This window comes from Ambystoma mexicanum, chromosome 13, assembly GCF_040938575.1.
Source record: "Ambystoma mexicanum isolate Mex_15411 chromosome 13, UKY_AmexF1_1, whole genome shotgun sequence".
NCBI classification, from domain to species: Eukaryota; Metazoa; Chordata; class Amphibia; order Caudata; family Ambystomatidae; genus Ambystoma; species Ambystoma mexicanum.
This window is the reverse complement of record NC_090938.1, coordinates 197,679,014-197,823,192: the sequence shown is the minus strand read 5'-3', so window position 1 is coordinate 197,823,192 and position 144,179 is coordinate 197,679,014.

The window sequence follows — 144,179 nt, the reverse complement described above, 5'->3', positions numbered from 1 at the left end:
AGGATGGATGAATTAGCAGATGTTGTTTCAGTAAATCAATAAATTGTAAGCATTCATTTCACCAAAAAATAATAAGCACAGATATTCATCAATAGGTCACAGAGAAATAAGGGTTGGCGATGGGGTGGATTAATGGGTGAAGACAAATAAACATACATACATAAATGCATCACATCAAGAGAAAATGGGGAGAGAGAAAAGCACATCTAGTTAATACAAATGTTCCCATATAGGTCATTTCGCATTTTTCAAACTAAATACAATCAATATATGAAAACGGGATCTAAAACGAGTACACCTAACACATCCTCAGCCAGCTCAGAAGCAGACTCAGAGGGTGAAGGAACCATAATGATAAGAGGACTGTAGAAACATCAGGCACAAACAAAAACCAGCTGGGCTATATGAATCAGATAAAATGCTATAAGAAAGGTAATAAAAATCAAACTCCCAAGCAGGTCAGTTTTCAATTAGCAACACCTGTGGCATCAACGCCTCTTTTACAAGGAGGAGAGGAAGGAGGGGGGGACGAGATCAAAAAAATCAAGAACCACAAGGAAATACAAACAGAAGATTTACCAGAGCGAGTGTGAGAGAGGACAACAGGAATAAATAGAACAGGATCTTGTTATCAATTTGTCTAAGAGAATACTGACTCAAACTGAAATCCAATTACTCAATAAGGGTCTCTCATTTGCACCTACTACTTGGTTCAATGACATTGACATCCACATCGACCTATTTAAATTTGTGCGCAAACTTAAATTAAACATTTTTTTGCAACCAAGGCTCCAGGCAATTACCAAAAACGGACTCAGATCGAACAAAGTGATCTTACGATTCAAGAAATAGCGGCAATACACCTCCTGAGATCAATTGTAGAATCAGAGGAATATGAAGTACCACAAGTCCTTAAAGACCTGAAAATACAACCTGATATGTTGCCAAACAAGGATATGAACCCTAAATCGAAATATGTGCCTCAACTACCACTGGATAACATCATAGACATCTTCTACAAAGCTGTAACGGATGACTTTTACAAACTTCAAAACAGGAAACAACACAAAGCTAGAAAGTACAATGTATCCCCCCAAGAAAGGAAGGCACTACATGATCTAGCATCAGATGGATCTATAGTAATAAAGGAAGCTGATAAGGGGGGAATATCGTTATTATGGATAGACAAGACTATTTGGAGATTTCTAGGTGCCATCTAGAAACTCCTGGCTGCTACAAAGTACTTCCAACTAATCCTAAACAACATATTGTACAGCAAGTGGAGCTAAAAATACTGGACTGGCATAAAGGGGTCTCTTAACAGAAGAAGAAAGAAGTTTTTTGTTTATCAAGGAACCAGTAACTCCTACCATGTACTTCTTACCTAAAGTACATAAGGACTACAACAAAATTCCTGAGGGCCGGCCCATCCTAAGTGGCATAGGGTGAGCAACGGAAAACATTTCACAATACCTCGACAACATCTTGAGGCCAAGAGCGAGTAAACTAAGAGCGTATCTTAAGAATAGTACATATGTAATCTTCAAACTCAAAACTATTGAGTCGACAGAACACTATCAATTGGCAAGTCTGGACGTTAATGCTCTGTACACGTCTATTTAGCATCAGTGGGCTCTCAAAGCCATTGACCATACTTTCAACAGGGATTCGTCTTCACTGTACCTGCAAATTGAAATGGTTAAGGAAATGCTTGAATTAACTTTTGAGTGCAACATTTTCAACTTCAACAATGTCTATTATAGACAAACAAAAGGTGTGGCAATGGGCACCAAATATGCCCCGGACCTTGCATATCTTTTTCAGATTTGTAGGTGTACAAACAATTACAATGGGCAGGAGAGGGGGCAGTAAGGAGAAGAAACTACGCCAAGCCGAGGCCAGGATTATTTGTAAATTCAACTCGACTGTGAGAGGCCTCAACAAAGACAATGAAATGGTGTCTTTCTTGTGAATTTCTGTTTCCTTAAACACCCAGTGCACTGTGATCAATCCCTATCAGCATGAAGGGGACTCATTGACATTGAAACTGTTCCAAACCATCACTATTCAGTCAAGTAGTTTACACATTAGCACCTGACTCATATGCATTAAATAATTATGTAATTAGGGCACGTTTATGAATGTGTTTTTGAATTAACAATTTATCATTTGTTAATTCCCTGAAGGATGGTATCCGTGAATACACGTTACACCAGTATGATTGATGACCAAAACATTTTTTGAGGCTACACATGAACCTGTGAGAATATCCGCAAGGGAGCCTCTATCTTATTGGAAAGTCTGTGAATTAGCAATATATATAACTCCAATACAACATACGTAACAAAATGGATTAATAAAATAATGTTTTGCAAAAAAAAATGTTTTGTTCCGAGGCTCGAGTGCTCGGAATCAATTTAGAGTTTTGTTACTTTATTATCAGTACTAGGCAGTTAAAAGCATTATTGGTGTATTAATAAGGCAACAATCCACATGGAATATACATAACATGGTAATTCCAATCCTTAAAGATGGCGCGCACAGTCGCGTCGCCCGAAAGAAAGATAGAAAGGACTTCCGACATTGTTACCATGACGATGGCAGACAACAACAAATACCTTGCACCGACGCCATTCGGCGTCTCACTGAGTAGATCTACACGCGAAAGCGCTACCACAGATTGCAGCGGGTAACAGACCGTCCATAAATTATGAATCACAATGAAATGGGTGAGGGTATTTTGCACCTTTACAATATAAGTAACATTATTCAGTCCTTTAACGTTGCAAGATGATCACAGATTTAGTGAATACAAGTCTGTAATATGCTTTAAAACTCATTAAGCGTGCTATGATGAATTAACCTCTAATTTCTGAGGTGAGATACCTAGGTTACATCAGAGATGAGATGCCGACTTGCTTTTGCTATACAACTTAATTATTAAACAAATACGACATTTATAGAGCATCTATACAGAATTATTTTTCTAATTAAAATGAGGAGTCTTATGCATATACTTATTTTTTAAGGGATCAAACCCATTTATTCGTGAAAATAGAACTGATACAAGCAATGAGACCATACATTTCCAGGTAAAGACTATGTTGCTATTTCATCAACCAGCACTTTGAAAATTGCGAAATTAACTATAAGGGAACATTTGTATTAACTAGATGTGCTTTTCTCTCTCCCCATTTTCTCTTGATGTGATGTATTTACGTATGTTTATTTGTCTTCACCCATTAATCCACCGCATCGCCAACCCTTATTTCTCTGTGACCTATTGATGAATATATGTGCTTATTATTTTTGGGTGAAATGAATGCTTACAATTCATTGATTTACTGAAACAACATCTGCTAATTCATCCATCTGTTCCCCTTTTCCCTCCCATTTCCCACCCAGATGTTTTGATTTGCTTTGTTTTTTTTTCTTCTTTTATGTTTATCTTTTGGTGGCATCACCAATGTGATTATTTGTGAATGTAACATGGCTGCTACCTTGTGTTTATGTGATCAATTATTCTGAACATTATTTATCTGATAAACTGATATCGCAGGAGAAATCCTTTTGTCGATATTGTAATGATGAACTTGAATTGGAAACATTGAAACAATTGTTGATTCACTGTAATGCACTTATAGGACTTTGCACTTTATTTTTTAAGAAATTAGTTCACAGCGAAGCGTTCATCAACTGTGATTCCCTTTAGTCAAGATCCCTGATCTGGCTATCCAATATCTGTGGGTATTGCTGCGGTAGGATATTTGAGCATCTTAAAACGTATCACTCAGGGTGAATGATATACAGAGGGAATGTTTTATAATTATATTTTAAATTTGACTTTTATTGAATGTTTTAGGAAGGTTTCTTTCTTTATTATAAAAATACTTTACATAGTAATGATGATAATATTGTATACGACTCACTACAAATCTTGTAAATAAGAAAATAAAAATAGGAAAAAGTCTACACTTGATTGGACTAACAAACCTGCTTTAAGGGGTCCAGTTCCTGCTCTTATGATAAGTGGACTTTGCCTTCTTGCATTCTTGCAAAAGTGTGTTGTGCTAACTTAAATGAACGAAATGAGAGGTACAGAGAGAAACAAGATTGTGGAACCCTTCCTCAACTATAGTAAGCTCCCCCTGGCTACACTAACTCTGCCACCTCCATAGACCCATAGCTTCAAAGGCCCTTTGGTGTGCTGTGCCCAGGGTGAGGCTAGTGCTTTTCAGTAGGGTGAGCCCTTTGATTCCAGTTTCCCAGGACAGCTCCTGCTGAGGGTCAGTCTTGCTGGTGAGAGGTGTTAGCCAACCTCATCAAGGATCAAAGGAAAGGATGGCCCACTGGCTATAGTCATGCTGGGTGCAGAAGAGACAACCAGTCTAGGGAGAATGACTACACACTGTGCATGGCCTGACGGGCTCTCAGTGTTGACACGTATGAAAGGCGTCAGGTGTGGCTTTAATAATTATATGAAATACCAGCCACCATAACCCAAGCTCCGGTATGGCTTATTTTTAAAGAATAAACTGACTCCTGGGTGGTCATTACTCATACATTCCTATAATTATGTAGGTTTAGAACAGATGTGCATATTTTAAATGAGATGTGCATATTGTAAATGCAGCTTCTGTGCTGAAGTGACTTTGCTGTCACCCCTGTTATCAAATGGGTGACTGTGACCCCTGAACCTGCTCTGTGCCACTGGAGAGCAGCAGGGCACAGGTGAAAACTATGCTTTTGGAATGGAGTTTGATGAAAGGGGTTCTTCTTGATAGCAGACCATCATTTCTGAGATAGAATAAACTGCATTGTTGTATAATAGATACAATAAAAAAAAACAGGGCTTCTACAACCTTGCCAGATGACAATTTTTGACACCAGGAAATACAGATAAAGCACACATTAGGGTCAGAGAAAGGGAACAGGAACATTGTCGGGACGAGAGGGTGAATTACTTGTTGTGGATTTATTTGTTCAAGTAAACTGTACAAAGTACTTCCTGGTTTCCGCTTACCTGTCTGCCCCCAAGTTATTCTTTGGTTTGCAGACCTGCCACTGCATATTCTACAAGGCAAGCTGCTATTTTATTTAATAAATATCACATTAAATCTGTCAGACTTTTAACAAGTCTGTGCCTTTTGGTTCCTTTTTGTTTTTAGCTGCCTCAAGTTCTGGGTCCAGGACAAATGTCCCTAATATTCTCAAAGTAATCAATTTGTAAAACATTGCAAAGACTGGGCCATGGGTTTGGGGTGAGAGGTTATATAAACGAGGAGTGTAAAAGGCGGTCTAAAGAGTGTTATACCCTATGCCCATGCTCATACCACAAATTGGCGAAGAAATGCTTCAGTCAAAGTTAAAATAGTTAAAAGTATATAGTATACCCCACATACCTCTATTTTGCTACTAAAGGCTGTGGCCAGACTATACTCTCCAAAGATGCAACTCATGGTAGGAAGCTTTGGAACATTAGTGTGGCAAGCACCAAACATAAGAGTAATGGCCTGTAAGGTATTTTGTGGAGATTTGGGGCCTGACAGTATTTTCTTACCGCCGAAAAATAACTTAGCAACAATCACTCCTTGTATTCAGATTGGGCCATGTACAACAATAATACAGTGGACATGCATTATTTCAGCACACAGACATGCGTATTTGATATGCGTGGTTGGTATGCGTGGTTGGTGGTATTTTGGTGAGCATAATTCCCTTGTTTTATTTGTGGCCCCAATATCCAGAACCCCTTATTTTTGTTTAGATCTTTCGTGTAATCACTAGAGAGACCCCAGGCTTGCATTTCAGGAACACCACATTTTCATGTTTAGTGTGCCACCATGGGCAATTTCTCTCTGTCTTATCTACTGCAGCGAGCTATCAAGTGGCATTTTCACTATCTTATATACGGTAGTGAACTATGTCCCGGGCCTCCCTTTTTGCCGATTCATAGACCTCCGACAAACTACAACACACACAGTTAGTTATAATTGCTCATACTGAATTACATTGTGCACACGGCTGCAGCCAAATTTGATGTTTAGCTACCTTGAAAATGACAATTGCACTGTCTAAACATATCCCTACATCATCAGCACTGTATTAGTAAATATAAAACACACCACCCGTCTGCTTTCAAATATTTTTGTGTATTATGAAAGTTGCATTTAAACACGATCTCACTCTTTACAGAAATAAATAAAATAGCACAGTAACAGCATTATCTGTGATACACTGAAAAGAGAGTGGCGGAGACAAGAACTCAATTTGCAACATTAAACACGTGAGTAAAGCACAGGAATCTCCTTTCCTACACTGACTGAATATTCTCGTACACACTCAGCCCCCACACTTCTGTAATTACCTTATCTGTTCAGCATGAGTTTTCTCCGGCTGTTCTCTTTCTGAATTTGGCTCCCTTGAAGATTAACCCCAGTGAAAACAAGCGTCTTTCGTTCTCAAACCGGGGTTATTGCCTGGAATTCTCAGCTTTTGCCGCAGGAATGCTTCAGCCAGGAAACAGGTCCTTCTCCCAGCTCTGCCAAATCTCGATTGTCCTCCCCCTCTCCTCAAGCTTCCCCAGCAAAACTCTAATCACTGCCTCTGGCATGATACTTGCTATGACGCTGCTCCAATCAGAATCAATCATGCCATCTCCTCCCTCACTACACAATGGCTCATTTCTACAGTAACCATTTGTAACCAACTGATTTCCTGTTCCTTCAAGCCCTTTGCTTCCTGTAGTTATGTGGACAGAGCAGCAGAGAAAAAGAAAAAAAATGAATGTGCGTTTAAAAGTTCACTTTCAGAGTAGGCCTAATTCTGCAGTGGAGACACATTTTTATTAGTGGGTTATGTTAAATGCAGTTTTATTAGTCAGGTTAGTTATTAATATGGTTAGTTATTAATTTTCAAATGTGTCTCTTGCACCATAGGCATTTCAGGTGAAAAATAGTGTGCATTTTTGAATGTGCACGTGTGCTTTTAACTGTAAAAATAGATTTGCATCTTATATGTAAAAATCGTTTTTGACTGAATAGCCTGTCTTTATTATATGTCCATGTTACTCTGGCAACACATATAGCAATGCACCACACCCATGTGGTGGTTCTGCATCAAAAAAATTGCTACCTGTGCAGTAGTGCTGTACTCTGTGCTGTAACACGCCAAATATCCTTACATACCCTCCTTTTGTTTTTAGAACTTGGCTACGAACCAAGCCAATTCCTAAAAACAACTTGCTCTTTTAAAATGCATGTGTATTGGGATATCTTTCTCTTCCTGACGTAGCTACTAAAATCAGTAACATTTTCATTTTTACTGATAGCACAATCAACCATCCACCCATGATTAGCACCAGGACAGCCAAACCCACTATTGAGCGTTCCCCCCAGGTTCCCCAATTAAATCTTTCCACTTCTATTATCCCCAGATTACTAATTGTAATATTGTTTTTATCTCAAATTCATTTTTATAACTTGTCTTTCTTTGTGATTCAATAAATATTCCACATCCGGATCTATTGGAAAAGTATCCCTTTGAAAAAAATCGATATTTTCCACTTGGCTTTCCCCAACATCATTTGTTACATGAAACAATGTTAACCCCCCAATTGACACAATTGTATCCTTTGGAACCTGTAAATAAAAAACATTATATTTCACCTGTTTAACCAAGTATGTTCCATGGTTTAAATGTACTACCGTCATGTTCTTTAAACAGGTGCTGACCAACCATTTACCTCTGACCATCTTAGCCTGTGCCATTTCTTCACTCCCCATATTGCTAATAATCACTTCACATCCTTCTGATATACTTGGGTCAGATTTCAAACCACAAATAGCATCTGTGGCATCAGGAACAAACGTTTTACCTGGACACATATAATTTTGTTCTTTAAATTTTACACATGTTTTCAGATTTGGTATTAAATAAACTTCAGGTTCCCATGACTGAAATGCCACCACTTCTGGAGTCTTAATCTTAATAAATTTGTCCTCTTGCCAAAATCCCACGTTGTGTACCCACTTCGTTTGATAAATAAGTTCAGGGGCTACATATGGGATGCACAGCAAAAATCCGATCTCTAGTCTTTCCAAGTCCACATATAACGGCATTGCATTACCCATTTCGAATGCAATTTTTACCTGTATTATATCAATTTCCCTCCTGGTCAATCTTTCTATCATTTGACGAATAATATCCTGCGAAACAAAATACAAGGAAATATGTCCTTGAATCAATTGTGAAACTGCAGTTTGAACTTCTCTCATATAATTCGTTAATAGTCTATCAACAGGACTCATTATGTTCAATATTTCATTTAAAGTTCTGTCATGCTTAAGTATTATTTTAGCCGCCCGTTGCATTGCATCCGCTTGTTCATTTAGAATGATTGCAGTTTCATTTATGAATCTTACTTGTTCATCCAGTCCCCCTCTAATTCCATCTAATGTTTTTTGTATTATTTCTAGGTCAATACTCAGTTGTTGCGCTTTAGTACTCAGTGTTCCTACCGAAATAGAATTGGCTGTTGATATTGTGGTACCTATTATGGCACCAACTATAGACATTACCAATGATATCGCGAGCATCACCGCACCTCTCTTTCCTCTCCTCTTCTTAATGTCTGCTGAATTCACAAATGTTTTTTCCAATTGCATTAATATATCTCTTATTGACTGCTTAGTGTCCTCTTTTCTTATTTCCAGCCACTATTTAGTCTGTTCAATCTTAATTCCAGTATTGTTCAAGTATTTTTCAATCAAAATCTCAGGATTCAATGGTATGTATATATTTTGGAAAATCATCCTTCTATCACTCATGATGAATCCTGGTGCCTCTTCCACCGCGATACCAGATGCTGGTCCAGGTTCAATGACAACCTGTGCTTCTGAATTCTTGAAGATCCCTCCAAATATCATCATCATTAACCATATCATCGGTATCATCTTCAATGCTGATCGCACCCCTCTTTGGGGCTTTCCCGGAATCCGTCCACGTGGGCTCCAGGACTCCATCGTCTCCCGTGGGCTCTGATCCCGGAACCTCCGACCAAATAATGTTAATTTTCTAAATCAAATAGAAAATAAACAAATTAAGTACATAGCACAATACTAACTTCACCCTTTTGCCAAAAATAAAACATGCTTGGTAAAAATATTTCGTTTTCTTTTTTTTTTTCTGAAATTAAACACAAGTTAAAAAGAAAACAAGCACATATAAAACAGCATTCAATATTTAATACATTTTCTCTCTGCACACAAACCATGAGCTTCCATTATATATATTTATTTATTTATTTATTTTATATTATATATTTGTACATATATTACAGTGTTTATGTGCCATTATAACAATCAACCTTTTAACTTCTTTGTCACTGCCTCCTGATTGTACCCATTTATTTTCTCTTTTTGTGTTCAAGGGACTTTATCTGTTTCTACATGCTCAAGCTGCCTGATCTCATGTCTGGGATGGCATGGTTTGATTTGATTTACATGGACAAACTGCTCTATTGCCGTTTCACCTTCATTTTTCAAAATGTTATAAACTACAGGAGAGACCTTATCTATAATTCGAAATGGCCCCTGCCAGGCTGCTAGAAATTTAGAATTTTTCTGTTTACTTTTTCCAAAATGAAACTTGTACACCTGATCCCCTACACTGTATTCCTTTACTGATGTCTTTTTGTCATAATAAGACTTTGCACTGTCAACAGCTCTTTCCAGATTTCTCTGCACAAAAGCAAATGCATGTTGCAAATGCCTCCTCAGTTCATCAATATATTCATGAACTGTGGATGCACAAACAAGTGTCTGCTCATGTGTTCTGTATAGTAGGTGTTGTGGTAACACCATTTTCCTACCTGTCAAGACCTCATGGGGGCTAACACCTTTTGCTTTGGCAGGAGTTGATCTGATTGCCATCAAAACCAACGGTAAACGTAAATCCCAGCTGGAACCTGCTTCTGCCACAAATTTCTTTGAAATATCCACAACAGACCTATTGCTTCCTTCAACTGTACCTGAAGACGCTGCCCGATATGCGATATGTAGTTTCCTTTTCACACCTAGTATTTGCCATACCTTACTCATTAGAGTACTTGTGAAATGACTTCCTCTGTCTGACTCAATTTTTTGTGGCAACCCAAACCCTGAGAACACATGGTTCACCAGCAATGTGGCTGCTGTTTGCGCACTACAATCTGGTGCAGGAATGCATACAATCCACTTCGACATCAAACATACCACACTCAAAATATAACGGTTTCCCCTGCTCGACCTTTTTAAAGGACCTACATAGTCTATTTGCAAATCTGACCATGGGAGAGTTAGGCCTCTTTTCATCAATGGTGCTCTATGCATTGGTGAAGCAGGTTTAAATTGGGCGCATACTAGACATCCTCTAGTATATAATTCCACATCTTGGGACATATGTGGCCAGTAAGCATAATCTTTTAGTATTTCTAATGTTTTTTGTGAACCTCTATGGCCTGCAGTTATGGCATCATGTGCATGGTGTAGCATTAGCCCTCTGAATGAAAGGGGTACTACCCACTGTATTTGTCCTGTTATGGACTCTCTAATCATGAGTCCATCCTGTAATCTAATTCGTATTTTGTTCTTTAATAGCACCCTCAACTCTTCTTTTCCCATACAATCATTTTCTGTTAAAGAATTTTGTTCAGGATCTATCAAATGATTATAATAGATTCCCAAAATTCGATCATTCTTTTGTGCCTCAATCAAATCTTGGTCTGGCGTGTCATGACTCCACTGCACCACCGGTTGATCTACCTCCTTTGGTGCTTTAGAACGTGTCACTGCATCAATTTGTATTTCACCCATTAAATAATCAATAGGTAGCAATTATCCCATCACAGCCCCAATCTTAGCCAGGTGGTCTGCCTTATCATTTCCCTCCTTATCTTCTCCTGGTGTTTTTAAATGCCCACGAATTTTTCTCCAGTATATTGTTAAATTATTCTCTGACACCAATTTGTCTATGGCTTGTATCGTTTTTCCATGTTTAAGTAGCTTTTTGTTGTATGTAACCATGCCTCTTGCTTTCCAACCAGGCAAATACTCCACAAAGCTATTCCGTGCATAGTCAGAATCAGTCACCAGGACAATTTCACTGAACTTTTTATCAACTGCAGTAGCAATTGCTTTATAAATGGCTGCCAATTCCGCCACCTGACTGCTCCTATCTCCAATCCTCATCCCTATACTGGGGACGCCTTCACATTTCAACCAGACATTTCCTATTCCTGCCACTAACTGTTTATTACTGTCATTTTCAATGTGAAAAGCACAACCATCCACATATACAGTTGGCAAATCCTTGCATGTTTTTTCATCAAAAGCTTTGTGTGGTGATTGTTCAAATTCCTGCAAACTAGTTTCCACTTCCATTTCATTTGGTATTTGTTCAGCTGCACAGTCATGTAAGTCAGCCACCCCTTGAGCAATTGGGTTCTTTTTATTTTGTCCATATCTCACTTCTACGGGAAAACCTTGTAATGCCAGCGTCCATGAAGTGATTCTGGATTGCGGTAGATTACCTGATCTAATTCTTTTACTCTCCAAAAATTGCAAAGGTTGATGATTTGTTTCAATAATCACCTTTTCACCCTGAACAATGGGGCGCAAATGTTGTAGCGCCCACACAGTGGTTAATAGGGCCTTTTCACATTCATTAAATTTCATTTCAACTTGGGAAAATGCCTTACTTGCATAGGCAATGGTTTTGTGATTCAAATCGTGTTTTTGTGATAACACTGCTGACATACAATGTTCAGAAAAACCTATTTCTATAAAGAAATCCCTGTCCTTTATGGGGTATGCTAAACATGGTGTCTTTACAAGACATTCCTTTAATTTAGCCACTGCATCAGACTGCTCTTTTTCCCATTTCCAGGGAGTATTCAGTTTAAGCAGTTTAGTCAATGGTTGAGTGATTTCTGCATAATTTTCAATGAACTTTCTGTTATAGCCTGTCATCCCTAAAAAATGTTTTACTCCTTTCACATTTTTAGGATCTTTTAATCTTTGTATGGCCTCTATTTTCTTCTTTTGTGGATTTAGCCCATGTTCAGTCACTTCATGCCCTAGAAAGTTCACTTTTTTCTTGCATCATTGTGCGTTTTGCAAAGATACTTTGGCGCCTGCTTTCTGCAATTGGCCAAGTACATGTCTTATTTCATCAAAATGGCTTTTCAGGCTTTCATTTTTTATCAGGACATCATCCACATAAACTATTGTTCCTCTTTCCGCTGCATCCGGCATGGCCTTTCTCAAAAATATGCCAAATTCACTCCCACTATTGATGTACCCGAACGGAGCTCTAAGACAGGCATATTGAGTCCTGTCAAATGTAAAGGAAAATAAATGTTGTATCTCCTCTGCCAATGGCACGCACCAATATCCAGAGGTGAGATCTAATGTGGTAAATACATTTGAACCATGTACCTGAGCTAGGCCCAGATCAATGAATGGCAGTGGCCATCTAGATACTGGTACTCTTTTATTTAACTCTCTCAAGTCTGCACGTAGCCGCCATTGACCATTTGGCTTTAACACACCTAAAATAGGTGTATTGGATGTGCTATGAATGGGCCTGATGATTCCCCGCGATTCCAAATTTTTAATAATCTCTGCCAATGATTCTAAACATGCCAGCGGTAGTCTATACTGGCGTACAAACACTGGATTTCTGCTACACCCTTCTGGTAGTGTAGCCACATGTAAATCAGTTAAACCACAATCATAAGCATCTTTTGCAAATACATCCTTAAACTCCATAAATATCTCCCTCAGACTGTCCCTATCCTCATTGCTTTCACACGCATCCGCTAAGGAGATCTGCTCTTCTACCATTTTGGAAAATTCTGGAAAATCTTCTGGTAAGGGAATCCCGGCGCTTTCCTCTAACTGTGTGGCTGTGTCTTTTTGTAAAGCTGCCACTTTTAAATATTTTGGCATATCAGCTTCCACTTCAATGGGCTGATTTTCTGTTTCACTTTCATTTAAATTAAATATTATGCAATCCTCTTGATGGCAGCACACTGTCTCATTTGAATCATAAGGATACACAGAATGAATTTTAAATATTCCTTTGGGCTGAGAGTCCAGGTGTTCTGGCAACTCACCCTTGGCATCTACATACTTTTCAGGAATATTTCCAATCACCATGTTATTTAAATCTGCCGTATAATGTGATTTTTGTATGGCCATTCCTAATGTGGAGTTTTCCTCCAAATGAATATCCTGACAACCTTTATTATTTACCATAATTTTTACAGATCCTTCACCAATATCTACCAATGGAATGTATTCATAATACAGGCCTTGCTGTTTTATGGATTCATTCAGGCATACAAATGCATCAGGGCCTTTCATCTGCTGTCCATTTTTGCATTTCAGTTTTAATTGCAAACTGTTTTGTAAATGCAGGAATAATAGTATCTTTCCTCATTTGTAATTCGATTGCATAAGGAACCAGTTGTGCACAATGATAAGCCCTTCTTTTGTCTTCAAATTCAGGTGCCGGACCACCTAGGCGTGACCATATTTTCTGATTAAGGAAATCTAACACCATACACATTCTGTGCATGATGTCATTGCCCATATAAAATTCATTTTGTGCTCCACTCACTATCCATACATTATGGTAAATTGTTTTCTGCCCAATGCTAATTTTAAGCATGCATCTGCCTGCAATTCGGTTTTCAAAGTCTGGACTGTCCAACCCAGAAACATATTGGTTTTTAATCCTAAATCTCGGGATTTCTTCCCGCTCCATTATTTTTTGCAACAATTTCTCATTAATGAAACTCCTTTCATGTCCAAGCGCTTTTATTGTTTTAAAATAGTCATTTATACCAACATGAACCCATGGTTGCTCATCTTCCATGTGTATTTCTGCCAGAGTGGTAATGTGTTTTTCTGAATCTGTTTTAGGAGCAATATTCTGTTTGCATGTTTTCTCTTTTAAATAAAAACGTAATGTGTGCTCATCTATGGCAGTCTGCCAATTTTTCCTTGGGTCCAAGTATATTTGTACAGGTAGTTTTTCATTGTCGCTCTGCATTTTGTCTTGACACATTAATATAACAGTGACACTAGGTATGCAGCTATTCTGGAGATATACCTCCACAGCATCATTTGTTTTGGCAACGGTGTGACATTCATTTATATTGCTGTTTTGTGATTTTAGTTTCTTAGGCCTCAATGGTTTTTTGGTTAAGGACCACAGCACTCCATTCACCCCGTCTATGAGAGGAGACAATCTTTTCAGGCAATCTGTCCCCATCAGAAATGGAATTTCACAAATAGATGTGATCAATACCTCTTGTTTCATTCTGTGCTTTCCTACTTTTATGTTAACCTCAGTTACACCTATGATGGGCACCTCCTCCCCATTAAAGTTATGCATTGGGCCTTGATTTTCCTTCACTGTGATCTGACTGTGTGGGGGTCTCCCTTCATTGATACTCTTTACCAGCTCCTTGGACATAATTGTGGCCTGTGCGCCAGTGTCAATCATAGCAAAGGTGTGGCATTTTTCTTCTACAGTGATGGGTGCATAATATCTGTCCTCAACTTCCTCTAATACACATAAGAAATGTGAATTCTTACTGATTTCAGGGCTCACCTTTCTCAGGTCTTTTTCACTTTTGGCTAAACACATTGGTAAATGGAAAGACATTTTTCCCTCCTTTTTACCCATTTCTGCGCGAGAGACTTTATTCATTTCTCCATGATCAGAGGTTTTTTGGAGTGTGGCCACTGATCGCCCAACCATCTGGGTAACATCAGAGACCACATTACAACCTTCCAACTGAACATGTGTAACAACATCATTCAGCAATTTGTCATTTTTTAATTCTGTGCATTTGTGATCATTTAGTGTGATACCAGCCCTTTCAGCCTCTTCAAAAATATGTGGCTCAAAGAATTCTTCAGGTGATTGACTTGTACCCTCCTTTTGAGTATTTCCTTTTTCTGTCTGTGTTTGGTCATTGTTTTGCTTGCCCAGGGAAGGAGCTATAGCATCCCCACTTATTCCATGTTCACTGGTATTCCCCATGCATGAGTCATTTTTCTTAAATCTGTCCCTTTGTTCTTTTGGAATGCCTAATGTTTCTTTTTCATTTGTACAAATCTTTAATGTTTTATTTAGCTCTAGGTTAAACCGTACCTCTTTTTTAGAAGTATTTGCACTTTCTGTCACAAGTTCATTTACTGTCACTTTCACTTTTAATCCATTAGGCATCTCAGAGTCATTATGCAAAATTATATCAGAGCAATCTGTCATTTTGGCACTGCAGTTATCATGAGTACTTAGTCACTTTTCGGAAGCCCCCCCGGTCATTGCTATGGCCATCAGCCCCCTCTTTGGAAGGTTGTTTTTGCGCTGTACAGAGCTTTCCTATTTGCTCAGCTAACTTTTTCACTTGGGCCTCAAGGCACTGGAACCTTTCCATCTCTCTAGGATCCTCTTTCTGTGGCCTAGGTCGATATTGGTTGTTTTCCCCCTGATTGGATCTATTCTGATACCTCTCAGGTGATTGATGTCGGTTGGGATGGTTTCTGAACTCTTGATTCATTTGTGGAGGGGAGCGGGTTGCACCCATCCTTTGATTATAGTCCCCTGGTGGGGAATCATTGTACTGACGTGGATTGTAGTTCACGTTTTGCCTCATGTCCTGTCTCTCAGATTGTGGGTACTGGCCCCTAGGTTGATTTCCATTATCAGTAAATCGATCCACATATCGGGGCTTATCCTGATTACCATATATCATGGTGTTGGGATCAAACATGCTCTGTGTCCCCAATGACTGGTAGGGACCATCATTTCTTTGATCTTGATTTTGTCTCTAGTTATTATTCATATCTGCCATATCAGGCCGATATCCTACCCGGGGTCTGTCCCCTAAATACCTAGAGCTGATGTAGCTCTCTCTATTACTATGATCATGTGATTGGAACATTGGTACAGGAAATGGCGATCTTTGTTGATTACCCCTTTGTTCAGGTGTCACATTATTTTTACCTTGGCTTTGAGCAGACTCAAGGGACATTTTGGCTGACCTGATTTCCATTACTGTGGCTGAGGGTTCTTTAGATTTAGGTCTAGTATCTTTCATTTTATCACTTTCTCTACCCTGACAATAGAGTACCTCATATAGTTTTGTGCTTTGATGTACAATCCATTCAAGGGACTTGTCACGGTCAAATTCACGGACCAATTGGGATATGATGTCTTTCTGTAGCCCATAGAAGTATGCAGTTTTAAACTCATTGGAATTTGAGTCAAAAGATACATCAAAGCGAGAAAATGCTCTTTTTAAGTCTTGTAAAAATTGGCGAGGGGATGTATTAGGTCCAGCAGTAATTGTGTAAGCGACTTTCTTTGCCTCCTGCAATGACTGAAAAGGAGAAAAATGACGCCTAATTTCTTTTTCAAACTCCAACCAGGTCATATTCTGCTGTTCATTTAATCCCCTTATGATGCTGGCCGTCGGGGCATCTAAAGTTAAATGAAAATATTGTCTGTACTGTTCCTTAGGTATCTGGAGTGCTTTAAAAATGTCATGCACCGCTTCTAAGTGATCCTCAATGCAGCATTCACCTCCCTTTTTAAATGGTTTGATCAGGGCTTTAATGGATTTCATTATTTTTATGGGGCTACTTGTTGCAATGCATGGAATTGCACTATTTTGTGATTCAATCCTGTTTTCAGGTGTATGAGATTGGTGGCTGCCCCCAATGGGAGTATCAAATCCCCCAAGGGCGCTGCAACCAAGTTCAGTCACCGGCCCAGTCACTGGAGCACTAGCTCTTTGGGCAGAGCTCGAATTCACCTCCACTCCATTGAATGTGGTATCCTGCCGCCTCTCCTGGGACCTGGGAATGCACATTTGCTGTTCTAAGTCCTTACACTTTTTAAGGAGTCTGTTTGCTTCATTTCGCAAATAGTTGTTTTCATCACTCATCTTATTAATCACCTCCTGCATGTCGCACATTTGCATTTGGCATTCATTGAACTCTTTATTTCTCTTGTCTCTTTCTTGAATCATTTTAATCATTTCTTGTTCTGCACTCTGGAGATCACATTCTTTTTCACAATGTTCTTTTTGTAAAATCTGCATTTCTGAAACAACCTCATCTTTATCCTGTCTAATGTGGTCCACTAAGGCTTTTAAGTGTACCAATTCTTGCTCACTATCCTCAAATTGTTTCTTGCTTTTGGATAACTGATCATCAAAGTCTCTGCATTTTAATTGCATGTCTCTTTTGGCATACATCCAATTCTGCTCTTAACATTTCCTGATTTTTACTTGCCCCATCTAATTCAGTCTTTAACCTGTTAATTAGCTGAGTATCATTCTCCTGCATTCGCAGGGACTTATTCAAAATAAACCATATTTTGCCACATAGCCGTATTAAACAGTCTTTCTCTGCACTTTTATCGGCTGCATTCAATAATCTTGTAAGGCAGACCTGAATTATGCTGCCTTCTGCAAAAATATTGTCTAGTTTTTCTTTCTGCACCTCACCCTGAATACGGTCACGCCATTCTAACATGCTGTTCGACGACCACGTCCCATGTGCAAACAACTTTGCCTCTAAATATTGCACTAGGTCTGAAAATGTGGTTTCCCTTTGTGACATTCTGAAATTCGTTTTTAGTGGCACACTGCTATTATAAAATGGGTACCCTTTAATGTGCAAATGGCAGTGTGAGACACGCTTGCCACGCCCAGTAGGTACTCTATGATCACTTTCCCGGCCTGCAACACACCATAAATATGTAGGGTATTTTGTGGAGATTTGGGGCCTGACGGTATTTTCTTACCGCCGAAAAATAACTTAGCAACAATCACTCCTTGTATTCAGATTGGGCCATGTACAACAATAATACAGTGGACATGCATTATTTCAGCACACAGACATGCGTATTTGGTATGCGTGGTTGGTATGCGTGGTTGGTGGTATTTTGGTGAGCATAATTCCCTTGTTTTATTTGTGGCCCCAATATCCAGAACCCCTTATTTTTGTTTAGATTTTTCGTGTAATCACTAGAGAGACCTCAGGCTTGCATTTCAGGAACACCACATTTTCATTTTTAGTGTGCCACCATGGGCAATTTCTCTCTGTCTTATCTACGACAGCGAGCTATCATGTGGTATTTTCACTATCTTATATACGGTAGTGAACTATGTCCCGGGCCTCCCTTTTTGCCGACTCATAGACCTCCGACAAACTACAACACACACAGTTAGTTATAATTGCTCATACTGAATTACATTGTGCACACGGCTGCAGCCAAATTTGATGTTTAGCTACCTTGAAAATGACAATTGCACTGTCTAAACATCTCCCCACATCATCAGCACTGTATTGGTAAATATAAAACACACCACCCGTCTGCTTTCAAATATTTTTGTGTATTATAAAAGGTGCATTTAAACACGATCTCACTCTTTACAGAAATAAATAAAATAGCACAGTAACAGCATTATCTGTGATACACTGAAAAGAGAGTGGCGGAGACAAGAACTCAATTTGCAACATTAAACACGTGAGTAAAGCACATGAATCTCCTTTCCTACAATGACTGAATATTCTCGTACACACTCAGCCCCCACATTTCTGTAATTACCTTATCTGTTCAGCATGAGTTTTCTCCGGCTGTTCTCTTTCTGAATTTAGTTTGATTTTAGTTTCTTAGGCCTCAATGGTTTTTTGGTTAAGGACCACAGCACTCCATTCACCCCGTCTATGAGAGGAGACAATCTTTTCAGGCAATCTGTCCCCATCAGAAATGGAATTTCACAAATAGATGTGATCAATACCTCTTGTTTCATTCTGTGCTTTCCTATTTTTATGTAAACCTCAGTTACACCTATGATGGGCACCTCCTCCCCATTAAAGTTATGCACTGGGCCTTGATTTTCCTTCATTGTGATCTGACTCTGTGGGGGTCTCCCTTCATTGATACTCTTTACCAGCTCCTTGGACAAATTGTGGCCTGTGCGCCAGTGTCAATCATAGCAAAGGTGTGGCATTTTTCTTCTACAGTGATGGGTGCTTAATATCTGTCCTCAACTTCCTCTAATACACATAAGAAATGTGAATTCTTACTGATTTCAGGGCTCACCTTTCTCAGGTCTTTTTTACTTTTGGCTAAACACATTGGTAAATGGAAAGACATTTTTCCCTCCTTTTTACCCATTTCTGCGCGAGAGACTTTATTCATTTCTCCATGATCAGAGGTTTTTTGGAGTGTGGCCACTGTTCGCCCATCCATCTGGGTAACATCAGAGACCACATTACAACCTTCCAACTGAACATGTGTAACAACATCATTCAGCAATTTGTCAATTTTTAATTCTGTGCATTTGTGATCATTTAGTGTGATACCAGCCCTTTCAGCCTCTTCAAAAATATGTGGCTCAAAGAATTCTTCAGGTGATTGACTTGTACCCTCCTTTTGAGTATTTCCTTTTTCTGTCTGTGTTTGGTCATTGTTTTGCTTGCCCAGGGAAGGAGCTATAGCATCCCCACTTATTCCATGTTCACTGGTATTCCCCATGCATGAGTCATTTTTCTTAAATCTGTCCCTTTGTTCTTTTGGAATGCCTAATGTTTCTTTTTCATTTGTACAAATCTTTAATGTTTTATTTAGCTCTAGGTTAAACCGTACCTCTTTTTTAGAAGTATTTGCACTTTCTGTCACAAGTTCATTTACTGTCACTTTCACTTTTAATCTATTAGGCATCTCAGAGTCATTATGCAAAATTATATCAGAGCAATCTGTCATTTTGGCACTGCAGTTATCATGAGTACTTAGTCACTTTTTGGAAGCCCCCCGGTCATTGCTATGGCCATCAGCCCCCTCTTTGGAAGGTTGTTTTTGCGCTGTACAGAGCTTTCCTATTTGCTCAGCTAACTTTTTCACTTGGGCCTCAAGGCACTGGAACCTTTCCATCTCTCTAGGATCCTCTTTCTGTGGCCTAGGTCGATATTGGTTGTTTTCCCCCTGATTGGATCTATTCTGATACCTCTCAGGTGATTGATGTCGGTTGGGATGGTTTCTGAACTCTTGATTCATTTGTGGAGGGGAGCGGGTTGCACCCATCCTTTGATTATAGTCCCCTGGTGGGGAATCATTGTACTGACGTGGATTGTAGTTCACGTTTTGCCTCATGTCCTGTCTCTCCGATTGTGGGTACTGGCCCCTAGGTTGATTTCCATTATCAGTAAATCGATCCACATATCGGGGCTTATCCTGATTACCATATATCATGGTGTTGGGATCAAATCTGCTCTGTGTCCCCAATGACTGGTAGGGACCATCATTTCTTTGATCTTGATTTTGTCTCTAGTTATTATTCATATCTGCCATATCAGGCCGATATCCTACCCGGGGTCTGTCCCCTAAATACCTAGGGCTGATGTAGCTCTCTCTATTACTATGATCATGTGATTGGAACATTGGTACAGGAAATGGCGATCTTTGTTGATTACCCCTTTGTTCAGGTGTCACATTATTTTTACCTTGGCTTTGAGCAGACTCAAGGGACATTTTGGCTGACCTGATTTCCATTACTGTGGCTGAGGGTTCTTTAGATTTAGGTCTAGTATCTTTCATTTTATCACTTTCTCTACCCTGACAATAGAGTACCTCATATAGTTTTGTGCTTTGATGTACAATCCATTCAAGGGACTTGTCACGGTCAAATTCACGGACCAATTGGGATATGATGTATTTCTGTAGCCCATAGAAGTATGCAGTTTTAAACTCATTGGAATTTGAGTCAAAAGATACATCAAAGCGAGAAAATGCTCTTTTTAAGTCTTGTAAAAATTGGCGAGGGGATGTATTAGGTCCAGCAGTAATTGTGTAAGCGACTTTTTTTGCCTCCTGCAATGACTGAAAAGGAGAAAAAGGACGCCTAATTTCTTTTTCAAACTCCAACCAGGTCATATTCTGCTGTTCATTTAATCCCCTTATGATGCTGGCCGTCGGGGCATCTAAAGTTAAATGAAAATATTGTCTGTACTGTTCCTTAGGTATCTGGAGTGCTTTAAAAATGTCATGCACAGCTTCTAAGTGATCCTCAATGCAGCATTCACCTCCCTTTTTAAATGGTTTGATCAGGGCTTTAATGGATTTCATTATTTTTATGGGGCTACTTGTTGCAATGCATGGAATTGCACTATTTTGTGATTCAATCCTGTTTTCAGGTGTATGAGATTGGTGGCTGCCCCCAATGGGAGTATCAAATCCCCCAAGGGCGCTGCAACCAAGTTCAGTCACCGGCCCAGTCACTGGAGCACTAGCTCTTTGGGCAGAGCTCGAATTCACCTCCACTCCATTGAATGTGGTATCCTGCCGCCTCTCCTGGTACCTGGGAATGCACATTTGCTGTTCTAAGTCCTTACACTTTTTAAGGATTCTGTTTGCTTCATTTTGCAAATAGTTGTTTTCATCACTCATCTTATTAATCACCTCCTGCATGTCGCACATTTGCATTTGGCATTCATTGAACTCTTTATTTCTCTTGTCTCTTTCTTGAATCATTTTAATCATTTCTTGTTCTGCACTCTGGAGATCACATTCTTTTTCACAATGTTCTTTTTGTAAAATCTGCATTTCTGAAACAACCTCATCTTTATCCTGTCTAATGTGGTCCACTAAGGCTTTTAAGTGTACCATTTCTTGCTCACTATCCTCAAATTGTTTCTTGCTTTTGGATAACTGATCATCAAAGTCTCTGCATTTTAATTGCATGTCTCTTTTGGCATACATCCAATTCTGCTCTTAACATTTCCTGATTTTTACTTGCCCCATCTCATTCAGTCTTTAACCTGTTAATTAGCTGAGTATCATTCTCCTGCATTCGCAGGGACTTATTCAAAATAAACCATATTTTGCCACATAGCCGTATTAAACAGTCTTTCTCTGCACTTTTATCGGCTGCATTCAATAATCTTGTAAGGCAGACCTGAATTATGCTGCCTTCTGCAAAAATATTGTCTAGTTTTTCTTTCTGCACCTCACCCTGAATGCGGTCACGCCATTCTAACATGCTGTTCGACGACCACGTCCCATGTGCAAACAACATTGCCTCTAAATATTGCACTAGGTCTGAAAATGTGGTTTCCCTTTGTGACATTCTGAAATTCGTTTTTAGTGGCACACTGCAGTTATAAAATGGGTACCCTTTAATGTGCAAATGGCAGTGTGAGACACGCTTGCCACGCCCAGTAGGTACTCTATGATCACTTTCCCGGCCTGCAACACACCATAAATATGTAGGATATTTTGTGGAGATTTGGGGCCTGACGGTATTTTCTTACTGCCGAAAAATAACTTAGCAACAATCACTCCTTGTATTCAGATTGGGCCATGTACAACAATAATACAGTGGACATGCATTATTTCAGCACACAGACATGCGTATTTGGTATGCGTGGTTGGTATGCGTGGTTGGTGGTATTTTGGTGAGCATAATTCCCTTGTTTTATTTGTGGCCCCAATATCCAGAACCCCTTATTTTTGCTAAGATTTTTCGTGTAATCACTAAAGAGACCTCAGGCTTGCATTTCAGGAACACCACATTTTCATTTTTAGTGTGCCACCATGGGCAATTTCTCTCTGTCTTATCTACGACAGCGAGCTATCATGTGGTATTTTCACTATCTTATATACGGTAGTGAACTATGTCCCGGGCCTCCCTTTTTGCCGACTCATAGACCTCCGACAAACTACAACACACACAGTTAGTTATAATTGCTCATACTGAATTACATTGTGCACACGGCTGCAGCCAAATTTGATGTTTAGCTACCTTGAAAATGACAATTGCACTGTCTAAACATCTCCCCACATCATCAGCACTGTATTGGTAAATATAAAACACACCACCCGTCTGCTTTCAAATATTTTTGTGTATTATAAAAGTTGCATTTAAACACGATCTCACTCTTTACAGAAATAAATAAAATAGCACAGTAACAGCATTATCTGTGATACACTGAAAAGAGAGTGGCGGAGACAAGAACTCAATTTGCAACATTAAACACGTGAGTAAAGCACATGAATCTCCTTTCCTACACTGACTGAATATTCTCGTACACACTCAGCCCCCACACTTCTGTAATTACCTTATCTGTTCAGCATGAGTTTTCTCCGGCTGTTCTCTTTCTGAATTTGGCTCCCTTGAAGATTAACCCCAGTGAAAACAAGCGTCTTTCGTTCTCAAACCGGGGTTATTGCCTGGAATTCTCAGCTTTTGCAGCAGGAATGCTTCAGCCAGGAAACAGGTCCTTCTCCCAGCTCTGCCAAATCACGATAGTCCTCCCCCTCTCCTCAAGCTTCCCCAGCAAAACTCTTATCACTGCCTCTAGCATGATACTTGCTATGACGCTGCTCCAATCAGAATCAATCATGCCATCTCCTCCCTCACTACACAATGGCTCATTTCTACAGTAAGCATTTGTAACCAACTGATTTCCTGTTCCTTCGAGGCCTTTGCTTCCTGTAGTTATGTGGACAGAGCAGCAGAGAAAAAGAAAAAAAATGAATGTGCGTTTAAAAGTTCACTTTCAGAGTAGGCCTAATTCTGCAGTGGAGACACATTTTTATTAGTGGGTTATGTTAAATGCAGTTTTATTAGTCAGGTTAGTTATTAATAAGGTTAGTTATTAATTTTCAAATGTGTCTCTTGCACCATAGGCATTTCAGGTGAAAAATAGTGTGCATTTTTGAATGTGCACATGTGCTTTTTTTTTTTTTAAATTTGTTTTTATTGAGTTTTTCAAAATAGACATTGTACATGAACAGAGAAGTAGAAACTGAAAATATCATTTGAAATGACAACGAATACCTGTTCAGATCAGGTTCTTCTTGGTGATAGGAAAATGCAATTATAGAGCATACAGTAACAGAAGAACACAGGGGAACCAAGAGTATACACAAATACGTCATCTCTTTTCCGCCAACAAATGTAGTGTCGATACCCCCTCCCCCCCGGAATGGAAGACTGGTCATTTGGTGATTTTTGCATCGTTGGTCAAGGTGTATGTTGTGGGTCAGGGCTAGGTCATTTGAGTTCTGCTGTGGGGGTGTCCATGAGGGGGGTGTGGTTACAGGCCTGGAATGGTTGTGTGTAGTGGCATGGGGGAGGATCTGTGGCAAAGTGGCGGTGGGGTCGTCCCTAGAGGAGGAGGCCGGTCTGGTCCGGCCTCCTCAGGGCAGAAAGCCATCTTCGCTGTGGGTTGGTTCTGGAGTGGACGTGTGTGCGCTCAGAAATTCGGACCATAACAGTTCGCATTGTGACGCTCTACCATGGAGTGATGCCGTTATCTTTTCCATCGTGCAAAGGTTTAAAGCGACATTAATCCATTCTTTTTTACTCGGGGTCAACAATGATTTCCATTTGGTCGCTATCAATGCCCTCGCCGCAAGTAGTAAGTGGGGGACTACTCCTTGGACCTTCGTCCATTCGCCATCCTCCGCCTCCAGACTAAATAGCACCAGTTGCGGGGTCAGGTCTCCCTGGATCCCGTCCGTGTGTCTTATCCAGCCCAGCACCTCATCCCAAAAAATCTGGACCCTAGGGCAGTCCCACCACATATGCCAGTAATCAGCTATTTGACCACATTCGCGCCAACAATGGGGGGATGATGTTTGATACATCTTTGATAATCTGTGTGGGTCGTATTGCCAGCGGTGGAGGAGCTTGATGGAGTGTAATTTGTATTGGCTTGAAATAGAGGTGCGTGTGGCCATGGAGCACATTTTGTCCCATATTTCGTCTACAATTTCAATCCCCATGTCATTCTCCCATCGTGTTCGGAGAGTGTGTGTCGAGCCAGTACCACTCTCCAATAACAGCTTATACATTATCGAGATTAGTCCCTTCCTGTCAGTCTTGGAGTCTAACATTTTTTCAAATGGGGTGAATTCTCTGCTTAGTTTATCCTTCCACACCTCCCTCGTCAGGACTCCTTTAATTTGGAGGTAGTGAAAAGCGGATAGAGTTCCTATGTTTAAGGTCTCTGTTAGGGCTGGCAAGGTGATGAAGGAGTCGGTACGAACAAGTTGACCCACCCGCTCAAGTCCCGCCTCATACCAGGTCTGGAATCTTTCTACGTTGGGAATATGATTGTTAATACCTGGTGACCATAAATGGCTTAGTGGGGACGGCCAAGTTGTAATGCATGTCATATCCGTTCCCTCCCTCCAGATGTCCCACAGGGCTACAAATAGTGGGTGGTTTCTCGTTCTTCTCAACACCCATTTCCGCGGTGCCCACATCCACTCTCCAAGTGTTGCAGGTGCAAGGTAGTGGTTGTCCATTGCCACCCATTGTGGTTCCCTGTAGTTGCGCAGGTGGGGGACAAGTAGACGGAGTTGGGCTGCTGCATGATATTTTCTCAGGTCAGGTAGTCCTACCCCTCCTTTATCTTTGGGCAGTGTGAGGGTGGCATATGCTATACGGGGCTTCTTTCCTTGCCAGAGAAATTTTAGGATTTCCCTCCTGATGTCTATGAAGTACCGTTGAGGGATCCCGATTGGGAGCATCTGGAATGGGTAAAGGAACCGCTGGAGGCAAGTCATTTTTATCACATTGAGCCTGCCCAACCACGATATCGTGAGTTTACCCCATCTGGCGAGGTCCGACCGGAGTTTAACTAAGAGTTGGGGAAAGTTTGCTTCATAGAGAGAGGCAATGTTTTTGGTGATTCGAATCCCTAGGTATTGTAATGTATGGTGTTCGATCGTTAGCCCCAGGGAGGAATATCTTTCCGCGTTCGTGGGTGGGTCACCTTGTAAGGGGAAAAGGACTGACTTAGCGCGGTTGATCTTGAACCCCGACAGGCGGCCGTATTCCTCAAGTAGGAGGATGGCTCGGGGAATGGAGGTCTCTGGGTTGACTACGTGTAGTAGTATGTCGTCCGCATATAGCGCTAATTTATACTCTACGCCTCCCAGACGTATGCCCTCTATACCAAGGTCTTTTCTGATTTTGCATGCCACTGGTTCTAGCGATAGGGCGAACAAAATCGCTGAGAGGGGGCATCCCTGCCTGGTACCACGCGTTAATCGGAACCACCTAGAATATTCTCCGTTCACATGGACCGATGCCGAGGGAGCTGAGTAAATTGCTTGTATTCCCTTTCTCAAGTTGGGGCCAAGTCCTATCTTCTGAAGGACCTTCATTAAGAAGTCCCACTCTACCCTATCGAACGCTTTTTCCGCATCAATAGAGAGCAGCGCAGGGTTGGTATGGAGGGTATGGGAGGTATGTATCAAGTGAAGGGTTTTGCGCATGGTGTCAGCGCCTTGACGGCCTAATATGAATCCTACTTGGTCTGCGTGGATGAGACGGGGGAAGAACAATTCAAGTCTACCGGCTAGGATCCTGGCGTAAATTTTCGCGTCTAAGTTTAATAGGGAGATTGGGCGATAGGAGCCACATCTCGCGGGATCTCTCCCCTCCTTTGGGATAACAACAATAATCGCCCTCGTGAAAGAATCGGGGGGTTTCCCTGTCTTCAGGATCTGATTGAAGAGATCGGTGAGGAAGGGAGTGAGTTGTGTTGCAAATGTTTTATAAAATCCTGCCGAGAAGCCATCTTCCCCCGGGGATTTGCCTGATGTGAGTCTCTTTATTGCTTCATGGATCTCCGCACTCGTTATGGGGCTGTCAAGGGATTCGGCCTCTGTGACTGTAATCTTGGGCATGTCGATGTCGTTTAAGTATGTGTGGGTGTTTAGTGTGTCGGGTTCTCCGTCGGGGGTATACAAAGCTTCAAAAAAGTTGGCAAATTTTTCAGGGATGGTGGTTTGGGGCCCTTCCGGGGTGTTGTCAGCATCAGATAGTTAATGTACCCTCCTGTCGGCTTGCTGGGCCCGCAATCTAGCTGCCAATAGCGCGTCAGCTCTGTCCCCTTTCTCATAAAACTTCTGCTTCAAGAGGACAAGTTTGCGGGCTATTAGTTCATGTTCTAGGAGACGGAGTTCCTCCCTTTTCTTCCTAGCTTCTAAGACCCGTTCAGAGTCCGCAACCCCGTTATTGGGGGTCCCCGTCTCTAGCTGGGTAATTTCCTTGCGGAGCTTGTTTTCGATCAAAGCCCTCTCCCTTTTTTTACTGGCCCCTTCCCTTATTAATACCCCTCTCCATGTGGCTTTAGCTGCTTCCCAGACTACCTGCTTGGAGACCTCACCATTGTCGTTCAGTTGAAAGTAATCCTCAATTGCGGTTTGCATTGCTTGTTTAAAAACTGCATCCCTCCAAAGCGATTCATCACAACGCCATCTACCCCTCCCCATTGGGAGGGAGCCCCATGACAATTCGGCTCGTACCATATCGTGGTCTGACCATGAAATTGTAACGATATCTGAGCTAGAGGCTGTATCACATATGTCTCTTGAAAAGAAAAGGTAATCTATGCGGGTGTGTGTGTTATGTGGGGCTGAAAAGAAGGTGTACCGCTTGTCAGTGGGGTGCTTACAACGCCACACGTCCATCAAGCCATACAGTTCCATCATCTTATTAAATTGGGTGTAGTCCCCAGTGGGTTTGGCCTTAGTTTGGGGATTGCCAGGATGCCAATCCATGTCGGGGTCCGCCCACATGTTGAAGTCCCCGCCTAATATTACATGGCCGGTCGCTTCCAGCATGATCTTGGGTATTGTTTTGGAGAGGTATCGGATCTGACCTACATTTGGGGCGTAAATTGTGGCCACCGTAATAGCTAGTTTACCTATGGTACCCGTGATAAGTAGCGCTCGGCCCTCTACATCCGCCCAGACCTTCGTGACCACCAGATCTATTCCTTTTCTGACCAAGATCGCCACCCCACCTTTGCGCAATGGGCCTGATCCCCAGAACTCCAGCCCCGTTCGCTTCCCCAAGATTGATCTTTCTTCACCTCTCACGTATTTCGTCTCCTGTAGGAGAAGGATATCAAATCCCGACCTCCGGAACTCTCTGTAGACGAGGGACCTTTTTGTGGGCGAGTTCAGGCCTTTCACATTCAATGTACCCACCCTCATGTTGCCCCTAGGGCATGCCTCAGCCATCATCACGACGGTGGTATCTCAGGTCACCTGGACGCGCTGACCCTTCCGCTGTTTCCCCGTGGTAACCGGGGGACCACAAGCCCGTCTCCCTGTGTGCGCCATATACCCAACATGTTGACACGAAATCAGCTTCCATTCCCCTTCCCCATCCCTCCCTCCCCCTCCCCCCATGTGTTCGGTGGCGTTCGATTGAGCCGAGTTGGCAGCACTGGCCCATAACCGAACCACCAGTGGAGGCCGTTACTTCACGGTCCCCTTGCAATATATACGACAATATCAACTTTAGAGCCCCCTGGAACCCCCCCTCCAAGTGTACTTGTTAGCTGAGCACGGGTAGGGTCGAAACACCCTATAGTAGCAATGTCCTTTCGCTCTCGATTTGGCGTGCAAATTAGCTGAGTGGAAATATGATAGAATATAGTCAACCCAATCCCTCTGGTGAGCCATTTCCTCTGCGGTATTTTCTCGAGCCTTTAACTTTCCTCCTCTTTGGGCCTTGTATTCGCCATTCCCTGTCTTCGCGGGGTGCGTGATCGGTCTCTTCTTCTTGAGATGGATCGCCTAGTAGGTCGAGGATGCAGGCCTTAATTTCTTTCTCCGAGGACAATTTGATTCTCGATCCCTCGTGTTCGAAGGAGAGGGAGAAGGGGTATCCCCATCTATATCTTATGTCTCGAGATTTAAGCCATGTGGTAAGCGGTTTGCACATTTTCCTCATTGCGAGGGTTAAGGAGGAGAGATCCTGGTAGATCGTTATGTGTGCCCCGTTCAGGGTGATGCTGCCTTCATTCTTTGCCTTTTCTAACACCCTCGATCTGTCTCGGTAATGATGGAATCGGGCCAGAACGGACCGGGGTCCCCCGGGTGGTCCCCCGGCCCTGTGGATGCGTTCCGTTTTGGGTTCATCTATATTGTCGTCGGTGACGAGGAGCTTTATGATATCGTGTATGGTCGTTTTCAGGTCCTCTTCAGTTTCCCCCTCTTTTTCTGGGATGCCGAAGAATCGGAGGTTATTTCTTCTTTCTCGGTTCTCCAAATCGTCCATCTTCAGTTTACACTCTTGTTCCTTCCTCTCTAGATCGCTTATCCTTAGTGACAACTGAGTCTCAAGGGTATCAATTGATACCTGGTTATTTTCAATCCCTTCGACCCTGCCCTCAATGTTGTCTATCCGCTGTGTGAGTTTATCAATTTTCCCACCAATGCTGGCACCCATGTTCCTGATCTCTGCGAGCAGGCCTGCAATATCTCCTTTCGTTGCCGCCGTGTTCCCGTCCGGGACCGGGTTTGTCGGGGACGCCATCTCGAGGTTGCCGGTAGGTTCGGGGTTTGCGTTGTAGGCGTAGATGGTGAGTTTCTGTCGGGGGTTCATGCGCTTGTGAGAACCCGTTCTGGACTTTTAGGTGAGTTCGCTCGGTAAGACTGTGGATACCGCTGAGGAGGCACACGCCCCTGTGTCTTTCTTGGAGTCACTGGTATGCCCAAGAGGACAATGATGAGGCAGGGGGCCTTTCCCCCAGCGGTGTGTGACAGGGCAGTTCTCCAGTGTGTTCAAGGAGAGTTAGGTCCAGAGAGTGTCCCCCATGGAGTGCCCTGCAGTCGTGGCGTTCAGTAGATCTGTAGAGCATTCATGTTTTGGGATCACCCTCTTCTTGCGGGTCTTGCCGTGTTAGGGATGTCCCAACGGGCCGTGGGTCCCCTTTCGCTAGTGGGGTCCGAACAGGAGCGCTAAGTCGGGTCCACTCTGTGAGGCCTTGTGCTACGATGTCGTCCGGGTGGACCGGGGACCACCTACTGTCCGCCACGTGTGGCGCAGGGAGGCCGCGGGTGCCGTGGGCCTGAAAAAGCGGGGCCCTGCTTGTGTAGGCCTGTGTGGTTGAGGCTCCGGTGTAGTCGGGCGCAGCAGGGTTTCCGGAGTCTATGCCGCTATGTGTGAGGGCCTCGACCCACCGCCCTGGACTAGTTCGCTCCTCGGCGGGGAGGGCGGATTGTAAGCGTGGGGTCGTGCGAGAGCAGGCGGGGAGTGCCAGTGTGCGCACTTACTTTGTGTCTCGGCGGGGTTCGCTGGAGCCACGTCGCGGGGAGGTTCTTCTCCCACTTTATGCTGGCGATCACGGATTCCTCCAGCGGGTCGTTCCCGCGAGGGTGGGGTGCGCGGGTGTCTGGGCGCTGCCCCCACACCGTGGGTTGAAGCGCGCAAAGTTTGCCGGGGACTCTGGGCAATGCGGCGTGGTGCTCGTTCTGGGCACTGTTAGTTTCGTTTCCGGCGCGAGACGCCCAGGGCTTTCTTCTCCGGGAGTTCTTGGGTGATTTCAGTCGGGATTTCGCTGTTTTGCGGGGGTGTCCTTCCGACACCCCTGTGCTCAATTCCAGTCCGGGGGGGTCCCTAAAAACGGGGGCTCAAACCGATTTGGGGGACCGTGCGACGGGAGCTCACGCGGACAAGGTCTGCATCCGCGCGCCCCCTGGTGGCCAACCGCACATGTGCTTTTAACTGTAAAAATAGATTTGCATCTTATATGTTAAAATCGTTTTTGACTGAATAGCCTGTCTTTACTTATATGTCCATGTTACTCTGGCAACACATATAGCAATGCACCACACCCATGTGGTGGTGCTGCATCAAAAAAATTGCTACCTGTGCAGTAGTGCTGTACTCTGTGCTGTAACACGCCAAATATCCTTACACCAAACATAAGAGTAATGGCCATACTGAGTTAAGCACCAAAAATAAAATTAATGCCCGAGTAAGATTCTATAAAAATACAATATTTACTCAAACTAACACAATGATTCATACCAAAGCCCTCCTGCAAAGGCAACACGCACAGCACATGTAGATTTATTTACTACAGTTAGAGGACGGTTAATGGGAATTAGTTCAGGAGGGGGAGATATGCAACATAATCTCAACTATAAGAAAAGCTCAAATATAGTTTTTAAAAGGTTTTGGTTATGGAAGGAAAACTGGACACAGCCTACCTTTTAGAGCTCGTTAATTTTCCAGGTCAATGCAAACATCAGCAGCTCCATTAGGTTATTCCAAGCAATACAGTAGGCGAGCTAAGCGTTCACTTTGTGACCAGTGACATCAAGCATATTTTTGATCTCTTCCATCACAATGTATACTGGTGTCTGGTAGTTTGTAAGGTCCAAACTTGACATATTGTTTTGGGTGTGCATGAATATGGTGAAAAAGCGCTTGGGACCTTCTGCCTCATTTTTAAATGAATGGACAAACATGGTCAACCAGAGGCAAAGTCCATGGATGACCAGGGTTTATAGATAATTTTGATGATCATTAACCACTGAAAACCACATATGGTAAATGGTTAATGGACACTCATGGATAACCATGGTCAAATGGAGTTGATGGTAACATGAACATACATGGTTGCCTCTGGTGCTGAAATGTTGTAATAACCAAGAATCACCATGGGGAGACATGAAAATATAGATGGTCTAGCATTTTTGTTTATCTGTTGTGCATTGTAGCTGTTGATTGTCAATTTGTGGTTTTAAAATTAAAACCATACATGAAGAGCCATCCCAGAAGTGTACAGTTGCAGGAAATACCACATGGTAGAAACAACAACTTCTAATTCAACATGTTCCTCCCAGCAATACCACAGCACGCCTTTCAGATAAACAGCCATTGAGAAAGCAGACATAATTGAAATAAATAAATAAACAATATCCGGTTGTCTCTTGAAAAATAATGTGGCTGCTGTGATCAAGTTCCCTTACTGACGTTGGTATCTTAACAGGGTGTGAGCAATGGAGCTGTTTGCCTCTTCAAGCTAAAGGTTGATGAGCATGGGGCTATATGGAGGGAATGCCCTGGTAATTTTCCTTTGGTGCCCCTTGGAGTGTAGGGGACAGTCATTTGCACTAGCTAAACCCCTTTTGAAGTTTGGGAGCTAAATGCTGTCCATGGTCAGACCCAAAGTCCCAGGGAGGAAAAACAACTCCCGACTTTGTATGCTATACAATTTTTTAAATTTTTTTATTTGAATGTTTTGATTTAAATAATCCTTACACTGTTCCAAACACTAAAACGTCAAAAAGAATATCATATACACAGAAGTATCATAAAATATGTCAATATAGATTGTCAAGTCTATTTTAACATACACACAGTAATTTCCTTTAAAACACTAACCCCAGCAATTGTGAGAGAACACTCATGAAGCGCTGATGAACGAAGCCAAACATCATCAGAAGTACACAAATCCGTGCTATATACGAATTTTGCAAAAAACGGACATCGTATGGAACTTAAAAATGGAGATTTTGCAAATAAATTATATAAAGACTCAATGGTTGCAGGTTGTTTACAGTAAGAGCAATCAGATGATGTTGTTTTGTGATTTGGTACACTCATAAGAAGTAAATTAAGGCAAAAATGAAGAAACTGGGTTCACCAAATTGAGTTTGTCAATCGCACTAGATATGATGGAAGATGACCTATTTGTTTCTCCGTCAAGTTGTACACATGAGATAACTTATATTGGCGAACCTTTGTGATGGTATCACACCAATCTTGGTCAAACTATTTTCTTTTTACATCTGCATAACTAATGATCAGAAAAGATACAGTCATTCATATTAACCTTAGTAGTTCATCACTTCTCAGTGAAGAATTAACAATTGAACCAATTTCTGCTCACTTCTAGGCATCATGAAGTTCAACAAATAAATAATTTTTGGGGGGGATCTAGTGTATGCTTATACAATTGTAAATGCTTCCAATTATACCATCCTGGTAAAGAAGCCAAGACCAACTCATTTCTGATCGGTGGCGAACGGAGTACGAGACGGGAGAAATAAAACTTATTTCCAAATGCAGCCTTCTCTCTTTGAGAAATCCAAATTTCTCATGTTATGGGAAATGCCCTGGCCATGAAGAACAGAATATGTTACTTTTAGTTTGTAATAATTAATTGAAGGTATAGTAGAAAAGGGACCAAATGACCTATGAATCCTCTTTATTTGTGAGCACAATAAAAGCACCTTTGTCTTCAAATTGCTGAAAATTGCACTCGTGTTTTGTATTGCCCTTACCACATGACGATTTTCCAATGAAAGGCTAAAGGTGTTTTAGCTGTTTGGGGAAATCTAACGATACTAGTTATTGAGGATTTATAACAGAGGTTGCATGTTTTATAGTGATGTATATTGATGGAATTCCATCATTAGTCTTTGGAGGCCCATCGGAGTGTGATCGAAAAGTATGACATCAACTTTGGTCAACCAAAATACCTTTAAGAATCCCAACCGTGGATGAACAAAGGAAGCTTCAGACAGGGCTTTACCTACGTCTCCTATGTAGAAATTAAAAAGGCAACGTACCAGGACACAGCTCTGCCTGAGGCCTTTAAAGTTGCAGAATTCCCATGTTAGCATACCTTGCTGGTTTAGCCTATTTTGAATTTGAGTATGTAAGTAAATAAGTATGTTAAGCAGTCGCTCCGGAATCTGCAGTCCCTAAGTTTGGCCCAAAGGCGTGCTCTATTGACTGTATCAAATGCCAGCGATAGATCCATGTTTTCAATGTACATCAACGGCGCATCTTTTTTCCGTGCCTTTTCTAGGAAGGCATTGATTGATAAGGAAGCCATTTAGGGTAGTTCCAACACCTCTTCTAAAACCGGTCTGAAACTTTGTAAGCCAACCAGAGTGTACTGCCCATGATTTTGACTCTCTCAAAATGGGAGACGCAAATAATTTACTGTCAGCATCAAGGAGGGCGATAGGTCTATAATTAGAGGTTTGTTCTTACCATGTCTTTCATAGATTGTACAATAATTGAGTGCTTCCAGGAGTTTGGTGCCATTCTCATCTGTAAGATTTTTTGAAAGCGCATAAATAAAATAGAGGCTCATAATGTTGGATTTCTTTAAAACGTCAAGCTACTCAGACCATTGGGCCGGGTGCTCTGGATTTTGAAGTTGTTCTGATTAGGTCTTCAATATCCTTACTGCAAACCTGCAACTTCCACTGCACTGTTGGGAGAGTGATAGTTGGGCTGTAAATTGGAATCTCTTCTATTTACAATGGACCAGAAATTGTAGCCTTTTTAGATAGGATAACCTGAAGCATGGCTTCACTGTCCTTTTGTAACAAATGATATGTATTCATTTTTAGCCAATTTTGATGAGACTGGCGTAGAAGTCTTACTGTCTCTGTCATTAATGAACTTGAATCTTTTGTAATGAATCTTAGTCCAATCAGAAGATTTTGTTTTTTTCCTTTGTATGACAACGTCCCATTTATGGAGACGATATATAACTACTGCGTTAGTGGCAGTTTTATACAGAGGGACTTTTCAAGTTATTTGAAATAAATGTTGAAAAGCAATGCATATTTATAACACTTAACTTTTCTCCTAAAATAGTAAAGCTGGAAAAATTCTCTATAGTCCCATTGAACATTCCAAATTGGTGGCAGTCCACCTAGTTAGACACGTATGTTCAGTGTTTACAAAATGCAAGTTCACATTCACTTTTAACATGTTGTGGTCACTTAACTTCAACTCACATACCCTGAAAAAGAGCACTCACCAAAAATTGAGGGGGATGTAAATATGAAATCAATACAGGTTGCTGAGGTTCCCTGATGCCAGGTATTTCTTACTGGGTATACCTCCCTGTAGATTGCCATTTAGCATTTGAAGCCCCCAGTCATCGAACAAATTCAACCAACAATCACCCTGAAAGTTTCTTATTGCCACGGGGGAATGTTTACATACTGAATTCTGATCACCAAGCAATTTCATTTCCCATTCACTAAGAGAGCACATAGAGAATTCCAGGGCAAAGTGGACTTTTTCTATAGCAAGTTCTAATTTCGAGAGTGATGTGTTCCAATAAAGATTAACAAGTATCACATTTCTAATACTCTTCCCAGTACAAAGTTCAGTATGAACAACCATAATGCCATATTCATCATTTCTTAGAAACTTGACTTTGGTAGCTACGTTACTTTTTACTGCAATAATAAAGCTGCCAGACTGTCTCACCCCAGTTGATCCGGTTGCCAGTTGTTGCAATGTGGTAAATCCCTCAAAAATATGGGGAGTCAGTAGCTAAAGTTCTTGTAAAAAGGATAGATTCATTTTTTAGTAGCTCACATAAGTTCTGAATTGAGGTAAGATTGGAAAGAAAGGGTTCCAAGATAAAAGAGGTATAGGTCTGACATAGGAATTAATTGCTTGCTCCTAAAGACCAGTCTCATATCTGCTTAGCCATGAGAGGTAGTTGACAGAGACAGAGGCAACCAGGACCATTCCTTTTCTGCTGACTTTATAAAGATGGTAACACTACACATTTTGCGCCGGTCAGCATTGTATCTTATAGTTAGTGGTTCCATCCAAGATGGATTCTGTTCCGGACCAATGGGTAACGGCCATAGAAGGTTTATATTAATATCTGTATATGGGGTTAAATCAGAACCCATTTGCCTCATGGTTTCCACTATGCCCAAAAGCATCCTACACACAACTTTCGATGGAATCCTTAGTACGACAAGATCAATGTGGTCATTATCAACAAAATAGGTTCCTTGTGATAATGTTCCCACAAACATTTTTGCCATGCAATAATTTGCCAAAAAATGCATGTTTTTCACAGTGATAGTATTACATGGAACATGCGTGGGACACCCCTGAAAGCCCTAAAACCTTCTTTTTTTCAAAGGGAGCGTGGGACGACTCTGCCACCTCCGCTCCTCTTGTCCCTATATATATATGGTCACCTATATAATGTTACCGCAAACCTTTCTCGGTGACATTATGTATGGTGACCATATATATAGGGACATTATTACCTGATACAACAAAATATACTAAATCAATGTCTATCGTTGTTATATTCAATTATTCAATTCAATTATTAACCAAAATAATGTTGTTACACTGACTAGAGATCTAGGAAAAGAGTTGGCATGTTTACAGTAAGGCAAGATATCAATACCCAACTTCATTTATAAGTGCCCCAAGTTCCGCCAGATTTCCTCAATGTAGAGATTTGGCTTATATGGCGGTTTAGGGCCTAGGAATCGAGTCAGAGGATATTTGCTGTACTCTGTCGAGGCCATTGCCAGAACGAAGCAGAAAACTTTTTCTCTTAACTGACGTGTTGCAAGGTACATGGCAGTGGCTGGCACAATTAGAAGAGGTGATGCAGAGGCAATGATGTATAGCTTGTACCCCTTAGCAGAAAATACTAGGAAGACCCCACCTTGGCTGGGGGAGGTGGTCCTACCAATCAATGAAAGCTCCTCTGATTATGCTCCTTCAAATTCCAAATGATATTAGCTCATTGATTTACTGGACAATAACAGGGACTAATCTACAAGAGAGCAACCTTTCACCATGCCACTTTCTACTAGATAGAGAAGTGCTTCGGCGTGATCATAAAATGGCATGTGGCAATATGGAAACTATCAAGAAAAACAACCCTACAAATATAGGCAAACTTAGTTAGAGGATCATAATTAAAATAGAGCTTATTTGACTTTGAAAGCAAAACATATTAGGTCATTGGTCCTGAAAATGTAACGTATGGCCCTTGTGATCGCCCAATGCACTGTCTAGTTGTCTTATCAACACATTAGAAATAAGCACTTGTCAATTTGGGCGAGCAAATGCCACATTGCTATTTTCACAGATGCATTAGCAGGTGCCTTAACATGCATAGTGACAGGTATTTGTAGTCTCTACATGCCTTGTAACAGATACTACCATTCCCCTGTATCAAGTTTGGGGTAGTGGAATTGGCAGGCTCAGTATGTGTGCAATGATGCTATAATGGTCTTCATGTGTAGCTTCCATAAGTAATATGTTGTAGTGTATCTCTGAGTGGTTGACATCAGTGACCTGGAATGCTCAAGTAACTTACCTGCTGGTCCGGGTGTTGATTTCTGGTACCAGGATATTTCACTGGCGACGAGGATGGGATCAGTGCAGAGCCAGGAACATCGCCCTCTGTCCAGTTCATGTCCCACACTGAAGGTGCAAGCAAGTGTTAGCCCCAGTTGCCTGATCTGGGTGCTGATTGTGTCTTCAGCAGGCTGGGTGGTGCTGAAAGGACTAAATACCATTTTGGTGCTCTGTTGGAGTTGTAGTCGCATGGCTGTGAGTCCGGAGTGGCAGACGCTCTGAGGCAACGTCTTGGGTTTGCGCTGAGCCTGGTGCCGGATTGTCTGAGGACCGGTTCTGTTGGAGCAGGCAGCGCAGAAGGTGACAAGGAGTTTTGTGGGGTGAGTCGGAGGTGACCCTTTGGCCGAGTGGTGCCAGCGGAGCAAGAAGCAAACATGTTGTGTTTGTTCGGACGTCCGTGGCGCACTGTATGGCGCTGAGCAGAGCTGTAAGTTTGCCCTCAGGCATGGCTGTAGGTCGGGCGGTCCAGTCAGCCGGAAACTTTTGGATCGGCGGTCCCATATAGCTATCTGGACATCTGTTGGTGTTGCAGAGTGAGGTTTGGAGCCTTGGAGGGGTCTATGTTCGTTTCCTGTCAGTGGCTCCACGGAGGAGGACAGTTTAGTCCTTGCAGAATATTAGTGAGCTGTTTGTTGTAAGGCCTTTGTATGTGGTGTTGTGTCTCGTGTTATGGCCTTTCAGGAATTTAAATGTTGTTTGTGTTTTGGGGTGTGTATGAGTGCCTAGTATGTTGTGGTCTGAGGTGAAACTGAAATTAATAAATGTTTGTGTGCTGTAACATGATTTTCTTTCAGGAGGTGCAAATATCATGCCTGGAAGTTGCTAACCGGATCTGCGGGTGGTCGGATACGTGGGTTGCTGGTATATATTGATGTTTGCGTGTATTACCCATTGAAATGTTTTCTGATATTGCTAACATGATTTTTATTTGCAGAAGGGGGGGCCTGATGGTCGATTGACCAGGACTCCTGGGTGGGTCAACTAGTGGGTTGTAGTGCATTTATTGCACGGCTATTAGGTTCTGACATTTTCACAAGAGACTTGGAACTTTCGTCATTCAGTGAAGCCTCATGTTACTACGAAGTTGATAAAATGATTTGATATCTTGTCTACATTTTCAGTGGCAAGCCCTAGCATGTGAGTGAAGAAATATCCTTTGGTTTGTGAGTCAATAAATTTCCCTTGGGTTGTGGGTCAAGAAATCTCCCTTGGGGTGTGAGTGAGGAAATGTTATTCTGAGCAATGGTTCTGGGGACAACGTGGTCCCATGTGTGGTGGGTTAACCCAAGTGGTGTGTTCCGTGAATTGGTATGGTGTGGAATGAGTGCCCTTATGGTAGCCAGGGTTGGTCTAGGAGTCCCATAGGTTTTTTATGGGGTGCGCGCTGCAAAAGTATTTTGCCTTGGACTAGGGGTCCTGGGTGTGCAGTGATGTACCGCGTTTGGTGCAGTTTGGCAAGGACTAGGGGTCCTGGGTGTGTGTTTGGTGTACTGTCATGGGCAGTTGGCAGGGACCTGGGTCTTGAGTTGTGGTGGTTTGTGGCGTATGGTTGGCACTGTTTAGGTTGACCGTGGTTTTGATGATGTTTGTGTGTGTTAGTAGCTCTGTATGTGCGTTGTTGTGGACTGATGTTAGTGGTGATGTGCTTGTTGTTGCTCTCCATTGAGCTGGCATTACGCAGCCCTGGTGCCCTAGGGTGCAGACTAGGGCAGAAGGTGTTTGGTGCGCGGAAGGTTGGAGTGGTAGTGTATAGTGCTTTTGGGGAACGCTGGAGCATGGGAGGCTCTAGGTTTCAAGGGGCAGCTTGAAACAGGTGCTAGTGTGTAGTTTGTTATTTTGGATTGTCGGGTATTTTTCCAGCTTAGGTTTTAGGGGAGGTGTTAGCCCTTTTTCCACTTCGGTGGGTTCCTCATTGGTTGTGACTTTGTGGGGACGGGGAGTGATACCATTTTTATTCGTTGGCATGGTTAGGGTGCAGATCTTGGGGTGCCAGGTAGGTTTATGGTTGCGCTGTGGTTTTGGTGTTAAGTGAGGCACAGGGTTTTTAGTGTTGTTTTTTGTTGTTTGGCGTCCAGTTTTTTTTTAGTATTATGCTGCATTGGTTTTGGGGCGGGAGCAAGCTCCAGGTGGACAGTTTCTTCTAGGTATATCAATGGTGTCCATTAATGTCCATTTGGGGTCTGGTGTGTTGGTGCATTTAAGTGCTGGCCACACGTACGTGTGGGGGATTGTTCTGGGTCGAAAGCATTAGAGTTGTGAGAACCTTCTTGTTTCAGAAATGTAAGGAGGGAGAAGTGTTGTAGTGTATCTCTGAGTGGTTGACATCAGTGACCTGGAATGCTCTGATGTGAGTGAGTGTAGAGTGATATCTGTTATGTTCTGAACAGGGATTCTAAGAGTTACAGTTGGCACTGTAAACTGGCATGGAGGGACATGCCAGTGTCTTCCTGGCATAAACCTACCAATAAACCTACAAATAACTTACCTGTTGGTCCGGGTGTTGACCTCTGGTGCCATGTTATTTCATAATAGTCAGCTCTAACTTCTGTGGTGGGTAAGAAGGATGAGACAGACAAGGTTCACCATGTTAAACACTGTTTATTCCAAATAAAGAAGAAAAGGACTTACTTTCCCTTATCTAAGGGTTGCCCTACCTAACAAAACTAAAACTAGGGTGCTCGTCATCAGTGTTAAAGTACAAAACAAGTCTCTGTCCTCAATCCCAAAAGGAACCTATACGTACCCTACCAGTAATTCTTAACAACTTTCTTACGTGCTTAGAAACCTCTGGGTATTAAGCGCGCTATAAATAACCCATTCCAATGTACAATTTACAATTCACAAAGACCAGGAGAGTGACTGCCTTCTCCCGGGATGGAAAGTTGGCTTTCCAATAAAAATGTTCCTTTTCAAAATTGAATCTTCAAATAGCACTTGACTGTTTCCTTTACCAGTTTGTTTAGTGCTCTTATAAGACTTTTCCACACCCTGCTCTTTATCATTCCTTGTTTTCTTGACTTGACCTCCTGAGGGTATTGACCCCTGTCTTCTCCTGTATCTTGTCCTTATCAATTAACAGACAGTCTTTCTCTCTCCCTCTTGTATTATTGATTCCACCTTTACGAGATCACTTATGTCTCTTTGCTTCCTTGTTTCATCTCTGAGATCTGTGTATTGTGCCCAGGGGCTAAGGTCTAATGTTTTCATTACTACTGGGACGATGAAGAAGAGTGCTTTAGTTGTTCTCACTCTTCCTATGCTTCTCGGTACTACTGGGATAAGTAGGAAGAGTCCCCTAGTTCTTCTCACTTTTCCTATGACTCTTGGTACTACTGGGACAAGTAGAAAGAGTCCTGTAGTTATTCTCACTCTTCTTAAGATTTTCAGTACTACTGGGATGAGTAGGAAGAGACTCGTAGTTTTTCTCACTCTTCTTATCTTGCCAATTATGGTTAAGTCAGTTACTATAGCCACCCCTCTCCCCGAGTCACCCGCTATTCATGTTACCTTCCTGGATTCAGGTTCACGTCATAGTGTTGGCGCTCCTGTTCGGGAATTCACTTTTTTGATGCAGGGTGGCTATCTTGCTTCTGTCATTCGGCTTCTCTTTATGTCTCAATGCACTTTATGGATTGTGGTATCAGCTCTGACAGGATTTCTCTCATCTTCTTTTGGTCAACATGCATTAGGATAACTTCAGTTGCGTGCTTTAGTTCCTTCACTGGTACCGCTTGGGATACCGCTCCACTGATGGTACCTGCACACAGAGGTTTTTTTTCTCTCACCATCCTCCAGCCACTAGCTCCCATGAGCGAGTTCCTTCTGGGCTGCTTGTCCAATTCATAGCCTATTGGTAGGCTTTCTCCAGACAGGTGTTCCTCGAGCACCTTTTCCTCCATGCTATTTGGCTGTCTAGAGGTAGGCGTCTGTGCCTCTCCGTAGCCCATTTGAAACTCCCGGGAATCTCTCCAGGTTTGCTTCACTCCTCCCACTGTTATGATGTCATACTGCGGCTTCCACAATCTCCAGAAATAGTCCTTTCTTTGTGTTGGTGTTGTGCTCAGCCTAATTCTATTGGGTTTCTTCATCCGAATGTCAGGCAGTTCTTTATTCTTTCCTACTCCTTGTTGTTTAATCATATCAATACTAGATATATATTTATCTTCAGTAGAGTCACTACAATAACAAATGTAGGATGATTCTGGTTTTGTAGATATTTCTTTATTGGATTATTGAGTGAGATGAAAAGGGAGACCCCCCATCGGAACAGGAGTCCTTATATCCAAGAAGGAAGTCTCTCCTGGTGAGATCCTGCTTTCAGGCACCCCTAGGGGAATAACACATAGTGGGCTCACCTCCCTAATCTCACATGGAAAGGCTCTCCCTTGGGCAGAAGTGACTGAATCCGGTGATTCCTCACACTTCCCTCTTTCGTTCTCTACCTATCTCTTCTATGTCCAGTCGCCACCCTTTCTCCTAGCCTATCTACTCTCTCTTTAATCTATGGTTGCGTTCTTTACCAACCTGCTATTTCCACTCTTTGTGTCCCAGGATATATAAACTTAGCTTTCATCCCCCTCTTTCTCTCTCCACACAGCCCCTCTCACCCTTTATTCCTTTTTTCTCCAATATATCTTCATAATTCAATTCTCATTCCTTTTGCATTTTTCAGTTCTTGACTGTCTCTAGTTTCTGGTCTCTACACCTTTCTCGCTCCGACCCATTCTCTCCCTTTCCCCTCTCGGTTATTTTCTTCTCCTCTTGTCAGTGTTCGACTCCCATTTCTCTGATTGTATCTATTACGTTACCCCATTACTACCTTACATTTATCAACTTCCAATCTCATCATATTTACCCCAATATTTCGACTTTGTTCATTGATCCTCATAGTTTCTGCTCTATTGTTCTTTTTTTCCAATTCTGCTCCTTGCTTTCTCTATTTGTGAAACAAATGGACCAATGGATGGTCCCATGGTGATGAGCTTCCAACATATTATCTTTTGTTCTCAATGTTCTATTTTCCTTTTCTAAGTGCTTAATTTGGGGGGGGGTGTTTGCTAGGGCTCAACAACGGCACATATTTCTGAGCCCTGGTACTTATTTTCTCAGACTCAGTCTGATTATGATGTGGTATTTTGGAAACTTTATTTTTTTAACTCTCATTCGGTAGTTGTCACACAACAAGGGAAAGCAGTGTGCACTGGGCACAGTCTCTTCATCCTGGCCCAGTTCATTGTTATTCCTGAACCTAATGACCCAGACGGGCAGGACAGTGCTAGTTTCCATGGATAACAAGAAGTTGGAAGGTGACAATGCTGGGCGCTCCAGTCATCTTGCAAGGCAATGGTGCGGGTCTGTTACCACAGCGTGGTTTAACAATAAGAGGACAGTCACCAGCCAGCAGCGCCAACACAGTGGCAAACCAGGGAAAAAGGCCACTGCCTAAAAGGAGTGTCTGCCATGAGCACCAAACTATACACAAATATTTTTCTGCAGTGTTTGACAGGCAAGTTCAGCTGCTCAGGAATTATATTTCCTGCATTTGTCAATTAATTTATCATAGGAGGAAAGCAGGTTTTGTTTATTTTCTCTGGATAGATGGTCAACATGTTACACTTTCCACCTATAAAATCCAAGCAAAATGTTAACAATGATGATGTTTTTAAAGACTCACTCTAACATTTGCCTTAAACGAGTATGTTATATTATTGTATGTCAATTGTTATCTATACATTGCACATCTACCATGGGTAGTGCATCCATCAGCCGCAATGGCCTGTAAGAGTTGCAGATTTTCCCCTAAATATGCTGACACTTTGGGGCACAGCTGTAAATGTTGGCACCAGTGGGCCGGGAGTTGCCTGTCCGATGTGTCCCAGATGTGCTAGAAAATATTTGGGCCCTGGCATATATTTTATTTTTCAAACTAAGCACTGCCTCTCGCCCTTTCTCTGCTCTTTTCTCATTTCCTCTCTCTGTCTTATTATAGTTTCAAATCCTCTGGAAAAAGGAATGAGCTGTTAAAAAAAGCACAAGGCAGATGCAGCAGACTATGCTGTACAATGGACATGTTATGCCTGCTCTTCTCTGTTTGACCTGGGCAGCCCTGGGCAAGAGGGAGCAAGCTGGTAGCAAGCAAATCCCATTTTCTATGTAAGGCCGCTGCACGTTGCAGAAGCCTTGCCAATTGGCGGGTGTATGTGGGAAAAAGAGAATTTTTGCAAAGACTGATGTCAACATTCCTGAGGTTTGGAGGGCCATACAATGGGCAAATAATGAGATTGCCACACATGCTGGCCTCCCTGCCCAGAAACCCAAGATGGTGCCACTCAGCCATAGAGAATGTGTCCCTGGCAGCGCTCCAGGTGCCCCTGAGAGTACATTCCTTCAGTCTTATGTTGGGACTTGAAGACAGCAGTCCTCAAAATTAACTAAAAGAGAGAGAGAGAGAGAGAGAGAGAGAGAGAGAGAGAGGCATTGTTTCAGGGACAAATGTAGCAATGTCTCCGATGTTGGCTTTCGAGCAACTCCAGGACCATTTTTTACAGGCAAATGAACCAAATGGTATTTGTGGCTACTATCCAATCGCAATTAAGAGAAATATATTTTTTTCTTTTTTTTTTTTTAAACGGTTTTTATTCATTTTTAAAACAAACAAACAATACAACCCAAACTGGCAGCGCTTTTTGCAACAATCACATGAACATCAATTAGTCAAGACCACTGCTCCCCCAATCCATCCCCCCTCAAGAGCTTGTTTGTCCTTCACTTTCCGTATCTGCTACGTGTGGCAGGGTATCACCTCCTTCTGAGTCTGCAGAATTCGTTGTGGTTCCAAACAGTCCTGCTATTAATACTCTCCATGCCATCAGGGTACCCACTTCTTCTTCCCCACTCATGCTACATGCCTCCTGCAATACCACCGTTTCAGCCTCCGCCCATTTCTGCAATTCCCGCCACCATACCTCCACCTGTGCTTATGACACTGCTTCCATCCCATAGCAATCCCCCGTTTCGCGAGCACATATGCCAAGTCCTTCAATTTCCCAACATGTTTAAGTTTCCGTGGTCTGGGAAACCCTCCCAACAGGCAGGCCCAGGCCGTATCTATAATGAGCGTGACCCCTTTGTCCGCTAGTTTTTGCGCCACTTCTCCCCAGAAACTCTCAATCACTGGGCAAGACCAAAACATGTGTGTCATATCAGCATTTTCCTTGTCGCATTTTGGGCACGCTTGTCGTCCCGCATTTCCGAACTTAGATATTCTCATCGGGGTCATATAAGCTCTGTGCGTTATATACAACTGTATTTGTTGTAATCTAGCATTTCTTGACACCTTCTTGTGGTATCCCATAGCACGCTCCCATATCCCATCCTCCATCTGTGCTCCCACCTCTGTTTCCCAATCCAACCTCAAATGCGTCAACTCCTTCCCAACCCGGGTCATCACCATCTCATACAATCTAGAGATCTCATGCCCCCCTTCTGATATGTCATATATTGTCCCCATAGTGGCGTCTGGGTCCTCCGCCAATACAGTCTCAGGCCAGATTTTACGAATATTCTGCACCAGCCTTAGGTACGTGACATACTGGCCCCTATGCAAGCCTGTCTCTTCAAAATCCCTAATGGTCCCCTCTTGCCAAACATCCCCCAATGTAACCAGACCGACCGACTCCCAGTAGGTCCTGATTATCATCCTTAGCTGCTTGTCTTCCCCTGCCAAAGCAACTAACGGCACCTGCGGGGAACACGGGTACGGGTCCTCCATCATTCGACATACTCTACGCCACATCTTCCACCCCAGCAACATCATTCTTGGGTGCTCCTTCATTTCTGAACTAGGCAACCAGATAATTTCCTTCAGGTAAAACGGAGTGCAGTCCTGTCCAAACAGCCTAAATTCGGGAGGTGCCTCATCAGAGAGCCATTTGACCACATATTGCAACTGACCAGCTACATAATAGGCCTCAAAATTAGGCAGCTTAATACCCCCCCTCTCATGGAAATTCTGCAACTTCCATAGCGCCACTCTATTCCGGGTGCCATGCCATAAGAAGTCTCTGCACATACTATTCAGCTTGGCAAAAAACTTCTTAGGTATCATATACGGAATATTGCTGAAAAAATGTAAGAGCCTAGGCAGGACCATCATTTTAAGCATCGCCCCCGTCCCATCATTACCAACGGCAACTTCTCCCAAAATTTCATGCTTATACGGATTTATCCCACAGCCACCTCAGTGTTATGCAAATGTTCCTCCTCTACCGTATGATACACATCTATTCCGAAGTAGCGGAAGGAACCAACTGCCCATGGTATCGGCAACACTGGCAACCGCTCCGGAAGGGTTCCTCTCTAGCTACTCAATGGGAATATGCTCGATTTTTGGGGGTTCACTGCTATGCCAGACAGTTCCGCATACCTTTCCATTACCTCCAAAATATATTGAAGATTTTCCTCCGGAGATTTCAAATATAATAGCAAATCGTCAGCATACAGGGATATTAGGTGTTTCTCACCCCATACCTTGATGCCTATCATGTCATATTGTTGCCAATGGTACACTGCCAGGGGCTCCAGGACCAGAATATATAACATCGGGGACCAGGGGCACCCTTGTCTGGTGCCTCTGCTAAATTGGCACCTCTCAGATACACCGCTCCTGTACGAACCCTAGCTAGCGGCTCACTGTACAGCAACTTCGCCCACCTAATGTAGCCGGGCCTCATCCCATATTCCTTCAGGGCCTCCAGCAACCACGACCACCTGAGAATCGAAAGCTTTGACTGCATCTAAGGACACAACCGCCATTTCACCCTCGCTCTTGCTCCCCCATTCGACCACTCGGTGGAGTCGCCTATGGTTGTGGGTTATATTCCTGTTGGGGACATAACCTGTTTGGTCCGGATGTATCAATGTACTAATAACTCTCCGCAATCTATTAGCCAGGACCGCCATCAATATCTTGCTGTCCTGATTCAGCATTGACAAGGGCCTGTAGGAGCCACAGCTATGCCCTGGTTTGTTGGGCTTAGGGAGCGGTATTATAATCGCTTCTCTAAGCGATTCCGGCAACCGGCCCACCTCAAACGATTCATTAAGCATTTCTAGCATGGGGGGGAGTACCTCCTCTCTATATGCTTTATAAAATTCGCTAGGAAGTCTGTCCGCTCCCGGGGTCTTACTGGTGGGCAGCTGCCTCACCACCTCATCCAATTCCTCCAAAGTAATCAGTGCATCTAGCTCTTCTCTTTCTTCGGCACTAATCTTAGGTAATCCAATGTCTCTTAAAGTTTCCCTTATCTCCTCTCGGCTGCCCCCCCCTTTGTCCTCATATAGTGCCCTGTAATAATCCAAGAATGCCTCATTGACTCCTTCTTGGGTGTCCGCTACCTCTCCATCCTCTCTTGTCATCGTCCTAATCGGGGGCCTAGGGGTTTCACTCTTGTATAGCCACGCTAAGAGGCGGCCCGTTTTATCCCCACCTGCATGCTGCCTCTCAACATACTTCTTATAGTTAAGGTTGCAGAGCCTTTCCCAAAGTTCCGCACACCGCTGCTGTAGTTTAAGTACTAGCTCCGCATACCCCCCTCCACTATTGAGTTCCCTTTCCAGTTCATCCTCAGCTCCCCCTAACTCCGTCAGGACCCCACCCTGCAGGCCTTTAAATTTAGCGATGGCAGCACCCCGCAACACCACCTTAAAGGCTTCCCAGAGCGTGACCGCCGAGCCCACACTGCCAGTGTTCTCTTTGAAATAATGTATAATCTCGTCTCTGATATCCTCTCTGAAGACCGGATCCTTGAGTTCCTCAGCCCGGAGGCGCCACGTCGGTATCCGCGCCCTGGGGCGGCAGTACTGCCACTGCAGGACCAGAGGCGAGTGGTCCGACAGGACCCTCGCTTTGTATTCTATTTGAGTGGTCTCTACCACCACATCTGGCGTGGCAAAAAAATAATCAAGTCTTGTATGCAGTTGTTGCGGGGCTGAGTAATGCGAATACTGCTCCCCATTAGGATGTTTCAGTCTCCAAACATCTGCCAGCCCGAAGTCGTCGAGCAGCGTCTGCAACGCCCTGGCTTCTGGGGTGGGCCTATCAATCTTATCATCAGATCTGTCTACCCTGGGGTTCAACACACAATAAATATCCGCCCCAAATAACCGCCCCACCCACACACGTACCCAGGTTGGTACACAGAGTCCTAAAATATGCCGCCGTGTTTTGATTGAGGGCATACATATTTACGATACACCTCTTTATTCTCCGCCAGCGCCTTCAATATAACCATCCTCGCCTATGTATCCACCACCTCCGGTGTAAATTGGAGCGGAACGTGCGGTGCCACCCAGTCCAACACTCCCCTAGCGTAGGCAGAATACGGAGAACCCACTACTATACCTCTCCACTTCTTCCCCACCAGCTCCAACTTTTCCCGCATCAGATGCGTCTCCTGCAACAGTGCAATATCAATCTTCTGTCTTTTCAAAAACATCATGACCTTGTTCCTCTTTAAGTAACTATTGAGTCCCCTGACATTCCACATTACAATCTTAAGATCCCCCATAGCTCATAAGTATCCTCCCCCTTTCGTGCAGCCAATCCCACCTGCCCATGCGATACAGATACAACCCTCTAGCTCTTTCTTGTAGCCTCATGTACAAACTCAAACTCCCCATAACTATGTACACCCCAAACTCCCCACTTCCCTCCCCACCCTCCACCCATCCCTTCCCCAACACCACACTCCCCAAATGCTGCCCAGCTCCATCCATGGAACTCAGGCACCCCCACATCTAGCCCTGCAAGCACCAGCCAATGCCCAGTAGGGTGAAGTCGCCCTAATGGCCACTTAACTAAGGTTACAAAGTGGGGTATCATTATGGCTCAAAACTGTCAAAGTGGATGGTTTGCATGACATCCATTATGTAAACGCGATGGTGTTTGTTGCCAAAAAAAGGGATCTGAATGCTGATTTCTTTATTAAAATGAACATACTGTGTTCCGTAACCTGTTTTACAGGTAATAGACCGAGGGGCCCTTATACATGGGCCGCAGTCTGTGTAAGAATCCACCTTTTATGAACATATTACCTTTGTTTTTTAATGTACAGCCTTCGGATAAAAAGAACAAGCAATGACAGTACCCCTCCTGTGTGTTGCAGGCCTGATTGTCTGTTTGTTTGTTTGACTATTTATTTGTTTGTTTTCTGTATACCTCCAATATGACAGACTTCAGGCTCTTCAGAATACATCTAGCGTGAAACATTTGTCTCAACTACCTTTGTTATTACCCTTGAGCCGCTGTGTCGCTATCATAACCAACTGTCTTGTTCTTGAAGGTTTTTCCCCTACTGTCCCCCTCTTTCATTTTTTTTTACAGTATTTATTCATTTTGGCTATGCAAATGTTACTATTCAATTGTGCGGCTAAAATGGCGGCAAGTCCAATTCCTTCTGGGAATGTGGGCTCCAGCAAGAGGTACAATGGACCGGATACAATCTTATTTTTCATGCAGATTTTTCCAGTACATACTGGTAAAGATTGCTAAATACATATTCCTCTTCCACAGAGATGATGCAAACTCTACGTCAGGATAACTGCTCCCCCGTCTATCGCCTGCCTTCTGCTCAGCTGTTGTTCGTGTGCCTGGAAGCCTGTGTCAGTCTGACCCACAGCCCCTGGAACTCTTCCTTTTAAAGTCTATCCCTGTCAGTCAACAAAACCTGCCTCTTTTTCTGACGTACACACATCACCCGAGCTGGTCAGAAGTTCTCCCTGTGGAGAATAACTTTCCACATATATTTGCAACAATTGCTTCCTGCAGCCTTCTCAACATTGCATTTTTCCTCGCAGTTTGTGTAATAAAATGACAGCCAGTAAACTGTGTCTGCATGTTTTAAATCCATTGTTGAAGAAACTCTTCAATTTCGACCTGCCAACTGGGCCTGCTCTGCACTGCTTTGTTAAGGACAGGTTACCAAATGAATGTGAAAGGGGGTTAATGGATTAGTTTAGATTAGTATGTATATAGTGCAAACCTGACAGCTGACCTGTTTACCCTGAACTCTTAGCATTTTAAACACATGCTTCCTGCAAGAATGTGCATTTCCATTTGTAATGTGCACCTGCCATTTGATGTCTATTCCCCACATGAATCCCCTTACCACTGTTTACTACCTACTCTGAATGTAATGTCATCGCTCACTTACTGCCTCCTTATACTATCACTACATTATATAGCGCTAGACACCCATAGGTCTCAGAGCTCTGAAATAACAGAAGACATTATTATCCCACACAGTGATACTCAGTTTATTGACTGCAGAAGGATGCAATACTGAGTTGACACGTGCCAGGATTCGAACAAGCCACAGCAGGATGCACACAGATATCAGGGGCGAGTGCTTAGCTCACTGTGCTATCTGACCAGCTGATGCTGAAAAACAGCTAGTTTAATGGTGTCTTCAATGGTGTTGAAGGTTGCAGAGAGGTCCAGGAGTTGTCAGTGATGCAATGGAGGTCATCCAGGATGTCAAGTATTGCAGTGTCTATGCAGTGGCTTAGTTGGCAACTTGATTTGAAGGTGTTGTGGAGGTTGTTTGTGGTGATTTGTTCTTGGAGTCGGCTTATAATGAAGTGTTTTATGGTCATGGCAAGGTATGGCAGAATAGCAATGGCAGGTAGTTTTCACAGAGGTTGGAGCTGAGGGATGCTTTCTTCAGCAGGGGGAGATTTCTCCAGGTTTGAGTGCGGAGGGGATTCCAACATGTTCGGAGCCAGGGGTCAGATGCAGTTTTATGTGGCTTGAGGTAGGCATGCGTTATCCAGGATGTGTGCTATTGTGAAATAAATAAAATACACAACCTTAAATGAAAATCACGAAAATGCAGACTTTCAGAAGAAAGTCACACTCTGGTTTATTATAGGAAACTGAGTAGAGCAGCAAAAGACAATGTTCAAGGATATGGCAGCCCCTGCGGCTAAGGACCCGAGGCAAAGGACGGCTCCTACAGTGACGGCTCCACTTCGTATCTGCAGGTATCCGCAGGAGAAGCAAGTAGCCAACAATAAGTAAGTAAGTGTGGGAAGGGTGGGGCCAGAAGCAATTACTTCACGCTATACTACCCAACCACTGTGCCCAATTGCCTCTCTGTGAAAGCTGCATTTAGAAGTGTGCCCAATTGCATTTAGAAGTTGTGACCAATAGCCTCTCTGAGAAAATTTGCATTTAGAAGTGTAGCCAATTGCATTTAGAAGCTGTGACCAATAGCCTCTCTGAGAAAAGTTGCATTTAGAAGTTGTGCCCAATAGCATTTAGAAGTGTACCCAATCACATTTAGAAGCTGTGCCAAATAGCCTCTCTGAGAAAAGTTGCATTTAGAAGTGTGCTCAATTGCATTTAGAAGTGTACCCAATTGTTTTTAGAAGTAGCCTCTTTGAGAAATGTTGCATTTAGAAATTGTGCCCAATAGTCTCGCTGAGAAAAGTTGCATTTAGAAGTTGTGCCCAATTGCATTCAGAAGTGTAACAAATCACATTTAGAAGCTGTGCCCAATAGCTTCTCTGAGAAAAGTTGCATTTGGAAGTGTGCTCAATTGCATTTAGAAGTGTACCCAATCACATTTAGAAGTTCTGCCCAATAGCCTCTCTGAGAAAAGTTGCAAGTTGCATTTAGAAGTGTGCTCAATTGCATTTAGAAGTGTACCCAATCACATTTAGAAGTTCTGCCCAATAGCCTCTCTGAGAAAAGTTGCATTTAGAAGTGTGCTCAATTGCATTTAGAAGTGTACTCAATTGCATTTAGAAGTTGTGCCCAATAGCCTCTCTGAGAAAAGTTGCATTTAGAAGTGTGCTCAATTGCATTTAGAAGTGTACCCAATCGCATTTAGAAGTTCTGCCCAATAGCCTCTCTGAGAAAAGGTGCATTTAGAAGTGTACCCAATTGCATTTAGAAGCTGTGACCTATAGCCTCTCAAAAAGTTGCATTTAGAAGTTGTGCCCATTAGCCTCTCTGAGAAAAGTTGCATTAAGAAGCGTACCCAATTGCATTTAGAAGCTGTGCCCAATAGCCTCTCTGAGAAAAGTTGCATTTAGAAGTGTGCCCAATTGCATTTAGAAGTATACCCAATCGCATTTAGAAGTGTGCCCAATTGCATTTAGAAGTGTACCCAATCGCATTTAGAAGTGTACCCAATTGCATTTAGAAATTATGACCAATAGCCTCTCTGAGAAAAGTTGCATTTAGAAGTGTACCCAATTGCATTTAGAAATTATGACCAATAGCCTCGCTGAGAAAAGTTGCATATAGAAGTGTGCCCAATTGCATTTAGAAGTGTACCCAATTGCATTTAGAAGTTGTGACCAATAACCTCTCTGAGAAAAGTTAAATTTAGAAGTGTGCCCAATTGCATTTAGAAGTGTACCCAATTGCATTTAGAAGTTGTGACCAATAGCCTCTCTGAGAAAGTTGCATTTAGAAGTTGTGCCCAATAGTCTTGCTGAGAAAAGTTGCACTTAGAAGTATACCCAATTGCATTTAGAAGTTGTGACCAATAGCCTCTCTGAGAAAGTTGCATTAAGAAGTTGTGCCCAATAGTCTCTCTGAGAAAAGTTGCATTTAGAAGTGTACCCAATTGCATTTAGAAGTTGTGCCCAATAGCCTCTCTGAGAAAATTGCATTTAGAAGTGTGCCCAATTGCATTTAGAAGTGTACCCAATCGCATTTAGAAGTTGTGCCCAATAGCCTCTCTGAGAAAATTTGCATTTATAAGTGTGCCCAATTGCATTTAGAAGTATACCCAATTGCATTTAGAAGTTATGACCAATAGCCTCTCTGAGAAAAGTTGCATTTAGAAGTGTGCCCAATTAAATTTAGAAGTGTACCCAATTGCATTTAGAAGTGTGCCTAATTGCATTTAGAAGTGTACCCAATTGCATTTAAAAGTTGTGACCAATAGCCTCTCTGAGAAAGTTGCATTTAAAAGTTGTGCCCTATAGTCTCACTGAGAAAAGTCACACTTAGAAGTGTACCCAGTTGCATTTAGAAGTTGTGACCAATAGCCTCTCTGAGAAAGTTGCATTTAGAAGCTTTGCCCAATAGTCTCTCTGAGAAAAATTTAGAAGTGTACCCAATTGCATTTAAGGTGTGACCAATAGCCTCTCTGAGAAAATTTGCATTTAGAAGTGTGCCCAATAGCCTCTCTTTGAAAGTTGCATTTAGAAGTGTGCCCAATAGCCTTTCACTGAAAGTTGCATCTAGAAGTGTGCCAATATCCTCTCTGTGAAAGTTGCATTTAGAAGTATGCCTTATAGCCTCTCTGAGAAAGTTGCATTTAGAAGTGTGCCCAATAGCCTGTCTGTGGAAAGTTGCATTTAGAAGAGTGCCGAATAGCCTCTCTATGAAAGTTGCATTTAGAAGTGTGCCCAATAGCCTCTCTCTGAATTTAGAAGTTTGCCCAACAACCTCTCTGTGAAAGTCACATTTAGAAATGTGCCCTACAGCCTCTCTCTGAATTTAGAAGTGTCCCCAACAACCTCTCTGTGAAAGTCACATTTAGAGGTGTGCCCAATAGCCTCTCTGTGAAAGTTGCATTTAGAAGCGTGACCAATAATCTGTCGGTGGAAAGTTGCACTTTGAAGTGTGCCTAATAGCCTGTCTGTGGAAAGTTACGTCTACTCTATAAATTTATAAGTGCGTCTAGATTGGACGAGTGTGCAGATTGGACGAATGTGTGAATTGGATGAGTGTGTGGAGCGGTCGAGTGTGTGGAGCAGACGAGTGTATGTGGAGCGGACGAGTGTGTGGAACGGATGAGTGTATGTGGAGCGGATGAGTGTGTGGAGCGGATGAGTATGTGGAGCGGATGAGTGTGTGGAGCGGATGAACGCATGGAAGGATGAGTGTATGGAGCGGATGGGTATGCAGAGCGGATGAGTGTGTTGAACGGATGCGTACGTAGAGCGGATGTGTAGTACGTAGAGTGGATGAGTAGTACGTAGAGCGGACGAGTAGTATGTTGAGCGGATGAGTATGTGGACCGGATGAGTGTGTAGATCGATGAGCGTGTAGATCGATGAGCGTGTAGATCAGATGAGCGTACAGAGCGGATGAGCGTTCAGAGCGGATGAGCACACAGAACGGATGAGTATACAGAGCGGATGAGTGCGTGCGCAGGGTAGACAGGAGTGCATGCGCGGGGAAGACAGGAGTGCATGCGTATGGAATGGGGCACACTGGAGAATGAGGGATAGACTAGAGCACGCAAGGTGGACTAGAGTGCGTGAGTGTGTCGAGCAGACAGGAGTGTGTAGGGCAATCTTGAACGCCTGAAATGAATAAAAATGCATAGAACGGACCTGATCGCATAGAATTTCGTGACGTACATAATATGCTTTGGAATGCAGGGAACATTTGAAAGAACATATATCATACCACACCCCACGCTTACTCTCTTCTTTATACCACCACTCAACTAGAACACAGAGATACTATGACACCATTCGGTATAACTGTTCTCATATCAACATCTCCCGCTCACTTCCCATCACTCTAAGTAAACACTGCTGGTTTCACACCACCAGCCAGGCGTTCTCCTCAGGCCTAACGCAGCCACACTCGGTCTGGATAAATCCTGCCAGAGCGAACACATACTCCTGATCTCTCATCCACTACACCTACCGCTAAGAAGCAGCTACCACACGAATTCCACACCAGCTGCACACATACTTGGTGCGCACACGCACCTTTGGACTCTCTCTACTCTCTCTACTGACCCGAACTTCGGTTCCCAAGGGTATTCAACCTACCAGCGCCTTCAGACCACACCAATGGTATATAAGGCGCTATATAAATGCAAAATAACATAACATAACATAACATGACATATGTCTTCTAAACATTCAAAGTCACTAAAGGGGGAATTGCCTTTTCAAATATCATTGGTTTCTTGTCTTTAGGCTTCAACAGAACCAAGCCAGGTATGTAGGTGCTTTACAGCAGTCGAGCCAGTGAATGGTCGTCAAGTTGTGCTTTCCCAATAGCAAGTCGGCATCGAGTTGGTTCATGGTGCAGGCTTCTGATAGATCGAGTTAGCTTTCGAAATGGGTCGAGTTGATGGCTTCCAGCAGTACAAGTGGGAGGCACGAAGTTGCTTCTGTTGAGTCGAGTTGGTTTTTAAGACAGATGAGCCGGAGGCTTCCAGCAGATTAATGTTCAGGTTGGTTGCTTCCATGGAGTTTAGTAGGTGAATTGGTAGATGTATAATAGCTGTGAAGAATCTGACTATATCACCCCTTTTCTTGACATAGGAACACTTCCAATGTGATGAAAACCGGGCATTGTCATAAAGGTCCCACAACTTCTGCCCATTTAGTTCCAGATACAACAATAAACTGTTAAAAATGTTGAGCCAGTCACCCAAATTTCCAATATTGCAGTGAGGAAGAAAAAGAAAGGTCTTATAGGAAATAAAGATAGAATAACTGAGACGAGCAGGCCCTGGGACTAGACAAGGAATAAGCATGAGACCTACCTTTTATGGCCTAGTTTTCTTTTGTTATTTGAAAAAAGGTGAAGGATAATAAGAGAAAAAAGGACAACAATAAAAGAGAAGAAGCAGAGGTAGAAACATCAGCAGTAGCGTGGTAATGGTTTGAAGTGGAAGAGCTGTGAAAGCTGAATGGAATGAAAGAAGGAAAGAAGCTGTGACGAGAGAGTGAAGAAAGAAGTGGTTGTCAGGTCCAGAGCTGCTGGGACAAGGGGAAAGTTGTTGGCGGAACCAGTGGGATGTCACCTCGGACACACCATTGAGGTGTCACCAAACCGAGATGAGACACTCGAGTTTCAGGAGTGCCACTTTGGCAGACATGTGGGGCAAGGAACCCTGCACCCCAGTCAAGCTGATGGGTCACTGGCCACAGGAAATTGCAGCAACCCTGAATGGTACACCCCGACACATGTCGGATGGAAAATAGAACCTCCCAGAGCCAACCGGAATCCAACCGGAATCGGACTACCAGCACCCCACAAGTCCCCTAGATGGCGAACTCCACGGCAATGAAATAGCCGCTCAGTAAAGTGGTATTTACCTAGCCAGCAGGGATGCGTGTGGAAAGGGGAGGGGTTGCGGAACAACTCGGATGGAACAAAACCCCAGAGAAGGGGTGCGGAGTTCCCACAAGCCAAGTTGGGGATCAAACATTGTGAACTAGAGGCGGTGCTGTTTGGGCTAGATACATGGGATTGAAACCCGGAGAAAACATCTCGGCCAACACCATTTAAGCAATTGCTCCCTCATGTTGTGCTGGGCAGGAGTGTAAGACCTGGGCTACTGGGGAACCAAATCCTGGAAATAAAGAGGGACATGAGAAGAGCGGTGCCAGTGATTTTGAGGAAAATAACATTGGCAGTACTTGACAGGAGAGTTATCAAGTCTACTCGGACAAAAAACAGCATTTAAGCAATTGCTCGCACAATAATAAAAATAAGTTATGCCAGGAAGAACAGAAATACCAACCTACTGAGAATTAAGACTAAGGAGCTGAGAGGAGGGAGTTGCCCTCTTGGCCCATGTAGTAGTGGAAAAGACCAGGGGAAGAGGATTGTCCTACCTGGCACTTTTGGATCAGGTCCAGGTGAAGAAAGCCATTTCCCCAAGAGAAAGTTGTAACACTTATTTTTAGGAAACTTTGTCTATGAAACATTATTTGTCATCACTTTATCACCAGCGAGGCTGGTGATGATTATGTTGTTCAGAACAGAGTGTGTCCTTGTTACTTTGAAGAAACCATCCTCGCACAGTACTGTTACTTTATTAGTGTTAGGGACAGTGATAGGTTTTGGGCTTCCTAACATGTTTGCCAGTTTCCTTTGAGGCAGGGAAACTTAGTGCAAGCGATAGAGAGGCATTTTCCAACCCTTTGTTTCTTAATAAAGGTATAGATCAATAAACATGCCATTACTGTGTCTGAGCCTCACTTCTGATCCCTTACAGAGTCTGCTTCAATGGAGCAGATATGTAGTTTGAAGTTCCTAGAGGGTCAGAAGCAGCACTGCAGGTCCTGCAGAGGCTTGAAGTGAGTTGAGTGTGATTTAGCTAGCTCAAAGAAGTTGTGAGGTGGTAAATAGCGATTGAGCCACTTCTGCAATTCTGTGTTGCTGGGAGGCACAAGCCAGGTTGTTGGGAGGTAGATGAATAGGTCATCCATAGCGTCAGCCCCTTCTCAGCCCAATAACGCACAGGTCAGAAACGTTACTCATGGAGACAACCATACCACCTTTATCCCAGGCAGGTACAGCAGGACGTGGAGATAATTTAAGCTGAATATCTCAAAAGCCTTCATACTACCATTGTAACAGTAACAAGCACCTGCATTAGACATGAAGCAAACAAACACTCTACATGAAGAACAAGTACACTAGGAAAATATACATTCATACATGAAGAATATTACCATAGCATCCGCAAGACATGAAGAACACTAACCTGATCTATGTATGACGTGAATGCAACATGAACGGCATGCAAATATAGCTCACAAATGCAGAAACAAATGGGTAATTGGGCAGCCATCATCTTAAAAATGGAAGCCACAGCATGCTTTTGAATGAGCAATGGCCTCACTCCTCGGGAAAACTCAAAGAGTTGAATCCACAGAAATACATATCAGTGCAGAGCCCAGATAGTAGCTGACAGCTAGTGCCAACGTTTAGTGAAATAAGGGACTATTGGAATTGTGGAACGAAGGCACGAGATAATAATTTGAAAGATGCATGCAGTATACTCCCAGATTAATTAAAGGTTTATCAGAATACTACCAGCCTTTGTTAGCCATGTGCAGTAACACAGTAAGCCAAAAGACTCCATGAAGAGTAACTCAAGAGTGTCCCTGGTGGCAACAGAAAACATGACACACACAATAATATTAGCAAAAAACCCAATAAATATGAGGTAATTTGATTGCATACACACTCTCCAAGCACGTGATCCAGACTGGAGAACACTGATTATTCATTAAAAGGCAACATAGATAGAGCACCTGCAAAACTCCCTAAAACACACATAGACACAATCTGCAAAACAAGGCTAAGTATAAAGAGGTTGCCCGGTCTCATGGCCTAGAAAAGAGGAATGTTAACTTTTAATTGAACAAAAGACAGTCCATGGGCTTCTCTTCCCCTACTCCATGTCTGGCCATATCTTGACAACTTGTCAGGTGTCTAAGATTGGTTACCAAGGAGCAAACCTATCAAAATCCCTAGGGTTGTGCCGCCCATCAAGTAATATGCCAACCAACCACTTTAAGAAATTATGTATTTTTTACCTTATCAATATAGGGGTGGTTCCAGGTGGATCCATCAGATATTCATAACCCTATGAAATGTTTAACCCCTATGGAACCTATATGTAGACAAACCTATTAATCTATCCCCGTTCCCCAACTGTGACTATGTTATGCCATCATTGATGATGCACTTGAAGTACTTAAGCAATTGTTTTGTATTAACATGTCGAGAGTAACACAATTTGGATACTTGTATGCTGTCCCGGCTTTGGGGTCATGACAATAAAGCTTGGCTTTGTCTATTCCACCTTTAAATCTGGTTTGGACTGACTCTGATTCCTGTGGGTCTGTTTGGGACTTTGGGAAACAAGGATTTCCAAGGACAAGGTGAGTACTTTGTTCCGTATTTCTATTCTAGAAACGTTGTCTTGCATCTGCAGGGGTCCTTCCCTTCCAATGAGCATGTTCCTAGTTTCAGTGCACAGACAGCAGAGAGGCCTTCTTGTCTTGAATTCCAAAGATACATCAACTAAGGGCAGGGACACCCTCTTACAAAGGCCAGAGCAGACACGTTCAAAATAAGCCTATTATTATTGGTCTAATCCAGGCTGCCTTCTGATGTCATACCCAGTGTGCTTTGTCAGCAGGAAGTGGGAAGGGGCAGGAGGTGAAAAGGGCCCTCACAGAATACAACATGACGGGACCCCTCTTTTGGCCTAAACCTCACCACAGTGTTAGTCTAATTCACCCCTTTCCATGTCTGCTACTTCAAAAGATCTCCAGTAATCATCTTGGTGTGAGATTGTTTTTGTTAAATAAGGACCGTGTTCATCCCCAGGGAGGTTTGCTGTGTCCTAGAGGAAGACAGTAACCTCAGGGGAGATCAAATAGAACTGCTTCCTGGGTAGGGTCCCAAATGGCTGTGGTGGGTACCTGCAGGCCAGGCTGCTAATACACACCAGCCATGTCATTACCAAGTTACCTCTCTTAGCTGACACTAATATAACATCCAAATGCCTTAGCTGTTTAACTGTGTGATCCAAGTAGCTACCATGTCATAACCAGACATGGTTTAGATATACAGTTTGACGTTCCACCAGGATGACTAGTTCTACAATCATTATATGTGGAACCAGGAGTTCAAATGATTGAAAACCACCTGTGCCTATTGGAAATTTGCATTCCACCAGCTGTGATGAATGCGCTTGTGACATTTGACCCTGTCCCGTTTTCACTGCAGTTCAGTTGCTGGAGATGTCAGGAGGCAGCCACAGCAAAGGCACATGAGTGCACTATGATTTTGACAATAAGCAATATGAAAGGGGGTCTGATTAGCTGCCTTTGAGAAACACAGTTACATGTGTCATTGTATGTCTAAAAGTCAAGAAGTGTTCAGGCTGTCCTGCCCTCAACAGATGACATTTAGTCTTAGAGTCGGTGTTTAGTCTGATGTTGTGTATTTTAGAGTTCAAGTTGTCCAAGAGAGAGTTGAATATTGGGGTGCATGGCCTTTTTGCTGAGTGTCTTGCGTGACAAATCCCAGGATGCCACCACTGCTTCCATAGGTGGAGCCCCTTCCCATGATGACACGGAGGTGAGGCCACTACCCGATAGTACCCCTGTGGGTGGTACTCAGCAGATAAATCTCATGGGGAGGGAAAACACCTATGTGACCAGTGACGACTATTGTAGGAGAACGTGCTATCCTCCTAACACCTACACCTCTCCTTTACCCCCATTCTCTCCATCCCTACCCTCTCCTATCTCATGTACTTCTTTAAGACATATGAAGTAGAGCGAACTGAGATGAAGAAGAATAGGGAGGAGTTGAAAGACACACTGCTAACAACCACTGATGTGAGGAAGAAATGCAGAGTAAAGACGACTACTACGCAGAACCATTATGAGCAGTCTAGAAAAAAAGGACCCAATAGGCACATCATGCTAATAAAAAGGAAGAAAGGGCTGCTAAGAGGGCGAGATCCTCCCAGGAGGAGGCAAGGGCCAGGAAGCCGTTCATCTTGGCGTGGGGAGTAAACTGCTGACCGGGCCGCGGTGGCAGCTCATGTGAGGATCCAAAACCGTCTACAACCGGCAGGCAAGCGAGAATGGTGGAGAACAAGGGGCCAGGCAGAAGTGAATCCCTGCACCACTTTCTAACTACGTAGCCTCCACAAAGTAAGTCGAGCCACAGAGAGAGAGTGGAGACCCGAATGGAGCTGCTAGAGCATTCTGTGAGCAGAGCCTCACTTCTGTACTGCGTAGCCGCTGCAGGGGAATTTAAACTAGAGAGAGAGAGAAAGAGACAGAGAGAGAGAGAGAGAGAGAGAGAGAGAGAGAGAGAGAGAGAGAGAGAGAGAGAGAAAGAGAGAGAGAGGAAAACCAAACAGAGCTGCTGGAGCAGTCCGGGAGCAGAACCAGAGAAAGAAGAGAGCCTCTGGCTCACCGGCTCATATCGCTGCAGAGCCGCCAAAGAGAGCAAAGAGCCAGAGAGAGAGACCGAGGAAGAACGAGCAGAGTGACTGGAAGCCTCAGTTGGTCACACAGAGACCTAACATTCAACCTGAAGGTACTGAGGTTGCTGGGGAAGGTCAGAATGGCGCAAGAAGCTGGAAGGACAGGGTCTGAGACTCATACCAAAACCAAGAGACAGTAAAACCCAATAACTCCCGGCAGAACAGGGAAACAGGTGTGCAAGAAAGAAACAGAAGCCCAATCCTTTGACAGGTCCACAGTACATGGCAGGTAAGTGTGCCAGGTCTGCCCACAGGGTCTGTGACTCCCAACAAATAGCAGGAGTACCGGAACCACTCTTCCAGATCGACGTACCTGGTATAAAAGGAAACCAGGTCTGCCAACCAGGGACTGGGACCCAACACAGTGTGGAGTAGTATCCAAACCACCCTTCCTCATCACAGTACCTGATAGAGAACGGAAAGAGGTCTGCCAGCCAGGGCCAGGGATCCACCACAGTTTGGAGGAGTATCCTAACTACTCTTATTCATTGCAGCACCTGGTAACAAAGGGAACCAGGTCTGCTAACCAGGGTCTGGGACCCACAGTAGATTGGAGGAGTAACCAAGTCACTATTCCTCATCACAGTACCTGTGCGACGGGTGATGTGAAGGCATCAAGAAGCAAGACACAGACAACATATTCACTTTCTTAACAAAAAGAACTTTATTGTATATGTCAGGATGGATTGCGGCCTAACTTACCCTGTGCTAAGGTGGTATTCCCTACCTAAAGAAACTATATATAGACTGTGTCAGTAATTCCAACTTAAAAGTCTGTCTGTGTCCAAATCCTATGCTTGCCCTCACAACTAAAGACTTACAATGTGTAAGGATGGCAGTGCCAAAAGAAACAGTGTTCAAAACATAGTTCTGCACTTCTTCCAGCTTGGGCTTGGTTCAGCTTCTCTTTCCCCAAGTTCAAATAGTTCTACAAAGAAAAAGGACTCTGGGTTTCCTTCGCCAAGTATAACACAATTCCAGGAAATCACAGGGATCCCTTTCCCAAGTTCAACACAGTTCCACACAGTTAAAGTCTTCATTGTCAGCTTCACTTTACACTCCTTGTGACTCTCATCAAAACAGACGCTACATCACTTGTATCACACAGCTTTTGTGTTTGCTCTTTTCTTGGCTTTTCTCAAGTTGGGGTACTCGGTCTAAGCGCAGTTGTCAGACCTCACAGTCCACCCATTACAGGCCACGCAACTGATAACCCTTGGCACTTTGTGATGCTCTTAGTTCTTCTTGTTTAACACTGGTTTTCCACCTAGCACCAGTGTTGGCACTTAACATCTGTGCGGTTTCTCTCAGGCAGCTTTGGGGCTTAATCACCATCTGTATATTGGCAGTCTTTTGGCTTTGCCACAAATTGCATTCACCTTGTTCAGTGGTGTATGTCAACTTCCACCACCTTGCATTCCCCTTGCCCCCCTGAGTTCAACAGCTTATCTTTTACACTTGCTTTTCATTCAGTTTATACATTTTCATGACAGGTTTCACTTTGTTTCTCAATGCTTTTAGCAAATTTCACTCCTTTCATTATAGTATGTTATTCGTTTTCCACTTGTGCAATATTTTCACATGCTTTCCATATCTTCTCTTTAGTCCGGTATTCAATATTTGGTGTTGTATTTTCCAAAATACTTGGCACCTTTTTCATGATTCATTATTCCTTCATTTTGTTCCCCACAACACTTGGTAACTTATTCACGTTTCATTATTTCTTTTTTTGGGTTCCAACCCCCCTTATTATGAGCTTTACATTTGTTCACAGACATTAAATGTCTCACATTTGTCCTAGAGCACCCCGGTACGAGTAGTGCCTGACTCGCACTCACCGAAGCTACTCTGCTTCGCCAGGCATCTTTGTTCCGTTCTTCGTCCTGCTCTCTACACCCGGATAGGTGTTGGGAGCTCCAGCAAGCAGTGCTCACTTTTGGAAAACCTTCAGGCAGTGGCCCGCGGCAGTCAGGAGAACTATGTGTTCCCCAGCTCCATCTGGGAACACGTAATGCAGGCAATAGTTGCTGTTTTGGTCCTCTCACGGCCCGCTCAGGTTGAAGCACCTCTCTACTCCCCTCGAAGCACACATCATCCTCTCTGCCGGTCCTACTCCAGCCTGCTCTTAGTCACATGTCTGGCACCTTCTATCCAGGCAGGTTCTGCCTGCTGTGCTGCTCGACCTGCATTTAAGCACTTGGATCCTCCTAATAGGTTGCAGGTGTGAGATCCTTTTTGGGCATCTTCCTCATCTGAGTACCACAGTGGATAAACTGACTAGAAGTGTGCATTACTCCTAGTCGCCTCATCCTCGTCCCAGTCTTAAAGGGATACACTTCATGGTCATACCGTGTGTTTGTAGGAAATAGGGACCACATAATATGGGGGACTCCTATTTGTTTACTTCCTGGGTTGATAAATGTTTAAGGAATCGGGAAAACATCATAAGAGTTCTGAAGTAGGTCTACCTCTCCCAAATAGAGAGAGGCCCTTCGGGGTGATCTCTTTCTAGTTTTCCTATAATAAGGGGGTTTCCATTGATCACCCTGACCGGAGGGAAACAGGGTTTGATGACATGACCATATAAAAGCTTCAGGGTTGGAAGTTTCACCATGAAAAGGGAAGGGGTAATACTGTGTCTCATCGGCAGATATCCACTCCCTGTCCCCAAAGCCCCTCCACCTAGGTTATCCTCCCTCACATATGAACTCCCAGGGTCAGGATCCAAAAGCGATGGCCTTTCTCTGGCCACCTGAGGGAAGGAGGTTGGGGATAAGGAAGTGAGATGCCCTCAGGTTTCCCATAGTGAACCAGGTCTTCCAACCGGTGTCTGCGACCCATATGGTCAGGCTTGACCAATGCATGCAACCAACATCACTGCACTTTGTAACTGTTGTAACCGCATTCTCAAGCTTAAAGCACCCAGATGCCTCAGGATTCGGTGCACTATATAAATGTCAAATAAATAAATAAATTATACTTCATTTTAAAGTCATATGCTCGTGATTTCCCATTTCCCTTAATTGTGCAATAATTTAATATGCTGCTATTTTTACTTCTATGCTGCTATACATTAATTTTGATTGTATATTGATTTCGCATCTCATTTTGAATGCTGTCAGCGGGGTGATGTTACTATCCACTATGCACTTTATTATGCAACACTTCATTCTGAAATATTACTATGTGTTCTTTTAAACGCAATTATTGCACTGATGCACTATACAGCACTTTATCATGTATGCTGCTAGTCTTAAAACGCTGTAACAAATGTGCGCTTTATTTTGAAATGCTGCTCTCCGCAATGTATACAAGCTTGTGGATGCATTTGGAAACCCGTATCGATTTGATGCCATGTTGTAATTGTTTTCGGCTCTGGGCTATGACTAACATGTTTGGACAATTGTGGGTGTTTAGCCACTCAACGCATTGCAAAGAAGGGTTTTGTTTGGAATACATTTTGTGTTCCATGTATATTATTACTCAAATAGAATATTGAATTGCCTTTATTCTACTCTGCACTGTGTTATCAATTGGAATTATACTATACTGGCATCTCCAGTTCCAAGATGTTAGCTGAATTGTCCACATTGAAACTTCTCTGTTGTTGTCTGCAGTGGATACAGTGGTAGGACTACTGCTGGTCTTTTTAACACTGCTCTCTATCCTGATCCCTTACACGTGAACAAGCGCAGAGTGCAGCGTGAAACGCATTGTGTGCAGTAGTACATGCCCCCTGGCATCCTGCCTTTGTTGTTTTTGTTGCTGTCCAACTGTTTGCCAAATATTTTTAACAATAAAAGTTCAGCATTTATTACGACGTGAGTCAGGTTTTTTTTATTTTCTCACTCAATACAGTGGAGATTGCTCCTCGCCTGGAGTGCGGTTCGGATTTTTTAATTTTAATATATATATAGACCAGGGAAGAGAAACATTTCCCCCAACAGTTGAAACTGTACTTTGAGAACCTTCAACTCCAGAACTACCTTTTGTCCAGGGGAAGGGAACCATTCCTCTGGACCAGGAAGAAACCTCTTTGGTTTAGTTTGGCAGAGAGGCATAGAGTGGATTCTGACACTGGACTATAAACCTTTGCTTTTGACATCCTGACAGAGACATTAATAGTTTGAGTTCTTGCAGGAGAAACCCCTCTTAAAAGTAGGACATGATAGGGTTTTCTTTTCATATTCTCACATTAATAAAAGTCTTTAACAATCACAATGACCCCTCTGTGTCAGAGTCTTACTTCTGCACCCTTGCACTTGACAATATTGAACAGATTCTGTGTGTGATTGGTGTGGGTTTTGAGTTCATGAAGATAGTGGGCGGCTTTGGCAGTGAGCATGGCCATCTTGTATTTGGAGAGATAGTGCTTCAGGGGAGCCCTGCTGGAGGGGCATGGGCTCTTTTTCCAGGTTCTTTGAAGGCAACTCACTTCCTCTTTGATAGAGACAAGGGGGTATGTTAAAACATTGTTTATGGTGGTTGTTGTGGGGTTTATCTAGGATATTGGTTCTCTATGATTTGAGTCTTGTAAGATTGCTCGAACACAGAAACTGAATTACTGCAATTCAGAGTAATGGAACTTGCCCATAGGCTGCCTTATTTATTTTTTTATTACATTTTAATTTCCTGTTGTAGCACAGGCATGTGTTTCAAGATGTCACGCTCTTTTTCTAAGACATATGCTATTTTGTAATCTCCCACGTTCCGCTGGTGCTCTGTGTACAATCGTTTCTGTGCTGAGTAGTTAACATCCATGACAGGCCTGCTTCTGCTCAAGACAGAGCACATTCATATTTATTTTAATAAAAAGTATTTTTTTCATTTTCAGCAAAGAGTGCGGTGAAAGAAAACGCAATTCCACTTGCCTGTGGGCGACTTGCCTCCACCCAGCCGCAAACTGGGCCTTATTTTGTTCAATTTGTTACCTTTTTGGTCAAATCCCACATAAAGGTCTAGGAGGCCTAGGACCAATGCACAGTTCTGGTGGATTCTGTTTTTCTCACTCTAGTACACTCAATAATAGTTATCTAGCCAATTTGTCATCAAATGACCCACCTAATGACAGCAGCAAACACTGTGCCCAGCATAATGGGGGGACATCCTTTACACTTATTCATGCTCAGATGTTACAGTAGTTGTTGGGAACAGCTCTAATTCAATTAAGAGCCTAAACAACTCGACAACTTACATATTGAAGAAATTGTGCAATGAGAAAAGGGAATTCTTTAAGAAGATAATATTCATTCCTGCATTAGGGCCATTTAAGTTATAACATCAGCATAACATAACATTAATTAATGAATTGATTAAGCATAACAGACCATAGCAGGAGGCTTTATAGCTGCACCCTAAGTTGCTAAACAGAGTGCCAAGGGCTAGTGTGTGTGTGTAAAATTAACAGGATATGATGAGCATGCAAACCATTTTTATACACAAAAACAAACATACATCTAAGATGGCTACCCTGGAAATGGAGTCTGGGCTTCTTTGCAGAGCCCTTCTATCATTTCCATGGCAGGTCAGTGTAGAAGAGTCATGGAGTGGTGAGCCGGAGCATAGGCCTATGTGGGTGTGGAGGGAGAAGGATGAGGACGAAGGCATTGGGGAACAAGGCAGTTGGCAGAAAAAGAACGGGTGTGAGAAGCATACAGCTTGCTCAGAATGTGCACCCCGAGGAAACTGATAACTGATAAGCTGCCACACTTACCAAAGCTGCTCATTTTATGAAAATCATCTTCTAGCACTTCCTGAGCATTGGTGCTAAGTACATCATTCTTCTTGGAATAATACTACAGCTGCTAATAGGAATACATTCCCAAAGTACCTAAATCCATTTTTCCAATAGGTAATGTTCCTGCCACAAACACATTTCACAAATTGGAATATTTGTCCACTCTTCTAATGTGATCAGAGATTCCCTTGGATACCCTCCACACTACAGTCCAGGTTGTAGTCACCTCGATTTACTCTCGGATTTGGCTGCCATGTATCCCTTCTGTGGCTACAAAGAACTCGAAATCGACTTGAAAGGTAACTTCTGGTTCCTATCCTGGATCATGTCACTAATCTTCACAACCCCATTTGCACGAATTGCATTTCAGGGCGTGCGTTTAGTTAAAGGGGTCTGCCCACTTGTCGACCATGTCCAGTTTCTTTTTTAAAAGAAGTAGTCCTAGGCCATATATCAGTGTAGGGTGCCAATCTGTGCTGAAATTGCACTGGGGATCACGCAGGCGAGGTCGAGTCCATCGCTCAAAGACATGGGGCCTCATTATAATGTTGGCAGGTACGGTGTGAATGGTGCCGGTAATGCACCAGCACCGTTCATACCGTACTTCTGAATTATGAGTTCTGCTCGCGGGTGCCTGACAGCCGGGCAGTGTAGCACCCGCGAGCCTGACTCGTATCAACGGTGCACCCGCGAGCCTGACTGTTATCAACGGTGCCGGTGCATCCATGCTCCCCACCCCCATTCTGGAGGTGGGGAGCCCGGCAATAGCGCCACCCGGGAATGGGCAATTACCGGCCCATTCACCTCGTAAAAGAGGCACGGTTACCACCAAGCTCGTAATGAGGCCCACGTACTCGACTTTGCCTAGAATTTCGAACGCAATGCTGTTTGGTGTTTTAGTAGCTCAAAAATTCTCTTGAGATTGGTCATGTCAGTTTTAAAGTAGATGGACGCAGGAAATGGAACACAAGACTGCTCCTTTAGATCCTTCAATGCTCTGAGACCCTGTCCAGGATCTCAGAGGAAAGGAATGTCCTTCTTCTGTTCTACCCTGCCAGAATGGTTGCCAGATGTCAAAATTAATGGAACACAATATTATATCCTTAAAGCAAACTAATGCCGAAAAAAGTATGAACCACACTGCTACTTTTAAGTATGATGCAGAAGGCTTACTGCTGGGAGAATCAAAGACCTATGGAGGCTGTCTCAAGTTCAAGTGAGAGAGGTGCCAGAAAAATGAATCATTTTGCTAATTTAAGACACTCGCTATCATGACAAAGGTGCGCCCACGGGATGAATTTACCTGTGCACCTTACAGATAAGATTCAACTAATTGGGCCTTTCAGTACATTCAACTGTGAGAAACCTGACAGTGTCACCCTGACTAGTCCCCAGGGATCTGTCATCCAGGTGTCCAGGACACGGTCACTGCTATTGGATCCAGTTCCTGGGGGTTAACCAGTACGGGAGGATGACCTGGATGAGGGGTCCCCGGGGCATGGAAGTGGGACACCGACGTGTGTGACACAGTGCCCCCTTTCTTATAACACCTTTTCCCCATCCTCCCTTGTAGGATACTCAGAAGTTCTACCCCACCCCCCCTTTTCCAACACAAACACTTTCCTACACCGAGCCAGACAATGTACCAACATTAGGGCTGTTTACCTGATATGTTTCAACACAAGTGTCAGGCTAAGTCAGGCAATTAACAATAACTATGCACACCTGATGGCCCTTTCCCTTCCCCCTAAGGGAGTGGGGACACGTAAGCGCTTAAACCGTTACTAACGATGACGGTGTTTCCGTGAAGTTTTTGCCTACTGTGGCCGCTGTGCCTGGCAGGGTCAGACCTGTCAGGCACATCGGCCACAACAGGCAAAGGCATAGTTTGCAGTCCGGAAACAGGGGTGCCAAACAAAGAGGGGCATGAAAAATTCTGGACAGCATTCATGACGTTTTCTAAGAACCAAGCACAATGACCTCTGTCTTGGGTGGATTTGACTGGAGGTTATTTTCCAACATCCAGTTTTTAATTCTATTAGCGCAAGACAGAACCCGGCCCAATGCCTCCCATGGCTGTTTAGGTCATACATAGATTTGAGTATCATCCGCGTATGAATGATAGTACAAACCAAATTCAGTAAAAATGTTGAGTAAATTACGAATATAAATATTAAATAGCAAGGGGGACAATGAGGATCGTTGTTGGACCCCACCTTCTACTGGTAGAGGGTTGGACAGGTAATGACCCATTTTCACTTGCTGGGTGCGACTGGTCAGGAAGGATACAAACCATTTAAGGGTTTAGTCCGATACGTGCACAAATGATGACAGCTTGGAGGCGAGAATCTCGAAGTCGACTGTGTCGAAGGCTGCCGATAGGTCCAACATGATCAACATGCTTATGTCCCCTTCGTCTGCAGCCTGCAGCAAGTCGTCCCAGACTGTCACAAGGGCCGTCTCAGTAGAGTGGCCTGGTCTGAATCCCAACTCAAGGAGTCAAGGATCTTGTATTCTTCCACACAACTTTGTAATTGATTATAGCAATCTTCTCTAGGATCTTAGTGGGCCATAAAAGGCCAGCTATAGGGCGATAGCTAGAGAAGATTGTGTGAGCCAATGTGCCTTTTTTAGAAGTGGTGTCTGATATGATTTTGATAGGTCCTGGGGTACACAACCCCGTGACAATGACACATTTACCATTGTCTGGATGACCCCACCAAATATATTGGAATGCCGCTTGGCCAGATAGGCTGGAATCGGGTTGTAATCCAGTTGAGTAGGCCTAAGCTTACCTAGTAATACAGTGGTTTCCTCAGTACCAACCAGGGAAAACGTGAATTTGGGGTATAATACTTCCACATTATGATGAGCATCTTTTTTCTGGGGGTGTGACCCACGTCAGTGGATTCAGCCTCAATGCTGTCTTTAAAAGTTTCAGTCTTTTCCTTAAAGAAACGGTTTAACTTATTGGCCATTACGAACAAAGGTGGTAGACTTAAGTTCACACATTCAGGGTTGGAAAAGACTTTAATAGCAAGAAACAAAGCTTTAGGTCTATTCTGAGTCTGATTCATTTGTTTTTGCAGAGATAGAGATTTTGCAAGTATGATCTCTCTTTTATAGGCCTCCAAGGCTAGTCTGACCACCTGATGGTCAGCTGTATCGCTAGTCCTAAGCCATATTGTTTCTTTTTTCCTATAAAGTTGTTTTAAGAGTTTCAGGTTCTCACTATACCATTGATTACTATTTCTCCGTAGTTTGTTCTTATTTTTTAAACATGTGAAATTATTACAGTTGAATTGCAACTGCAGCATGACTTTAGAATAACATTTGGTACCGTCAGTGGTGCACAAGATCCTTACCAGATATAAGGTCAAGGTCTTTCTTTCAGCAAATCAAATGCTCACCAGTGGGTGCAGGTGGTACCCTCGAGAGCTGGGGCCTGAGTATTGAAAAGGTTACTATAGAGTGGTCAGTATATCAGGTTCGCCTAAGCTTAGCCCCCGGGAAATCACTGGGTCAAAACAATGGCCCCAATGTGTGTTGGTGTGTTGAATAAAGATGTAGATCATGGGGGATAGCTGCGTTCGAAAGGTCATTGCGATATGCAAGGTGGAGTATAAATATGTGTGCAGCTAGGCTGAATTAATCGTGGGAATAGTTGTATTCTAGTGTCGTAGGTGCAGAGAAGAGAGTCCAGGTAGTGGGACGTATGTGCAAGTATCTGTGGAGTTAGTAGAGGCCTCCCTTTCCCTGATTGCCTTCCTGTGCCTACCCAATTAACTATGCTCCCCTTTACAGGTGTCGGGTGCTTTAGGAACCTCTAAGTCTAGTATGAGCTCAGCACTATCTGCAATACATGCCCGTACCTTCCCGGGCCTGATACTTTAGGCAATGCTGTGTTCTTTCCACCTCCCCCCTGCTGTACGAGGCTAGTTGCTTCCAGGTGCAAATTAAATTTTAATAATCTAGGTCCAGGCACGGCTAGGTCTATTGAGTGTAGTAACAATTCTAAAGTCATGTCAATGCAGTACATTACCAAGGCGTTACAGAGATTCTGTCTACCATCCTTATGTCTACCTGATTGGGGAGTGTTCATGGATTTTAAGCTTCTGGATAGGCAGGTACGTCCAGATCAATGAAAATGTTAAATATTCCCTGCAATACGTCCCTGGATCCTCCAAGACCCAGAGACTAAATTGTTAAAACCAGGCCATCCTCTTCAGTGCTATGCATATCTGAAACTTTCAGGTGGAGCGGACGGCTGAGTATTCCAGGTGCAGTGCATGGTTTTCAGGTGCAGTTCAGAAAATCACTGATCTACAGAGCGTAGTACATTGCCAAACAAACAAAGGGCCAAAACAATCATAAAGTTAAAACATAAGTGCTACCAGGCCCAGGGTTCCGTGTCCCAGGAGTTCTTACCTGTCCATTGTAGAGGGTTCTTGGCCTTTCCCTAGCTGTGGATAGGTGGCCGTGGGAGGGTTTCACAGAGGGACCAAAGCCAGATGTGTCCTTTAGCATGATTTAGGGGAAGAGCCAGGTCTTGAATGCTTTTCAGAATGTCATTGGCCCTCATTACGACCCTGGCGGAAAGGGGTTTACGCCGGCGTAAAGCATGGCGTACCTTTCCGCCTGACTACGAGTTCCCGTAGCGCCATGGTGATTTTTACGCCTGCTTTTTGCAGGCGGAAAAATCCATGGCGCTACGGGACTTGTTGTTAATTACGCCACCGTAATTTACGGTGGCGTAATTAACGCCTTCCCCACTCCCATTATACCCTATGGGGCAAAAATGGGAATGGGGAAGGGTAAATGGGGATTGGGGACTTACCGCCCCGCCAAGGTCGGAATGGGGCGGTAAGTCCGCCAACCACTTGGCGGAGTTGGCAGCTTAGCGCCATGGACCATGGTGCAAATTGCACCATGGTTCTCCGCCAGGGTCGTAATGAGGGCCATTGTGTCTTTCGTGTGTCGAATGAGGGGGGGGGGCAGAGAGTACCAGATTGTAGGCACCAGGTTTAAGAAGGTGGGCCCACCGATCCTTGCTCGTTTCTGAGGGGGGATCACTAGGAGGAGAGCAGAGCTTGACCTCAGGTTGCAGGTTGAAAGGTAGGGCATACTCTTCTATTGAAGGTATATGGGGCTTGATTTGTGCACAACTTGATGGGTAATGCACAAGATTTTGAAAGTGGCTCATCACCCAATCAGAAGCCAGTGTAGTGTGTAGAGTGCAGGTATAATGTGATCCCTTCAGCCTAGTGTCAGGAGAAGCCTGGCTGCCGAGTTTTGGACTCTTTGGAGTTTGTTTAGTTGGTAGGCCGGTGCACTAGGCATAGGGAGTTTGCATAGTCAAGTCTAAACGTGACAATGGACAAAATTGCTGTCAGTCTAAGGGAAGAGTGTGTCTCGGTAGCTTGAGGTGGAAGTGGCAGCATTTGGAGATATTGTTAATGTGGTGGGACAGGGTTAGGTTAGAGTCCATTGTGCAGTCAAGGTTTTCAAATGAGGTGGAGGTAGAGGGGGAGGGTCAAGGGAGGATGCTAGGGAGACAGTTGTGGGAATAGTGCTGTTTTTACACACGCTGGGATTGAGAAGGAGATGGTTACTCGTAATCCCACCATCAATGTCTGTCAGGCATGCTGCCAGGTCAGGGCAAGGGGCAGAGGATTATTTGGGAATTCTCAGGATGATTTGTGTGTCTTTGGCGTAGTTATAGCAAGTGAGGTTGTGAGAACAGATGAGAGCAGGCAGAGGGTCACGTAGAGGTGGAAAAGAAGCAGTGATAGGCGAGTCCCTTAGGAGACTTAATTGATTAAAGGGCAGACAGAAAGGGGGAAGTTAAGTGGTTTGGTGTTTGTTCGTGAGGAACAATGCGATCAAGTTGAGCACTGAGTCTCAGATTCCAAGGGAATGTAGTCTTGTTGACTGTGTCAAAGGCTGCTGAGCGTCATGGAGAATGAGTGCGGCACAGACTTCTGAGTCTATGGTGATTTTAGGGTCATCCCAGACAGAGACTGTGGATTCAGTTCCATGAAGAGGATGAAAACCTAATTGTGATGGTTCCAGGAGGTGGTATGTTTCTATGAGCTGGGAATATGCAGTGCAGCTTCTCCAAGAATCAGGAGTTGGAGATGAGTCTGTAGTTGGTTGGAGTGGGTGAAGCATGGGCGTAATTTTAGGGGGGTACAGGGGTGTTTGTCCCCCCAACTTTCATGGCACACCATTTTGTCCCCATTCATTTGGCTGGGGCACCTTTTCTTCAGATGTCATGTACCCCCCAACATTTTCCGCAAAGTTACTCCACTGGGGTGAAGTGATGGTTTATTTACAAGAGGTTTGATGTGTGAGACTTTGAAGGGTTCAGGAAACATGATGGAGATGAGGGAGTTATTGAGAATGGACCTGGCCAGTTCCCCTGCACCTGTTGACGTGAACATTTCTTTGAGGTTTGAGACGGGACAGGGGTTGAGGGGGGAGCTGGAAAGCCAGATGTCTGACAGAAGTTTGACAAACTCCAGGCTCGAGATGGGGCTGAAAGAGCAGAATGAAGAGGGCACATAGGAATGTTCTTGGATATAGTAAATCTGGAGTAAATCTACCAATGTTCAGCCCCAATCGATTTCCGTTATTACCACTCAGTCCCATGAATTTGTCATAGGTTTATGAGTGTTGTCGCGTTGAGGTTGGACCCCATTTTCGAAGTCCGTAGGATTCCTTGGAGATTTTTTTAGAATGACTGTTGGCGGTAATTGAGCTGTTGTAATTCGTACGAATTGTGGCAGTCAGGTGGATGATTTACCTCGACCATCCTCCACTTTACTGCCAAAACTCCTAGTACAGCAGTGCAGTTTGATGGCAATAACGTTAGCAGCACTGCCAAACTTGTAATGAGGGGCTAAGCACCTTATCCCGGAAGTGAAAAGGGACTGTAGAGCTTCAGTAAATCACTTTAAAAATGCATCGATTACCTCAATATATTTTAACAACCAAAAGTCACTACTTTCAATAGTAGCACTGGGGCGGTCACTCATGTAGAAAACCTATGTCACTGTTTGTTTTTCTGTAGCACCTGTCTGATATTGTTATGGCTTTGTAGCACTCTACACCTTTTCACGGGTTCACTACCGCACAACCATGGTTTTCTGCAGATAAGTTGAAGTATGTGTGGGTGAGCAGCATCTACGTGCACGTAGGATTTCTGTCATGCGTTCACCGCGAGGGTCAAATACGTGTCGCAAAGCAGCAGTCTTTTTGCAGCGTCCTAAGCGCGCATGCGTAGCAGCAAGAGCTGTCAGCCAGCGATATTGTTCACGCGGTGCTATTGCCATCCCTGACGCCGAACAGTTCTTGCATCAATGTGTATGGGTGAAAGTGTTTGTAGTGGGAGTATACCCTAGGTGAGCAATAAGGCTCATTACAACTTTGCCGGTTCGGAAAAAATGCTGAAAAATTGCCAGCATTTTATCCAGAACAGCAAAGCACAAGTCTGCCAGCAGGGGCACTGAGCTACCAGCAGGCCTGACCTGCAGGAAGTTCAGGCCCCTACCAGCAGAAAAATTCCACAATCACCGGTACTACCGGTGCCAGTGATTCTAGTAACCCCATCCCATGGAGTCCATGAGAATGGGCACTTACGGTCACTCCGCCAATCATAATATCCCGGTAATACCGGATTATCGGGCGGCAGAGACATTAAGGCCAATATAAACGGCATGTTACCGGCAAACCCGCAATAAGCCAAGTTGTATGGTGTGAGGCCAGGGATGTTGTGGCATTAATGTAAACTGTAATAATAAAATGCTACTTGTCTGTAACTTGCCAATATGCTGTAACTAAGTAACTACTGCCTCCTATGCAATCTTGTTTACGTACACCTTCTTGTAACAAGCGCCTCAATGCCTTTGGGCTGTAGCGCGCTATACACATGTAAAAAATAAAAATATATAAATGAATGCTGATGTGTCCAATGCATACATGAGCAGTCGTGATGACTGTCAGTTAGTGCTATGATGCATGCAGTGTCAAGGTTCAACTTATGCAGGGTTACTGCATGCTCACCGCAGATCAATGTGTTCTCCTCTATTCAGTAAGATGGCAGCAACTGGTTCTAAGGTAACAGTACATGAGCATGTTTAAAGGAGCGCCCTCGAATAAAGAAATTAAAAAAAATAAAACTTTTCTGCCCTTTTCTTTGCATACATTAAAAAGAGTGTCAGGGCAAGTGCAAGTGAATTGGCAGGCCTTTATGTAACCAAATTCAGTACCCAGTGAATAGGATGGGATTCACAAAACTGAAATATAGAACACCGAGTGATAGCCCACGCATTCCGCTGTCCTCTGCCCCCCTTTAAAAAGGGATCACAACCATGAAATAAAGGCGCAAACAGTCATCATCACCGTCACAATCTGTGAACGGCAGACAGGATCCAATGTCTTTATTATTTTGACTCAGTGCACAGACCACTAATAAGCCATGTGTTAGACTTCAGCTTCTAGTAAGTAATGGATTAATTGTGGCTAAAAAACAGCTATTTTCCTCCCGCCAAACAATTTCTCTCTATTTGGCTCCAAGACGAATACCATGCCTTCTCATTTGAATACAATGCAACAACTCAGATGCAAACATGGGTAGAAGATTGCAAAAAAGGGAATGGGATTCAACAATGTCTGAAATAATTTATGAATATATACATAGGATTAAGGTGCATATGTTTGTGTATGGAGAAAATAAGTGGTGAGGATGAGTCAGAGGTGAGCATGGTTTGTTCCTAGGGGAATGGACTATGAAAAACAACGTGAATTCATAACAAGTGGTGGAGACAAGTAGGCTTGTGGTAGTCAGTTACATGTCAAGCAGACTGACATGCCCCAACTAAGAGTCCTCTGATTAACATTATGTTGGAAATGTGACCAGTTTCCGTGTGGGACAGTCTGCCAGATGGAGACTAGAGACATAGCTGTGAGGAATGTGTACAGGACAGAGTCAAAGCGCTAAGCTCAGTTGGTGAAATTGGTGGATGTATTGAACATCTGAAGACTCCCCAATGTGTGGGCTATTGCTTCCAGGTCAATAGACCAGGGAAAGAGTTAGTTACAGGGCAGGGAGCACAAGATGCGGCTGACATTTACCAGCCATTTGGCTTCTTGGGAGAACCTGCTGATTGGAAATCTCTGGAATAATGTTACAGACCAGTCTCCCCAACCAGGAAAGGTGTGCGAGTCAAGGAAACATTCCTGTGTGGCCACAGAGAGACAGAGGGCACTGCGACTTCTGCTGAGGTGGGTTAAAGGGTTTAAGAGTGTGCTGTATCTGTAGCTGTTGATGCTTCTCCCCGGGGGAGAGACCTTTCCCATGGCGGGGGCCAGGGCGGAGCATCCACAGTAAATTGTCGCCCTGGGCGTGGCTCACCGAGGGAAGATCACAGGGGCAAGAAAGCCCCCATGGGATTGGGGACGACTATTTTCAAAGAAAGTGGTATGTCCCCGCTTTAATACACCCAACCTCTTCTCCAATGACAAATCATCCTTCCCCCTCCCTAGATAGAGCCAATGTGTTCTGTAGTCAAGTCAGTCAACCTAACATACTTGCCAAGACTAAAATACCAAAGAATAATAAGTATGCTGCATCTGGTTTTAAAATAAGTACTGTCAGGGAAAAGATCACTGAGATTAGAGGATCACTCTAGGGAGCCAGCGTGAACGAGCTACCTTCTCACAGAATGTAATTGGCCCAAAGCAAATGAAGCGTCCCGCACGGGAGTTCAAAAGGAGCTCTGCTGGGACACTAGAGGAGAACTATCCTCCGAGGAGGAACTGCGGGAGCAGTGCACTAGGCGAGCAGACGAGAGCCGAAAGGGAAACTGTGAACGGAGGAGAAGGAGAACCTAAACGTGTTCCAAATCAAAAGGACTACTCAGGCTGCTGGCCAAGGTGAACCTCTGGGCACCCCAGTCCCTGGCAAAGTTCCTGCGAAGGAGGACGTGCAGCCAGGCAGAGTCAGATGTCTGCCGAGCCGCTGCAGACCCCGCCGGTTACTTGAACGCTACCGGAGCCTAAAGAAGCAACGTAAATGCTTGTGAAATGCTGGTACCTGCAAGGAAGAAACAAACAGGTATGCCAGATACCCAAGAGGCGTTAGAGGTCCTGGGAAGCAAGGAGATGAAAGCAAAAGCTAGTACAAGAGGGTCTTGGACCCTGAGAAGACATTGCGAGTCTGGGACACACGCCAATATGGAAGTCAAAGTGTTAGAGGGTCTCGGACCCTGTGAATAACCAAGATAGAGTAAGAGGAATCATATGTTTGGCAGAAGAGCGAACCAACCAGATATGATTACGGATTGCGAGTCTGGGACCCGCGCCCATATGAGAAGTCGAGAATAAGAGCGGCTGGGACCCTAATTGTAAAAGAAGCAAACAAGGATGAGTTGTATGCTTGCCAGGGGAGTAAACCAAGCAGATAGAATGTTACATTGTGAGTTTGGGTCCTGCACCCATGTGAAAGGCAAAACCCTAAAGTAACGAAGAATAAGAGGGTCTGGGACCCTGTGAGAGAAAAAGAGACAGTCCACGAGAGGCCAGTTGCTTGGCAGGAAAGTAAACCAAGCCAATCAGAATATTACAAGTCTGGGACCTGCACCAACATGACAGGTTAGGAACATGAGGGTCATGAACCACTAATTACAAGGAATCCTACACTTGGTAGGGAAGTGTGACATGTTGGTGGGATGAAGAACTGTGAATCTGAGAAGTATATCACAGTGAATTGTCCGGTGACATTTACCTAAAAGGATACAAGGCTCAGAAGCCCAAAAAAAAAGGAAAGTGGAATAAGAAGTCTAGGGGAAAAGAGCACAACCCTAGCCTTGGAATCCTATATTTGTGAACATTGTTGATTTCATCACTTTTGATTGCCGGAGAGACTGGGAACTTTTCTGTTCACTGAAACCAGGAACATTTTAGTTTGTGAAGAGATCATCCTTGCACAGTTGGTTTAAGTTGTGTTATAGATAGAGGTAGGCTTTTGAGACATGACAGTGACTGGCTTTTTGGTTTTGTGTACATCCTGATAATTTCACTTGTTTTCTTTGAGGCAGGCAATCCCCTCTAGCGATAGAGGTGCCTTTTCCCAACTCTTTCTTGATCGATAAAAGTCTGTATCCAAAAATATGCCACCATTGGGTCCGATCCTTACTTCCGCACCCTTACAAGAGTAAGAGACATAGAGCAAACAAAAAAGCCTGACCTCATCTTGTGTGGTGGGAAGGAGGTGGAGTAAGTCGATCAGGATTTAGATTTGGTGAAATTGAGGACCTGCCCAATAGGCAAGTGCTTTTTTATCACTTGCAGTGTTTGGCAGCTTCATCCACGTAGGACAATCGCCTCACATGTACCCTCGACTTGTGTCTTGCATGTGCCAACAGCAACCATTTATACATTTCTGTGTTTTGAAATTAAGTTTGCACATAAAGTAACTTGCTTCTTATAAGTGATTCCAAGGTGTGAGATTTGCAATGGCATTTGTAAATAGCGGTATCCAATTTGTTTATTACAAGCTAGCACTTTGCGTTCGTGAAGCCTGCCACTTTCAATAGCACTGAGTTTGTGTATGCCATAACCCGCCATACATATGGCACCTGCATTTTTTTTGCTAATCTGTTATTTTCTGGCTTGTGCGAGTTAAACAAGGCTGAGATTTTGATTAAAATTAAGAGGTTTAAATGAAACATACGAACACATTTATAATAGTGTTTTCATTTTTTAAAGTCTGTTTCAAGTTTATAACACTATTCATTAAATAAAACAACTATTGAGCTTCATATTCGGCTTCAGCCAAATACGTGACCCATTATTTGGTATTCAGCCAAATACTAAACATGCTATTCAGTGCACTCCAGGAATAGACTAACTTTTCATAGTTTCTTCTGCTCCCTTTCTGCCTGTCTACACCAGTCGCATTAAAGATTTTAATATATATGTCTAACTTCTTAGAACTTCCACTCATGTAATCTGTTTTTCTGTCCTAGCCACAATCTTCCACCGCTCCCCACTACAGGAAAACTGTGAACACTTGTTACAATGTTGCATTGTTCTATAAATGTGCTCCACCTTGCTTGGCGAGACAGATTGAGAAGTTTGGAACTGCTACCCAAACAATGCCAGGCATTGTTTTTCTTGGAAGCATTCATGGTACCTCCCATGCCCAGAGGCCAGAGCCTGGTTGATGATGGCAGGACGCCCTTCCCGGAAGAAAAGCTGATACTCTAGGGTGCGAAGACCCAAAAACCACTCTTAACTAGAACTGGATTAATAGACCAGCCAGAAACAACATGTGGTACTTCTGCACTTCAGTTGCTGTTACAAGTGGTCTAGTGCACCTTGCCAAAAACCACGGGAGCACGTTCCGCCTACACCTTAATGTCTACTGCCGCCATCCTGACCACGCTCCTAAACGTCATCCTTCCTTGTTGTACAGTTGGAAGAACTAGTCATTTGCTGCGTGTCTCTCAAGATGATGCGGAAGAGGGGGAATGTTGACTCATCATTGGAATCGGCAATGGCGGCTCCAGTTTGGTGTTTATTGCAGGAGGTGTGTTTTCGTTGGCTCAGTTGCTTATGACGCAGACGCTCGCTGAATTGGACACAGTTTCTGGTAGGCCCAAGAGATCTCCGTGACTCCAGAACACCTAGAAGCGTATGACTTCATAACTCCGCTGGAATATCAGCTTCCTGAATCATGCGTCTAAAAGGGAGGTTCTTGTTTCTGTATCTGGCTATCAGGGGTGTTGCAAGGTCTGGAAAAGATCTGGGGATACGCTAATGTCAGGACTTCCGGGACTCGGGGCTAGCTAGAATTTTGGTTGCAGCCCCTGAGCTTCTATCCGGGGCTACAAACAAAAGACCCGGGCTGTAGCCCCCTCAACCCCCCCAGCAACACATCTTCCCAGCAACGCTTCTGCTATTTAATGGAAACATTTCAGCATGTGTGCCCATGCCCAAAGCTTCTAATTCCTGCATCCATTGGACCAATTCCATCACCCACCATCGCTGTCAGTGGCATGTTTGTTAACTGTTGGAGTATTTCAAGGGGGATTCTAGCAAAATAAGTCTTCTCAAGCAGAGCTAAGGTGTTTTAATAAGTTCCACAGTTCAGGGGAGGGGTCTAAATATCTACTCTCCCTGGCTATAACAATTTGGTTTGTCATTGACTTGTTGTCGAATAAGTTAGAATTAACCCCCATCATTCGAATTTTCTGTGTATTCAGGTACAGTGAAATTCAAAAGCTTTAAAAAAAAGTTTGAAAGATGGAGGCAATGATAATGATTATTATTGTTATTATTACTATTATTATTGTTGTTTTGTTATTATTCCTATTCTTATTTAAAGCCCTGCCGAGAAGGGTAGGGGCTTGTAGGGCAGTGAGGCATGTTTTCGCTTTTGCAGAGCTACAGGTGAAGTGCACTGAACACTTAGGGGAATGTACTGTTGACTAGTGAAGTAGACAGTGCTTAATTTGTAAGCAAATAAGTGTCAGGGCCCAAATATTTTCTAGAATGCTTGTTACACGGCCGGCGGCTGGCAGTTCTCCGCCATTGCTGCTACCGCCCACAGCTGTTCCCCACTGTGTCGACACATTTGGGGTTATATGACCGCTCGCTCCTGCTCATTGGGGTTGATGAATGCTCTGGCTATCCTTCATAATCAATCTGAGTCTGAGACAATAAGTGCGGGGGCTCAGAAATAAGTGCTGGGGCTGAGCTCTTGGAAACACCCCTGCAAATTAATCACTGGGAGGAGGGCAGGGCCAGTGCTGGACAATGGAGTGTTGTCCTCACCAGCTCAAGTCCCCTCTTGCTCGTGGTTCTTGATCGTGCTGCCATGCTGCTCAGCTATCCGTCTGCTCCATCTGCTATGTCAACAGAAATGTTCAGTCTGGAGTATAGACTGTAGATTCTCTGCAAGGCTTATAAAATCAAAGAAATTAAGGCTGGGCTCCTGAAAAATTTGAGCGGCATGCAAACAAATTTTCATAACTCGCTTTAAAAAAACAAATACATTTGCCCAGGCATAGTGACAGTGCCATATTTTGAGACTATGGTGCTCCAATATCCTCAGATAAATGAACAAATTGCACAGTTCTTAATACATATGAGCAAGGTATTACAATCTTCCTATTATTAGTGATCGAGATTTCAGAAATCCTAATACTCCTTAACAAGGTATAAAGGAGGTCCATTTTATCCCACATCAGTGAGATTAGTGTCATTTAAATTAGAGTTGTCTCAATACCTTTAGCTAACAATTTGGCGCTAAAAAGGAGAACATTATATTTACAAATTGTAAGGGTGGAGAAGTAAAGCTCGAACACAAGGGTGGCATAGTTTTGGTTATAAACATTTATTTAATTAAAAGGGTTAAGAAAATGGCATCTCTGTCCCTAAAGCAAGGAGAATAAGATTGGTATGAAAATTCCCTTAGAAGGTGAGTTGCTGCAGTTCTTTGATATTGTTATTCTTAGCTTTCACGAGGGCTGAAGGATGGCGGCTTCCCCGCCGGTCATTCTGTGTCCGGCTCTCGCTTCTCAGTGGCGGTCATTCCACCCATCTCTTGTCCCTTCTCGGATGGGGCTATGAGTTCCAGCAGCTTGCTGAACTTTGGGGTGCCCAGAGGTTTGCTTGGGATGTCTGCAAAGTATCACCTTTTGTTTGGACTACCTTCACACTCCCGTTTGCCTCTGTGTACCGTGTCTCCTGCTGCCGTCTCCTGTTCACCGGGTCGGCGTCACCCAGTTTTCCTCATCGGAGGATGGCTCTCTACATGTTGGCTTCCCTCTTCTGTTTTGTACTTCCCTTGTCCAATCAAATGCATTGAGAGACTAGATCGTTCAGCCGGGTTCTATGGGATGATCATCATACTCCTGATAATGTACTTCTGCACAGTACATGAATTGAAATTATATGGGAAAGAGTGGGTATTTTCAGGGGCCTTTTCTGTTTGAATATACCAGGTTGGGTAACATCATAATAGTTGACATTGGCAATGATTGGGAACAGAGAAGTAGAGTTTGTTTTGGGGAAGGAGGCAGGGTCTAGTAAAGCGGAGGTATACCGCGTTCTCTGGCAATCGTCGTCCCTAATCCCATAATGAGCTTCTTCTCCCATGTGATCCTCTCCCGGTGCATCTCCCCCAGGGGGACTATTGTACTGTGGATGCACCACTCTGGCCCCATTGGAAAGGTCTCCCTTGAGGGGTGAAGGGACGACATCCACAGATTCATCACAAAGCATGCATCATTTTGTTAAATATAGCATGAAAGTGCATCAATTAAATAAATCAGAAAAATAATCACACTCAACATGTATTGCAAATCAGGTTCTGTGCCTCAATGTTCTTAGCTCTTTCCCTGGATCACTACGGCTCCTTGAACTTGTGAGAGTATACTGAGCTTGAGAACTTATTCTCTGTGCTTTGAAAACAAGAAGAATAAGATTGGTAAGAAAAATACCTTAGAAGGTGGGTTTCAGCAGTTCCCTTATATTGTTATTCTTTGCTGTCACAAGGGCTGCAGGTGTCTACTACTTTACCTCTTTGTATAGAGAACGGATCAAGGGATGTGTGCTTCTGCATGTTTTACATTGTATCATCAAGTGCCCTCAGATACAATTTCCAATTTCTTCAACACCAAACATGCTGCATATTGCAACAACAAATTGCATCCTTGAGAAGTTGTCAGAATCTACAGTAATGACTGTGAAAAGTGGGAAATTGAAAGACTCCATAATAAAGCAGCTATTCCAGTTTCTCCAGCTCAGAATAACAACATTCTTAGTAGTAGGCAATTCCTTTCTTGTCCTGAAGAATATGCAGTAGAGATGATTGAAACATGTTTGTCCCTGGCGGATCCAGAAGAACTTCGTGCATGATCAGAGAGTTCAAATTTTGCTTCAGAGTTATAAGACTTTTTGATGATTTATTCAAATGTTCACATCAGGCACAAAGGACTCGATCTGGCGTCTACTAGTGCAGTATCTTAAAGACAAATGCATTTGAATGTAGTGAAACGAAATGTGAATATTCCCATAGTCAATGGCTATTCTGAAAACCTGATTTGATTGTAAAATTCTTGTAATGGAATTGGAGACTTCTAGACTAGATGATCCAATTGTGAGAGGATTGTTTTCATGACTTTGGCCATAGCTACTGGATAGTGCCTGACATTTGCTGTTCCTGGCTGCAATTAAATACATCTTTCTGGAAGAAGTACTCCTTTATTCTCAAAAGACGATTACCCTGTCATACTCATATAGTCAAACATATAGCTGATTCCTGTTCCACAGGTGAGGTTGCTCTCATCTGAGCCTGAAAATATTTCCTGACCTGAAGTGACTAAACATCCATACTTTTGCATCTATAATTTTGCCAAAACACATCATGGACTTGGCAGATTCTGTTTGCTTCTCTGCCGCTATTGCTATTCATGGCTTCTAGCTAAGAAAACTTGCTATTCTAGCCTTATAAGACTGAGGAAGGTTCCTTGTAATGCAGGGGTGCACAACTGATTTTGACAGAGGGCCGAAAGTACCTTACATGATGGCTATAGTGGGCCGAAAAGTAAATGTGGGTGGGACGGCAGTCGCGGCGGGGCGTGGCGTGCCAGGAAGCTTTTTCAACCCCCAATTTTTATTAAACACATGGAAAAAGAGTACATTTTTGATTTGTAACGATTTTTCTTTTTTTTTCTTTTACTTTTCTTTATTGGCATGAAGAGAGAACAGACAACCAACTTAGTACACAAAACAGATAACATTGTAGATACATGAATGGCATTACATATGCAAGTGAAAGGTAGGCACTCAACCTTATAGTTCAGTGTATTTCCAGGATAACCAAGCTTACTTCATCTGTAGGGAGGGATGATAGAAGTTCAATATCCTCCTTGCCGTTCAGATAGCTGCAAAACACAGTCCATACATTCTTGGGGCGAGAGATCAATGGGAGGGTATTAATGTAGTCCTGCTTGCACGTTTGGGTCCAGGTGAGGGCCCTTAGTCACATCTCAAATGAAGGGGGGGAGCGGTGAGTCCAACACTGGAATATGCATTTTTTGGCCACCATAGTAGCGACATTTAAAAACTTGGACATCTTTCTTGATTCGGGCTCATCCCATACTCCGAACAGGACAGCCAGTGGTTCAGGAGAGATGTGGGTCACTGTTATCTCAGAGAGGGCTTCTATAATGGCTTTCCAATATGGGCCCAGTGCTTCACAAGCCCAGAACATATGGATGTGGTCTGTGTATGTAGATTTAAATCTAGGGCAAGTATAAGCCTGGCTGTGTGCAAATCTTCCCACCCTGTTTGGCGTGTAATATAGTCGATTCAGGGGTTTATATTGCATACACCTGTATCTGGCATTTAGGGAGGCCTTGCGTGTGTGTATGCACATCTTTCTCCACATTGCATCGGTGAGGGGCAGGCCCAGTTCACTACTCCACATGTCGCGTGCCGACTGTGGTGCATCCTCAGGGTTAGCCATCAGAATTTTGTACAACGAGGATATTATGCCCCTAGCCCCAGCCGAGATGGTTATATAGTGGATTTCAGGCGATTCTGGGGGTCGTCGGGATCGGAGGGCCACCAGGCGCGGACTACTGCCCTCAACCTGAAATATTGTAATAGTTCCAGCGCCGAGCCAGAGTGCCCGGGGCATCATGTCTGCAGGGTTATGAACTTCCCTTCGGGGTATAGGTCAGATAGTGCTCGGTAGCCCAAGTCGTACCAGTGTCTCATTAGGAGTCTGTCATGAGTGGGGCTGAGGCCTGGGAACTGTGAAATGGGCAGCCACTTGTAGTATGGGTGGTGGCCGGGGTGTGTTTGTAGCATTTGTTTCCACGCCATGGTTGTTGCTGCTACGGGGCCAGCTGGGGCATCAGTATGAAATGTATGGTGGAGAATGAGAGAAAGGGTGTTGACTTCTTCACTTGCTAGTTTCTCGAGTTTCACATGTGGGGGAGGATCAGTGAATGTATACCAGTGTGTGGCATGTTGAGCTTGAGCGGCGGTGCAGTATTTAGCAAAGTCTGGGGCAGTGAAGACCCCTTCTCATATGGAAGAGTCATATGCTGCCACTTCTTACGGACCGCGCCAGAGTGCCACAGAAATTGGGCGCATGCAGTGTGTAGGTTCTTGAAGTATCGTCTCCTGGGCCAGATCGGCACATTAACAAAGATGTAGAGCAGGTTGGGGACAATTATCATTTTGATTAGGGACAGTCTGCCCGATAAGGAAAGTGGGAGGTTACGCCAACAACCGGGTCTCCACGAGCTGCGCCGCAGCCATGTAGTTGTCGGCCAATAGTGAATGTTTAGTGAGGGATACCTGAACCCGAGATATATGATACCCCATGGTGACCAGCGGAGGGGGAATTCATATGTTGGCTGGGAGGTTGCCACCATGAGCGGGAGAATTTCAGATTTAGTGTAATTTATGTTGAAGCCCGAAAATGTGCCAATTTTTGTTATGTCACGTATAATTGGGTCTAAGTGGGCAGCCAGGTCTCTGATATAGAGAAGTACGTCATCTGCATACAATGATATTATCTCCAGGGTGTCACACAGCCGTATACCTTTTCGTGTATGTTTGTCTCTAACATTGTCAGGCATGGGTTCGATAGCAAGTGCAAAAAGTATTGGGGAGAACGGACAACCTTGGTGAGTGCCTCTATGGAGCGCGAAGGGGGACGAGACCCTAGAGTTGACAAGGACTCTGGCTACGGGGCTTGATTAGAGCAGTTTGATGTATGATATCATGCATGGGCCCATTCCCATTTTATGAAGTACCGCCCACATATATTGCCACAACACCATGTCGAATGCCTTCTGGGCATCGAGGGTGACCGCTACGGCGCTTGCGTTGGGATCAATTCTGGACATAACATTGAACAGTCGGCGGATATTGAGGGCTGTGGATCTACCAGGAACTAAACCACTTTGATCCAGGTGAACTAGGTGGGTCATTATGGGGAGTACCCTGCTCGCAATAATCTTAGCAAATATTTTAATGTCAGTGTTGATTAGAGACAGGGGCCTGTAGGAGCCGCATTCGTCCAGCAGCTTGCCTGGCTTGGGGAGCACGGTTATGACAGCTTCGCGCATGGACTGGGGCAGGATATTCAGCCCAAGTGATTCTTTCCAGACCTTGAGGAGTCTGGGTGCTAGGGTGGCGACATGCTCCTGATAAAACTCCGAAGTGAGATGGTCTGGGCCCGGCGCCTTGCCCTTCGGGCAGTTCGAGATAGCTTCAGTTATCTCGTCAAGGGTGAATGGGGCATCTAGCTGATCTCTGGTTGCGTGGGAGAGGAGGGTCGTGGGGATTTTGTCTAACAGGAGGTCTGTATCTTGTGGGCTGTCTTCTTGCTGGGGGCCATATAGGGTTCTATAGAACGTGGGAATGTTTTGAGGATGTATTGGTCGGACCAGCACAGGGCGCCACTTGCGTCCTTGATGCAGTCAATGCGAGTTCTGCTACCCTCCACATGGACCAGTCTGGACAGCGTCCTCCCCGGTCTGTCCCCCTCGCCATATTTCCGGGCTGCCATAGGACGGGTATGGTATTGTATCTCTCTCCGGGCGTGGGTCTCGAATGTCTCTAGTTCCGATCTAATCTGTGCCAGGATGGTCGGGGAAGGGGCAGAGGTGTACTCCCTTTCTAGTTCTTTTAGCTTCGCTTCCAACCGCTGCAAGCTATTTTTTACGTCTTTGAGGACCCTGGCCTCTCCGGAGATGCACATCCCCCTGATGAAGACTTTGAACGCCTCCCAACGGACCCCATCAGTTGTATCCTGTCTGTTATTGCAGTCAAAGAAGGTGTTAATATCAGCCAGGATTTCAGCTTGGAAAACTATATCTTGGAGGGCCAGGCGGAGCTGGGAGGCTGGTCTTGTCCCAGTGTGATGCGCAGCGTTACCGGGGAGTGATCTGAAATTGTGCGCGGCAGTATCTATGTATGTATGGCCTTGCCCACCATTCCACCTGATATGAGGAACAACTCTATCCTAGATAGGCTATCATGTACCGATGAGTAGAAGGTATGTTCTCTCACCTGCGGGTTGAAAACCCTCCACACGTCTTTGAGACCCAGCGTGTCCATATGTGCATGTAGTCTATTGGCTGTGCGTGATGTGGATCTGCGGGCGGTCCCAGATCTGTCGAGCTTATTGTCCAGAATTAAGTTCATGTCTCCCCCGCATTTGATTGGTACACCGATATATTTCAGAAGTATGGTGGTGATTGCATCAAAGAAATCTGGAGCGTCGAAGTTTGGGGCATATGTGTTCACGAGGAGGCATTCCATGTTGGCGAGTAGACAGTGAAGGATTACATATCTGCCCGCGGGATCAATGTGACTGGTGCGCAGTGAGAATTGGACTGATTTGTGAACTAAAGTAAGTACCCCCCTGGACTGGGTTGAATACTTTGTGTAGTACCTGTTTTTGCACCAGGTCGGGGCAAGGTATGTTGCTAGACGCCCCAGGGCATGTGTTTCTTGAAGGAGGAGTATTTTAATTCCATGTCTCTGGGCATAGGCAGTTATCCTACGGGCTTTGGTGAAGTTACTCAATCCCGGACATTCCATGTCATGATATTAAGTGACATAGGGGGTCATTACGACCCAGGCGCTAATTGCGCCAACTCTACCACCATGTTGTAAACGTTTACACCATGGTGGATGGCGGATTTATCGCCCCATTCCAAGGTGAGTGGGGCGGTAAATCCCCATTTCCCATTTTCCCTTCCCCATTCCCATTTTTGCCCCATAGGGCATAATGGGAGTGGGGAAGGCGCTAATTACGCCACCGTAAATTACGGTGGCGTAATTAGCATCATGGCAGGTTAGCGCCATCGATTTTAACGTCTGCTAAGAGCAGCCGTTAAAATCAGAATAGGCGTTAAGGGTTAACGACGGCGTTAACCCTTAACGCCTGGGTCGTAATGAGACCCAAAACCCCATCCCCAACTCAGCATACCATATCACTAGCATACACCATGCACCCATACAAACCCGAACCCCCCACCTCCCCCAACTCAGCACACAAACTCACAGGCATACACCAATACACTATGCACCCATACAGACCTGAACCCCCCAGCCCCCAACTCAGCACACAAACTCACAAGCATACACCATGTACCCATACAGACCCCCACCCCCCAACTCACCATACAAACTCACAAGCATACACTATGCACCCATACAGACCCAAACCCCCATCCCCAACTCAGCATACAAAATCACAAGCATACACCACGCACCCATAGAAACCTGAACCTCCCACCCCCCAACGCACCATACAAACTCACAAACATACACCATGCATCCATACAGACCCATCCCCCAACTCACCATACAAACTCACAAGCATACACCATGCACCCATACAGACCCGAGCCCCAACCTCCAAATCAGCATACAAACTCACAAGCATACACCAATACACTATGCACCCATACAGACCCGAACCCCCCCACCCCCAACTCAGCACACAAACTCAAAAACATACACCATGCACCCACACAGACCCGACACACCCCCCACCCCTGCATCTCAACATACATTGCAGACACACAAAGACCAATACAGACCCGACACACCTCCCACCCCTACATCTCAACATACACTGCAGACATACAAATACAAACACCTATACAGACCCGACACACCCCCAGCTCCCATCTCAACATACACTGCAGACATACAAATACCCATACAGACCCGACACACCCCCCACCTCCCATCTCAACATACACTGCAGACATACAAACACCCATACAGACCCGACACACCCCCCACCCCGCATCTCAACATACACTGCAGACATACAAACACCCATACAGACCCGACACCCCCCACCCCATCTCAACATACACTGCAGACATACAAATACAAACACCCATACAGACCCGACACCCCCATCTGAACATACACTGCAGACATACAAAGACCCATACAGACCCGACCCCCCCCCCCACTCCCCATCTCAACATACACTGCAGACATACAAACACCCATACAGACCCGACACGCCCCCACCCCCGCATCTCAACATACACTGCAGATATACAAATACAAACACCCATATAGACCCGACACACCCCCCATCCCCACATCTCAACATACACTGCAGATATGCAAACACCCATACAGACCTGACACCCCCCGACTCCCCATCTCAACATACACTGCAGACATGCAAACACACAAACACCCATACAGACCCAACACACTCCCACCCCCCATCTCAACATACACTGCAGACAAACAAACACCCATACAGACCCGACACCCCCCCACCCCCGCATCTCAACATACACTGCAGACATACAAATACAAACACCCATATAGACCCGACACACCCCCGCAATTCAACATACACTGGAGACATACAAACACCCATACAGACCCGACCCCCCACTGCCCATTTCAAGATACACTGGAGACATACAAACACCCATACAGACCCGACCCCCCACTGCCCATTTCAAGATACACTGCATACATACAAACACCCATACAGACCCGACGCCCCACTCCCCATCTCAACATACACTGCAGACATACAAACACCCATAAAGACCCGACACAACCCCCACCCCATCTCAACACACACTGCAGATATACAAATACAAACACCCATACAGACCCATCACACCCCCCACTCCCCATCTCAACATACACTGCAGACATACAAACACCCATAAAGACCCGACACAACCCCCACCCCATCTCAACACACACTGCAGATATACAAATACAAACACCCATACAGACCCATCACACCCCCCACTCTCCATCTCAACATAGACTGCAGATATACAACCACCCATACAGACCCGACACCCTCCACTCCCCATCTTAACATACACTGCAGACATACAAACATCACTACAGGCCTGACAACCCCCCACCACCGCATCTCAACATACACTGCAGACATGCAAACACCCATACAGACCCGACAAACCCACCAACCCCCATCACAACATACACTGCAGACATACAAACACGCATACAGACCCGACACACCCCCCACTCCCACATCTCAACATACACTGCAGACATACAAACACCCATACAGAACCGAAACACCCCCCACCCCCGCATCTCAACATACACTGCAGACATAAAAAACACCCATACAGAACCTACACACCCCCCCCATCCCTGCATCTCAACATACACTGCAGACATAAAAATACAAACACACATACAGACCCGACACACCCCCCACCCCCGCATCTCAACATACACTGCAGACATACAAACACCCATACAGACGCGACACACCCCCCACCCCCACATCTCCACATACACTGCAGACATACAAATACAAACACCCATACAGACCCGACACACCCCCCACCCCCACATCTCAACATACACTGCAGACATACAAACACTCATACAGAACCGACACACCCCCCACCCCCGCATCTCAACATACACTGCAGACATAAAAAACACGTATACAGAACCAACACACCCCCGCATCTCAACATACACTGCAGACATAAAAATACAAACACACATACAGACCCGACACACCCCCCACCCCCGCGTCTCAACATACACTGCAGACATACAAATACAAACACCCATACAGACCAGACACACCCCCCACCCCCGCATCTCAACATACACTGCAAACATACAAACACCCATACAGACCCGACATACCCCCAACCCCCACATCTCCACATACACTGCAGACATACAAATACAAACACCCATACAGACCCGACACACCCCCCACCCCCGCGTCTCAACATACACTGCAGACATACAAATACAAACACCCATACAGACCCGACACCCCCCTCACCCCCGCATCTCAACATACACGGCAGACATACAAACACCCATACAGACCCGACACAACCCCACCCCCGCATCTCAACATACACTGCAGATATACAAATACAAACACCCATACAGACCCAACACACCCCCCACTCTCCATCTCAACATACACTGCAGACATACAACCACCCTTACAGACCCGACACCCCCCACTCCCCATCTTAACATACACTGCAGACATACAAACACCCCTACAGACCTGACACCCCCCCACCACCGCATCTCAACATACACGGCAGACATACAAACACCCATACAGACCCGACACACCCCCACCCCCGCATCTCAACATACACTGCAGACATAAAAAACACCCATACAGACCCGACACACCCCCCACCCCCGCGTCTCAACATACACTGCAGACATACAAATACAAACACCCATACAGACCCGACACCCCCCTCACCCCCGCATCTCAACATACACTGCAGACATACAAACACCCATACAGACCCGACCCCCCACTCCCCATCTCAACATACACTGTAGACATACAAACACCCATAAAGACCCGACACAACCCCCACCCCCATCTCAACATACACTGCAGATATACAAATACAAACACCCATACAGACCCAACACACCCCCCCACTCTCCATCTCAACATACACTGCAGACATACAACCACCCATACAGACCCGACACCCCCCACTCCCCATCTTAACATACACTGCAGACATACAAACACCCCTACAGACCTGACACCCCCCCACCACCGCATCTCAACATACACTGCAGACATACAAACACCCATACAGACCCGACACCCCCCCAACCCCCATCTCAACAAACACTGCAGACATACAAACACCCATACAGACCCGACACACCCCCAACCCCCATCTCAACATGCACTGCAGACATACAAACACCCATACAGACCCGACACACCCCCCACCCCCGCATCTCAACATACACTGCAGACATAAAAATACAAACACACATACAGACCCGACACACCCCCCACCCCGCATCTCAACATACACTGCAGACATACAAACACCCATACAGACCCGACACACCCCCCACCCCCACATCTCCACATACACTGCAGACATACAAATACAAGCACCCATACAGACCCGACACACCGCCCACCCCCACATCTCAACATACACTGCAGACATACAAACACCCATACAGACCCGACACGCCCCCACCCCCGCATCTCAACATACACTGCAGACATACAAATACAAACACCCATACAGACACGACACACCCCCCATCCCCGCATCTCAACATACACTGCAGATATACAAACACCCATACAGACCTGACACCCCACGACTCCCCATCTCAACATACACTGCAGACATACAAACACACAAACACCCATACAGACCCAACACCCTCCCACCCCTCATCTCAACATACACTGCAGACAAACAAACACCCATACAGACCCGACACACCCCCACTCCCGCATCTCAACATACACTGCAGACATACAAATACAAACACCCATATAGACCCGACACACACCCGCAATTCAACATACACTGGAGACATACAAACACCCATACAGACCCAACACCCCACTCCCCATCTCAACATACACTGCAGACATACAAACACCCATACAGGCCCGACCCCCCACTCCCCATCTCAACATACACTGCAGACATACAAACACCCATAAAGACCCGACACAACCCCCACCCCCATCTCAACATACACTGCAGATATACAAATACAAACACCCATACAGACCCAACACACCCCCCCACTCTCCATCTCAACATACACTGCAGACATACAACCACCCATAAAGACCCGACACCCCCCACTCCCCATCTTAACATACACTGCAGACATACAAACACCCCTACAGACCTGACACCCCCCACCACCGCATCTCAACATACACTGAAGACATACAAACACCCATACAGACCCGACACACCCCCCAACCCCCATCTCAACATACACTGCAGACATACAAACACCCATACAGACCCGACACACCCCCCAACCCCCATCTCAACATACACTGCAGACATACAAACACCCATACAGACCCGACACACCCCCCACCCCCGCATCTCAACATACACTGCAGACATAAAAAACACCCATACAGAACCGACACACCCCCCACCCCCGCATCTCAACATCCACTGCAGACATAAACATACAAACACACATACAGACCCGACGCACTCCCCACCCCCGCATCTCAACATACACTGCAGACATACAAACACCCATACAGACCCGACACACCCCCCACCCCACATCCCCACATACACTGCAGACATACAAATACAAACACCCATACAGACCCGACACACCCCCCACCTCCATCTCAACATACACTGCAGAAATACAAACACTCATACAGACCCGACACACCCACCACCGCATCTCAACATACACTGCAGACATAAAAAACACGTATACAGAACCAACACACCCCCCACCCCCGCATCTCAACATACACGGCAGACATAAAAATACAAACACACATACAGACCCGACACACCCCCCCACCCCCGCATCTCAACATACACTGCAGACATACAAATACAAACACCCATACAGACCAGACACACCCCCCACCCCCGCATCTCAACATATACTGCAGACATACAAACACCCATACAGACCCGACACACCCCCAACCCCCATCTCAACATGCACTGCAGACATACAAACACCCATACAGACCCGACACACCCCCCACCCCCGCATCTCAACATACACTGCAGACATAAAAATACAAACACACATACAGACCCGACACACCCCCCACCCCGCATCTCAACATACACTGCAGACATACAAACACCCATACAGACCCGACACACCCCCCACCCCCACATCTCCACATACACTGCAGACATACAAATACAAGCACCCATACAGACCCGACACACCGCCCACCCCCACATCTCAACATACACTGCAGACATACAAACACCCATACAGACCCGACACGCCCCCACCCCCGCATCTCAACATACACTGCAGACATACAAATACAAACACCCATACAGACACGACACACCCCCCATCCCCGCATCTCAACATACACTGCAGATATACAAACACCCATACAGACCTGACACCCCACGACTCCCCATCTCAACATACACTGCAGACATACAAACACACAAACACCCATACAGACCCAACACCCTCCCACCCCTCATCTCAACATACACTGCAGACAAACAAACACCCATACAGACCCGACACACCCCCACTCCCGCATCTCAACATACACTGCAGACATACAAATACAAACACCCATATAGACCCGACACACACCCGCAATTCAACATACACTGGAGACATACAAACACCCATACAGACCCAACACCCCACTCCCCATCTCAACATACACTGCAGACATACAAACACCCATACAGGCCCGACCCCCCACTCCCCATCTCAACATACACTGCAGACATACAAACACCCATAAAGACCCGACACAACCCCCACCCCCATCTCAACATACACTGCAGATATACAAATACAAACACCCATACAGACCCAACACACCCCCCCACTCTCCATCTCAACATACACTGCAGACATACAACCACCCATAAAGACCCGACACCCCCCACTCCCCATCTTAACATACACTGCAGACATACAAACACCCCTACAGACCTGACACCCCCCACCACCGCATCTCAACATACACTGAAGACATACAAACACCCATACAGACCCGACACCCCCCCCAACCCCCATCTCAACATACACTGCAGACATACAAACACCCATACAGACCCGACACACCCCCCACCCCCGCATCTCAACATACACTGCAGACATAAAAAACACCCATACAGAACCGACACACCCCCCACCCCCGCATCTCAACATCCACTGCAGACATAAACATACAAACACACATACAGACCCGACGCACTCCCCACCCCCGCATCTCAACATACACTGCAGACATACAAACACCCATACAGACCCGACACACCCCCCACCCCACATCCCCACATACACTGCAGACATACAAATACAAACACCCATACAGACCCGACACACCCCCCACCTCCATCTCAACATACACTGCAGAAATACAAACACTCATACAGACCCGACACACCCACCACCGCATCTCAACATACACTGCAGACATAAAAAACACGTATACAGAACCAACACACCCCCCACCCCCGCATCTCAACATACACGGCAGACATAAAAATACAAACACACATACAGACCCGACACACCCCCCCACCCCCGCATCTCAACATACACTGCAGACATACAAATACAAACACCCATACAGACCAGACACACCCCCCACCCCCGCATCTCAACATATACTGCAGACATACAAACACCCATACAGACCCGACACACCCCCAAACCCCACATCTCCACATACACTGCAGACATGCAAATACAAACACCCATACAGACCCGACACACCCCCCACCCCCGCATCTCAACATACACTGCAGACATACAAATACAAACACCCATACAGACCCGACACCCCCCTCATCCCCGCATCTCAACATACACTGCAGACATACAAACACCCATACAGACCCAACACACCCCCCACCCCCGCATCTCAACATACACTGCAGACATACAAATACAAACACCCATACAGACCCGACACACCCCCCACCCCCGCATCTCAACATACACTACAGACATACAAACACCCATACAGACCCGACACACCCCCCACGCCCGCATCTCAACATACACTGCAGACATACAAATACAATCACCCATACAGACCCGATACACCCCCACCCCCGCATCTCAACATACACTGCAGACATACCAACACCCATACAGACCTGACACACGCCCCACCTCCCATCTTAACATACACTGCAGACATACAAACACCCATACAGACCCGACACACCCCACCCCCGCATCTCAACATAAACTGCAGACATACAAACAACTATACAGGCCCGACACCCCCCACCCCCATCTCAACAAACACTGCAGACAGACAAATACAAACACCCATACAGACCCGACACCCCCCCAGTCTCCATCTCAACATACACTGCAGACATACAAAGACCCATACAGACCCGACACCTCCCCACCCCCGCATCTCAACATACACTGCAGACATACAAATCCAAACACCCATACAGACCCGACACACCCCCATCCCCACATCTCAACATACACTGCAGACATACAAACACCCATACAGACCTGACACCCTCCGACTCCCCTTCTCAACATACACTACAGACATACAAACACACAAACACCCATACAGACACCACACACTCCCACCCCCCATATCAACATACACTGCAGACAAACAAACACCCATACAGACCCGACACACCCCCCACCCCCGCATCTCAACATACATTGCAGACATACAAACACCCACACAGACCTGACACCGCCCCACTCCCCATCTCAACATACATTGCAGACATACAAACACACAAACACCCATACAGACCCGACACACTCACACCCCCATCTCAACATACACTGCAGACAAACAAACACCCATACAGACCCGACACACCCCCCACCCCCGCATCTCAACATACACTGCAGACATACAAATACAAACACCCATATAGACCCGACACACCCTCGCATCTTAACATACACTGCAGACATACAAATACAAACACCCATACAGACCCAACACACCCCCCACTCTCCATCTCACCATACACTGCAGACATACAAACACCCATACAGACCTGACACACCCCCCACCCCCGCATCTCAACATACACTGCAGACATAAAAAACACCCATACAGAACCGACACACCCCCCACCCCCGCATCTCAACATACACTGCAGACATACAAATACAAACACCCATATAGACCCGACACACCCTCGCATCTTAACATACACTGCAGACATACAAATACAAACACCCATACAGACCCAACACACCCCCCACTCTCCATCTCACCATACACTGCAGACATACAAACACCCATACAGACCTGACACACCCCCCACCCCCGCATCTCAACATACACTGCAGACATAAAAAACACCCATACAGAACCGACACACCCCCCACCCCCGCATCTCAACATCCACTGCAGACATAAACATACAAACACACATACAGACCCGACGCACTCCCCACCCCCGCATCTCAACATACACTGCAGACATACAAACACCCATACAGACCCGACACACCCCCCACCCCACATCCCCACATACACTGCAGACATACAAATACAAACACCCATACAGACCCGACACACCCCCCACCTCCATCTCAACATACACTGCAGAAATACAAACACTCATACAGACCCGACACACCCACCACCGCATCTCAACATACACTGCAGACATAAAAAACACGTATACAGAACCAACACACCCCCCACCCCCGCATCTCAACATACACTGCAGACATAAAAATACAAACACACATACAGACCCGACACACCCCCCCACCCCGCATCTCAACATACACTGCAGACATACAAATACAAACACCCATACAGACCAGACACACCCCCCACCCCCGCATCTCAACATACACTGCAGACATACAAACACCCATACAGACCCGACACACCCCCAACACCCACATCTCCACATACACTGCAGACATACAAATACAAACACCCATACAGACCCGACACACCCCCCACCCCCGCATCTCAACATACACTGCAGACATACAAATACAAACACCCATACAGACCCGACACCCCCCTCACCCCCGCATCTCAACATACACTGCAGACATACAAACACCCATACAGACCCAACACACCCCCCACCCCCGCATCTCAACATACACTGCAGACATACAAATACAAACACCCATACAGACCCGACACCCCCCTCATCCCCGCATCTCAACATACACTGCAGACATACAAACACCCATACAGACCCAACACACCCCCCACCCCGGCATCTCAACATACACTGCAGACATACAAATACAAACACCCATACAGACCCGACACACCCCCCACCCCCGCATCTCAACATACACTACAGACATACAAACACCCATACAGACCCGACACACCCCCCACGCCCGCATCTCAACATACACTGCAGACATACAAATACAATCACCCATACAGACCCGATACACCCCCACCCCCGCATCTCAACATACACTGCAGACATACCAACACCCATACAGACCTGACACACGCCCCACCTCCCATCTTAACATACACTGCAGACATACAAACACCCATACAGACCCGACACACCCCACCCCCGCATCTCAACATAAACTGCAGACATACAAACAACCATACAGGCCCGACACCCCCCACCCCCATCTCAACAAACACTGCAGACAGACAAATACAAACACCCATACAGAGCCGACACCCCCCCAGTCTCCATCTCAACATACACTGCAGACATACAAAGACCCATACAGACCCGACACCTCCCCACCCCCGCATCTCAACATACACTGCAGACATACAAATCCAAACACCCATACAGACCCGACACACCCCCCATCCCCACATCTCAACATACACTGCAGACATACAAACACCCATACAGACCTGACACCCTCCGACTCCCCTTCTCAACATACACTACAGACATACAAACACACAAACACCCATACAGACCCGACACACCCCCCACCCCCGCATCTCAACATACATTGCAGACATACAAACACCCACACAGACCTGACACCGCCCCACTCCCCATCTCAACATACATTGCAGACATACAAACACACAAACACCCATACAGACCCGACACACTCACACCCCCATCTCAACATACACTGCAGACAAACAAACACCCATACAGACCCGACACACCCCCTACCCCCGCATCTCAACATACACTGCAGACATACAAATGCAAACACCCATATAGACCCGACACACCCTTGCATCTTAACATACACTGCAGACATACAAATACAAACACCCATACAGACCCAACACACCCCCCACTCTCCATCTCACCATACACTGCAGACATACAAACACCCATACAGGCCCGACACCCCCCTACTCCCCATCTTAACATACACTTCAGACATACAAACACCCAAACAGACCTGACACCCCCCCCACTCCCCATCTCAACATACACTGCAGACATTCAAACACACAAACACCCATACAGACCCGACACAATCCCACCCCCATCTCAACATACAGTGCAGACATACAAACACCCATACAGACCCGACACCCCCCACCCCCATCTCAACATACACTGCAGACATACAAACACCCATACAGACCCGACACCCCCCACCCCGCATCTCAACATACACTGCAGACATACAAATACAAACACCCATACAGACCCGACACACCCCCCATCCCCGCATCTCAACATACACTGCAGACATACAAACACCCATACAGACCTGACACCCCCGACTCACCATTTCAACATACACTGCAGACATACAAACACACAAACACCCATACAGACCCGACACACTCCCACCCCCATCTCAACATACACTGCAGACAAACAAACACCCATACAGACCCGACACACTCCCCACCCGCGCAACTCAACATGCACTGCAGACATACAAATACAAACACCCATATAGACCCGACACACCCCCGCATCTCAACATACACTGCAGACATACAAACACCTACACAGACCCGACCCCCCACTCCCCATCTCAACATACACTGCAGACATACAAACACTCATACAGACCCGACCCCCCACTCCCTATCTCAACATACACTGCAGACATTCAAACACTCATACAGACCCGACACCCCCCCACCCCATCTCAACATACACTGCAGACATACAAATACAAACTCCCATACAGACCCAACACACCCCCCACTCTCCATCTCAACATACACTGCAGACATACAACCACCCATACAGACCCGACACCACCCCACTCCCCATCTTAAAATACACTGCAGACATACAAACACCCATACAGACCCGACCCCCCACTCTCCATCTCAACATACACTGCAGACATTCAAACACCCATACAGACCCGACACACCCCCCACCCCCACATCTCCACATACACTGCAGACATACAAATACAAACACCCATACAGACCCGACACACCCCCCACCCCCACATCTCAACATACACTGCAGACATACAAACACCCATACAGACCCGACACGCCCCCACCCCCGCATCTCAACATACACTGCAGACATACAAATACAAACACCCATACAGACACGACACACCCCCCATCCCCGCATGTCAACATACACTGCAGATATACAAACACCCATACAGACCTGACACTCCACGACTCCCCATCTCAGCATACACTGCAGACATACAAACACACAAACACCCATACAGACCCAACACCCTCCCACCCCTCATCTCAACATACACTGCAGACAAACAAACACCCACACAGACCAGAAACACCCCCACCCCCGCATCTCAACATACACTGCAGACATACAAACACCCATACAGACCCGACCCCCCACTCCCCATCTCAACATACACTGCAGACATACAAACACCCATAAAGACCCGACACAACCCCCACCCCCATCTCAACATACACTGCAGATATACAAATACAAACACCCATACAGACCCAACACACCCCCCCACTCTCCATCTCAACATACACTGCAGACATACAACCACCCATAAAGACCCGACACCCCCCACTCTCCATCTTAACATACACTGCAGACATACAAACACCCCTACAGACCTGACACCCCCCCACCACCGCATCTCAACATACACTGAAGACATACAAACACCCATACAGACCCGACACACCCCCCAACCCCCATCTCAACATACACTGCAGACATACAAACACCCATACAGAGCCGACACACCCCCCACCCCCGCATCTCAACATACACTGCAGACATAAAAAACACTCATACAGAACCGACACACCCCCCACCCCCGCATCTCAACATCCACTGCAGACATAAACATACAAACACACATACAGACCCGACACACCCCCCACCCCCGCATCTCAACATACACTGCAGACATACAAACACCCATACAGACCCGACACACCCCCCAACCCCACATCTCCACATACACTGCAGACATACAAATACAAACACCCATACAGACCCGACACACCCCCCACCCCCACATCTCAACATACACTGCAGACATACAAACACTCATACAGAACCGACACACCCCCCACCCCCGCATCTCAACATATACTGCAGACATAAAAAACACGTATACAGAACCAACACACCCCCACCCCCGCATCTCAACATACACTGCAGACATAAAAATACAAACACACATACAGACCCGACACACCCCCCCACCCCCGCATCTCAACATACACTGCAGACATACAAATACAAACACCCATACAGGCCAGACACACCCCCCACCCCCGCATCTCAACCTACACCGCAGACATACAAACACCCATACAGACCCGAAACACCCCCCACCCCCGCATCTCAACATACACTGCAGACATACAAATACAAACACCCATACAGACCCGAAACACCTCCACCCCCGCATCTCAACATACACTGCAGACATACAAACACCCATACCGACCTGACACACCCCCCCACCTCCAATCTCAACGTACACTGCAGACATACAAACACCCATACAGACCCGACACACCCCCACCCCCGCATCTCAACATACACTGCAGACATACAAATACAAACACCCATACAGACCTGACACACCCCCACCCCCGCATTTCAACATACACTGCAGACAAACAAATACAAACACCCATACAGACCCGACACCCCTCTCACCCATGCATCTCAACATACAATACAGACATACAAACACCCATACAGACCCGACACACCCCCCCGCCCCCGCATCTCAACATACACTGCAGACATACAAACACCCATACAGACCCGACACACCTCCCACCCCTACATCTCAACATACACTGCAGACATACAAATACAAACACCCATACAGACCCGACACACCCCCAGCCCCCATATCAACATACAATGCAGACATACAAACATCCATACAGACCCGACACACCCCCCACCTCCCATCTCAACATACACTGCAGACATCCAAACACCCATACAGACCCGACACACCCCCCACCCTGCATCTCAACATACACTGCAGACATACAAACACCCATACAGACCCGACACCCCCCACCCCATCTCAACATACACTGCAGACATACAAATACAAACACCCATAGAGACCCGACACACTCCCACCCCCCCATCTCCACATACACTGCAGACATACAAACACCCATACAGACCCGACATCCCCCACCCGCATCTCAACATACACTGCAGACATACAAATACAAACACCCATACAGACCTGACACACCCCCCATCCCCGCATCTCAACATACACTGCAGATATACAAACACCCATACAGACCTGACACTCCACGACTCCCCATCTCAGCATACACTGCAGACATACAAACACACAAACACCCATACAGACCCAACACCCTCCCACCCCTCATCTCAACATACACTGCAGACAAACAAACACCCATACAGACCCGACACACCCCCACCCCCGCATCTCAACATACACTGCAGACATACAAACACCCATACAGACCCGACCCCCCACTCCCCATCTCAACATACACTGCAGACATACAAACACCCATAAAGACCCGACACAACCCCCACCCCCATCTCAACATACACTGCAGATATACAAATACAAACACCCATACAGACCCAACACACCCCACCACTCTCCATCTCAACATACACTGCAGACATACAACCACCCATAAAGACCCGACACCCCCCACTCCCCATCTTAACATACACTGCAGACTTACAAACACCCCTACAGACCTGACACCCCCCCACCACCGCATCTCAACATACACTGAAGACATACAAACACCCATACAGACCCGACACCCCCCCCCAACCCCCATCTCAACATACACTGCAGACATACAAACACCCATACAGACCCGACACACCCCCAACCCCCATCTCAACATACACTGCAGACATACAAACACCCATACAGACCCGACACCCCCCCCAACCCCCATCTCAACATACACTTCAGACATACAAACACCCATACAGAGCCGACACACCTCCCACCCCCGCATCTCAACATACACTGCAGACATAAAAAACACTCATACAGAACCGACACACCCCCCACCCCCGCATCTCAACATCCACTGCAGACATAAACATACAAACACACATACAGACCCGACGCACCCCCCACCCCCGCATCTCAACATACACTGCAGACATACAAACACCCATACAGACCCGACACACCCCCCCACCCCACATCTCCACATACACTACAGACATACAAATACAAACACCCATACATACCCGACACACCCCCCACCCCCACATCTCAACATACACTGCAGACATACAAACACTCATACAGAACCGACAAACCCCCCACCCCCGCATCTCAACATATACTGCAGACATAAAAAACACGTATACAGAACCAACACACCCCCCACCCCTGCATCTCAACATACACTGCAGACATAAAAATACAAACACACATACAGACCCGACACACCCCCCATCCCCGCATCTCAACATACACTGCAGACATACAAATACAAACACCCATACAGACCAGACACACCCCCCACCCCCGCATCTCAACATACACTGCAGACATACAAACACCCATACAGACCCGAAACACCCCCCACCCCCGCATCTCAACATACACTGCAGACATACAAATACAAACACCCATACAGACCCGACACACCTCCAACCCCGCATCTCAACATACACTGCAGACATACAAACACCCATACCGACCTGACACACCCCCCCACCTCCAATCTCAACGTACACTGCAGACATACAAACACCCATACAGAACCGAAACACCCCCACCCCCGCATCTCAACATACACTGCAGACATACAAATACAAACACCCATACAGGCCTGACACACCCCCACCCCCGCATCTCAACATACACTGCAGTCAAACAAATACAAACACCCATACAGACCCCACACCCCCCTTACCCATGCATCTCAACATACAATACAGACATACAAACACCCATACAGACCCGACACACCCCCCCACCCCCGCATCTCAACATACACTGCAGACATACAAACACCCATACAGACCCGACACACCTCCCACCCCTACATCTCAACATACACTGCAGACATACAAATACAAACACCCATACAGACCCGACACACCCCCAGCCCCCATCTCAACATACAATGCAGACATACAAACACCCATACAGACCCGACACACCCCCCACCTCCCATCTCAACATACACTGCAGACATCCAAACACCCATACAGACCCGACACACCCCCCACCCTGCATCTCAACATACACTGCAGACATACAAACACCCATACAGACCCGTCACCCCCACCCCATCTCAACATACACTGCAGACATACAAATACAAACACCCATAGAGACACGACACCCCCATCTCATCATACACTGCAGACATACAAAAACCCATACAGACCCGACCCCCCCCACTCCCCATCTCAACATACACTGCAGACATACAAACACCCATACAGACCTGACACTCCCCCACCCCCGCATCTCAACATACACTGCAGACATACAAATACAAACACCCATACAGACACATCACATCCCCCATCCCTGCATCTCAACATACACTGCAGATATACAAACACCCATACAGACCTGACACCCCACGACTCCCCATCTCAACATACACTGCAGACATACAAACACACAAACATCCATACAGAACCAACACACTCCCACCCCCATCTCAACATACACTGCAGACAAACAAACACCCATACAGACCCGACACACCCCCACCCCCACATCTCAACATACACTGCAGACATACAAATACAAACACCCATATAGACCCGACACACCCCCGCAAATCAACATACACTGGAGACATACAAACACCCATACAGACCCGACACCCCACTCCCCATCTCAACATACACTGCCTGCAGACATACAAACACCCATACAGACCCAACCCCCCACTCCCCATCTCAACATACACTGCAGACATACAAACACCCATAAAGACCCGACACAACCCCCACCCCCATCTCAACATACACTGCAGATATACAAATACAAACACCCATACAGACCAAACACACCCCCCCACTCTCCATCTCAACATACACTGCAGACATACAACCACCCATACAGACCCGACACCCCCCTCTCCCCATCTTAACATACACTGCAGATATACAAACACCCCTACAGACCTGACACTCCCCCACCACCGCATCTCAACATACACTGCAGACATACAAACACCCATACAGACCCGACACCCCCACAACCCCCATCTCAACATACACTGCAGACATACAAACACCCATACAGACCCGACACACCCCCCACCCCCACATCTCAACATACACTGCAGACATACAAACACCCATACAGAACCGACACGCCCCCCACCCCCGCATCTAAACATACACTGCAGACATAAAAAACACCCATACAGAACCGACACACCCCCCACCCCCGCATCTCAACATACACTGCAGACATAAAAATACAAACACACATACAGACCCGACACACCCCCCACCCCAGCATCTCAACATACACTGCAGACATACAAACACCCATACAGACCCGACACACCCCCCACCCCCACATCTCCACATACACTGCAGACATACAAATACAAAAACCCATACAGACCCGACACACCCCCCACCCCCACATCTCAACATACACTGCAGACATACAAAGACTCATACAGACCCGACACACCACCACCCCCGCATCTCAACATACACTGCAGACATACAAATACAAACACCCATACAGACCCGACACATCCCCCACCCCCGCATCTCAACATACACTGCAGACAAACAAATACAAACACCCATACAGACCCGACACCCCCCTCTCCCCATCTTAACATACACTGCAGATATACAAACACCCCTACAGACCTGACACTCCCCCACCACCGCATCTCAACATACACTGCAGACATACAAACACCCATACAGACCCGACACCCCCACAACCCCCATCTCAACATACACTGCAGACATACAAACACCCATACAGACCCGACACACCCCCCACCCCCACATCTCAACATACACTGCAGACATACAAACACCCATACAGAACCGACACGCCCCCCACCCCCGCATCTAAACATACACTGCAGACATAAAAAACACCCATACAGAACCGACACACCCCCCACCCCCGCATCTCAACATACACTGCAGACATAAAAATACAAACACACATACAGACCCGACACACCCCCCACCCCAGCATCTCAACATACACTGCAGACATACAAACACCCATACAGACCCGACACACCCCCCACCCCCACATCTCCACATACACTGCAGACATACAAATACAAAAACCCATACAGACCCGACACACCCCCCACCCCCACATCTCAACATACACTGCAGACATACAAACACCCATACAGACCCGAAACACCCCCCACCCCCGCATCTCAACATACACTGCAGACATACAAATACAAACACCCATACAGACCCGACACACCTCCAACCCCGCATCTCAACATACACTGCAGACATACAAACACCCATACCGACCTGACACACCCCCCCACCTCCAATCTCAACGTACACTGCAGACATACAAACACCCATACAGAACCGAAACACCCCCACCCCCGCATCTCAACATACACTGCAGACATACAAATACAAACACCCATACAGACCTGACACACCCCCACCCCCGCATCTCAACATACACTGCAGTCAAACAAATACAAACACCCATACAGACCCCACACCCCCCTTACCCATGCATCTCAACATACAATACAGACATACAAACACCCATACAGACCCGACACACCCCCCCACCCCCGCATCTCAACATACACTGCAGACATACAAACACCCATACAGACCCGACACACCTCCCACCCCTACATCTCAACATACACTGCAGACATACAAATACAAACACCCATACAGACCCGACACACCCCCAGCCCCCATCTCAACATACAATGCAGACATACAAACACCCATACAGACCCGACACACCCCCCACCTCCCATCTCAACATACACTGCAGACATCCAAACACCCATACAGACCCGACACACCCCCCACCCTGCATCTCAACATACACTGCAGACATACAAACACCCATACAGACCCGTCACCCCCACCCCATCTCAACATACACTGCAGACATACAAATACAAACACCCATAGAGACACGACACCCCCATCTCATCATACACTGCAGACATACAAAAACCCATACAGACCCGACCCCCCCCACTCCCCATCTCAACATACACTGCAGACATACAAACACCCATACAGACCTGACACTCCCCCACCCCCGCATCTCAACATACACTGCAGACATACAAATACAAACACCCATACAGACACATCACATCCCCCATCCCTGCATCTCAACATACACTGCAGATATACAAACACCCATACAGACCTGACACCCCACGACTCCCCATCTCAACATACACTGCAGACATACAAACACACAAACATCCATACAGAACCAACACACTCCCACCCCCATCTCAACATACACTGCAGACAAACAAACACCCATACAGACCCGACACACCCCCACCCCCACATCTCAACATACACTGCAGACATACAAATACAAACACCCATATAGACCCGACACACCCCCGCAATTCAACATACACTGGAGACATACAAACACCCATACAGACCCGACACCCCACTCCCCATCTCAACATACACTGCCTGCAGACATACAAACACCCATACAGACCCAACCCCCCACTCCCCATCTCAACATACACTGCAGACATACAAACACCCATAAAGACCCGACACAACCCCCACCCCCATCTCAACATACACTGCAGATATACAAATACAAACACCCATACAGACCAAACACACCCCCCCACTCTCCATCTCAACATACACTGCAGACATACAACCACCCATACAGACCCGACACCCCCCTCTCCCCATCTTAACATACACTGCAGATATACAAACACCCCTACAGACCTGACACTCCCCCACCACCGCATCTCAACATACACTGCAGACATACAAACACCCATACAGACCCGACACCCCCACAACCCCCATCTCAACATACACTGCAGACATACAAACACCCATACAGACCCGACACACCCCCCACCCCCACATCTCAACATACACTGCAGACATACAAACACCCATACAGAACCGACACGCCCCCCACCCCCGCATCTAAACATACACTGCAGACATAAAAAACACCCATACAGAACCGACACACCCCCCACCCCCGCATCTCAACATACACTGCAGACATAAAAATACAAACACACATACAGACCCGACACACCCCCCACCCCAGCATCTCAACATACACTGCAGACATACAAACACCCATACAGACCCGACACACCCCCCACCCCCACATCTCCACATACACTGCAGACATACAAATACAAAAACCCATACAGACCCGACACACCCCCCACCCCCACATCTCAACATACACTGCAGACATACAAAGACTCATACAGACCCGACACACCACCACCCCCGCATCTCAACATACACTGCAGACATACAAATACAAACACCCATACAGACCCGACACATCCCCCACCCCCGCATCTCAACATACACTGCAGACAAACAAATACAAACACCAATACAGACCCGACACCCCCCTCACCCACGCATCTCAACATACACTACAGACATACAAACACCCATACAGACCCGACACACCCCCACCCCCGCATCTCAACATACACTGCAGACATACAAATACAATCACCCATACAGACCCGACACATCCCACCCCCACCCCCGCATCTCAACATACACTGCAGACATACAAACACCCATACAGACCTGACACACCCCCCACCTCCGATCTTAACATACACTGCAGACATACAAACACCCATACAGACCCGACACACCCCACCCCCGCATCTCAACATAAACTGCAGACATACAAACACCCATACAGACCCGACACCCCCCACCCCCATTCAACAAACACTGCAGACAGACAAATACAAACACCCATACAGAACCGACACCCGCCCAGTCTCCATCTCAACATACACTGCAGACATACAAAGACCCATACAGACCCGACACCCCCCCACCCCCGCATCTCAACATACACTGCAGACATACAAATCCAAACACCCATACAGACCCGACACACCCCCGATCCCCGCATCTCAACATACACTGCAGACATACAAACACCCATACAGACCTGACACCCTCCGACTCCCCATCTCAACATACACTGCAGACATACAAACACACAAACACCCATACAGACACGACACACTCCCACTCCCCATCTTAACATACACTGCAGACATTCAAACACCCATACAGACCCGACACCCCCCCACCACCGCATCTCAACATACACTGCAGACATACAAACACCCATACAGACCCGACACACCCCCCACCTCCATCTCAACATACCCTGCAGAAATACAAACACTCATACAGACCCGACACACCCCCCACCACCGCATCTCAACATACACTGCAGACATACAAACACCCATTCAGAACCGACACACCCCCCCACCCCCGCATCTCAACATACACTGCAGACATAGAAATAAAAACACCCATACAGACCTGACACACCCCCCACCCCCACATCTCCACATACACTGCAGACATATAAATACAAACACCCATACAGACCCGACACACCCCCCTCCCCCACATCTCAACATACACTGCAGACATTCAAACACACAAACACCCATACAGACCCGACACACTCCCACCCCCATCTCAACATACACTGCAGACATACAAACACCCATACAAACCCGACACCCCCCACCCCACATCTCCACATACACTGCAGACATACAAATACAAATACCCATACAGACCCGACACACCCCCCACCCCCACATCTCAACATACACTGCAGACATACAAACACTCATACAGAACCGACACACCCCCCACCCCCGCATCTCAACATACACTGCAGACATAAAAAACACGTATACAGAACCAACACACCCCCCACCCCCGCATCTCAACATACACTGCAGACATAAAAATACAAACACACATACAGACCCGACACACCCCCCACCCCCGCATCTCAACATACACTGCAGACATACAAATACAAACACCCATACAGACCAGACACACCCCCCACCCCCGCATCTCAACATACACTGCAGACATACAAACACCCATACAGACCCGACACACCCCCCACCCCCGCATCTCAACATACACTGCAGACATACAAATACAAACACCCATACAGACCCGACACACCTCCACCCCCGCATCTCAACATACACTGCAGACATACAAACACCCATACCGACCTGACACACCCCCCACCTCCAATCTCAACGTACACTGCAGACATACAAACATCCATACAGGCCCGACACACCCCCACCCCCGCATCTCAACATACACTGCAGACATACAAATACAAACACCCATACAGACCTGACACACCCCCACCCGCGCATCTCAACATACACTGCAGACAAACAAATTCAAACACCCATACAGACCCGACACCCCCCTCACCCACGCATCTCAACATACAATACAGACATACAAACACCCATACAGACCCGACACACCCCCCACCCCCGCATCTCAACAGACACTGCAGACATACAAACACCCATACAGACCCGACACACCTCCCACCCCTACATCTCAACATACACTGCAGACATACAAATACAAACACCCATACAGACCCGACACACCCCCAGCCCCCATCTCAACATACAATGCAGACATACAAACACCCATACAGACCCGACACACCCCCCACCTCCCATCTCAACATACACTGCAGACATACAAACACCCATACAGACCCGACACACCCCCCACCCTGCATCTCAACATACACTGCAGACATACAAACACCCATACAGACCCGACACCCCCCACCCCCATCTCAACATACACTGCAGACATACAAATACAAACACCCATAGAGACCCGACACCCCCATCTCAACATACACTGCAGACATACAAAAACCGATACAGACCTGACCCCCCCACTCCCCATCTCAACATACACTGCAGACATACAAACACCCATACAGACCCGACACGCCCCCACCCCCGCATCTCAACATACACTGCAGACATACAAATACAAACACCCATACAGACACGACACACCCCCCATCCCCGCATCTCAACATACACTGCAGATATACAAACACTCATACAGACCTGACACCCCACGACTCCCCATCTCAACATACACTGCAGACATACAAACACACAAACACCCATACAGAACCAACACACTCCCACCCCCCATCTCAACATACACTGCAGACAAACAAACACCCATACAGACCCGACACACCCCCACGCCCACATCTCAACATACACTGCAGACATACAAATACAAACACCCATATAGACCCGACACACCCCCGCAATTCAACATACACTGGAGACATACAAACACCCATACAGACCCGACACCCCACTCCCCATCTCAACATACACTGCAGACATACAAACACCCATACAGACCCGACCCCCCACTCCCCATCTCAACATACACTGCAGACATACAAACACCCATAAAGACCCGACACAACCCCCACCCCCATCTCAACATACACTGCAGATATACAAATACAAACACCCATACAGACCAAACACACCCCCCCACTCTCCATCTCAACATACACTGCAGATAGAGAAACACCCGTACAGACCTGACACCCCCCCACCACCGCATCTCAACATAAATTGCAGACATACAAACACCCATGCAGACCCGACACAGCCCCCAACCCCCATCTCAACATACACTGCAGACATACAAACACCCATACACACCCGACACACCCCCCACCCCCACATCTCAACATACACTGCAGACATACAAACACCCATACAGAACCGACACCCCCCCACCCCCGCATCTCAACATACACTGCAGACATAAAAAACACCCATACAGAACCGACACACCCCCCACCCCCGCATCTCAACATACACTGCAGACATAAAAATACAAACACACATACAGACCCGACACACCCCCCACCCCCGCATCTCAACATACACTGCAGACATACAAACACCCATACAGACCCGACACAGCCCCCACCCCCACATCTCCACATACACTGCAGACATACAAATACAAACACCCATACAGACCCGACACACCCCCCACCCCCACATCTCAACATACACTGCAGATATACAAACACTCATACAGAACCGACAAACCCCCCACCCCCGCATCTCAACATACACTGCAGACATAAAAAACACGTATACAGAACCAACACACCCCCACCCCGCATCTCAACATACACTGCAGACATACAAATACAAACACCCATACAGACCCGACACACCCCCCACCCCTGCATCTCAACATACACTGCAGACATACAAATACAAACACCCATACAGACCCAACACCCCCCCCACCCCTGCATCTCAACATAAACTGCAGACATACAAACACCCATACAGACCCGACACACCCCCCACCCCCGCATCTCAACATACACTGCAGACATACAAATACAAACACCCATACAGACCCGACACACCCCCACCCCCGCATCTCAACATACACTGCAGACATACAAACACCCATACAGACCTGACACACCCCCCACCTCCAATCTCAACGTACACTGCAGACATACAAACACCCATACAGACCCGACACACCACCACCCCCGCATCTCAACATACACTGCAGACATACAAATACAAACACCCATACAGACCCGACACACCCCCCACCCCCGCATCTCAACATACACTGCAGACATACAAATACAAACACCCATACAGACCCAACACCCCCCTCACCCCCGCATCTCAACATAAACTGCAGACATACAAACACCCATACAGACCCGACACACCCCCCACCCCCGCATCTCAACATACACTGCAGACATACAAATACAAACACCCATACAGACCCGACACACCCCCACCCCCGCATCTCAACATACACTGCAGACATACAAACACCCATACAGACCTGACACACCCCCCACCTCCAATCACAACGTACACTGCAGACATACAAACACCCATACAGACCCAACACACCACCACCCCCGCATTTCAACATACACTGCAGACATACAAATACAAACACCCATACAGACCCGACACACCCCCCACCCCCGCATCTCAACATACACTGCAGACATACAAACACCCATACAGACCCGACACAGCCCCCACCCCCACATCTCCACATACACTGCAGACATACAAGTACAAACACCCATACAGACCCGACACACCCCCCACCCCCACATCTCAACATACACTGCAGATATACAAACACTCATACAGAACCGACACACCCCCCACCCCCGCATCTCAACATACACTGCAGACATAAAAAACACGTATACAGAACCAACACACCCCCCACCCCGCATCTCAACATACACTGCAGACATACAAATACAAACACCCATACAGACCCGAACACCCCCCACCCCTTCATCTCAACATACACTGCAGACATACAAATACAAACACCCATACAGACCCAACACCCCCCTCACCCCAGCATCTCAACATAAACTACAGACATACAAACACCCATACAGACCCGACACACCCCCCACCCCCGCATCTCAACATACACTGCAGACATACAAATACAAACACCCATACAGACCCGACACACCCCCACCCCCGCATCTCAACATACACTGCAGACATACAAACACCCATACAGACCTGACACACCCCCCACCTCCAATCTCAACGTACACTGCAGACATACAAACACCCATACAGACCCGACACACCACCACCCCCGCATCTCAACATACACTGCAGACATACAAATACAAACACCCATACAGACCCGACACACCCCCCACCCCCGCATCTCAACATACACTGCAGACAAACAAATACAAACACCAATACAGACCCGACACCCCCCTCACCCACGCATCTCAACATACACTACAGACATACAAACACCCATACAGACCCGACACACCCCCACCCCCGCATCTCAACATACACTGCAGACATACAAATACAATCACCCATACAGACCCGACACATCCCACCCCCACCCCCGCATCTCAACATACACTGCAGACATACAAACACCCATACAGACCTGACACACCCCCCACCTCCGATCTTAACATACACTGCAGACATACAAACACCCATACAGACCCGACACACCCCACCCCCGCATCTCAACATAAACTGCAGACATACAAACACCCATACAGACCCGACACCCCCCACCCCCATTCAACAAACACTGCAGACAGACAAATACAAACACCCATACAGAACCGACACCCGCCCAGTCTCCATCTCAACATACACTGCAGACATACAAAGACCCATACAGACCCGACACCCCCCCACCCCCGCATCTCAACATACACTGCAGACATACAAATCCAAACACCCATACAGACCCGACACACCCCCGATCCCCGCATCTCAACATACACTGCAGACATACAAACACCCATACAGACCTGACACCCTCCGACTCCCCATCTCAACATACACTGCAGACATACAAACACACAAACACCCATACAGACACGACACACTCCCACTCCCCATCTTAACATACACTGCAGACATTCAAACACCCATACAGACCCGACACCCTCCCACCACCGCATCTCAACATACACTGCAGATATACAAACACCCATACAGACCCGACACACCCCCCACCTCCATCTCAACATACACTGCAGAAATACAAACACCCATTCAGAACCGACACACCCCCCCACCCCCGCATCTCAACATACACTGCAGACATTCAAACACCCATACAGACCCGACACCCTCCCACCACCGCATCTCAACATACACTGCAGATATACAAACACCCATACAGACCCGACACACCCCCCACCACCTCATCTCAACATACACTGCAGACATACAAACACCCATTCAGAACCGACACACCCCCCCACCCCCGCATCTCAACATACACTGCAGACATAGAAATAAAAACACCCATACAGACCTGACACACCCCCCACCCCCACATCTCCACATACACTGCAGACATATAAATACAAACACCCATACAGACCCGACACACCCCCCTCCCCCACATCTCAACATACACTGCAGACATTCAAACACACAAACACCCATACAGACCCGACACACTCCCACCCCCATCTCAACATACACTGCAGACATACAAACACCCATACAGACCCGACACCCCCCACCCCACATCTCCACATACACTGCAGACATACAAATACAAATACCCATACAGACCCGACACACCCCCCACCCCCACATCTCAACATACACTGCAGACATACAAACACTCATACAGAACCGACACACCCCCCACCCCCGCATCTCAACATACACTGCAGACATAAAAAACACGTATACAGAACCAACACACCCCCCACCCCCGCATCTCAACATACACTGCAGACATAAAAATACAAACACACATACAGACCCGACACACCCCCCACCCCCGCATCTCAACATACACTGCAGACATACAAATACAAACACCCATACAGACCAGACACACCCCCCACCCCTGCATCTCAACATACACTGCAGACATACAAACACCCATACAGACCCGACACTCCCCCCACCCCCGCATCTCAACATAAACTGCAGACATACAAATACAAACACCCATACAGACCCGACACACCTCCACCCCCGCATCTCAACATACACTGCAGACATACAAACACCCATACCGACCTGACACACCCCCCACCTCCAATCTCAACGTACACTGCAGACATACAAACATCCATACAGGCCCGACACACCCCCACCCCCGCATCTCAACATACACTGCAGACATACAAATACAAACACCCATACAGACCTGACACACCCCCACCCGCGCATCTCAACATAAACTGCAGACATACAAATACAAACACCCATACAGACCCGACACACCCCCAGCCCCCATCTCAACATACAATGCAGACATACAAACACCCATACAGACCCGACACACCCCCCACCTCCCATCTCAACATACACTGCAGACATACAAACACCCATACAGACCCGACACACCCCCCACCCTGCATCTCAACATACACTGCAGACATACAAACACCCATACAGACCCGACACCCCCCACCCCCATCTCAACATACACTGCAGACATACAAATACAAACACCCATAGAGACCCGACACCCCCATCTCAACATACACTGCAGACATACAAAAACCGATACAGACCTGACCCCCCCACTCCCCATCTCAACATACACTGCAGACATACAAACACCCATACAGACCCGACACGCCCCCACCCCCGCATCTCAACATACACTGCAGACATACAAATACAAACACCCATACAGACACGACACACCCCCCATCCCCGCATCTTAACATACACTGCAGATATACAAACACTCATACAGACCTGACACCCCACGACTCCCCATCTCAACATACACTGCAGACATACAAACACACAAACACCCATACAGAACCAACACACTCCCACCCCCCATCTCAACATACACTGCAGACAAACAAACACCCATACAGACCCGACACACCCCCACGCCCACATCTCAACATACACTGCAGACATACAAATACAAACACCCATATAGACCCGACACACCCCCGCAATTCAACATACACTGGAGACATAAAAACACCCATACAGACCCGACACCCCACTCCCCATCTCAACATACACTGCAGACATACAAACACCCATACAGACCCGACCCCCTACTCCCCATCTCAACATACACTGCAGACATACAAACACCCATAAAGACCCGACACAACCCCCACCCCCATCTCAACATACACTGCAGATATACAAATACAAACACCCATACAGACCAAACACACCCCCCACTCTCCATCTCAACATACACTGCAGATATAGAAACACCCGTACAGACCTGACACCCCCCCACCACCGCATCTCAACATAAATTGCAGACATACAAACACCCATACAGACCCGACACAGCCCCCAACCCCCATCTCAACATACACTGCAGACATACAAACACCCATACACACCCGACACACCCCCCACCCCCACATCTCAACATACACTGCAGACATACAAACACCCATACAGAACCGACACCCCCCCACCCCCGCATCTCAACATACACTGCAGACATAAAAAACACCCATACAGAACCGACACACCCCCCACCCCCGCATCTCAACATACACTGCAGACATAAAAATACAAACACACATACAGACCCGACACACCCCCCACCCCCGCATCTCAACATACACTGCAGACATACAAACACCCATACAGACCCGACACAGCCCCCACCCCACATCTCCACATACACTGCAGACATACAAATACAAACACCCATACAGACCCGACACACCCCCCACCCCCACATCTCAACATACACTGCAGATATACAAACACTCATACAGAACCGGCACACCCCCCACCCCCGCATCTCAACATACACTGCAGACATAAAAAACACGTATACAGAACCAACACACCCCCCACCCCGCATCTCAACATACACTGCAGACATACAAATACAAACACCCATACAGACCCGACACACCCCCCACCCCTGCATCTCAACATACACTGCAGACATACAAATACAAACACCCATACAGACCCAACACCCCCCTCACCCCTGCATCTCAACATAAACTGCAGACATACAAACACCCATACAGACCCGACACACCCCCCACCCCCGCATCTCAACATACACTGCAGACATACAAATACAAACACCCATACAGACCCGACACACCCCCACCCCCGCATCTCAACATACACTGCAGACATACAAACACCCATACAGACCTGACACACCCCCCACCTCCAATCTCAACGTACACTGCAGACATACAAACACCCATACAGACCCGACACACCACCACCCCCGCATCTCAACATACACTGCAGACATACAAATACAAACACCCATACAGACCCGACACACCCCCCACCCCCGCATCTCAACATACACTGCAGACATACAAATACAAACACCCATACAGACCCAACACCCCCCTCACCCCCGCATCTCAACATAAACTGCAGACATACAAACACCCATACAGACCCGACACACCCCCCACCCCCGCATCTCAACATACACTGCAGACATACAAATACAAACACCCACACAGACCCGACACACCCCCACCCCCGCATCTCAACATACACTGCAGACATACAAACACCCATACAGACCTGACACACCCCCCACCTCCAATCTCAACGTACACTGCAGACATACAAACACCCATACAGACCCAACACACCACCACCCCCGCATTTCAACATACACTGCAGACATACAAATACAAACACCCATACAGACCCGACACACCCTCCACCCCCGCATCTCAACATACACTGCAGACATACAAACACCCATACAGACCCGACACAGCCCCCACCCCCACATCTCCACATACACTGCAGACATACAAGTACAAACACCCATACAGACCCGAAACACCCCCCACCCCCACATCTCAACATACACTGCAGATATACAAACACTCATACAGAACCGACACACCCCCCACCCCCGCATCTCAACATACACTGCAGACATAAAAAACACGTATACAGAACCAACACACCCCCCACCCCGCATCTCAACATACACTGCAGACATACAAATACAAACACCCATACAGACCCGACACACCCCCCACCCCTGCATCTCAACATACACTGCAGACATACAAATACAAACACCCATACAGACCCAACACCCCCCTCACCCCAGCATCTCAACATAAACTGCAGACATACAAACACCCATACAGACCCGACACACCCCCCACCCCCGCATCTCAACATACACTGCAGACATACAAATACAAACACCCATACAGACCCGACACACCCACACCCCCGCATCTCAACATACACTGCAGACATACAAACACCCATACAGACCTGACACACCCCCCACCTCCAATCTCAACGTACACTGCAGACATACAAACACCCATACAGACCCGACACACCACCACCCCCGCATCTCAACATACACTGCAGACATACAAATACAAACACCCATACAGACCCGACACACCCCCCACCCCCGCATCTCAACATACACTGCAGACATACAAATACAAACACCCATACAGACCCAACACCCCCCTCACCCCCGCATCTCAACATAAACTGCAGACATACAAACACCCATACAGACCCGACACACCCCCCACCCCCGCATCTCAACATACACTGCAGACATACAAATACAAACACCCATACAGACCCGACACACCCCCACCCCCGCATCTCAACATACACTGCAGACATACAAACACCCATACAGACCTGACACACCCCCCACCTCCAATCTCAACGTACACTGCAGACATACAAACACCCATACAGACCCAACACACCACCACCCCCGCATTTCAACATACACTGCAGACATACAAATACAAACACCCATACAGACCCGACACACCCCCCACCCCCGCATCTCAACATACACTGCAGACATACAAATACATTGTCCCATACAGACCCGACACACCACCACCCCCGCATCTCAACATACACTGCAGACATACAAACACCCATACAGACCTGACACACCCCCCACCTCCGATCTTAACATACACTGCAGACATACAAACATCCATACAGACCCGACACACCCCACCCCCGCATCTCAACATACGCTGCAAACATACAAAGACCCATACAGACCTGACACCCCCCCACCCCCGCATCTCAACATACACTGCAGACATACAAATCCAAACACCCATACAGACCCGACACACCCCCGATCCCCGCATCTCAACATACACTGCAGACATACAAACACCCATACAGACCTGACACCCTCCGACTCCCCATCTCAACATACACTGCAGACATACAAACACACAAACACCCATACAGACACGACACACCCCCACCCCCCATCTCAACATACACTGCAGACATTCAAACACCCATACAGACCCGACACCCCCCCACCACCCCTGCATCTCAACATACACTGCAGACATACAAACACCCATACAGACCCGACACACCCCCCACCTCCATCTCAACATACACTGCAGAAATACAAACACTCATACAGACCCGACACACCCCCCACCACCGCATCTCAACATACACTGCAGACATACAAACACCGATTCAGAACCGACACACCCCCCACCCCCGCATCTCAACATACACTGCAGACATAGAAATAAAAACACCCATACAGACCTGACACACCCCCCACCCCCACATCTCCACATACACTGCAGACATATAAATACAAACACCCATACAGACCCGAAACACCCCCCTCCCCCACATCTCAACATACACTGCAGACATTCAAACACACAAACACCCATACAGACCCGACACACTCCCACCCCCATCTCAACATACACTGCAGACATACAAAAACCGATACAGACCCGACCCCCCCACTCCCCATCTCAACATACACTGCAGACATACAAACACCCATACAGACCCGACACGCCCCCACCCCCGCATCTCAACATACACTGCAGACATACAAATACAAACACCCATACAGACACGACACACCCCCCATCCCCGCATCTCAACATACACTGCAGATATACAAACACCCATACAGACCTGACACCCCACGACTCCCCATCTCAACATACACTGCAGACATACAAACACACAAACACCCATACAGAACCAACACACTCCCACCCCCATCTCAACATACACTGCAGACAAACAAACACCCATACAGACCCGACACACCCCCACGCCCACATCTCAACATACACTGCAGACATACAAATACAAACACCCATATAGACCCGACACACCCCCGCAATTCAACATACACTGGAGACATACAAACACCCATACAGAACCGACACCCCACTCCCCATCTCAACATACACTGCAGACATACAAACACCCATACAGACCCGACCCCCCACTCCCCATCTCAACATACACTGCAGACATACAAACACCCATAAAGACCCGACACAACCCCCACCCCCATCTCAACATACACTGCAGATATACAAATACAAACACCCATACAGACCAAACACACCCCCCCACTCTCCATCTCAATATACACTGCAGACATACAACCACCCGTACAGACCCGACACCCCCCTCTCCCCATCTTAACATACACTGCAGATATAGAAACACCCCTACAGACCTGACACCCCCCCACCACCGCATCTCAACATAAATTGCAGACATACAAACACCCATACAGACCCGACACACCCCCCAACCCCCATCTCAACATACACTGCAGACATACAAACACCCATACACACCCGACACACCCCCCACACCCACATCTCAACATACACTGCAGACATACAAACACCCATACAGAACCGACACCCCCCCACCCCCGCATCTCAACATACACTGCAGACATAAAAAACACCCATACAGAACCGACACACCCCCCACCCCCGCATCTCAACATACACTGCAGACATAAAAATACAAACACACATACAGACCCGACACACCCCCCACCCCCGCATCTCAACATACACTGCAGACATACAAACACCCATACAGACCCGACACAGCCCCCACCCCCACATCTCCACATACACTGCAGACATACAATACAAACACCCATACAGACCCGACACACCCCCCACCCCCACATCTCAACATACACTGCAGATATACAAACACTCATACAGAACCGACACACCCCCCACCCCCGCATCTCAACATACACTGCAGACATAAAAAACACGTATACAGAACCAACACACCCCCCACCCCGCATCTCAACATACACTGCAGACATACAAATACAAACACCCATACAGACCCGACACACCCCCCACCCCTGCATCTCAACATACACTGCAGACATACAAATACAAACACCCATACAGACCCAACACCCCCCTCACCCCTGCATCTCAACATAAACTGCAGACATACAAACACCCATACAGACCCGACACACGCCCCACCCCCGCATCTCAACATACTCTGCAGACATACAAATACAAACACCCATACAGACCCGACACACCCCCACCCCCGCATCTCAACATACACTGCAGACATACAAACACCCATACAGACCTGACACACCCCCCACCTCCAATCTCAACGTACACTGCAGACATACAAACACCCATACAGACCCGACACACCACCACCCCCGCATCTCAACATACACTGCAGACATACAAATACAAACACCCATACAGACCCGACACACCCCCCACCCCCGCATCTCAACATACACTGCAGACATACAAATACAAACACCCATACAGACCCGACACACCCCCCACCCCCGCATCTCAACATACACTGCAGACATACAAATACAAACACCCATACAGACCCAACACCCCCCTCACCCCCGCATCTCAACATAAACTGCAGACATACAAACACCCATACAGACCCGACACCCCCCCCACCCCCGCATCTCAACATACACTGCAGACATACAAATACAAACACCCATACAGACCCGACACACCCCCACCCCCGCATCTCAACATACACTGCAGACATACAAACACCCATACAGACCTGACACACCCCCCACCTCCAATCTCAACGTACACTGCAGACATACAAACACCCATACAGACCCAACACACCACCACCCCCGCATTTCAACATACACTGCAGACCTACAAATACAAACACCCATACAGACCCGACACACCCCCCACCCCCGCATCTCAACATACACTGCAGACAAACAAATACAAACACCCATACAGACCCGACACACCCCCCACCCCCGCATCTCAACATACACTGCAGACATACAAATACATTCTCCCATACAGACCCGACACACCCCCACCCCGACCCCCGCATCTCAACATACACTGCAGACATACAAACACCCATACAGACCTGACACACCCCCCACCTCCGATCTTAACATACACTGCAGACATACAAACACCCATACAGACCCGACACACCCCACCCCCGCATCTCAACATAAACTGCAGACATACAAACACCCATACAGACCCGACACCCCCCACCCCCATTCAACAAACACTGCAGACAGACAAATACAAACACCCATACAGACCCGACACCCGCCCAGTCTCCATCTCAACATACACTGCAGACACACAAAGACCCATACAGACCCGACACCCCCCCACCCCCGCATCTCAACATACACTGCAGACATACAAACACCCATACAGACCCGACACACCCCCCACCTCCATCTCAACATACACTGCAGAAATACAAACACTCATACAGACCCGACACACCCACCACCGCATCTCAACATACACTGCAGACATACAAACACCCATTCAGAACAGACACCCCCCCACCCCCGCATCTCAACATACACTGCAGACATAGAAATAAAAACACCCATACAGACCTGACACACCCCCCACCCCCACATCTCCACATACACTGCAGACATATAAATACAAACACCCATACAGACCCGACACACCCCCCCTCCCCCACATCTCAACATACACTGCAGACATTCAAACACACAAACACCGATACAGACCCGACACACTCCCACCCCCATCTCAACATACACTGCAGACAAAAAAATACAAACACCCATACAGACCCGACACCCCCCTCACCCCCGCATCTCAACATACACTGCAGACATACAAACACCCATACAGACCCAACACACCCCACACCCCCGCATCTCAACATACACTGCAGACATACAAATACAAACACCCATACAGACCCGACACCCCCCTCACCTCCGCATCTCAACATACACTGCAGACATACAAACACCCATACACACCCAACACACCCCCCACCCCCGCATCTCAACATACACTGCAGACATACAAATACAAACACCCATACAGACCCGACACACCCCCCACCCCCACATCTCAACATACACTACAGACATACAAACACCCATACACACCCGACACACCCCCCACCCCCGCATCTCAACATACACTGCAGACATACAAATACAATCACCCATACAGACCCGACACACCCCCACCCCCGCATCTCAACATACACTGCAGACATACCAACACCCATACAGACCTGACACACCCCACCCCCGCATCTCAACATAAACTGCAGACATACAAACACCCATACAGGCCCGACACCCCCCACCCCATCTCAACAAACACTACAGACAGACAAATACAAACACCCATACAGACCCGACACCCCCCCAGTCTCCATCTCAACATACACTGCAGACATACAAAGACCCATACAGACCCGACACCCCCCCACCCCCGCATCTCAACATACACTGCAGACATACAAATCCAAACACCCATACAGACCCGACACACCCCCCATCCCCGCATCTCAACATACACTGCAGACATACACACACCCATACAGACCTGACACCCTCCGACTTCCCATCTCAACATACACTGCAGACATACAAACACACAAACACCCATACAGACACCACACTCTCCCACCCCCCCATATCAACATACACTGCAGACAAACAAACACCCATACAGACCCGAAACACCCCCCACCCCCGCATCTCAACATACATTGCAGACATACAAACACCCACACAGACCTGACACCGCCCCACTCCCCATCTCAACATACATTGCAGACATACAAACACACAAACACCCATACAGACCCGACACAGTCACACCCCCATCTCAACATACACTGCAGACAAACAAACACCCATACAGACCCGACACACCCCCCACCCCCGCATTTCAACATACACTGCAGACATACAAATACAAACACCCATATAGACCCGACACACCCTCGCATCTCAACATATTCTGCAGACATACAAACACCCATACAGACCGACCCCCCACTCGCCATCTTAACATACACTGCAGACATACAAATACAAACACCCATAGAGACCCAACACACCCCCCACTCTCCATCTCACCATACACTGCAGACATGCAAACACCCATACAGGCCCGACACCCCCCCACTCCCCATCTTAACATACACTTCAGACATACAAACACCCATACAGACCTGACACCCCCCCACTCCCCATCTCAACATACACTGCAGACATTCAAACACACAAACACCCATACAGACCCGACACACTCCCACCCCCATCTCAACATACACTGCAGACATACAAACACCCATACGACCCGACACCCCCCACCCCCATCTCAACATACACTGCAGACATACAAACACCCATACAGACCCGACACCCCCCACCCCGCATCTCAACATACACTGCAGACATACAAATACAAACACCCATACAGGCCCGACACACCCCCCATCCCCGCATCTCAACATACACTGCAGACATACAAACACCCATACAGACCTGACACCCCCGACTCACCATTTCAACATACACTGCAGACATACAAACACACAAACAACCATACAGACCCGACACACTCCCACCCCATCTCAACATACACTGCAGACAAACAAACACCCATACAGACCCGACACACTCCCCACCCGCGCATCTCAACATGCACTGCAGACATACAAATACAAACACCCATATAGACCCAACACACCCCCGCATCTCAACATACACTGCAGACATACAAACACCCACACAGACCCGACCCCCCACTCCCCATCTCAACATACACTGCAGACATACAAACACCCATACAGACCCGACCCCCCACTCCCTATCTCAACATACACTGCAGACATTCAAACACCCATACAGACCCGATACCCCTCCTCCCCATCTCAACATACACTGCAGACATACAAATACAAACACCCATACAGACCCGACACACCCCCACCCCCGCATCTCAACATACACTGCAGACATACAAACACCCATACAGACCTGACACACCCCCCACCTCCAATCTCAACGTACACTGCAGACATACAAACACCCATACAGACCCGACACACCACCACCCCCGCATCTCAACATACACTGCAGACATACAAATACAAACACCCATACAGACCCGACACATCCCCCACCCCCGCATCTCAACATACACTGCAGACAAACAAATACAAACACCAATACAGACCCGACACCCCCCTCACCCACGCATCTCAACATACACTACAGACATACAAACACCCATACAGACCCGACACACCCCCACCCCCGCATCTCAACATACACTGCAGACATACAAATACAATCACCCATACAGACCCGACACATCCCACCCCCACCCCCGCATCTCAACATACACTGCAGACATACAAACACCCATACAGACCTGACACACCCCCCACCTCCGATCTTAACATACACTGCAGACATACAAACACCCATACAGACCCGACACACCCCGCCCCCGCATCTCAACATAAACTGCAGACATACAAACACCCATACAGACCCGACACCCCCCACCCCCATTCAACAAACACTGCAGACAGACAAATACAAACACCCATACAGAACCGACACCCGCCCAGTCTCCATCTCAACATACACTGCAGACATACAAAGACCCATACAGACCCGACACCCCCCCACCCCCGCATCTCAACATACACTGCAGACATACAAATCCAAACACCCATACAGACCCGACACACCCCCGATCCCCGCATCTCAACATACACTGCAGACATACAAACACCCATACAGACCTGACACCCTCCGACTCCCCATCTCAACATACACTGCAGACATACAAACACACAAACACCCATACAGACACGACACACTCCCACTCCCCATCTTAACATACACTGCAGACATTCAAACACCCATACAGACCCGACACCCCCCCACCACCGCATCTCAACATACACTGCAGACATACAAACACCCATACAGACCCGACACACCCCCCACCTCCATCTCAACATACACTGCAGAAATACAAACACTCATACAGACCCGACACACCCCCCACCACCGCATCTCAACATACACTGCAGACATACAAACACCCATTCAGAACCGACACACCCCCCCACCCCCGCATCTCAACATACACTGCAGACATAGAAATAAAAACACCCATACAGACCTGACACACCCCCCACCCCCACATCTCCACATACACTGCAGACATATAAATACAAACACCCATACAGACCCGACACACCCCCCTCCCCCACATCTCAACATACACTGCAGACATTCAAACACACAAACACCCATACAGACCCGACACACTCCCACCCCCATCTCAACATACACTGCAGACATACAAACACCCATACAGACCCGACACCCCCCACCCCACATCTCCACATACACTGCAGACATACAAATACAAATACCCATACAGACCCGACACACCCCCCACCCCCACATCTCAACATACACTGCAGACATACAAACACTCATACAGAACCGACACACCCCCCACCCCCGCATCTCAACATACACTGCAGACATAAAAAACACGTATACAGAACCAACACACCCCCCACCCCCGCATCTCAACATATACTGCAGACATAAAAATACAAACACACATACAGACCCGACACACCCCTCACCCCCGCATCTCAACATACAATGCAGACATACAAATACAAACACCCATACAGACCAGACACACCCCCCACCCCGCATCTCAACATACACTGCAGACATACAAACACCCATACAGACCCGACACACCCCCCACCCCCGCATCTCAACATACACTGCAGACATACAAATACAAACACCCATACAGACCCGACACACCTCCACCCCCGCATCTCAACATACACTGCAGACATACAAACACCCATACCGACCTGACACACCCCCCACCTCCAATCTCAACGTACACTGCAGACATACAAACATCCATACAGGCCCGACACACCCCCACCCCCGCATCTCAACATACACTGCAGACATACAAATACAAACACCCATACAGACCTGACACACCCCCACCCGCGCATCTCAACATACACTGCAGACAAACAAATTCAAACACCCATACAGACCCGACACCCCCCTCACCCACGCATCTCAACATACAATACAGACATACAAACACCCATACAGACCCGACACACCCCCCACCCCCGCATCTCAACAGACACTGCAGACATACAAACACCCATACAGACCCGACACACCTCCCACCCCTACATCTCAACATACACTGCAGACATACAAATACAAACACCCATACAGACCCGACACACCCCCAGCCCCCATCTCAACATACAATGCAGACATACAAACACCCATACAGACCCGACACACCCCCCACCTCCCATCTCAACATACACTGCAGACATACAAACACCCATACAGACCCGACACACCCCCCACCCTGCATCTCAACATACACTGCAGACATACAAACACCCATACAGACCCGACACCCCCCACCCCCATTCAACAAACACTGCAGACAGACAAATACAAACACCCATACAGAACCGACACCCGCCCAGTCTCCATCTCAACATACACTGCAGACATACAAAGACCCATACAGACCCGACACCCCCCCACCCCCGCATCTCAACATACACTGCAGACATACAAATCCAAACACCCATACAGACCCGACACACCCCCGATCCCCGCATCTCAACATACACTGCAGACATACAAACACCCATACAGACCTGACACCCTCCGACTCCCCATCTCAACATACACTGCAGACATACAAACACACAAACACCCATACAGACACGACACACTCCCACTCCCCATCTTAACATACACTGCAGACATTCAAACACCCATACAGACCCGACACCCCCCCACCACCGCATCTCAACATACACTGCAGACATACAAACACCCATACAGACCCGACACACCCCCCACCTCCATCTCAACATACACTGCAGAAATACAAACACTCATACAGACCCGACACACCCCCCACCACCGCATCTCAACATACACTGCAGACATACAAACACCCATTCAGAACCGACACACCCCCCCACCCCCGCATCTCAACATACACTGCAGACATAGAAATAAAAACACCCATACAGACCTGACACACCCCCCACCCCCACATCTCCACATACACTGCAGACATATAAATACAAACACCCATACAGACCCGACACACCCCCCTCCCCCACATCTCAACATACACTGCAGACATTCAAACACACAAACACCCATACAGACCCGACACACTCCCACCCCCATCTCAACATACACTGCAGACATACAAACTCCCATACAGACCCGACACCCCCCACCCCACATCTCCACATACACTGCAGACATACAAATACAAATACCCATACAGACCCGACACACCCCCCACCCCCACATCTCAACATACACTGCAGACATACAAACACTCATACAGAACCGACACACCCCCCACCCCCGCATCTCAACATACACTGCAGACATAAAAAACACGTATACAGAACCAACACACCCCCCACCCCCGCATCTCAACATACACTGCAGACATAAAAATACAAACACACATACAGACCCGACACACCCCCCACCCCCGCATCTCAACATACACTGCAGACATACAAATACAAACACCCATACAGACCAGACACACCCCCCACCCCGCATCTCAACATACACTGCAGACATACAAACACCCATACAGACCCGACACACCCCCCACCCCCGCATCTCAACATACACTGCAGACATACAAATACAAACACCCATACAGACCCGACACACCTCCACCCCCGCATCTCAACATACACTGCAGACATACAAACACCCATACCGACCTGACACACCCCCCACCTCCAATCTCAACGTACACTGCAGACATACAAACATCCATACAGGCCCGACACACCCCCACCCCCGCATCTCAACATACACTGCAGACATACAAATACAAACACCCATACAGACCTGACACACCCCCACCCGCGCATCTCAACATACACTGCAGACAAACAAATTCAAACACCCATACAGACCCGACACCCCCCTCACCCACGCATCTCAACATACAATACAGACATACAAACACCCATACAGACCCGACACACCCCCCACCCCCGCATCTCAACAGACACTGCAGACATACAAACACCCATACAGACCCGACACACCTCCCACCCCTACATCTCAACATACACTGCAGACATACAAATACAAACACCCATACAGACCCGACACACCCCCAGCCCCCATCTCAACATACAATGCAGACATACAAACACCCATACAGACCCGACACACCCCCCACCTCCCATCTCAACATACACTGCAGACATACAAACACCCATACAGACCCGACACACCCCCCACCCTGCATCTCAACATACACTGCAGACATACAAACACCCATACAGACCCGACACCCCCCACCCCCATCTCAACATACACTGCAGACATACAAATACAAACACCCATAGAGACCCGACACCCCCATCTCAACATACACTGCAGACATACAAAAACCGATACAGACCTGACCCCCCCACTCCCCATCTCAACATACACTGCAGACATACAAACACCCATACAGACCCGACACGCCCCCACCCCCGCATCTCAACATACACTGCAGACATACAAATACAAACACCCATACAGACACGACACACCCCCCATCCCCGCATCTCAACATACACTGCAGATATACAAACACTCATACAGACCTGACACCCCACGACTCCCCATCTCAACATACACTGCAGACATACAAACACACAAACACCCATACAGAACCAACACACTCCCACCCCCCATCTCAACATACACTGCAGACAAACAAACACCCATACAGACCCGACACACCCCCACGCCCACATCTCAACATACACTGCAGACATACAAATACAAACACCCATATAGACCCGACACACCCCCGCAATTCAACATACACTGGAGACATACAAACACCCATACAGACCCGACACCCCACTCCCCATCTCAACATACACTGCAGACATACAAACACCCATACAGACCCGACCCCCCACTCCCCATCTCAACATACACTGCAGACATACAAACACCCATAAAGACCCGACACAACCCCCACCCCCATCTCAACATACACTGCAGATATACAAATACAAACACCCATACAGACCAAACACACCCCCCCACTCTCCATCTCAACATACACTGCAGATAGAGAAACACCCGTACAGACCTGACACCCCCCCACCACCGCATCTCAACATAAATTGCAGACATACAAACACCCATGCAGACCCGACACAGCCCCCAACCCCCATCTCAACATACACTGCAGACATACAAACACCCATACACACCCGACACACCCCCCACCCCCACATCTCAACATACACTGCAGACATACAAACACCCATACAGAACCGACACCCCCCCACCCCCGCATCTCAACATACACTGCAGACATAAAAAACACCCATACAGAACCGACACACCCCCCACCCCCGCATCTCAACATACACTGCAGACATAAAAATACAAACACACATACAGACCCGACACACCCCCCACCCCCGCATCTCAACATACACTGCAGACATACAAACACCCATACAGACCCGACACAGCCCCCACCCCCACATCTCCACATACACTGCAGACATACAAATACAAACACCCATACAGACCCGACACACCCCCCACCCCCACATCTCAACATACACTGCAGATATACAAACACTCATACAGAACCGACAAACCCCCCACCCCCGCATCTCAACATACACTGCAGACATAAAAAACACGTATACAGAACCAACACACCCCCACCCCGCATCTCAACATACACTGCAGACATACAAATACAAACACCCATACAGACCCGACACACCCCCCACCCCTGCATCTCAACATACACTGCAGACATACAAATACAAACACCCATACAGACCCAACACCCCCCCCACCCCTGCATCTCAACATAAACTGCAGACATACAAACACCCATACAGACCCGACACACCCCCCACCTCCGCATCTCAACATACACTGCAGACATACAAATACAAACACCCATACAGACCCGACACACCCCCACCCCCGCATCTCAACATACACTGCAGACATACAAACACCCATACAGACCTGACACACCCCCCACCTCCAATCTCAACGTACACTGCAGACATACAAACACCCATACAGACCCGACACACCACCACCCCCGCATCTCAACATACACTGCAGACATACAAATACAAACACCCATACAGACCCGACACACCCCCCACCCCCGCATCTCAACATACACTGCAGACATACAAATACAAACACCCATACAGACCCAACACCCCCCTCACCCCCGCATCTCAACATAAACTGCAGACATACAAACACCCATACAGACCCGACACACCCCCCACCCCCACATCTCAACATACACTGCAGACATACAAATACAAACACCCATACAGACCCGACACACCCCCACCCCCGCATCTCAACATACACTGCAGACATACAAACACCCATACAGACCTGACACACCCCCCACCTCCAATCTCAACGTACACTGCAGACATACAAACACCCATACAGACCCAACACACCACCACCCCCGCATTTCAACATACACTGCAGACATACAAATACAAACACCCATACAGACCCGACACACCCCCCACCCCCGCATCTCAACATACACTGCAGACATACAAACACCCATACAGACCCGACACAGCCCCCACCCCCACATCTCCACATACACTGCAGACATACAAGTACAAACACCCATACAGACCCGACACACCCCCCACCCCCACATCTCAACATACACTGCAGATATACAAACACTCATACAGAACCGACACACCCCCCACCCCCGCATCTCAACATACACTGCAGACATAAAAAACACGTATACAGAACCAACACACCCCCCACCCCGCATCTCAACATACACTGCAGACATACAAATACAAACACCCATACAGACCCGAACACCCCCCACCCCTTCATCTCAACATACACTGCAGACATACAAATACAAACACCCATACAGACCCAACACCCCCCTCACCCCAGCATCTCAACATAAACTACAGACATACAAACACCCATACAGACCCGACACACCCCCCACCCCCGCATCTCAACATACACTGCAGACATACAAATACAAACACCCATACAGACCCGACACAGCCCCACCCCCGCATCTCAACATACACTGCAGACATACAAACACCCATACAGACCTGACACACCCCCCACCTCCAATCTCAACGTACACTGCAGACATACAAACACCCATACAGACCCGACACACCACCACCCCCGCATCTCAACATACACTGCAGACATACAAATACAAACACCCATACAGACCCGACACACCCCCCACCCCCGCATCTCAACATACACTGCAGACAAACAAATACAAACACCAATACAGACCCGACACCCCCCTCACCCACGCATCTCAACATACACTACAGACATACAAACACCCATACAGACCCGACACACCCCCACCCCCGCATCTCAACATACACTGCAGACATACAAATACAATCACCCATACAGACCCGACACATCCCACCCCCACCCCCGCATCTCAACATACACTGCAGACATACAAACACCCATACAGACCTGACACACCCCCCACCTCCGATCTTAACATACACTGCAGACATACAAACACCCATACAGACCCGACACACCCCACCCCCGCATCTCAACATAAACTGCAGACATACAAACACCCATACAGACCCGACACCCCCCACCCCCATTCAACAAACACTGCAGACAGACAAATACAAACACCCATACAGAACCGACACCCGCCCAGTCTCCATCTCAACATACACTGCAGACATACAAAGACCCATACAGACCCGACACCCCCCCACCCCCGCATCTCAACATACACTGCAGACATACAAATCCAAACACCCATACAGACCCGACACACCCCCGATCCCCGCATCTCAACATACACTGCAGACATACAAACACCCATACAGACCTGACACCCTCCGACTCCCCATCTCAACATACACTGCAGACATACAAACACACAAACACCCATACAGACACGACACACTCCCACTCCCCATCTTAACATACACTGCAGACATTCAAACACCCATACAGACCCGACACCCTCCCACCACCGCATCTCAACATACACTGCAGATATACAAACACCCATACAGACCCGACACACCCCCCACCTCCATCTCAACATACACTGCAGAAATACAAACACCCATTCAGAACCGACACACCCCCCCACCCCCGCATCTCAACATACACTGCAGACATTCAAACACCCATACAGACCCGACACCCTCCCACCACCGCATCTCAACATACACTGCAGATATACAAACACCCATACAGACCCGACACACCCCCCACCACCTCATCTCAACATACACTGCAGACATACAAACACCCATTCAGAACCGACACACCCCCCCACCCCCGCATCTCAACATACACTGCAGACATAGAAATAAAAACACCCATACAGACCTGACACACCCCCCACCCCCACATCTCCACATACACTGCAGACATATAAATACAAACACCCATACAGACCCGACACACCCCCCTCCCCCACATCTCAACATACACTGCAGACATTCAAACACACAAACACCCATACAGACCCGACACACTCCCACCCCCATCTCAACATACACTGCAGACATACAAACACCCATACAGACCCGACACCCCCCACCCCACATCTCCACATACACTGCAGACATACAAATACAAATACCCATACAGACCCGACACACCCCCCACCCCCACATCTCAACATACACTGCAGACATACAAACACTCATACAGAACCGACACACCCCCCACCCCCGCATCTCAACATACACTGCAGACATAAAAAACACGTATACAGAACCAACACACCCCCCACCCCCGCATCTCAACATACACTGCAGACATAAAAATACAAACACACATACAGACCCGACACCCCCCCCACCCCCGCATCTCAACATACACTGCAGACATACAAATACAAACACCCATACAGACCAGACACACCCCCCACCCCTGCATCTCAACATACACTGCAGACATACAAACACCCATACAGACCCGACACTCCCCCCACCCCCGCATCTCAACATACACTGCAGACATACAAATACAAACACCCATACAGACCCGACACACCTCCACCCCCGCATCTCAACATACACTGCAGACATACAAAGACCCATACCGACCTGACACACCCCCCACCTCCAATCTCAACGTACACTGCAGACATACAAACATCCATACAGGCCCGACACACCCCCACCCCCGCATCTCAACATACACTGCAGACATACAAATACAAACACCCATACAGACCTGACACACCCCCACCCGCGCATCTCAACATACACTGCAGACAAACAAATTCAAACACCCATACAGACCCGACACCCCCCTCACCCACGCATCTCAACATACAATACAGACATACAAACACCCATACAGACCCGACACACCCCCCACCCCCGCATCTCAACAGACACTGCAGACATACAAACACCCATACAGACCCGACACACCTCCCACCCCTACATCTCAACATACACTGCAGACATACAAATACAAACACCCATACAGACCCGACACACCCCCAGCCCCCATCTCAACATACAATGCAGACATACAAACACCCATACAGACCCGACACACCCCCCACCTCCCATCTCAACATACACTGCAGACATACAAACACCCATACAGACCCGACACACCCCCCACCCTGCATCTCAACATACACTGCAGACATACAAACACCCATACAGACCCGACACCCCCCACCCCCATCTCAACATACACTGCAGACATACAAATACAAACACCCATAGAGACCCGACACCCCCATCTCAACATACACTGCAGACATACAAAAACCGATACAGACCTGACCCCCCCACTCCCCATCTCAACATACACTGCAGACATACAAACACCCATACAGACCCGACACGCCCCCACCCCCGCATCTCAACATACACTGCAGACATACAAATACAAACACCCATACAGACACGACACACCCCCCATCCCCGCATCTTAACATACACTGCAGATATACAAACACTCATACAGACCTGACACCCCACGACTCCCCATCTCAACATACACTGCAGACATACAAACACACAAACACCCATACAGAACCAACACACTCCCACCCCCCATCTCAACATACACTGCAGACAAACAAACACCCATACAGACCCGACACACCCCCACGCCCACATCTCAACATACACTGCAGACATACAAATACAAACACCCATATAGACCCGACACACCCCCGCAATTCAACATACACTGGAGACATACAAACACCCATACAGACCCGACACCCCACTCCCCATCTCAACATACACTGCAGACATACAAACACCCATACAGACCCGACCCCCTACTCCCCATCTCAACATACACTGCAGACATACAAACACCCATAAAGACCCGACACAACCCCCACCCCCATCTCAACATACACTGCAGATATACAAATACAAACACCCATACAGACCAAACACACCCCCCACTCCCCATCTCAACATACACTGCAGACATACAAACACCCATACAGACCCGACCCCCTACTCCCCATCTCAACATAAATTGCAGACATACAAACACCCATACAGACCCGACACAGCCCCCAACCCCCATCTCAACATACACTGCAGACATACAAACACCCATACACACCCGACACACCCCCCACCCCCACATCTCAACATACACTGCAGACATACAAACAACCATACAGAACCGACACCCCCCCACCCCCGCATCTCAACATACACTGCAGACATAAAAAACACCCATACAGAACCGACACACCCCCCACCCCCGCATCTCAACATACACTGCAGACATAAAAATACAAACACACATACAGACCCGACACACCCCCCACCCCCGCATCTCAACATACACTGCAGACATACAAACACCCATACAGACCCGACACAGCCCCCACCCCACATCTCCACATACACTGCAGACATACAAATACAAACACCCATACAGACCCGACACACCCCCCACCCCCACATCTCAACATACACTGCAGATATACAAACACTCATACAGAACCGGCACACCCCCCACCCCCGCATCTCAACATACACTGCAGACATAAAAAACACGTATACAGAACCAACACACCCCCCACCCCGCATCTCAACATACACTGCAGACATACAAATACAAACACCCATACAGACCCGACACACCCCCCACCCCTGCATCTCAACATACACTGCAGACATACAAATACAAACACCCATACAGACCCAACACCCCCCTCACCCCTGCATCTCAACATAAACTGCAGACATACAAACACCCATACAGACCCGACACCCCCCCACCCCCGCATCTCAACATACACTGCAGACATACAAATACAAACACCCATACAGACCCGACACACCCCCACCCCCGCATCTCAACATACACTGCAGACATACAAACACCCATACAGACCTGACACACCCCCCACCTCCAATCTCAACGTACACTGCAGACATACAAACACCCATACAGACCCGACACACCACCACCCCCGCATCTCAACATACACTGCAGACATACAAATACAAACACCCATACAGACCCGACACACCCCCCACCCCCGCATCTCAACATACACTGCAGACATACAAATACAAACACCCATACAGACCCAACACCCCCCTCACCCCCGCATCTCAACATAAACTGCAGACATACAAACACCCATACAGACCCGACACACCCCCCACCCCCGCATCTCAACATACACTGCAGACATACAAATACAAACACCCACACAGACCCGACACACCCCCACCCCCGCATCTCAACATACACTGCAGACATACAAACACCCATACAGACCTGACACACCCCCCACCTCCAATCTCAACGTACACTGCAGACATACAAACACCCATACAGACCCAACACACCACCACCCCCGCATTTCAACATACACTGCAGACATACAAATACAAACACCCATACAGACCCGACACACCCTCCACCCCCGCATCTCAACATACACTGCAGACATACAAACACCCATACAGACCCGACACAGCCCCCACCCCCACATCTCCACATACACTGCAGACATACAAGTACAAACACCCATACAGACCCGACACACCCCCCACCCCCACATCTCAACATACACTGCAGATATACAAACACTCATACAGAACCGACACACCCCCCACCCCCACATCTCCACATACACTGCAGACATAAAAAACACGTATACAGAACCAACACACCCCCCACCCCGCATCTCAACATACACTGCAGACATACAAATACAAACACCCATACAGACCCGACACACCCCCCACCCCTGCATCTCAACATACACTGCAGACATACAAATACAAACACCCATACAGACCCGACACACCCCCCACCCCCACATCTCAACATACACTGCAGATATACAAACACCCATACAGACCCGACACAGCCCCCACCCCCACATCTCCACATACACTGCAGACATACAAGTACAAACACCCATACAGACCCGACACACCCCCCACCCCCACATCTCAACATACACTGCAGATATACAAACACTCATACAGAACCGACACACCCCCCACCCCCGCATCTCAACATACACTGCAGACATAAAAAACACGTATACAGAACCAACACACCCCCCACCCCGCATCTCAACATACACTGCAGACATACAAATACAAACACCCATACAGACCCGACACACCCCCCACCCCTGCATCTCAACATACACTGCAGACATACAAATACAAACACCCATACAGACCCAACACCCCCCTCACCCCAGCATCTCAACATAAACTGCAGACATACAAACACCCATACAGACCCGACACACCCCCCACCCCCGCATCTCAACATACACTGCAGACATACAAATACAAACACCCATACAGACCCGACACACCCACACCCCCGCATCTCAACATACACTGCAGACATACAAACACCCATACAGACCTGACACACCCCCCACCTCCAATCTCAACGTACACTGCAGACATACAAACACCCATACAGACCCGACACACCACCACCCCCGCATCTCAACATACACTGCAGACATACAAATACAAACACCCATACAGACCCGACACACCCCCCACCCCCGCATCTCAACATACACTGCAGACATACAAATACAAACACCCATACAGACCCAACACCCCCCTCACCCCCGCATCTCAACATAAACTGCAGACATACAAACACCCATACAGACCCGACACACCCCCCACCCCCGCATCTCAACATACACTGCAGACATACAAATACAAACACCCATACAGACCCGACACACCCCCACCCCCGCATCTCAACATACACTGCAGACATACAAACACCCATACAGACCTGACACACCCCCCACCTCCAATCTCAACGTACACTGCAGACATACAAACACCCATACAGACCCAACACACCACCACCCCCGCATTTCAACATACACTGCAGACATACAAATACAAACACCCATACAGACCCGACACACCCCCCACCCCCGCATCTCAACATACACTGCAGACAAACAAATACAAACACCCATACAGACCCGACACACCCCCCACCCCCGCATCTCAACATACACTGCAGACATACAAATACATTGTCCCATACAGACCCGACACACCACCACCCCCGCATCTCAACATACACTGCAGACATACAAACACCCATACAGACCTGACACACCCCCCACCTCCGATCTTAACATACACTGCAGACATACAAACATCCATACAGACCCGACACACCCCACCCCCGCATCTCAACATACGCTGCAAACATACAAAGACCCATACAGACCTGACACCCCCCCACCCCCGCATCTCAACATACACTGCAGACATACAAATCCAAACACCCATACAGACCCGACACACCCCCGATCCCCGCATCTCAACATACACTGCAGACATACAAACACCCATACAGACCTGACACCCTCCGACTCCCCATCTCAACATACACTGCAGACATACAAACACACAAACACCCATACAGACACGACACACCCCCACCCCCCATCTCAACATACACTGCAGACATTCAAACACCCATACAGACCCGACACCCCCCCACCACCCCTGCATCTCAACATACACTGCAGACATACAAACACCCATACAGACCCGACACACCCCCCACCTCCATCTCAACATACACTGCAGAAATACAAACACTCATACAGACCCGACACACCCCCCACCACCGCATCTCAACATACACTGCAGACATACAAACACCGATTCAGAACCGACACACCCCCCACCCCCGCATCTCAACATACACTGCAGACATAGAAATAAAAACACCCATACAGACCTGACACACCCCCCACCCCCACATCTCCACATACACTGCAGACATATAAATACAAACACCCATACAGACCCGAAACACCCCCCTCCCCCACATCTCAACATACACTGCAGACATTCAAACACACAAACACCCATACAGACCCGACACACTCCCACCCCCATCTCAACATACACTGCAGACATACAAAAACCGATACAGACCCGACCCCCCCACTCCCCATCTCAACATACACTGCAGACATACAAACACCCATACAGACCCGACACGCCCCCACCCCCGCATCTCAACATACACTGCAGACATACAAATACAAACACCCATACAGACACGACACACCCCCCATCCCCGCATCTCAACATACACTGCAGATATACAAACACCCATACAGACCTGACACCCCACGACTCCCCATCTCAACATACACTGCAGACATACAAACACACAAACACCCATACAGAACCAACACACTCCCACCCCCATCTCAACATACACTGCAGACAAACAAACACCCATACAGACCCGACACACCCCCACGCCCACATCTCAACATACACTGCAGACATACAAATACAAACACCCATATAGACCCGACACACCCCCGCAATTCAACATACACTGGAGACATACAAACACCCATACAGAACCGACACCCCACTCCCCATCTCAACATACACTGCAGACATACAAACACCCATACAGACCCGACCCCCCACTCCCCATCTCAACATACACTGCAGACATACAAACACCCATAAAGACCCGACACAACCCCCACCCCCATCTCAACATACACTGCAGATATACAAATACAAACACCCATACAGACCAAACACACCCCCCCACTCTCCATCTCAATATACACTGCAGACATACAACCACCCGTACAGACCCGACACCCCCCTCTCCCCATCTTAACATACACTGCAGATATAGAAACACCCCTACAGACCTGACACCCCCCCACCACCGCATCTCAACATAAATTGCAGACATACAAACACCCATACAGACCCGACACACCCCCCAACCCCCATCTCAACATACACTGCAGACATACAAACACCCATACACACCCGACACACCCCCCACACCCACATCTCAACATACACTGCAGACATACAAACACCCATACAGAACCGACACCCCCCACCCCCGCATCTCAACATACACTGCAGACATAAAAAACACCCATACAGAACCGACACACCCCCCACCCCCGCATCTCAACATACACTGCAGACATAAAAATACAAACACACATACAGACCCGACACACCCCCCACCCCCGCATCTCAACATACACTGCAGACATACAAACACCCATACAGACCCGACACAGCCCCCACCCCCACATCTCCACATACACTGCAGACATACAATACAAACACCCATACAGACCCGACACACCCCCCACCCCCACATCTCAACATACACTGCAGATATACAAACACTCATACAGAACCGACACACCCCCCACCCCCGCATCTCAACATACACTGCAGACATAAAAAACACGTATACAGAACCAACACACCCCCCACCCCGCATCTCAACATACACTGCAGACATACAAATACAAACACCCATACAGACCCGACACACCCCCCACCCCTGCATCTCAACATACACTGCAGACATACAAATACAAACACCCATACAGACCCAACACCCCCCTCACCCCTGCATCTCAACATAAACTGCAGACATACAAACACCCATACAGACCCGACACACGCCCCACCCCCGCATCTCAACATACTCTGCAGACATACAAATACAAACACCCATACAGACCCGACACACCCCCACCCCCGCATCTCAACATACACTGCAGACATACAAACACCCATACAGACCTGACACACCCCCCACCTCCAATCTCAACGTACACTGCAGACATACAAACACCCATACAGACCCGACACACCACCACCCCCGCATCTCAACATACACTGCAGACATACAAATACAAACACCCATACAGACCCGACACACCCCCCACCCCCGCATCTCAACATACACTGCAGACATACAAATACAAACACCCATACAGACCCGACACACCCCCCACCCCCGCATCTCAACATACACTGCAGACATACAAATACAAACACCCATACAGACCCAACACCCCCCTCACCCCCGCATCTCAACATAAACTGCAGACATACAAACACCCATACAGACCCGACACCCCCCCCCACCCCCGCATCTCAACATACACTGCAGACATACAAATACAAACACCCATACAGACCCGACACACCCCCACCCCCGCATCTCAACATACACTGCAGACATACAAACACCCATACAGACCTGACACACCCCCCACCTCCAATCTCAACGTACACTGCAGACATACAAACACCCATACAGACCCAACACACCACCACCCCCGCATTTCAACATACACTGCAGACCTACAAATACAAACACCCATACAGACCCGACACACCCCCCACCCCCGCATCTCAACATACACTGCAGACAAACAAATACAAACACCCATACAGACCCGACACACCCCCCACCCCCGCATCTCAACATACACTGCAGACATACAAATACATTCTCCCATACAGACCCGACACACCCCCACCCCGACCCCCGCATCTCAACATACACTGCAGACATACAAACACCCATACAGACCTGACACACCCCCCACCTCCGATCTTAACATACACTGCAGACATACAAACACCCATACAGACCCGACACACCCCACCCCCGCATCTCAACATAAACTGCAGACATACAAACACCCATACAGACCCGACACCCCCCACCCCCATTCAACAAACACTGCAGACAGACAAATACAAACACCCATACAGACCCGACACCCGCCCAGTCTCCATCTCAACATACACTGCAGACACACAAAGACCCATACAGACCCGACACCCCCCCACCCCCGCATCTCAACATACACTGCAGACATACAAACACCCATACAGACCCGACACACCCCCACCTCCATCTCAACATACACTGCAGAAATACAAACACTCATACAGACCCGACACACCCACCACCGCATCTCAACATACACTGCAGACATACAAACACCCATTCAGAACCGACACCCCCCCACCCCCGCATCTCAACATACACTGCAGACATAGAAATAAAAACACCCATACAGACCTGACACACCCCTCACCCCCACATCTCCACATACACTGCAGACATATAAATACAAACACCCATACAGACCCGACACACCCCCCCTCCCCCACATCTCAACATACACTGCAGACATTCAAACACACAAACACCGATACAGACCCGACACACTCCCACCCCCATCTCAACATACACTGCAGACAAAAAAATACAAACACCCATACAGACCCGACACCCCCCTCACCCCCGCATCTCAACATACACTGCAGACATACAAACACCCATACAGACCCAACACACCCCACACCCCCGCATCTCAACATACACTGCAGACATACAAATACAAACACCCATACAGACCCGACACCCCCCTCACCCCCGCATCTCAACATACACTGCAGACATACCAACACCCATACAGACCTGACACACCCCACCCCCGCATCTCAACATAAACTGCAGACATACAAACACCCATACAGGCCCGACACCCCCCACCCCATCTCAACAAACACTGCAGACAGACAAATACAAACACCCATACAGACCCGACACCCCCCCAGTCTCCATCTCAACATACACTGCAGACATACAAAGACCCATACAGACCCGACACCCCCCCACCCCCGCATCTCAACATACACTGCAGACATACAAATCCAAACACCCATACAGACCCGACACACCCCCCATCCCCGCATCTCAACATACACTGCAGACATACACACACCCATACAGACCTGACACCCTCCGACTTCCCATCTCAACATACACTGCAGACATACAAACACACAAACACCCATACAGACACCACACTCTCCCACCCCCCCATATCAACATACACTGCAGACAAACAAACACCCATACAGACCCGAAACACCCCCCACCCCCGCATCTCAACATACATTGCAGACATACAAACACCCACACAGACCTGACACCGCCCCACTCCCCATCTCAACATACATTGCAGACATACAAACACACAAACACCCATACAGACCCGACACAGTCACACCCCCATCTCAACATACACTGCAGACAAACAAACACCCATACAGACCCGACACACCCCCCACCCCCGCATCTCAACATACACTGCAGACATACAAATACAAACACCCATATAGACCCGACACACCCTCGCATCTCAACATATTCTGCAGACATACAAACACCCATACAGACCGACCCCCCACTCGCCATCTTAACATACACTGCAGACATACAAATACAAACACCCATAGAGACCCAACACACCCCCCACTCTCCATCTCACCATACACTGCAGACATGCAAACACCCATACAGGCCCGACACCCCCCCACTCCCCATCTTAACATACACTTCAGACATACAAACACCCATACAGACCTGACACCCCCCCACTCCCCATCTCAACATACACTGCAGACATTCAAACACACAAACACCCATACAGACCCGACACACTCCCACCCCCATCTCAACATACACTGCAGACATACAAACACCCATACAGACCCGACACCCCCCACCCCCATCTCAACATACACTGCAGACATACAAACACCCATACAGACCCGACACCCCCCACCCCGCATCTCAACATACACTGCAGACATACAAATACAAACACCCATACAGGCCCGACACACCCCCCATCCCCGCATCTCAACATACACTGCAGACATACAAACACCCATACAGACCTGACACCCCCGACTCACCATTTCAACATACACTGCAGACATACAAACACACAAACAACCATACAGACCCGACACACTCCCACCCCATCTCAACATACACTGCAGACAAACAAACACCCATACAGACCCGACACACTCCCCACCCGCGCATCTCAACATGCACTGCAGACATACAAATACAAACACCCATATAGACCCAACACACCCCCGCATCTCAACATACACTGCAGACATACAAACACCCACACAGACCCGACCCCCCACTCCCCATCTCAACATACACTGCAGACATACAAACACCCATACAGACCCGACCCCCCACTCCCTATCTCAACATACACTGCAGACATTCAAACACCCATACAGACCCGATACCCCTCCTCCCCCATCTCAACATACACTGCAGACATACAAATACAAACACCCATACAGACCCAACACACCCCCCACTCTCCATCTCAACATGCACTGCAGACATACAACCACCCATACAGACCCGACACCCCCCCACTCCCCATCTTAAAATACACTGCAGACATACAAACACCCATACAGACCCGACCCCCCACTCCC